The sequence below is a fragment of the Lepus europaeus genome, chromosome 13, assembly GCF_033115175.1.
Source record: "Lepus europaeus isolate LE1 chromosome 13, mLepTim1.pri, whole genome shotgun sequence".
Classification (NCBI taxonomy): domain Eukaryota; kingdom Metazoa; phylum Chordata; class Mammalia; order Lagomorpha; family Leporidae; genus Lepus; species Lepus europaeus.
In genome coordinates, this window is record NC_084839.1 from 81955177 (window position 1) to 82070493 (window position 115317).

Consider the following 115317-nt stretch of genomic DNA (forward strand, 5'->3'; position numbering starts at 1 on the left):
CTGCTGGGACCACAGGCCTAGCAGACCCCTGCTCGCCTCACACCTCACGAGCAGCACCATCAGCTGGCCCTGTTAGCTCTGCTCCCATGATGTATCAGGAGCAGATGCATGCAACTGGGGCTCTTCTCTCCACTGAACCGGGCTATCACATCCACACTGGATCAGCACCAGCACCTCCTAACTGGTCTCCAACCTCCTGCTTGCCGACTACCTCCAAGCCAGCAGCTGGGAGAATCCTTTTGATGTGATGTAATCCTGGCCAGTGCCACTGCTGGCACAAAACCATCTGGAGTTCCTTCCCTCTTTTGCTGAGAAGCCCAGACCCCACACTGCCGGTTCTTCGCTGAGAGCCTTCCCTTTGCTCTGCTCACTCCCCCAGCCACACTGGCCTCCCAGCTGGAAGGTTCCACGCAAGCACAGCAGCCCCACGGCCTTTGTAACGAGTCCCCTGGTGACCCTTCATCCACATCCAGACTCCTTGCCCCTGGTCCTGGCTGCAATGTCGCCTTCTCAGAGCTTGGACCCCCGCTCGAGGTGTAACACCGCTGCCTGCTCCCCACTCGATTTCCCCATCACCTAACACAGGGCCTCCCAACACATGTTGCCAAAATGCTGACTCAGGCTCTGCATTTCTTCCAAGCTCCCTGGTGATGCGGACGCTGCTCACACCCGTTCCACACTGTGCGTGGCAAGGAGCCGCCAAGCTACGCAAGCTTTGACTTTGGTCTACTTCCTGTCTTAGCACACTTGTCGACATGTTCCTCACAAGCAGAGGTCCTCCGTTCGTGTGCTTCCTCACCCTGTCTGATCATGCCTGACAAAGAGCAGAGGCCGAACTACCATTTGCTGTTGAATAAAGAATGAAGCAAGGCCCTGACCTTCCTTGAGAAGTTCGGGGCCCACCTCCCATCCCAGGAGTGCTACCAGCCTCACCTGAGGTCTCGGATGCCTCTTGCTTGCACCTCAGCCATCTGCCTTACCAACTAGCATGCCACATGCCACACGCCACGCCCCACCACACATTAGAGGGAAAGGGGAACAGGCTTGATTTCCTTCTTACCTGAAATCACCGTGCATTGCTTTACTGAGCGAAAATCCCATCAACAGATAGAAAACTCTCACTTCCTTAAGCCTACAAGTCTTTGGGTTCTGCGGTTGTGTAAGAAGTCCCAGGACACCCCAGGGTGAAGGTCCACTGGATGGAAGCCTCAGAGAGAAGCCCCAGCACAGGGTGAGAGTTTGCTCCAGAATTCCCAGCTTCTCCCGCTGCTCAGTCGCTCACACTTCTGGCCACGCCCCTGGGCAGCAGGGAAGCCACACCCTTTCCTTTGTGTCTGGCTCCTAGGTATCAGGAGGCCTTTTCATCCCATAGCTCCCGGCTTTCCTGAGAAACTTATCTCATCATACACCCTAATCTGATTTAGGAACACCCAAGTTCAGCCTTGGAATCCAATCAGCTTATAATCTAACTCATGTTATGAAATCCTGTTTGAAGAGTTTACCTAAAAAAAAAAAATTCACAAAACATCCACTTAAAACATTGACTATAGTAATTATACCTATTAATGGGGTACAGTGTGACATTTCAGTACTTGTACACAGGGGCAGAACAGCACTTCTAACGCCACTTGGGATGCCTGCGTGCCATGTTATAGTAGCTGGGTTTGAGTCCTGGCTCCACTTACAATTGCAGTGTCCTGTTAATGTGCACCTTGGGAGGCAGTGGGTAATGGCTGGTGTATTTGGAGATCTGGATTCAGTGCCTGGCTTCTGGCTTCAGCGTGGCCCCCATCCCTGCTGTTACTGGTGTTAGGTGAGTGAAGCAATGGATAAGAGGTCTCTCTGTCCCTATCTTTCTGCCTTTCAAATAAATTAAAGGCAGGCATCCCAAGTATCTTCCCATCCCCCACCCCTTTTTTTAAAAAAAAATTTTTTTTTAAATTTATTTGAAAGGTAGAGTTACAGAGAGGCAAAGAGAGAGAGAGAGAGAGAGAGAGAGAGAGAGAGATCTTCCATCCTCTGGTTTACTCTCCACATGGCTGCAGTGGTGGGAGCTGCGCTGATCCAAAGCCAGGAACCAGGAGCTTCTTCTGGATCTCCCACATGCATGCAGGGGCCCAAGGACTTGGGCCATTTTCCACTGCTTTTCCAAGCCATAGCAGAGAGCTAGATCGAAGTGAAGCAGGGGCCAGTGCCGTGGCTCACTTGGTAAATCCTCCTCCTGCAGCACCAGCATCCCATATGGGCACCGGTTTCTAGTCCTGGTTGCTCTTCTTCCAATCCAGCTCTCTGCTGTGGCCCGGGAAGGCAGTGGAGGATGGCCCAAGTCCCTGGGCCCTGCACCCGCATGGGAAACCAGGAGGAGGCACCTGGCTCCTGGCTTCAGATTGGCACAGCACACCGGCTGTAGTGGCCATTTGGGGGTGGTGAACCAACGAAAGGAAGACCTTTTCTCTGTCTCTCTGTCTCTCTCTCTCTCTAACTCTGCCTGTCAAATAAATAAAAAAAAGAAGTGGAGCAGCCGGGACTTGAACCAGTGGGATGCCAGCACTGCAGGCAGTGGCTTTACACAGCCCCCACATCTCCTTTTGATGGCATTGCCAGGTATCCAGGTTTAAACTTAGCAGGAAGGGATATTCTTGTTGCTGTGGTGGGACAAGCCCTGTCCCACCCAAATTCCTTAAGGCTCTTCCAGCCCTGAAATAGACCATGGTGTCAGATATTTACAAGCCAAAAAGATCATTTTCTTGGCCGGCGCCGCGGCTTAACAGGCTAATCCTCTGCCTTGCGGCACCGGCACACCGGGTTCTAGTCCCGGTTGGGGCGCCGGATTCTATCTCGGTTGCCCCTCTTCCAGGCCAGCTCTCTGCTATGGCCCGGGAAGGCAGTGGAGGATGGCCCAAGTCCTTGGGCCCTGCACCCGCATGGGAGACCAGGAGAAGCACCTGGCTCCTGGCTTCAGATCAGCACGATGAGCTGGCCGCAGCGGCCATTGGAGGGTGAACCAACGGCAAAAAGGAAGACCTTTCTGTCTGTCTCTCTCTCTCACTATCCACTCTGCCTGTCAAAAAAAAAAAAAAAAAAAAAGTCATTTTCTCACCTTATGCTTTCTTTTTAATTTTTAAAAAATTTTAAACTTATTTTAAATATATATATGTGTATATATATATATATATATATAGTTATTTGAAAGGCAGAGTTACAGAGAGAGAGAGGGAGAGAGAGAGAGAGAGAGAGAAAGAGAGGTCTTCCATCCGCTGGTTCACTCCCCAATTGGCTGCAACAGCCAGAGCTGCACTGATCCGAATCCAGGAGCCAGGAGCTTTTCCAGGTCTCCCATGTGGGTACAGGGGCTCAAGGACTTGGGCCATCTTCTACTGGTTCCCCAAGCAGTAGCAGAGAGCTGGATTGGAAGTGGGTCTCGAACTGGTGCCCATATGGGATGCCGGTACTTCAGGCCAGGGCGTTAACCCGCTGCACCACAGCGCCAGCCCCTTCTCCATGCTTTAAATCACCTTCCAATATAGCCACTAACTTGCTTATCTATTGTGTTCATTATTTGTTCTCTTTCTCTTCTCATTAAAATACAGCTTCACTTAGGCAGAGATTCAGTCTGTTTTCCCAAGGCCCTAAACCATGCCTGGCCCAAATTTGGCACTCTAAATATTAACCAGAAAAATAGAATGACTTTTCCCTGACTTTACTACATTTCATTTTCCTTGGAGTTAACAATTATGTTCTTTCTGCCAGTGCTCAGTTGTCTATGCCCTAATTATTGATATATCTCCCTACGCTTCCCAGGGTTCCGGAGTTCCAGGGTCCTAGGGTGTGTCTCTCAGTACAGCAGATGTCTATGTTCTCAGCTTCTTTTTTTACGATTTATTTTATTTATTTGAAAGAGTTACAGAGAGGGAGAGAGAGAGAGAGAGCGCGCGCAATATCTTCCATTTTTCCATTTGCTTGTTCATGCCAGGGCTGGGCCAAACTGAAGCCAAGAACCTGGAATTTCATCTGGGTCTTCCACATGGTTGGCAGGGGCCCAAGCACCTAGGCCATCTTCCGCTGCTTTTCCAGGTGCATTAGCAGAGAGCTGGATCAGAAGTAGAGCAGGCGCTGGCGCTGTGGCTCAGCAGGTTAACACCCGGGCCTGAAGCGCCGGCATCCCATATGGGCGCTGGTTCGAGACCTGGCTGCTCCTCTTCCAATCCAGCTCTCTGCTATGGGATAGCAGTCCTTGGGCCCCTACACCTGTGTGGGAGACCCAGAGGAAGCTCCTGGCTCCTGGCTTCGGATCGTTGCAGTTCCAGCCATTGAGGCCAATTGAGGAGTGAACCATCAGATGGAAGACCTCTCTCTCTCCCTCTCCTCTCTCTGTGTAACTCTGACTTTCAAATAAATAAATTTTTTTTAAAAAAAGTGGAGCAGCCAGAACTCGAACCAGCATCCATGTGGATACTGGTGTTGCAGGTAGTGGCTTACCCCACTGCACCAGAATGCCAGAATGCTGACCCCTGTTTTCTGTTTTATCTTCATGAAGCATCTGGCAAGCTCCCACATGGAGCAAGTGTTTGTTTAACTGGTATTTTCCTTCACCATTATCTAGGACATCCTCTTAACATTTTTCTTTTGCTAGTCCTCAGTTTTCTAGATGTCATATCTTCATCCTTCTCTTAAATGCTCATTTTGGAAATATGAAGAGACTTCAAAAAGTTCATGGAAAACATATATTACCAAAAAAACCCCCTTATGCATGGATTTCCATTTTTTGCACAAAAATGTATCTTTAGGAAAAATTTCAATTAGCTTTTTATTTAAAAATTCATTTATTTATTTGAAAGAGTGACACAGAGAGACAGACAGAGACAGAGACAGACAGAGGCAGAAGACAGAGAGACAAAGAAATATCTTCCATCTACTGAATCATTCCCAAAATGGCCGCAGCAGCTGGGGCTGAGCTCGGCTGAAGCCATGATGCTGTAACTCCATGTGGGTCTCCCGTGTGGGTGGCAGGGGCCCAAGCGCCTGGAATATCATCTGCTGCTCTCTCGGGTCACTTTAGCAGGGAGCTAACGCCTAGGAAGCTGGGTAGGAAGCAGAGCAGCCAGGCCTTGAATGGGCACTCCAACGGGATGCCAGCATCACAGGCCTCAGCTTACCCTGCTGCACCACAAGGCAGGCCCCTCCATTACGGTTTAAAATATTCTGCTTCATGGCTTCTGTCTTCTTCTTTAGAGGCTCCCAATATCTCTGGATCTACTTTGCTTATCTTTATTTTCATCATTTTTCTTCAAGTCTTTTATATTATTCTCATTTACATGGGTTGGATTGTCTTCATCATTCTCCTATCTATTCCTTATTTCTCTAATTTTTCTGCCTTTGTTGTATTCTTGTATTTTTTTTCCCCAGGATTAGGTCATAAGACCCTCGTTCCAAAGGCATCTTGCTGCATTCCTAGGAGGAAGGAAAGTTACAACACAGGGGCCAGGAAGGATGAATAGACAGGACTTTTCTTTTTTTAACGATTTATTTATTGATTTGAACAGCAGAGTTACAGAGAGGCAGAGAGAGGAAAAGAGAGTCTTCCATCTGCTGATTCACTCATGGCTCCAATGGCTGAGACTGGGCTAATCCGAAGCCAGAAACCAGGGGCTTCTGGGTCTCCCGTATGGGTGCAGGGGCCCAAGCACTTGGGCCATCTTCCTTTGTTTTCCCAGGCACATTTGCAGGGAGCTGGATCGGGAATTGAGCTACTGGGACTTGAACCAGAGCCTGTATGGGGTGCCGGTGCTGCAGGTGGCGGCTTTACCCGCCATGCCACAACGCCGGCCCCTTGCTTATATTTAGGAAATGATTTGTTCATTTTCTGTTTTTTTTTTTTTTTCCTGTGTTCTCTGAGCAGCTACATCGATAATCTGATGCCTTTGTCCTCCTGAAGTCCTAATTCCCAAGGCCATGGTGCTGAGAGGTGGGGGTGGGGGCTGTGGAAGGCGGTTCAACTGCAAGGGCAGGGCCCTCGTGATTGGTATTAGTGTCCTTATAAAAGAGACTCTGGGGCAGTTGGCGAGCACTTTGCACAACGTCAGGACACAGTGACAGAATATAGGCCTCACGTTGGCACATTAGTCCAGGACTTCCTTCCCAGCATCCAGAACTGTGCAGACATGAATGTCTTGTTTAGAAGCTACACACGTCAGGATACTCTGTGATGGCAGTCTGGGCAGACTCAGGCACCATGTGTGGCTCACATGTGATTCTCAAAGAATATTTCCGGTAGAAAACTGAAATGTAATTGCTTTTTCTTTACTGCCCTACATCTAAAACTTTATTTACTGATCTGAGAGGTAGAGAGAGTGAACACTAGCTCTCATATGGTGGCTCACTTCTCAAGTACCCAAAATAGCCAGGGCTGAGCTGGGGCTGGAGCCAGGAACTCAATCCAAGTTGCCCATGTGGGTGGCAGGGACCCAACTGCTTGAGCCATTACATGGTTTCTCCCAGGGTTTGCATTGCCAGGAAGCTGGAATTGGGAACTGGGGGCAGAATTCAAACCCAGGCTCTCAGATGTGGGATGCGGGTGTCTTAACCACTAGGCTAAATGCTTGCCTCTGTACTACCTTTTATTTTCCCTGGAATTAATAACTATCTGTTTTTCAGTTGCTTGATCATTTAATTTCAGCTCTTATTTTTCTACTTTGTGCTTTTTTTTTTTTTTAAAAAAGACTTATTTATTTGAAAGGCAGAGTTACAGAGAGAGAGAGAGAGAGAGAGAGAGAGGGAGAGAAAGTTGAGAGAGAGATCTCAATCTGTTGGCTCACTCCCCAAATGGCCAGAACAGCCAGAGCTGGGCCAGCCTGAAGCCAGGAGCCAGGAGCTTCTTCCAGGTCTCTCACATGGGTGGCAGGGGCCCAAATACTTGGGCCATCCTCCTCTGTTTTCCCAGGTGCATTAGCAGGGAGCTGGATCAGAAGTGGAACAGCTGGGACTTGAACCGGTGCCCATGTGGGATGGCTGCATCGCAGGCAGTAGCTTAACCCGTTACGCCACAATGCCAGCCCTTGATGCTGTTTTCTTAATGCTTTAACTGTTTTCTCACTCTCTTTCAGTGCTGTTTGAAGCATTAGGATAGAGTTTTCATCTTCCTGTGTCTGCATTTTTCTGGCGTCTTCTCCTAAAATATTTTGTAGCTGGGGACAGGCATTGTGGTGCAGAGAGTAAGTCCCCACTTGGAATGCTCAGATCCCATACTGTACTGCCTAGGTTCAAGTCCTGCCTCTGCTTCCAACCCGGCTTACTGCTAATGTGCAGCCTGGGGACAGCAGGTGGTAGCTCAGGTACTTGATTCGCTGCTCCTACACTTGGAAGATTTGGATGGAGTTCTGAGCTCCTGGTTTCAGCTTGGCCCAGCACAGGCTATTGTGGACAACTGGGGAGTGATCCAGCAGATGACTGTCTCTGTCTCTGTCCTTGTTGCTCTTTCAAAGAAATGAAAATTTAAAAAAATTTGGGGGAATTTAGTTACTTTTAGCTTTTTCTTGTAACTTAACATGTAGCTAGATCATGGTGTCCCCCTTTTTTTCCAAAATCCAAATGAAATGTTAACTGGGACTACTGGGAGGCTCTTTCTGCTCAGAGCAGAATGGACTACGAAGCTTTCCCAGCTTCACGTTGAGTCTCTGGGGCCTGCCTCTTTGTTATTGTGAAAGCTCGGAACATGGCCGCTTCCCTCCTCTCAGCGCTAAGCCTGGTTCAGGGAAGCTTTTCGATTGCCTAGAGGTTCTCATGTCTGGCTTGCCACGGGTACGCTCACCTGCTGGGAACCTCCCCCCGTGCTTTCCCCTCACTCCTCGTGTGACCACCCTGCTTCTTTGGGTCTCTCCACCTAGCAGTCTTCCTTTCAGGGATGGCCTTGTCCTTCAGAAAGGAAATGCTTGCCGGATATTTCTGAAATCATTAACTGTTTAGATGACCACAACATGGTTTGATCTCTTGGTGTTTCTGCATGGATTTCTGCATTCACCCAGAGCCCAGAACCTGTGGTGATTCTTCCAGTTTTGTAGAACTTCTCTGACTTGCTTGCCCAGTTTGGTATGGGGATAAGTGCTGTACTGGAACAGGGTGGTGGCAGTGAAGATGGAGAGAACTGGATGAAAGCAGAGATAATTTAGTGATATAACCAGGAGGAATGGCTGGTGGGTCTGATGTAGGAGAGAAAGGTCAGGATGACTTGAGTGACTTTTGGGTTGAACAGTTGAGTTGGAGTTGCTATTTACAGAGATGGAGAAAACAATGACTGGTGACGAGGGAAGTGAGTACTGGTGCTCCAGGTAGAAATATCTAGGAAAGCAGCTGGGGAGCCTAGAGCTCGGGAGGAAGGTCAAGTCTAGGAATGGAAATGTCACCAGCACACAGGTCAATTTAAAGCCATGGGTGTGGATGATTCTCTTGGGACATGAGATTAGAAACGAGTGGACCCCAATGCATTTGGAGACAGTTGAGGCAGGGATATCCAAAGAATGCAGCACTATGGAAGCCAACAGAGGACGAGAGATTGGCCAGTCAGATGGAAGCTCTTGCAAGACTGACTTGAAATAAACAAAAACTGTCCATTGGATTTGTCAACACGCAGATCATTGGAGCCCTTGACAAGAGCCGTGTCAGATAGGGACAATCCAGGTTAAAACAGATCCAACTGTGAGAGGGCTCAGATCCTGTAGAAAGAGAAAACTGGAATTTGCTTAGAGTCTTCAGTGGTTTCTCAGTCCCAAGGGCAAATCCAAGTTCTTCAACGTGGTGTTGCCTCACTTCCTTTCTTTCCAGCCTCAACTCCAATGACTGCTTCTACAGTCACCAGGGAAAGTTTGTCTGCTGAACATGCAACTGTTTTCTTGCTTACAGACCTTGGCATATGGTGGTACCTCTGTGAGAAACATGTGTTCCCTGCCTTCTTCACTTACAAATAGGAACTGATTCTTGGTGGGTGTCTGCTTAGATGGCTCTTGCTTTGTGGTCTTATCCCAAGGCCTACTCCTACCCCAACAAATGATGCGCTCCTGCTCCCCTCAAATATCATTCCCAATGGCTGCTGTAGCTCTTGACACCTGGGACTGCTTACCCTGCGGCTGCTTTGGCTTCCTCTTTGGTCTCCAAGCTGTCTGAGGAAAAGAGCTCAGGTTCTGTTTGTCTCAGGTTCCTTCCTGGTAGCCTCTCAATTCTAGTTCATATAACAGTCAATTCTGGGGCTGGTGCTGTGGCGTAGCGGGTAAAGCCACCGCCTACAGTGTCAGCATCCCACATGGGCATTGGTTTGAGTCCTGGCTGCTCCACTTCTGATCCAGCTCTCTGCTATCGCCTGGGAAAGCAGTGGAAGAGGGCCCAAGTCCTTGGGCCCCTGCACCTGTGTGGGAGACCCGGAGGAAGCTCCTGGCTTCAGACTGGCACAATTCTGGCCGTTGTGGCTAATTGGGGAGTGAACCAGCAGATTGAAAACCTCTCTCTGCCTCTCCGTGTGGCTCTTTCAAATAAATAATACATTTTTAAAAAAAAGTCAATTCTACTTTTTCCCACATCTAATTTTTGAAAATTATTTTCCAAATTTAGCTAGAATTTCCCTCTCTATACCTTCTAGTCATTTTAGGTTCTGCCCTCTTAAAAGTACTCTCTGAAGTGTAAGAATATTGTTTCAGTACTAGCTATATCATTACTTCCCCTTCAACAACGTATTAAGGACAGATCCCACATGGGACGTAAGTACACAGTGACTCCTGATGTTGTTTTAACAATAATCAATTTTTTTTTAATTATTTTGCAGAATCTCAGTCATTAATGTGATGTACACTGTTATTTAATGCTATAACTAGTACTCCAACAGTATTTTTTTCACTTTGTGTTGCTATGGGAGGGCAAACTGTTGAAATCTATATATATATATACTAAACTGATTTTCTATATATAAAGAGAATTGAAAATGAATCTTGATGGGAATGGAAGGGGAGAGCGAGTGGGAAAGGGGAGGGTTGCGGGGGGGGGGGGAGTTGTAGGGGGAGGGGGAAAGCCTTTGTAATCCATAAGCTGTACTTTGGAAATTTATATTCACTAAAAAAAAAAAAAAAAAAAAAAAAAAAGTACTCTCTGAAGGTGCCTCGAGGCAGCAATGGCAAACAAAGAAGTACCCCAGGAGGGCTCAGCTTCACCAGATTATACTTTAATCGGTTTGTGTATTGGAGGGGGATGGATAACAGGGTCATTTTCACTTACAAGTTTCTGTTTTGAAATTTTTGACGGGACTAGCAGCGTGGTGGCACACTAGGTTAATCCTCCGCTTGTGGCGCCGGCAACCCATATGGGTGCCAGTTCAAGTCCTGGCTGCCCCTCTTCCAATCCAGCTCTCTGCTAAGGCCTGGGAAGGCAGTGGAGGATGGCCCAAGTGCTTGGGCCCTGCACCCTCATGGGAGACTAGCAAGAAGCACCTGACTCCTGACTTCGGATCGGTGCAGCTCTGGCTGTTGTGGCCATTTAGGGAGTGAACCAACGAAAGGAAGACCTTTCTCTCTGTCTCTCCTTCTCACTGTAACTCTACCTCTCAAATAAATAAAATCTTAAAAAAAAAAAAAAAGAAATTTTTGAAAACTACCAGGAGTGGGGAACCTTTATCTGCCAAGGGCCATTTGGATATTTGTAACATCATTTGCAGGCCACACAAAACTACCAACTTAAAAATTAGGCTTCTATTGGCTGGCGCCGTGGCGCACTTGGCTAATCCTCTGCCTGCGGCGCTGGCACCCTGGGTTCTAGTCCCGATTGGGGCGCCAGATTCTGTCCCAGTTGCTTCTCTTCCAGTCCAGCTCTCTGCTGTGGCCCGGGAAGGCAGTGGAGGATGGCCCAAGTGCTTGGGCCCCGCTCCTGCATGGGAGACCAGGAGGAAGCTCGTGGCTCCTGATTGGCGCAGCACGCCAGCCATAGCGGCCATTGTGGGGTGAACCAACGGAAAAGGAAGACCTTGCTCTGTCTCTAATTCTGCCTGTCAAAAAAAAAAAAAAAATTAGGCTTCTATAGATAATTATTGAGCTTTGAATCCTGCTTGTGGTTGTCTTGGCAGGGCCAGACCAAATTATTTTGTGGGCCAGGAGCAAGGAGCTTCTTCTGGGTCTCCCTTGTGGATGCAGGGTCCCAAGCACTTGAACCATTTCCCACTGCTTTCCGAGGTGCCTTAGCAGGGAGCTGGATTGGAAGTAGAGCAGATGGGTCTTGAACTGGTGCCCACAAGGGATGCCAGCACTGCAGGCGGAGGCTTAATCTTCTATGCCATAGTACTGTCCCCTTGAATATTCTTATGGTGTTACCAAGATAAAACAACCTTTTAAGATTTGAAAGGCAGAATGACATAAACACAAACACAAACACACAGGGACACCTTCCATCTGTTGATTTATTTCCCAAATGGCTGGAATAGTCAGTGCTATACCTTGGTATCTTGCCAAATATTCTTGAGTATTGTCAAAATTGAATTAGTTTCTCAAAGAGATTTATTTATTTGAAAGGCAGAATGATACAGAAATTTTTCATCTGCAGATTCTTCTCCAAATGCCCGTAGCAGTTGAGGCTGGGCCAGGCTGAAGCCAGGAGCCAGGAACTCCATGGGATGTACCATGTGGGTGGCAGGAATTCATATACTTGAACCATCATTCACTCTTCCCAGGTGCATTAGCAGGGAGCTGGACTGGAAGCCAAGCAGCAGGAACTTCTAGTGACACTCTAATGTGGGATGTGGGTAACCCAAGTGCCAGCTTTACCTGCTGCACTTACAACATCCACTCCCAAAGGCAGAATCATCTAATGGCCTCTTATTTCTTATAAATTCTTTCAGTTTCAACTACTTGAAAAAACAAAACAAAACTGTGGTTAGTTATAGATCTCTACCCTCAAAACTGGGTTCAAAGTTGAACAAGCCTGGTATAGTAGATAGGAATTTTTACAATGTTAAAGCATGACTTACTCAAAAGATCTTGACTCTGAAGTACAAAACGCCATCATTGCTCTTCCTTACCAAAAGGAAATCACTGTTGCTTGGGAACAGAGCATTGTTTTTTAATTTTAGTTTTTAAACATATTTTCATGCATTTGAAAGTTAGAGACACAGAGATTTTCCATCTTCTGGGTCACTCCTCAAATGTTCACAACAGCCAGTGCTGGACTAGGCTGAAGCCAGGTGCACAGAGCTTAATCTGTGTCTCTCATGTGGGTGGCAGGTTCCCAAGCACGTGAGGCATGGTTTGCTGCCTCCCAGGTGCTTTTGCAGGGAGCTGGATTGGAAGCAGAGTAGACACGACTTAAACCAGGGACTCTAACATAGGATGCAGGCATCCCAAGTGGTGGTTTATCTCGCTGTACCTCAAGGCCCACACAGATCACTGACACAGAACAACAATATGCAGAAATTAGAAGTCTTTATTATAAACCTTTCCAGAATATAAACCGATTTTGTAGAAAGACTCTTTGAAACTTTTAATACTATATGTAACCTAAACTTACTATTATTATAATGCATTTTATTTTCCACTTTCCAACCTAGAAAATACGCTGCAAGGTAGATCTAACAAAGGAAGAATAACCTAAATTGCTTTTATAGAGAAAACCAATGGACAGAAAGATACCCAACTCAAAAACAAAACAAATCCAATCAAGAAATAGATTCTGCAAAGCCTATTAATCCTCCAACTTGAAATAAATTGATCTCCCAAGGGAAAATAATTCCACCATCATAGCATTTGGATGAATAACAGCAGAGCCACTCTCATAAAGGGAAGTTACATTGTATGTTAAGAAAAATGGAAAACGCTTTTAGAAAACGAGGAAAAGTCATTTCTCTGTTGGAAAGCATGTGTACTAAATCCTTCCTGTTCGCTTGGGTTTTGTTAGAAGTTAAAAGTACCCGTTCACATAAGAAAAGTGATTCAAACATGAACGTCATAAAACCAAGCCCCTCAGCTATTTTTTTTTCAACTTAACCTCAGGAGGACCAACTGAACAGCTTCAAAATCCAAGGATGGACTGGTCCCAAAGCATTTCCTCCTCTGTCTTTTCTTTGCCTTGTTCCTTTTTCTCTTTTCTACGCTTACGTTCCTCTTTCTTAGAGGCTATATTTCGGCTCTTTTTCTCCTTTCGGTTCTTACATTTTGCTGGACTGACCTGTACAGTTTCTGTTTCTATCTCTGTCTTATTTGGGGGGATGCTCTTATGTTTGTCTACATTCATTTCCTCACAACTTCTTTTCCTCTTATGCTTGGGCCGCCCCTCCTCTGGTCTTTCTCCGCCTTCCTCGGGGCACCTTGTCCTCATCTGATGGATCTGTGTATGACCGGCTTGATGGGCTCTGGTACTGTTTCCTGAGGAGAAGTGCTTGTAACCTCCAGGCTCTACACTGTATGAGCCATAATTGTATTCTTGCTGACTAAGGTTCAGGGGTACTGGCTTTTGTGAGAAATAGTCCCTGGTGTACTGGCAGTAGCTCAGAGAGTCTATTCTCAGCCTGCTGTTGTGAGCTGGTAACCACTGAGGTAACCGGTTTTCCATGCTTTGTGAAATACTGCATGATCCTGGGTAGGTCTGGATGGTTTCAGGTGGGAGTCTTTGATCAAACATCCTGTACCTGGGTCTGGAATCCATCTCTTCTTTGTACCTACAGGTTTCCAAATAGTCCTCTCTCATCTTTCTGAAACAAGTCTTCGGTTCTAAGCCTCTGGCTTTCTGTACTTTAATATAATCTTCAAGTTCATCTTGAAAAGAGTCATATGTCTTCTTTGAATGCTTCATTAGCCTGACAAAAAGGGATTTTCTGCAGAGAAGATGGGAGAAAATCCTTAGTAGATTATTTCGTTCTGAATAGTGCCTTTGCTCTTGAAAAGAACTTCAAAAAATAAAGAAGCCAAAATAAATTAAAACAATTTGATATGTAAGTCAAATATCATGACATTGTACATCAAAAAATACCATCTGGATCACACATCTCCCAGGCTACTCGCAACTTAATGCTTCTTGGAAGAGGGTAGAAAGGAATTGACCTATCAGATGCTGTTGTAAGGCTAAAAATTTAAGACATGTAGGGGTAAGAATCACACACTCGTGGCAGGTGGCCTGATGTGAATGTTCAGATGGTTTCTAAAGTTCTGATTAATCAGTTCCTATATATTGTTTTCTAAGATATGTAACAATCACAGGAAAGTAATTTGATCTTTAAAATCTTCAGTTTACAAAAACAAAACAAAATATACATACTCACCTGACTAGAGTACTATAAGGCTTAAACAATAAAAAGATGTTTGTAAAATGGTCTGGGGATGGTAGGAATTAGAAAGTCAGCTATGAGATGAAAGCTATTCTTGGGTATAGAGTATGAGGAAGACGAGGGAACCGAGTTCTGTACCCTCTGTTAAGGGTTTGGATTTCATTCCATTACTTCTGATTGGTGAGACAAGCATTCTAGAATGCCTGCTGGTTTGTTCTTCCTAAAGTGCCCGCAAGGGGGTGAAGGCAGAAAATGGAGGGTAACACTAAAAAGGGATAGGACTGATGTAGAGATACCAAAGTAGATAAAGTAGAGATTTTTTGTTTGCTTGTTTGATTCTTTTTTGTGGGGGAGGGGCAACACTATTCCTGATTTCTTTTCTTTTCCTGCCTTGAATCCCACATAAGTACAATTATAGCAGAAGATGTACTTAGTGAGGTATAATGCCCTAGATGCTTTGGGTGATATATTCTAACTCCTCAAATTGGGAGGCAGCATAATTCATTTAGAAGTGAAACATTTCTTCCCTGTAACAGAAATAAAAGCCTGACATAGCACTAATGGTCAGCTAGTTTTTCATGGAATTTGTAAAAATAAAGTATAAATGAAGTCTAATCTGATGAATTAGAAAACTTAAGTTCCTATTTAACTTGAATAAAAATCTTGATTAGATTAATGATAAAGATAAAACAGAGGTCGGGTGCTGTGGCGTAGCAGGTCAAGCTGCTGCCTGCAGTGCCGGCATCCCATATGGGCACCAGTTTTAGTCCCAGCTGCAGAATGGTCCAGCTCCAGCCGTTGCGGCCATTTTGGGAGTGAACCAGTGGATGGAAGACCTCCCTCTCTCTCTCTCTCTCTTTCTCTCTCTCTCTGCCTCTCTGTAACTCTGCCTTTCAAATAAATAAATCTTTAAAAGTATATATATATAAATAACAAAGACGATTAAATATGTACAAAATATTTTAACAGATATTTCAGAAAAGGATATGTACCAATGGCTAATAAAGCATATGAAAAGAATTTAAAGTCACTGGTCATCAAGTAAATGTAAATTAAAACTTACTCACTAAAATGAAATTAAAGAGAATGACAGTAGCAGTGTTGGTTAGAATGCAGAACAACTGGGACTTTCATATGTTACTGGTAGGAATGTAAAATGGTATAGCAACTTTCTAAAACAACTTGACAGTTTCTGAGAATGTTACGCCTAGAGTTACTATATGACGCAGCAATTCCATCTCTACATATATACCCAAGAGAACTTAAAGTTTATATTCACACAAGAACTTGTACAAAAATGTTCACAGCAGTACCATTCATAAAAGCTAAAAAAGCAGAAACAACTCAAATGGCCACCAACTGATAAATAAACAAAATTTGAGATGTTCATACAATGGAATATTATTCAACGTAAAATGAAGTACTGATACACAGTACAACATGGATGAACCTTGAAGACATTATGCTAAGTGGAAGAAGCTAGTCCTTAAAGACCACAGATGGCATCGATATGAACAAAGAAGTGAAAGAGTCTTACCCTTAGCAGGCTGAGAACTTGGTAGAGAAATCTGATCATATTCATCCATTAATTGCTTTCGTTTTTCAGCATGAACTTTCTGCAAACAGTGAAACTGTACAACACCAGAGAGCTAACAACCATGATGCAGACATAAAATCTACTTTTGTCCAATATTTCACTCCTATTCACCTGAAACCAAGCACAATCTTGTTATAAAGATTAAATAACTCAAAGGTTGTAATTATACCATCATTGGGTTATGAGGCCATTTTAAAAATTCATAAAATTCATCCTCATTTTATTATTTTGCTTTTAAAAATGTGAAAATAACGCCTAACTTCTTGAGCATGCTTTTAACTCTGGAAAGGTAAATAACATTGTGTTTATTGAATAAGTTATCTCATATTTTTATCTCTAAATGTGACAGTAACACTCATGAGTAATATTTGATCTGAACCAAGAGTTTGACTTTCTTTTTTATTATTATTATTTTATTTTTTACTTATTTGAGATGTAGAGTTACAGGCAGTGAGAGGGAGACAGAAAGTTCTTCCTTCTGTTGGTTCACTCCCCAAATGACCGCAATAGCCGGAGTTGTGTCCATCTGAAGCCAGGAGCCAGGTGCTTCTCCTGGTCTCCCATTGGGTGCAGGGCCCAAGGACTTGGGCCATCTTCTACTGCACTCCCGGGCCACAGCAGAGAGCTAGACTAAATCTGGCGCCCACATGGAATGTTGGCGCCGCTGGTGGAGGATTAACATACTGCGCCACGGTGCTGGCCCCAAGAGTTTGTATTTCAAAGCAAAGTATCAACTCCAGTAGAAATGATTTTACAACAATTTTTAGGTTCCTGTTTGTAACAGAAACTACCAGTTGCTTCCCAACATACTTTTCTTTCTTCCTTAGTACCAAACCTTAGGCAATGTACTTAGCTAAATGACTACATTTTCTAGCTTTTTCTTTTTTTAAAAAATTAATCTTTTTATCTCATTTTTTACTGATGTTCATTTCCTAGTCTGTTTTGTCCTTTAATATTATTCCATATTTCTCTTTTTAAAAATATTTTATTTATTTATTTGAGACAGAGTTACAGACAGAGAGGGAGAGACAGAGAAAAAGGTCTTCCATCCTCTGGTTCACTCCCCAATTGGCTGCAACAGTTAGAGCTGGGCTGATCTGAAGCCAGGAGCTTTTTCCAGATCTCCCACGTGGGTGCAGGGGCCCATGGACTTGGGCCATCTTCCACTGCTTTTCCAGGCCATAGCAGAGAGCTGGATTGGAAGAAGAGCAGCTGGGACTTGAACCAGTGCTCATATGGGATGTAATGCTTCAAGAGGCTTAGCTCACTATGCCACAGTGCTGGCCCCTTCCAGCCATTCTTAAAGCAAGATGTGGCTGTATGAATAACTTCTGGTCAATAAGAGGTAAGCTGAAGTGCTGTGTAGGACTCCAAGAGGTTCCTCCCTTCTGTTGCTGGAATGAAGATGCTATGGTTGGAGTTCAATCATCATGGAACATGAGGAATGAAGCCAGTGCCACAGAGCAAACAGATGGAAGACAACAGAGCCCTCTCACCTAACATTGTGGAGCTATCATAGCAGCCTCCCCTTGCCTACCTCTAAACTTTCTGTGAGAGAAGGAATGAACTATAGTTGAAGCCTAACAGAAAATAACCTGAGTAAAAGTTATAAAGCTGACCACCTAAAAGTAACTAAAATGTAATACAGGGAAAACAGAAATATTGCCTTTTGAGCACAATTATAAATGACTATTATTTTCTTGTATCATATATAAAAGCATTTCCTATATTTATTATTACTTATAGTCAAAAGTTATTTTTAATATTTCAGTTCAGGTTATTATAAAACCTTCTGATTATCTCTTTTCATGAACTTTAGATCTTTGGGTTCAGAGGAGTGAGAATAGACAAGACACACTCACATATTTGATTTCACTTAATTCTACCACGGCAAGATAGAGATTACTACTACCATCCTGCAGGTTATACATACTCAGAGAAATAAGTAACTTGTCCAGCAATTAATTGTGGAGCTAAGATTTGAATTCAAGTTCTCTTAATCCAAGGTCAAGACATAACTGTTAATTATTGTACAGTCAACTCAACTATATATGAACTAAAAATGCAGTTTCTGGTAAGATAATAAGGGAAACTAGCTGGATGAGTTCTGCAAAATAGCATAGTTGACCTTATGTTTCTAAGATATTTATATTTTGTTTATTTGAAAGGCAGTTAAAGAAAGGGAAGGGGAAGGGAGGTATCTTCCATCTGCTGGTCCACTCCCCAAATGGCTGCAAAGTCCAGAGCTGGGCCAGGCCGAACTAGAACACAGAACTCCATCTGGGCTCCTACGTGGGTGTCAGGGACCCATGTACTTGAGCCATGCTTTCCCCAGCACTTTAGTGGGGAGCTAGATCAGAAATGGAGCAGCTAGGACTTGAATGGACACTCATGGGATGCCAGAGTCACAGGCAGTGGCTTAACCTGCTGCAACACAATGCTAGCCCTGGCTTTATGTTTCTTATAAGTAAATATATCTAGTACTTAAGAGATCTAAAAACTCAGCCATGTCTATGAGCATGAAAAGAACAGAGTGGGAAGAGACTATGGTAATGCGGTATATACTAGTACTAGTATATAAAAGATTATTCTTTCTCTAGGGGACCATTACAGGGGAAAGATGGTAAAGAACAAGAAGTCACACATATGTAAGTACAGAACACTGGATAGGAAATCAGACCTCATTCATAGGCTAAGATATGTCCAGGACTAGCTAAGAAGAATGGTAACCCTTCTGGATCTGCTTCTTCATCTACAAACTAAATATGGAAGACCACTAGACATTTTATTTCTAGCTCTAGCATCCTATAATTCTGTACCTCAATAAAAGCCTTTTAAGGGTAAGATTGCTACATATTGTTTTTATGACCTTCAAATCCTATAAAGGAAGCTTCTGGAGGGTCTAACATCTCTTAATTTATGTTAATAGTTTCCTGCTCAAGCTTTATAATTTTCTCCTTGCACTTACTACGAGAGCTAATGATATGGTGGCTTTCTAGATAAAGTGGAAGACAAAATAATGTGAGGAAAAGAAAATGAACTCACACTAGGGACTCCTAGATTTAAATCCTAATTCCCTAAAATAAGTCAGCAAGTTGTTTCCCCTCTCTGAGCAAATTTCCCCATCAATCAAAAAGACAATACTGGGGCTGGCGCTGTGGCACAGCAGGTAAAGCTGTCATCTATAATGCCGGCATCCTATATGGGCACTGATTTGAGTCCTGGCTGCTCCACTTTCAATCCAGTTCTCTGCTATGGCCTGGGAAAGCAGTAGAAGATGGCCCAAGTCCTTAGGCCCCTGTACCCATGTGGGAGACGCGGAAGAAGCTCCTGGCTCCTGGCTGCAGACTGGTCCAGCTCCAGCCGTTGCAGCCATCTGGGGAGTGAACCAAAGGACAGAAGACTTTCTCTCTCATTACCTCTCCCTCTCTGTAACTCTGCTTTTTTTTCTTTAAAAAGAATAATATCTTCTCTTTCACAAGGTTCTCGTAAGGATTAAACAAAATCATGAAAAGTTTGCCTGCTATATTTCAAAAGCTTCTGTAAGACACATTCCCTTTATTTTCTACCTACCTCTTAGAGTGAAATACTTTATTATTCAAACTGTGGCACTACTGTATAGATGCCTTTTACAGAAAGTATCTGTAACAAGCTCTCTCTTCATCCGTTCAATGTGGATCTGTGAATGAAACAAATGGAGGTCAGACAGAGTATCTTATTAGACACTGAGTGTAATCTCAATCTTCAACTAGTAATATCATTTCAAGTACTATTTCAAATCTTTATCTCCTAACTGCTTTCAAGACTACTCTGAGTTTTTGCTCACTAGCATGGAAATTTAAAAATGAAAATGTTAGAGACTTAATACATGTTTAACATGGTAATATGCTGACTAGGTCCAAAAAATATCATTATGAAGGAAATTCACTTGGCCTCAATGGAAATAAGCTGGGGCACCAATATTGAAAGGCTGGATTGAGAAACCCAGCCTTGGCCTTTTGTATTTTATATAAAGCAAACCATCTCAAGAAATGTAGTCTATTTTAAGATAGTCACTTGCTTGAGTTACTGCCGGTCTTCTGTGTCTTATCATTATTCGCTGGACAATATAGTTTAATAACTACTTACATAGTACCTTACATCATATGAACTATTTTAAAGTAAGTATGTGAGATGTGTGTAGCTTATATGCAAAATACTACCATGCCATTTTATATAAGGGACTTGAGCATCTGTGGAGTGTGGTATCCATTGAGGGGAGGTCCTGGAATCAATTCCCTGCAAATATATCAAGGGGTAACTGCTAATATCATCTAAGAACCACATGGAGGAACCATAAACAATGTTTGCCTGTGGTAGACAACTTTTTCCCACAAGTGGGACAGACGTGCCTACAGGAATTTTCATTAAATAAGGCTCAAAGCCATCTATATCCATTTAAGTTTTTCTCATCAGAATAACTTATGCAAAACTGCTACATTTACATTTGAGGTCTACACATAATTTAAAGCTCCTAATAGGTGAAATTTATTTTATAGTCAACCAGTGTAAAAATAAGATACTGCTATGGTTTGAATATACCCCCCAAAAGGCATGTGTTATAAACTTAACCCCCAATGAATACTGTTGGGAGCTGGAGTCAAGTGTTTGGTCACAAGAACTGCATCCCCAGGAATGGATGAAAGCCAATTATACAAGGTCTTGAGGTTTGGAGTTTGATCTCGTGGGTGCATGTGTGCATGTGCGCTCTTCCCCTTTCTCACCCTCTCACCTTCCCTTGCTATGGGATGACATAGCAAGAAGGCCTCCACCAGATGCTAACACCTTGATATTAGACTTCACAGCCTCCAGAATGGTTAGAAAAAATTTCTTTCCTTCATAAATTACTCAGTTAAATTCTGGTAACAGCAGCACAAAACGGGCTAAGATAGAATTTATAATGTGATATCAAAATTGTTCTTCCTATGTTGACGATAAAATGAATGAATTGGAAACACGTGTAATGAAGAAATATCCATATGTTAAGGGGAAAAATGATGTAGAATTCTATTTTTCTATCCATTGATCTATCGATCATAAAAACCAATTTTAGTAGAAACACTCCAATATACACAGCTGAAAGTTAAATACATTTGTATTTCTACCAAGAAGGAGTTAATGCAGCTGGCCTAAGGTCATTCACTTCCTTTTGCTGGAGAAGTGGCGTGGAAAGAAGGCAGGTGGAATCCAGACCTCTGAGTAGACTCTGATGATACTTATTATGAGGAAGAGAACGTTCTCTCTAACATGCACTTAGCAAGATGGCCCTGCTAAGGATTACTGATAGTAAATAAACCCAAACTGTGAGGCACAGCTCCCTGAACAAATGTCACATAACCTCTTTAACTCTTTAGGTTTTATATGGAGATAATTCACTCTCCCACTGTGTGAAATGACTCTGGGAAGCTCATTTAGAAACTTTATCTATTATTCTGGGTCAGAGATACACATCTATTGTGGGAAGTCATGGTCTGAGAAGCCCCCTTTCATGTACTGGATACCTCCACTGCCTGTATCCTTGAAGTGATTAGCATACCTTGATGCAGTGTAATTGTACTGATTCATGAAGTATGGCTGACAGCCTGATGATGTTTGTTAGCTAGATACCTACAGTGAAACAACTGGAAACGATATTTACTAAACCTAATGGGAATTACGAAATGGGAAATAAGAGGAAAGTAATAGAGGAGGGGAGAACATGCAACATTCCACTCTGTGTACATGTCTAAATTATTAACTTTTGCAAAAAGTATGACTTTGTAATTAAAAACTCCATAAAGGCTGGCGCCGTGGCTCAACAGGCTAATCCTCCGCCTGCAGTGCCGGCACACCGGGTTCTAGTCCCGGTCAGGGCACCAGATTCTGTCCCGGTTGCCCCTCTTCCAGGCCAGCTCTCTGCTGTGGCCCGGGTGCAGTGGAGGATGGCCCAAGTACTTGGGCCCTGCACCCCATGGGAGACCAGAAGCACCTGGCTCCTGCCTTCGGATCAGCGTGGTGCGCCGGCCGCAGCACGCCAGCCGCGGTGGCCATTGGAGGGTGAACCAATGGCAAAGGAAGACCTTTCTCTCTGTCTCTCTCTCTCTCACTGTCCACTCTGCCTGTCAAAAAAAAAAAAAAAAAAAAAAAAAAAAAACCCTCCATAAATATATGTTAAAGATTAAAAAGGTTTGCTTAAATATATTATGTGCTCAAGCTAATAACTGCATACAAGAAACATTCTGGAAAGAACGAGTTGCGCCATTGCAGGTTAAGCCATCACCTGTAATGTCAGCATAGGTATGGGCATTGGTTTGTGTCCTAGCTGTTCAGCTTCCAATCCAGCTCCTTGCTAATGCACCTGAGAAAGCAGCAGAGGATGGCCCAAGTGCTTGGGCCCCTGCATCCATGTGGGAGACCCAGAAGCAGCTCTGGGTTCCTGGCTTCGGCCTAGCCCAGCCCCATCTATTGTGGCCATCTGGGGTGTGAAACAGCAAATGGAAGACCTCTCTTTCTTTCAAATAAATAAATAAATAAATATTTTAAAAAAAAACTTGATGGATATGGGCGCCCCTTCTAGTACCGGCTGCTCCTCTTCCAATCCAGCTCTCTGCTTTGGCCTGGGAAAGCAGTAGAAGATGGCCCAAGTCCTTGGGCCCCTGCACCCACGTGGGAGACCCGGAAGAAGCTCCGGACTCCTGGCTTCCCATCGGCACAGATCCAGCCATTGCGGCCATCTGGGGGAGCAAACCAGCAGATAGAAGACATCTCTCTGTTCTACCTCTTTCTGTAACTCTTTCAAATCAATAAATCTTAAAAAACAACAAAAAAAACCTTGATGGATAATTTAAAATGTCATATATAGTATCTCAAAAAATTTGAATTGTTTAAAACATATAATTATATTGGACTCTAAAGTCTCAGCAAGGTAAAAAGGAACAACCTTTGATTCAGGATTAATGTATGCAAACTGACCATGGTGAAAATATATTGACTTATTGCAAGTCTTTTTTTTTTTTTTTAAGATTTTATTTGAGAGGTAGAGTTAGACAGTGAGAGAGGGAGAGACAAAGAGAAAGGTCTTCCATCTGCTGGTTCACTCTCCAAATAGCCACAACGGCTGCAGTTGCGCCAATCCAAAGCCAGGAGCTTCTTCCAGGTCTCCCACATGGTTGCAAGGGCCCAATTGGGCCATCTTCCACTGCTTTCCCAGGCCATAGCAGAGAGCTGGATTGGAAGAGGAGCAGCCGGGACTAGCACCAGTGCCCATAAAGGATGCCGGTGCCGCAGGTGGAGGATTCACCTACTGTGCCATGGCACCGGCCCCCTACAAGTCTTTAATAAGAACAGATACTATCTTTTGGTGACAACCAGAACTTAGTATAAAGTTTACTGAGGACAGTTTAAAACAGAAAAATAATTTCTCTCCCTGTTCAGCTCTTATTACCAGACTTCCCACTTCTAAAAGGCAATGCTGTAAACTAAGGTAAGAAACTTGGGGTTACCATGAATTCCTTCATCCAGCAGGCTCTTTATTTTTTCCCAAGCTCCCAGTCATCTTTCTAACAAGTCTTATCTACTCAGGTTTTATGTTTTTTCAGCTATCCCTTCATTTTTCAATCCTGTAATAATACCTGCTTCAAGTTCTCCAGGCCTTTATGCTATTAAACTTCATCACTATTTACTGAATTTTGTCTACAGGTACTATGGGAAAGGTGAGGGAATAGACATGAGCATTTATTTAGTCTATGCAAACAAATGTATAGACTAATCATCTTTTACCTCTATAAAAGATAAGTGGAATTTCCCACATTTTGAAGATTATGATATCGGGATTTAAAGAAATTAAAATACTTTGCCACATGTGTCATTTGCTAGAGTTAGATTTTTTTTTTAATGATTTGAAAGGCAGAAGTACAGAGAGAGGAGAGACAGATTGATCTTCCAACCACTAGTTCACTCCCCAAATGGCCACAATGACCAGGGCTGGGCCAGACTGAATCCAGGAGTCAGGAGCTTCTTCTGGGTCTCTTATGTGGGTGCAGGGGCCCAAGCACTTGGGCCATCTTCTGTTGCTTTTCCAGGCACATTAGCAGGGAACTGGATATGAAGTGGGGCAGCCAGGACTTGAACGGCACCCATATTGGATGCTGTCTTTTTGCTGAGGGTTATGGGAAGGCATAGGAAAAGCTTTGAGGAGAAAACCAGATTCTGAATTGCCTATCTAGAGAGGTAAAACTTAGAGAAAAAAATAAAAAAAGGAGGGAAGAAAGATTATTCTGGAGAGGGAAGGGCATTAGAAATGCCACTTCTACTTTAGATAAGACAAGATGTATGTCAGAGTAACTAAGGACAGTGCCAAAGGTAGAGTGGGGCCAATCACAGTAAGTCATACTGAGGCACTTGGAATTAATGTTGCAGTTAAGAAGACAAAGAGACTCAAAATGGGGGAACTGTTTGCAAGCTATTATAGGTGGATTACTGGCCTGCATCAAGAGTGGCAGTAGAAACAGCAAGAGTGGGGCCAGCATTGTGGCGTAGCAGGTACAGCCACTGCCTGTGATGCTGGCATCCCATGTGGGCACTGGTTCATGTCCGTGCTCCTCCACTTCTGATCCAGCTCCCTGCTAATGCACCTGGGGAAAGCACAGAAGACAGCCCAACTGTTTGGGACCCTGCCACCCACGTGGGAGTTCTGAAGAGACGAGTGGATGGAAAATCTCTCTCTTTGTATCCATCTCTGGAATTCTTTCAAATAAACAGAGGGGAGAGGGGAGAGAGACATTCGAAAGTGGTATCTATGATAACTGGGAAGAGAGCAGGTAGGAGGAGGACAGAGGAAACACAGGTAATCCTAAACTATGATCCCAAGTAAAGCTGTCCTTGTCAGTGGAAGTAATGAAGACAAAGAAGTTATTTTTGCTGTTGTTATTTCCCAGAGGGAGGGAAGAAGGGAGTGGAATGGAGAAGCAGAGTGTTCAAAAAGAGAGAATTTTGTTTTGGAATAAACTAAGATTCTATCAAATTCTTAAAATCATGTCCTTTCTTCTCCCATTCCTTGATATATTCAATTCCTGTACATGCAACTAGCTTAAATAACTTTTACATGTTCTGTGTACTCTGGAATTCTTTCCAATTATAATAGTTGAGCATTTGAATTAACTAAGTATGTGTCACTCAGTACACATTGTGGGCAACAGGAACCCTCAAAAACAAGGGCTTGGTGCTTGTAGAAAGTTTCCCTTAGAAAAATTTGATGTTAATTCTATCCCATTTGTATAGTGATTACTATTTACTCATTACAAAGGTTGTAGCATTATATAATTTGAAAAACATAGGCTGTGATTATTGTGGAGTACAGTGAAATGATCACTTACCCTGATTTACCCACCAGTTTATTTAGCATTAACATTTTTTAATGGGGGTCATATTACTGGTTTCTATTTATAATTGTTAAGACCGGGAAGTAGCATCTCTCCCCCCATACTGGCTATCTTCTACCATGATACTGATAAGAGACTTCTAAGTGCAGGGATTAATACCTTCTCTTGTTAACAGTTCACCATTCCCAAATGTGAGGATCTTTTAAAACTCGAATTCTTGGGTAGATGTTGTGGTACAGTGGGTTAATCTGCCATCTGGCATGTCTACATCCGTATCAGAGTGCTGTTCCAGTTCTGGTTCCTGTGCTTCCATTCCAGCTTCCTGCTAGTGTGCTAGGGAGGCAGCAGTTGATGCCCCAAGTGCTTAGGTTCCTACCACCCAGATGGAAATCCCAGATGGAGTTCTGGGCTCCTGGCTTCAGCCTGGCCCAGTCCTTGCTATTCCAGCCATTTGGGGAGTAAACCAGCAGATGGAAGGTCTGTCTCTGTTGCTCTGCCTCTCAAGTAAATGTAATAAATAAACCTTTAAAGAGGAATCAAATTCTTTCATTCTTCAACATTTACTATGTCTCTCACACATAGTTTTATGTATTCAATCTATGTCTTCATTCAAGTCAATGGTGAAAACTTTAAACAGGACATGGGCAATACCTATGGCAGGCTGCAAAGAATTCACTGTTCCTGTGTCTATGATTTGTCCATTAATTAGCAATCTATCTGTACATTAAGAAAGAAAGTAACAATTTGTGCAGATCTAAGCTTATTCCAAAATCACTCCCAACATCTCTTCAAACACCATGTTCTATAACGTTCCCCACTACTTTCCTAATGGGTCTGATTATTCAAATCTACTTCTACCACTGTAAAGTCTTATTTTCCTACTTTGTTTTTTGAAAGACATGTGAAATGCCCTCCTAAACTGAAACCATTCCAGCAATGGTTCTGAATCTCACACACTTTGACCAAAGCAATCTACAGGCAGGCATAAATGAACTTTTACAACCAGGTCTTGAAGGTACAACCTAAAGAGGCCAGCGCTCGCTTGCTCGCTCTCTCTCTCTCTCTCTCACACACACACACACACACACTATATATATACATATATATATGTGTATATATATATATTTCAGGTTTCATAATTTACCTTAAAAATTCATCAACTTTTTGGAGTCTATTAAAATTTCTGTTTGGTATAAAAAGTCATTCACCTTTGCATAAAATCTGCCACTTAAGTTTTAAGTACCTTCCTGGCACATTGCTGAACATCTCAGAAACTTCAGGGAACCTAAAGAATAGGGTCCCAGAACCTTGCTGTGATCTCTTTCATAAAAGGAACTAAGGTATAGCATGACCTGTGCTTTTAGAAAATTTATATCACCTTTTGAAGTTTATTTCAAAGTATCACATTATTAATAATCTATTCTATAAGACCTACACAGTATTGCCCTTACTATGTAATAGGTACTGTTTTAAACACTCATACATAAGAACTAGTTTTATCATCATAAGAATGCTATGGGCTGCATATTATTGTTATCTATTATATAGAAGAGGCAACTGAAGCATAGGTTAAGGAATATATCCAGGGCGGCTGTTAGTAAGTGACAGGGAGGCAGTCTGACTCCAGAATCAGTTATTAACTATTAAGACAGGATGTAAAACTTTTGATTCTACTTTCTGGAATCCATTTCTCAAGGCTTTACACTATCTCTCCATTCAGCACAGAGTAGCAGAAAATATTCTAAGGACTGAGAGCTAGACTATATAAAGAACATTTATGACTCAATTATAAAATAAATTCAATTTAAAATGGTGAAAAATTTGAGCAAACACTTCAGAAAAGAATGAGGGCAAAATGTTTGTGGAAAATGCACATCTTTTAATTCCATTTCCCCACAAACTTTCTGAAGCAGTTTTGTCATAGCTAAAAACTTAAGCCTTATTTTCTATTGATGGGAGATGAATAAGCAAAATGTGGTCAGCTTTTCCATTCCTTTAATGAAATACCTGAGGCAGGCTATTTTATAATGAAGAGGTTTATTTAGGCCCACAGTTCAGGAAGTTCAAAATTCAAACAGCATGATACAGGATTTGCTGAGAGCCGTCCCACCTGGCCACATCACATCATGGCATGAATTTGTATGTCTGAGAAAGTGGTCTCTCTCCTTCTCCTTATAAAGCCACCAGGATTCAGTCATAGGGCTCCACCCTAATGATCCATGACCTAACCAAATCACTTTCCAAAGCCCCTCCTTCTAAACATCTTAGTTGAATGAAGTTTCCACTTTCTTAATACCACTAACCTAAGACTTGAGGGTTAAATTCTTTCATGAATTTGGGAGGGTTAAACCACAGTCAAACCATAGCTTGTGGTACATCCCTACCACAGAATTATTCAGCAATACAAAGGAACAAAATGGCAACACACAGATGAATCTCAAAATCATGCTGAGTAACAGACACCAGCAAGTATCTACTACACCAGGGACTTCAAAAAGTTATGAGGAAAATGGAATATTATTTTGGTGCAGAAAATTTTGAAACCCATGCCCATTTTTTTCAAAACATAAATTTTCCAGTAACCTTTTAAAGACCTCTTGAGTAAATTCATTTACATGCATATTAATCTACAGTTTCAGCAGATCAGTGGTTGCCTGAGAACAGAGGCGAAGGGAAAGGTTGATCACAAAGAGGCATGAGGAAACTGGAACTGATGGAAGTATCTGACATTTTGCTTAGGCTGGTGGTTACATGGGAGCATTTATGTGTAATAAACTCATTGAATCATCCACTTTAAGTATGTGGAGTTTATTGTAAGTATACTTCAATAAAATGTATAAAAAGGAGCTTAAAAAACCCTCAAAAGTGGTAATTCTACCTTAATTTGTTAAACTGATTTATAAGTGTTGGGACTTGTTTCCAGAGAAATCATCCATCCACCAAATAAAGGCCAAATCACATATGCAGAACTATCACCTGTCATATTACTTAACTCATTGCTTCTTGGAGTCAGACATAGGGACTCTAGGGACTCTGGACTCCTGCAATTTGTCAGCTATGTAACCTTGGTCAAGTTTCTCAGCCACTCTATGCCTCAGGTTTCTCATCTTTAAAATAGAGGTATTACATATGCTTCAAATTACTGTATGTTCCTTAGAGAAATTAACATATACAAGGCACTTAGAAGAGTTCCTGGGGATTCAGCATTGTGGCAGAGGGTTAAGCTACCACTTTCCTGCCGGTATCCCATGAGTGCTGGTTTGAGTTTTGGCTGTTCAACTTTAGATTTGGCTCCCAGCTAATGCTCCTGGGAAAGCAGTGCAAGATGGCGCCAAGTATCTGGGCTCCAGTACCCCAACAAGAGACCCAGGTGGAGTTCCAGGCTCCTAGCTTCAGCCTGACCAGACCTCCACCATTGTTTTCATTTGGGGAGTGAACTTGCAGATGGAAGATCTGTGTCTCTGTCTCTCCCTTTCTCTTGGTAACGTTCACATTTTTTTTTTTTTTTTAAATAAGAGGTCATGGCACATAGTAAATGCAGTATGGGTCAACTATTTGTGTTGTCACTCAGGATTTCATTTGAGTAACTGACATATGAGGTGTTCTCCCAACGATTTTTTAATTACAGGAAGTCAGAAAGTTATTGGTAATAGGGCAGAAGCGCCTGACTTGAGTACATGATTCTTTGACTTTCAAGCTAAATCATGATTTAGAGGTACTGTTCCCATCAAAGTTGAAAGGTGGATCTGACCCTTATTGATCTGGAACCTAGTTGTTGAAGAACCCAGTTTATCTCCCATGTTAATGTCTGCTAATTTGTTATGCTTCAATATCTAAAAACAGAGTCACCAACAGAAACACCAATGGATCCCAACTATTTTACTAGCTACTTACAGGCTGGTATTAGGCCCTAAGAGTTTGCTTTGAGACTTATCTGGACTAGTTTTATTTTTTAAAGATACTAAGTTTTAGAAATCTAGCAAAATTCTAAAAATTTGATGCTCCTATTTGCACTGCATGCTAAGTTTTTTCTATAGCTGAACAAGACTACAGAAAGTTCCATTTCAGAGAAATAGAATTATGTTAGTTGTTATTCAACAGCTCTATACAAGTTGGTCTTTTATTACAGATGTAATAAAAGCAATTATGAAAATTAAATAAATCAACTGAAGTTGAGTGAAAAGTTTACAGAACTTTCAAGCTTTGCAGTACATTCTCTGTCATAACATGCACAGCACATTGATTTGTCTTGTGATGTGGCATTTAAACAACACAGCCTAAATTTTAAAATTTTTATTAAATATCCTCACTTGATCTTTGAAGAAAAAATATTGAGCCAAATTAGAATGTTAATTTGATGTTTTAGGTATAAGTAGCTCAATTCTTCCCTTCTAAAACAACAAATAACACGGCCCTATATTTTTCAATCTAATTTACTAAGGAGTTTTAGGAAATATTTTCTCTCTCCATTTTACATCTTCTTTCAGCAGTGTTAGTATTCAGTGTATTTTGTTAACAGTGTCCAAAAGAATTTTGTTTTCAAAATATTTTTTAAAACTCAATTTCTAATTGCTTATTGTCCTTCTGTTTTACAACCTTGCTGAACTGTTTCTAGTAGCCTTTCCCTAGATTCTTTAGGGTTTTCTACATAAATGTTGGTAACATCTGCAAATCAAGACAGTATTGTCTTTCCATTCTGTATACCTCCCCCCCCCCCCCCCCCGCCTTGTCTGAATGTACTATTCAAGGATTTGAATTCAAGTCATGAGAATGGGTTTTAGAATTTTTGAAACTTTTAAGTTTAGGAGACTAAGCAAAGGACAGCATTCAGTTTTAGGTGACTAGATGGCTGATTGTTATCTCTGCCAAAGCATGATCTTTTATTCTTTTCCTCTGACGGTCAAAACCTATTTAAGGCATTTTCAGGGATCTTAATTGTGCTAGAAATGGAGGCCTGTATCAGTGAGCATCATGAATACTCTTAGCTATAATGTGAGCCACTAGCCTTGTCCTTTCAGGAAATGAGATTGTTATCTGACTTAGCATTTACATGTTCTAGCTATTTCAGACTAATATAATCACCACAAAAATAACTAAGGGTTTACCATGGCCTTTGAATGTCAACAAGTGTATGTACTCTATGGCTACCTGGCTCAGGGATCATGCTTGGGTAGTTTCACCAGGACTCAAGGCAGACCTCCTACACCAGAAAGTCATCAATGCATGCCATTCCCTTTAGTCAGTAAGTGTGATTAGGTCAGAAGGGGAATAAAAATCAATGTTCACACTCTAATATTTATGTGGCTAATTATGGAAGCAATCCTTAATCGTCTTAAATGCTTAGTATTTTCACATATTGACAATAAGCGCAGCAGATCTGCAATTAACAAATAAAACCATTAATGTTTCTCTGGACATTTTCCTCCCCATTCTTCATAGATGCCAACATTAGATTTACAACATAATATGCTCTGATGTGCCTGTAGCAAAAACATCATGGGTACAGCCATCTATTTACACTGTTATTTTAAAAGTCTAATCCGTATTTAAAACTCAATTTTTATCTTCCTTGCTCTTTTATTTCACTAAGAAATATTGAGCCCTTTAAAAGGGCTAGCTTAATTCACATGTATATCCTTAATACTGAATACTTAGAGGGAGTACAATGAATGTTTTCTGAAGGGTTATCAGCTAGATTTTGTCATTTGACTTGAATCTCTGCTTAACATCATGGGAGCAAGGGAGAATATTTTAAGGCAATTTCTATGTAAACAGTTTAAGGATTCAGTAAGAAGCCAGAAATGTTTTTTACTCTAAAACTGACTCGATTTAATTTTTTTTCTTTAGAAGAGGTAGCTAAGAATTTTTCAGTTTTGCTTTTACTATGATCATTCTGAAATATCACTACTTAATGCAACTTTTTATAACTGTCAAAATTGTTTGAGACTTTACTGAATTACAAAGTGTCCTGGAAAATCCTATGACACTATGACCATAAACTCTAAGTATGTGTATTTTTCACACAAGTTTGGTCACATGTTAATTTTGCATATCTGTGATTGAGTTCCTCAATTTCATTTTTGTAACCTTATACCTTCTATACTTTCTCTGCTTGCCAATTTTTTAATCTTTCCTGCTCCTGACATTTACTCATCATGAGGCCCATTACAGAGGTGTTCCTTATAAAGATGCTATAGCCACAAGTGAAAATAGATTAGCAGATGTGTTTCAACTCTGTTTTAATGGTCTTATCAGGATTTTCAAAGTGAGAATGAAGCTGTAAGAACTGGAAGCATGACATTTTTTTGTAAGAATCCCCCAACAAAATCTTTAAGAAAAAAAAAAAGATACTAAGTGGCAAGTAAAATTTTTTCCCTGCTTTCTTTATCCATTATCATAGTTGACAATTATTTAAGGCTCCTTGTAACTTAGAGTGTTAACAGTGTGGAATAGTGTAACATCAGATTAACCACTTATCAAGTAGAAGTTAAATGAATTGTTCCTGAAACAAAGCGAGGAGGTAATTTTTAAGGTAAAATTTTTTGTTTTTCAAATCCTACTGAACTGTTTCAACCTTAATTGAAGGTTATTACTCTGAATGCTATCTGAGTACAGGTCAAGGTTTCTTATGTCTCATGAATTACTGTCCCAGTACACAGCCCTGCAATAGAATACCAAACTGTGATTCAGTTTACAACTTTAAAGCTATACAGGGCCTCACAGTTTGGTTAGCACCGCATTTCTCAAGCTCACCACTACTGAAATTTTGGGTAGGATAATTCCTCCTGTGTGTATGTCTGGAGGGGCTGTTGTGAATTTTGTTGGCAAAATCTGTGGCAGGTACTAAGTAGATGCCAGCAGCACCTGTGCTCACTCACCATGTCCATTTTTTGCCCAGTGGTTACAACTAAAACATGTCTCCAGATAACTGCCTAAAGTCCTGTGGGGGCAAAATCACCCTTTGTTGAGAATCACTGGCCTACTCCAATTTCCCCATTTCACAGAAGTCCAGTCCAGTCCAGAGAGTTTGGGACTTAGGATCCTTTAACTGGTAAAGGAACTAGTACTACAACCTATTATTAGACTCCTCCTCCAGCATTCTCGCTTTACCACCCTGAAATAGTATAAGGAATAGTGCTAAGACAGCTTTTAAAGACTTTTGCACATAATCAAAGTCATTGAAAAAAATCAAATGGAGTCCAGCAAAAAGTGGTTTAGGAAGTTGTTTCCTCATCATCCTGTGACCTGGCCATGGGAGCCAAATATATTGTATAGTCTTGACACCTATAAAATGCTCAGGCTTACTTGTTGGTGACAAGCAGGAAGTTTGATATAAAAACTAAAAAATTCAGATTTTATCCCTTGTCTTGGAACAATGATACTAGATTTACTACCTTCAGACACCAAATTAAACTTCCAAAGGTTAACTTACAGACCTAATGTTTGCAATGAATTTCTAAATTTCCATTTTCAGTGAATGGAATAAAAATGCTCCCAAAAATGTATTAAGAAATTTGTGTTTAACCATTTGCCATTCATCCTAAGTGAAATGAGTAAAAGGCAATGAAATAGGCCACAGAGCATCATGAAAAAGCAATTATTTTCATGAGATTTTATATAGTAATTAAACTATTCTACAACATTCTGGTTTCCACTATCTTTCACTCTGGAGCCAAACTCCAGCATAAGGCAAACAGCAAATACTTAAAATGATGAAACTGGATATGGCTGAGATTTTCACAGAGATCTTCTGCTGTGGGATCGAAGTACTACCATCTAAAATATTTTCCAAAGTGCTTTAAAGCTTTGTCTCAGAGTTTGCAATAAGCAGGCTATTTGGGTCTATCACATTTGCAGGAACTCCAAAGTCTCTTAGATTTGAGATGGTCGAGAAATAGATTTTTGTGTATGGGAAACGTGTTGAGACGTGTAAAAATCCCTCCAAACTCTTGGAAAATGACACCTGACCAAAATTTAATGTAGCCTCTAGTAGCCTAAGGCCAGGCCCCTGGGACAAGCTTCCTTTTGATTTCCTGTTTGGAAAAAATTTACAGCGTGTTCTAGCCAACACCGGATGACAAACCCCCCACTTCCCTTTTAAAAGCATTCACTAGAAAGTGCTCATGGCTGTAGAGTCCTTCTCTGTCCCTTTGGGATGTGTGTGTGTCTCTTGCAACTCTGCAGTGTTTCCCAAGGATCCAAAAGCCCTTCCTCTGCAGTGTCATCAGGAAGGCCAGGCTCAGCTCCAGGTCGCCTTGGGCGGAGGATCCTAACTCCGGTAATCCCCGGTCAGCAGACCCGGCTGGCCTACTTGCACTTCCAATGACAAACCCTTTGTCACTTCTCACCTCCCTTCCCCCACCCTTCCAGACTCCCTCATCCCCGTTTTCACCCGCACAGTCAGATGGCCAGGGAGCCCAGCTTTCCCCCCTGCTGTTCAGTACTTTAGGAATCAAATGGTTTCAGCGCTCAAATTCCTGTTTACCTTCGACTCTAGTAGACAAGTACGAAGGCTCAGGCCGCTGTCAAGATGGGCTTTTAACTCACAGACACTACAGCCTTACGGGGCCATGTTCTCACCAAGAGCAAACCTCAAGACCTCTTGCCTCCTCTCCTTCCCCTCTCTCTCCGCCAGGGCCCCACTCTGCCTCCACCTCTCCCTAAGCCCTCACTTCACTTCTCCCTGAACATCCTACGTCGAAGCCTGGGCTTTCCAGGATGCTGCGTTTCCAAACGGAGCTGTCGCCCCTCGGCTTGTTTTTTTCTCCCCCCTCTGGTCCCTCGATTTGGAATTCGCTCGTCACCCCGCTCTTCCCTTGCCCTGCCTGGCCGCCTCGGCTCCCACTCTGACCTCGGCTCCCTCGGCACGCCGAGGCGTCCCCTTTTGCCCTCCACACTCCAGCTGGGGGCCCGGGGGCCCTGGCCGGGGCGGCGGGTGCTGAGGGGTGCGGAGGGACTCCGGTCGCGCCCCCGGTCGGCCATTTCGCACACTCGGGGCGCGCCCAGCGTGCGGAGCGCGCAGGGCCTCTCCTGGGCCGCGGGAGTTGAGGGGCTGAAGACCGGGCTGCCCCCGCCGCCGGGGCGGGAACTCACCTTCTCTGAGGCAGGGGCGGGCGTCTACAACTACTGTCCCCCTCCCCGCCAACGCCGCCGGGCGGATAGGCCGCGGTGGAGGTGGCGGAGAGGCAGAAACAACCGCTGCCGCCGCCGCCGCCTCCGCCGCTGAACAGGCGGGGTGGGAGGAGGAGGCGGAGACCCGACTTCCTGAGGGGAAGTCGCCGCCACCCCTGGCGCATGACTGGACGGCGCCGCCGCCATGGCGGCGAGGGGCGCCAGTGCGCTTGCGCGGGGAACCTCGCTCCCAGAAAGCTTTTCTAGTCCCGCCTCCCTTCTTGCCCCGCCCCCTCCGCCCGCCATTTCCGGGCCCTGCTTTAACCTTGCTGGATGTGGTGGAACAGGTACCGTCCCCGCAGGCCTGGAGTTGAAGGGAGGGGAGAACAGCGCTCCAGGTGGGAGAGTAAGTCTGAAACCAACGGAGGCTTAAGTCTGGAAATCTACGGACGCCACACCCGAAGTAGCCCAAAGATGTATGCTGTCTTCTCTTAGCTTTCTTGTGGTCTTAAATACACAGAATGGCTTATGGCGGATTAGGCCCTGTCCTAGGTCATTAGAGGTTGTCACAGTTGGTACGCAGTTGACCCTTCTCCCTCCTCCCTATTTCAGGCTATGCAAATACAAGCAGGCTTCAAAAAGTTATTGGAAAAACAAAGTTAATGCAAATTTCCACGAACCTTTTGAAACTGCCTTGAATACATATTTTAACAAATATGTAATATATCTAATCATCAAAATGGTGATAATACTTTACCTGAAAGGGTGCTTTAAAAACATGAGATAGGGTCAGCGCTGTGGCTTAGCAGGCTAAGCTGCTGCCTGCAGCACTGGCATCTCATGTGGGCACCGGTTCAATTCTTGGCTGCTCTACTTCCAATTAAGCTGGCTGCTAATGTGTGTGGGAAAACAGTGGAGGATGGCCCTGGGCCCTGGTCCTTGGGCCCATGCACCCATGCTAGAGACTGAAAGAAGCTCCTAGCTCCTGTCTTCCTCCTGGCCCAGCCCCTGCTGTTGCAGCCATTTGGGGAGTGAGACATCTGATGGAAGACACCCCCCCCCCCATCTCTCTCTAACTCTGCCTTTCAAAATAGATAAATCTTTAAGAAAAAGGACCAACACGAGGTCAAGTAAAGGCCAACTTCAAAGTGTGTTGCTGTTAGAACAGCTTTCAACTGTATATGAAACTCTGAGACATAAAAGAGACACATAACATCTGTGCACCTGTAGCTCCCACAATACTCAACTGATTGTAGTTGTCTGCACATGCGATGTTGTTTCTTAACTTTTTGCACATCTCAGCTCATGTTGTATCCTTGGGCCTACGATGGCTTCCTCTAATTCTGATTCTCTGTCTACTTACATTCATCTATCCCCTTTCCTGGAGGCTGCCCTGATAGCTCAGGCTGCTCTGGATACATTTTCCTCTCTTCCTCCTACCTCTCTAACCATCTTTACACGCCCTTCAAGGCCTATGTTATACTCATCTTTGTATCTGGAGGGCAGAGCACATCTGCTAATAAATGCAGGTGGAGTGAGTAAATTTAGGAGTTTTGGGGAGGAAGGAATTTGCAGCCAAGGATCCTTGGAGCCAGAGGGAGAAGAGGGAATCCAGCCTGCTATTTTGGTAGGGATCCAAGGATCAGAGTGAAAATGAAGGTTTGTCAGTGATGCAGTAGATGTAGGATATAATGTTCATTCTGGAACATGAGAGTTGGACATGCACAAAAACTTTGTGTCTCTTACAGTGCTTATGAAATGATGAATGAATGAATGAATGAATCAGCCAGCGAGTTCCCATGGAAACAGTGAGCTATTACTAGTGTAAGCAGGGGTTGGCAAACATTTTCTGTAAAAGGCCAGATAGTAAATACCTTCAGCCCTGTGGACCGTGGGATCTCTTGCTGATATTCAGCTCTGCTGTTGTAGTGTGAAAAGTAGCCATAGAAAATGTATAAACAAATGAGGGTAGTTGTTGGCTAATAAAATTTTGTGTGTGTTCACTGAAATTGGAATTATGTGTAATATTCATATGTCACAAAATATTATTCTGGCTACCACCCCCCCACTCCCCGCCCAACCATTAAAGAAGGTAGAAAGAGTTCTTAGTTCCCAGGCCTAATGAACTCAGCAATCCTGTTCAAAATGAACTTTAGCACCAGGCACAAAGGAAGTTGAATCTGGTGATAAAGGACTATTCTTTGTATTAGAGCTGAGAGATTTAAAATCTTGCAGCTCCTTGGATTTGCCACTAGATGGTGATCCCTGCAGGTGTGTGGCTCACTCAGGCACTGTGTCTTTTCAACAGAGTATGGTTTGGGTTTTTTGAGGGTGCTGTAAATTAATGGCTACGTTATTAATATAGACACACAAACTGCTCCAGTGATTTAAAACATACTATCATATGGGCTTGCTTTATGTCTCCATCTTCACACTTACTTGTACATATTCCCTGAATTGAAACATATCCAGCCAGAGGGAATACTCTCAAGGTCTCTAAGGTTATCAGCTCAAAGGCTCAGGACAATATTGTGAATACAGGCTAGGATTCAAAATTGGGGGACTGCAATGTGACCTCTGGGGACAGAGTTCACTCAAGATGCAAGTTAGCAAGTAGGGTCCCTCCTTAAATTAAGAGGATACTTGAAGCCCATATTTGGTCTTGGGACATTACCCTGGTAGTTCTCTCAAAACAGCCTCCACTCCTGGCCTCTTCTTATCACCTTCTTCTACCTTTGACATATGTGATTCAGGATCTGGCATAACCTTTGATTAGTATATCCTGTTCCAATTGCCTTGTACTTCCTTTAGGGTGTGGGAGTATTAGGTAGCCATCATAATGTACGTGGGGTGTATTTGTGTGTGTGGGTATATGTGTGTGTAGAGTTCAGCTACTACAGAGGTAGACAGCAGCGTTCTGGATGTCCTGTTCCATAGTGGTTATTTTTGTCATTCCCTTGTCTGGAATTTCACAGCTCAGCCTGAAGCAGGGGCCCTTTGGCTTGAGTCTTGTTTCTCTCCCTTTCTCACCACCCTTCTTTATTCAGACACACAAAAGAGAGTGGATGCTTACTAAATTCACTAACAATGGAGAAAAATCTCCATTTTCTTGGAGTGGAAAGAGCTCATGTATAGCGACATCATTGTGAAGATCTGTGAAGCTCAGATCTATCATCTGAGCCACTATATCACCTTCCCACATGGTTATGTCCACCACAGCCTGTAGTTTGATCTCTCAGGAAATTCAGAGTGAATCTGCCTTTCTTCCAACTTCAAATAACATTGAGTGAAGCTTTCACGTCCTTTCCGAGTCTTTTCTTCTCTGACTAAATATCTCCAGGAGGGCAATAAGAAATCCTTTCTTTTTTGAAATATTTATTTATTTATTTGAAAGAGTTACACAAAGAGAGGAGAGGCAGAGAGAAAGAGAGAGACCATCCGATGGGTCACTCCCCAGTTGGCCGCAATGGCCGGAGCTGTGCCAATCTGAAGCCAGGAGCTTCTTCCGGGTCTCCCACATGGTTGCAGAGGCCCAAGGACTTGGGCCATCTTCTACTGCTTTCCCAGGCCATAGCAGAGAGCTGGATCAGAAATGGAGCAGCCAGATCTCGAACTGGCGCCCATATGGGATGCCAACGCTTCAGGCCAGGGAATTATCCCACTGAGCCACAGAGCCGGCCCCAGAAATCATTTCAAAACTCTAGAAGTACTTTTCGTAATGACAAAGACTAGTAGTCCTCCATGCAGGCAATTTCACTATTTAGGAAGCATTTTAGAAATGTAGGAAGAATTTTGGTTTTTACAATGATTGTGGGGATGATAACAGGCTTAATGTTGGCAGGACCAAAGCTACCAGAAAAGATTTGGCTACCAGAAGGGAGGAAAATGGAAGCTGGGAGGAGTGGGGGTTCCTAGCAAGGGCAGGTGGGAAAAAAAACATTTTCATCAGATTAGTGTTGATATGGAACATCATAGGGTTCTGTGCCTTCTTCCTTACCACCAGCCTGGGAACCAGTACCAACATCCCCTGTCTCATCGATCCTGGCCAGGGATGCTAAACGTCTGGCAAGCAAGGGGCAGCTTTATATAATGAAGAATCTCTGTTCATTCTCCACATCTACCTGCATTTCAGGCAACTGAAAAACCTGTTTGTATTTATCTGAGTCTAGAACTGTCTTTTGTAGGTAACCACAGAGAAGTTTTTATGAAGTTTTAAATGTACACTGAATTTTCCAGGGACACAATTTCTTGTTAACCGAAAGAAGATTGTACTTCCATTTGTTAGAAAATCATGTTATAGCCGACAATGCTCAGGATGGTATTGGTGTCCCCCCAAATCAATCTACATTTTTGGCTCTCACTGTCATAGTGATTTTGCTTTGGGGTACAAACATCTGACCACTTCATCACATTTTCTGGCGTAGTTGCAGTCAAGTATATGTGTACAGAGATATATACCTATGTAATTTATTTGTATATTTGCTATAGGTTAACTCTCAATTTCTTTCCTGCTTATTATGTTAGGCTCACAATTTATGTTTTTTAGGTATAAGGGGTATAATTTATATATTTCATTTTAGAGTAGCAAAAGGAATGGTATATAATGTTTAATCTATTGAGAGACTAAGTGTAATACTTTGTGTAAGAGCTTCCTATTGCTGTTGTAATAAATTAGGACAAACCTACTACCTTAAAATGAGATAAATTAGAGGCTGGCCTTGTGGCTTGGTTGGTTAAGCCTCTTCTTGGGACACCGGCACCCCATATCACAATGCTGGTTTGAGTCCTGGCTGCACCACTTCCAATCCAGCTTCCTGCTAATGCACCTCAGAAGGCAGCGGAAAATGGGTCAAGTGCTTGGGCCTCTGCCACTTAGAGGGAGATCTAGATGGAGTTCCAGGCTATGGCTCTGGCCTGGCCCAGAACCAGCCATTGTGTCCATTCAGGAAGTAAACTGGTGGTTGGAAGATCTCTTTGTATGTCTCTCTCCCTCTCTCTCTCTCTCTCTCTCTCTCTCTCTCTCTCTCTCTCTCTCGTCTTACCTTTCAAATAAGTAGAATAAATATTTTTTTAAAAGATGAATTTATTATCTTACAGTTCAGGAGATCAGAGGCTGGACATGGTGTTCATTGGGCTGAAATGAAGGTGTCTGCTGGGCTTGTGCATTCCTTCTGGAAGTTCTAAGGTGAGAGTTTGTTCCCTGGCCTTTCCCAGTTTCTAGAGCTCACCTGAACTTGCCTCCCAGCTCCTTCCTTTATGTTTGAATTTGGCAACATAACACCTTCCAACATCTTTCTATGTGACTCTGACCCTTTGCTGCCATTGTCACATCTTCGTTTCAGACCCTGCCTTCCTGTCTTCCTCATGTAAGGATCCTTGTGATTTCATTGATCCCACCTGGATAATCCAGGATAACCCCCACCTCAAGATTCTTAATTTGATCACATTTGCAAAATCCTTTTTGACATGTGTCTTGGTTTATTTTCTGATGGCTATAACTGAATACCATAGACCAAGTAATTTATGAAGAATAAAAGTTTATTTGGCTCATGGTTCTGAAGGCTGGGAAGATCAAGATTGGATGAACAATCCAGTGAGTTAGTGATGAGTCTTTCTTGGGGTATAGACTCTCTGCAGAGACCCAAGGTGGCACAGGGCATTGCAAGGCAAGACAATGTGTCCTCACTCATACAGTCACAGTTGCATTGGGTTAAGTCCTCACCCTTAGGACCTCTTTTAACTTTTTTTTTTTTTTTTAAGATTTATTTAAAAGTTAGAGTTACACAGTGAGAGGAGAGTCAGAGAAAGAGGTCTTCCATTCACTGGTTCACTCCCCAAATGGCTACAATAGCCAGGAGCCAGGAGCTTCTTCCAGGTCTCCTATGTGGGTGCAGGGACCCAAGGACTTGGGCCATCTTCTACTGCTTTCCCAGGCCCTAACAGAAAGCTGGATGGAAATTAGAGCAACCAGAACTTGAACCAGCGCCCATATGGGATGCTGGCACTGCAGGCAGTGGCTTTACCCACTACGTCACAGCACCACCCCTCATTTAATCTTAGTTACCATCAAAAGGTCCTGCCTCCAATATCACAGATTAACTTTCCATTGTCTTTTTAAATTTTTTAACATTATTTCAGAGGCAGAGAGACATACAGACAAACTTAGAGCTCCCATCTTTTGGTTTACTCTCTAAATCATTGCCATGGCTGGGGCCAAACAAGGCTGAAGCTGGGAGCTAGAAACTCAATCCAGGTCTTCTCCTGTGGATGGCAGGGGCCCAGCTACTGAGCACTCATCTGCTACCTCCCAGGGTGTGCATTAGCAGGAATCTGTGTTCCAGAGCAGAGCTGGGACTTGAACCAAGACACTAACATGGGATGCAGTGGGATAGATGGCCCAAGTGGCATGTAAATCACCATGCCAAACATATGCCCCTGTGCATTGAATTTCAACATGAGTTTTGGTGAAGGCATTCAAACCATAGTACCATGTAAGGTAACGTATTCACAGATCTGGGGATTAGGGCCCAGGCATCTTTAGGGGGTCATTATTCCTTCACTGTGCTTAATAATCCTCATTGTGATATGGTTGAGATCCATTGATCTAACTAAAGCTGTCTGTTCTGGCTTCCCCCTTCCTTCTAGTCTTATGGTGGGTAGTTTCTTCTTTATGGCTTGGGTTTTCCTGTTCCAGGGTACAGTGGCTGGAGGAGGACAGCCCAGCCCCTGCCAGGCTGAGCTGCTGGCTCCTGAGGGAAGACCATGAATTACCAGGCAATGTGGATGCAGGGAACTCATTAGAAGCTGAACTCTTTGTGCATCTTTGTTTTTCTTGGGAGCATGTGATGTTTACTTTTGTGAGGCATCTTATTTTAAATTTTAAATGTCTTAAGTTGTTTTGGCCTTTGGGGTACATCCAAAGTCACTGAGATATTTTCTAGCTTCTGTGGCTATGTGGTCTCACCTAAAAAACAGGATATGTTGATAGGGGCTAGGCAGAGAAAAGGAACCGAGAGACTTCCAACAGTGTTTCTGCCGTGGCCCTGCACCGCTGAAAGTTCCTCTCCTTCCGTGTTGACTTGGCACACCCACTTTCCATTATGCACCTGAGCTTCACTCCCTCATCGTGCAGGAGGTGGCTTCATGACCACATGTATGCCGAGCTCTGAGTGAAGACCCCATAAAACCTTCTCAGAGATTGCTATGTGCACTGAACCCTGCCCAAACTCCATCCCATTTGTATATTCAATTAGGGCACCACGGCCTGCCTTACAAATGCAGTAATCTGAACTTCAGAGGGTGTAGCAGCAGGCAATGGCAGTGCCAGCAGATACCACTCTTTCCTCCGGGAGAGAGGCTTCCTGCATTCACTTCTGAGTGTGTATTATATCCTTAAATGAACCCTGCTCTCATTTTTGCACTTTATGTCTCTGCTTTGACTTCATCTCTCATGCTAAGACAAAAACGTGGAATAAATCCAGGGGGGACACCCCACCCCATAACATTATCTGACAAAGGACTTTTTGCTGTGCTTTGGGGAGTTGAAGGAGTTTTGGGAGATGAAATTTGGTTGAAGACACGTTAGAGTTTCGGGGAACATCCTGATAGTTTTTGGAGGAGAATATAAACAAAGAAATAAAAGAAAATGGAGGCTGGTGCTATTGCTGAGTGAGCTGAGCCACTGCATGTGATGCTGGCATTCCATATGGGGGCTGGTTCAAGCCCTAGCTGCTGCTCTTCTGATTCAGCTCCCTGCTAATGCACAGAAAGCAACAGAAGATGGTCCAATACCTGGGCACCTGCTACCCATGTGGGATACCCAGATGAAGTTCCTAGGTCCTGGCTTTGACCTGGCACAGCCCTGGCCATTACAGCCATTTTGGGAATAAATCACTGGATGGAAGACTCTCTCTCTCTCTCTCTCTCTGTCTCTGTGTGTGTGTGTGTGTGTGTTTCTCCATATCTCTGTAGCTCTAACTCTCAAATAAGTAAGTAAATTTTAAAAAAGATTTATTTTATGTATTTGAAATAGTTACAGAGAGAGGTAGAGGCAGAGAGAGAGAGAGAGCTCTTCCATCTGCTAGTTCACTCCCCAAATGGTCACAATGGCTGGAGCTGAGCCAATCCGAATCCAGGAGCTAGCAGCTTCTGGGTCTTCCATGCAGATGCAAGGGCCCAAGGACCTGGGCCATCCTCCACTGCTTTCCCAGGCATATTAGCAGAGAGCTGGATTGAAAGTGGAGCATCTGGGACTCGAACCAGCACCCATATGTGATGCCAGCACTGCAGGCTGGGACTTTAAGCTGCTGTGCCACAGCACCGGCCCCAGTAAATTTAAAAAAAAAAATTAAAGAAAATACCTGTCATTTAATGAGTGTTCTATGAAGTGCCAAGTGATGTGCTGTGGCTTTTATACATGTTATCTTATTTAACCCTCACAACAATCCAGTGAGGTAGAAATGATCCCCTGGCATTACAGATTCCATCTCAAGGGGGTAGTAGTAGTCTCAGAATTCATATTCACACCCACAGCACTCAGAAGCCAGTGTTTATAAACTACTACCCTCACAGAAGTCCAGGACATGGGACCCCATAAGGAAATGTGTCCTTATGTTGCTATAGGGGTGTACCTGAGACTGGGTGATTTATAATGAACAAACAATTTATGGGTTCATGGTCCTGGAAACTAGGACGACCAAGATCAAGGAACCACATCTGGTGAGGGCCTTCTCGCTGCATCATAGCACAGTAAAAGACATCAGGTGGGCAATAGAAAGAGAAGGGAAGAGGGCCAAAGTCACCCTTTGATCAGAAACCCTTTCCCCAGATATTGGCTTGGGAGTGGGGCTTTTATGACCTAGTCATCTTTTGGAGGACACATTGGAACCAAGGCGAGAAACTAAAAAATATTACCTAGAAGATAAAAACCACAGCTGCAGATCCACAGGTGTCTTGCTTTTCAACCTCAGGGAGAGTCACCTGATGACCAAGAGTGGTGATGTTTACTTCAAAGGGGCTTTTAGGATTCACCCTCCCATGTCCTCACTCCTGGACAAGACAGAGGATGGAGCTGGTTGGTATTTTCCTGGCAGCAAGCACAAGTTTAAGGGAAATTGTATAAAAAGATACAGGTTGGTGTTGTTATTTCAAAGCCTGCCTTCTCTGGATCCAGCCTGCACCTAGCACACCTACATCATCAGCAAGACTGGGAACAGAGAACTCCCAGGCTCCAAGCCTTGGGTTAGAGGTGCTGTGGGGAGGGGGCACCAGATGATATTAGAGAGGAGGGATGCCTCTGGAGCCTGAATAGTTGTGTTATGTATATACCAACAGGCTCAGTTTAGCTCCTGCTGCTTCCTGTCAACAGTGCATCCATGGGAAGGGCTGCTGGGCTTGGGGTGAGGGGCCCAGTTCCTTGAGAAAGTGCAAACCTGACAGCTGAAGGGTCCCAGAGCAGCACAAATCACCTTGCCTCTTCTCTTGGACCATTCCAACTGTCTGCTTTAGATTGACAGAGGCATCTGGCTGCTAAAAATACCCTACTGACCAAGTGTTCCCTATTTCAACGCAAGCTAAACACCGCTGCAGTCCAGAGCTTGGCTCATACAAATAGTTCCTTCTTGCAAAGGATCTTTGCAAAACTTGTCAGAGCCAGTCCCAGAACCACACCAGCCCATGGTCATTTTTCGCTCTGGCAGCTTTACTGGGTGGTGAATGAGAGCTGAGTCAGACCACAGTCCTCTTGCCTGTCTCATCCCAGCCACCAGGAAAAGAGGAGGAGGGGGAGGTGAGGTGAGGGCCCAGTGGCCGAGAGGGGGTAGGGAAGGGGCGGTGGCTTGTCCATTTATAGTCTTGTTCCTTGGGATGCTGAAATAGCAGCAGTGACAGGAGACTTAGCTCAGTGTTAAACATCCACCGTGTGGCTCTGCCGGGCTCTGAGATGACAATAGGGAGCATGGAGAACGTGGAGGTGTTCACTTCTGAGGGCAAGGGCAGGGGTCTGAAGGCCACAAAGGAGTTCTGGGCTGCGGACATCATCTTCGCCGAGCGGGCTTACTCTGCAGTGGTTTTCGACAGGTATGAAATGGGCAGTTTCCCTCTCCCCCCACCGTGGGTTTCGTCGGTGCCAAACTAAAACACTTTGCCTTCAAAATCATCAGAGCAAGGGATAAAATTCACATGGTCCTTTTTAGCAGCATAGCACTTCTGACCATTTCTGCCTGAGATATGCTGTGTTCTGAGAAGGGCTGTCAGGTGAGCATAGGCTTGGGGCCACCCTCCCCTAATGTCTGTGAACTTGAATGAGAGTGTATGTCATGGGTGCAGTCCTGGGGAAAATATTTTCTTACAGAAAACTTAACGTGTTCATCTTCCTTTAATATCATAAATATATGAGAGGATGAAGTAATTGTGGAGGCGAAAAAAATTTGTTGTAATCCCCAGGTAACACAGGCATCCACTTACCCTTTAAAAGTAGAATATCAGCCAAACTCAGTTCCCTTTGTCTTCCCTCAGAAGTAACTATGCTGTGATTTTAATGCGCTACCTTCAGGAATGTTCTTGCGTTATTGTGTACAGCTATCTGCAATTATTAAAATGGATAGTCACGTCAATTTATTTTTATATAAATTATATTTATATAATTTTATATTTTTATATAAATGGCTCCATATTTCATTTTAGAACTTGCTCTTTTCCCTAAATAGCTCATATTTGACAGTGTTCTTGTGAGAACTATAAGTCCATAGATACTTCTTTTAAATCCTTGAAGACCTATTTCTTTTCATTACATGTAGAACTACCCATGTTGACCCATATGTTATATGGATCACCAATTTTTAGTGCTGTAAATATTCTTTCCTATAAACACAAACTTTTTATTCACCCGTTCCCCCATTGAGAAGCATTTTGCAGCTTCCAATTCTCCATGAATGTAAGCACTTCTGCAGTTAAGTTGCATGACTGTGTCCACTTGCACACATGTGTGATTGCTCTCTAGGTATTAGACTAGAAGAGGAATTGCTGAGGTTGCCATTTTCAGCTCTCCAAAGAGGCTTTGTTATATCCACATCCCCATTCCTGCACAACCTTGTCCACACTAAATGACTAACCTTTTAAATAAAGTGAAACTTTAAAAAAAACCCAAAACAATACGTGATGATTACATGAAAATGATGCTATTTTCTGAGCCCAAAGTTGGGGTGTCCTGCCTGACAGTTACATGGTCTGTATCACGATGGTGTTTGTGGTTGCCTGGCTGCAGCAGTCATCCTGGGAATGCACACTGCTTTTCAGAGATCCTAGAGCAGCATTCAAATTGTCTTTACATCCTGCCCTGGAGACCTTTGTGGGGCGGCAGGCAGCTGGCGCGTATGGCTCTCTACCACCCATGGAAGGTAAGGGGCCAAGGCAACAAGTACAACTTTTTAGGAGTCTTCATTCTTTCATTTATTTATTCATGAGTGTGTCGGGGTGGGGGTGAGTGCAGTTAGGGAGTCAGCCGGCTTTGGAGTTAAAACACAAAAGTCCAGAAACACACCGAAGGTGAACAAGGATCTTGGTGTAGTCACTGCCTTGCCATCTGGCCCTGTGATGACACCTGCATTTCGTACCTCCGATTCCCCAAAGCCAGTGTCCCAACATCATCAATCAGCTTCCCATTCTATGATGTAAAAATTATGTAGATAAAAATTATATATTATAAAAGTAAAAATTCTTTAGGAAATTTAGAAAGCAACAAAATAGTTCATCACACATGATAACTACTTATATATAACAATTCGGGTGGTTCCTTCCAGCTTGTTTCTTTTTTTTTTTTTTTTTAAGATTTTATTTTTATTTGAAAGACAGAGTTACAGAGAGGGAGGTCTTCCATCCACTTGTTCACTCCCCAGATGGCCGCAGCAGCCGGAGCTGCGCCGACCCAAAGCCAGAAGCCAGGAGCTTCTTCCAGGTCTCCTGTGCAGATGCAGGGGCCCAAGCACTTGGGCCATCTTCTACTGCTATCCCAGGCCATAGCAGAGAGCTGGATTGGAAGAGGAGCAACCAGGACTAGAACCGACGCCCATATGGGTGTTAACCATAGGCCAGGGTGTTAACCCACTGTGCCACAGTGCTGGCCCCCTAGCTTGTTTTAAGACAGAGGCTTTATTCATCCTATACACCTGGGATTCCTATTTTATAAGCTATGTCTTTTTCATGTAATAATTTAGATGTGTCCTGAGCTGTTCTGTGTCTGCCTTCATATATACAGTATTTAAGGGCTGCATGTTCTTCTGTCACTTCCTGATGACTAGACATTCAGGGTGTTTCCATGTTTTTGTTATCATAAATAATTCATCATTCATTTGAAGCCATAACTGTGAAAAAAAAGCTAAGTGTACAGTGCTGATAAAGTGCTATGTTAAATGGTATATTACCATTGCAGTAGTAATAAAAATTAGGATGACTGGGGTAAATGAGCTTTAAAATAATTTTTAAAAAATCTGAAAGAGAGGTTTTTAAATGCTGTACTTAAACTTGTAATAGCACAGATGAGGGCTGTTCCTTTTTTGGTTGTCATTGAAATGGCCCAGAGGAAGCCAGCTCCGTGGCTCGATAGGCTAATCCTCCGCCTAATGAACATCCATGAAACCACCAACCAACTTAAATAGAATATTCCAATTCATTTCATTGTCACTCTTTATCCTGTCCCATGTCTGCCCCAATGGTAACTACCACCCTAAGGTTTTTTTCTTTCTTTCTTTCTTTCTTTTTTTTTTTTTTTTTTGCTATTTTTCCATTCTTTAAAAATGTATTTATTGGGGCTGGTGCTGTGGCGCAGCGGGTTAATGCCCTGGCCTGAAGCGCTGACATCCTATATGGGTGCCGGTTTGAGACCCGGCTGCTCCACTTCCAATCCAGCTCTCTGCTATCACCTGGGAAAGCAGTAGAAGATGGCCCAAGTGCTTGGGCCCCTGCATCTGCATGGGAGACCCAGAAGAAGCTCCTGGCTCCTGGCTTCGGATCAGCTCAGTTCTGGCCGTTGTGGCCAATTCGGGAGTGAACCATCGGATGAAAGAGCTCTTTCTCTCTCTGCCTCTCCTCTCTCTGTGTAACTCTGCCTTTCAAATAAATAAATAAATATTTTAAAAAATTTATTTATTTATTTATTTGAGAGGTAGAGAAACAGAGACAGAGAGAGCTCCCATCTACTTGTTCACAATAGCTGGCCCCTAAAACCAGGAGCTGAAACTCAACCTGGGTCTTCCTTGTGGATGGCAGGGACCCTACTACCTGAGCTAGCACCACTACCCACCAGGGTGTGCATTAGGAGGAAGCTGTAACCAGGAGCCAGAGCCTGGGACTGAGTCCAGGTACTGTGAGACAGGACTTGGGCATCCTACCCATCAGCTTAACCTATAGGCTAAATGCCCACCCTCTCTGCCTTTTTAGTAATAGTTTTGTTACATAGGGATATATTTGTAAACAATAGAATAACTTATTTTTGGTGTTTTGTGTTTGATGTTATAAACAACTGACAATATTATATATCATTTTATGCCTTTTATTTCACCCAAATGTTTATTTTATGAAATTGTAACTAATACAATGAATAAACTCTGTATCGACCACAGTGTGTTTTTCCAATCTCCTATGAATGGTTGCTATGAATATTTTTGTTTCTAACTCTTGGAAAACAGAGGGATGTGTCTTAGGAGTGGAATTACTGGATCATTAACATATGCGCCATTCAGTTTTGTAATATATAATGCCACACTGTAGTACTGGTTTGAAACTTTGAAGGGTGTCTTTGCTAGAATAGGCTTAGCGTAGCATTAACAATAAAAATCCAGCACTTTGTACTACACTTCTTAGTCACGATCTGTTTAACTTTGCTGGTTGGAAAGACAGGTGGTCTGTTTAAAGGTAAAAGCAAAAGTGAAACTGGGAAATGTTTTCCAGCTCCGGCCAATATATTGCATTGGGGGTACCATGGTCTCTTGTTAACTGTGAGTCATGCACACTTTCTTTCTGAACTCCACCTTGGCCTCAGATTCTTTTTCAGTGCTCCAGGTGGCCACTACTGATCAGTTGGAACTGGCGTTTGCAATGAAGTATGTTTGCCACCCCTCTTAGATGTTTCGGTGGGTGCTGAAAGAGAATGGAGGAAAAGGAGAATGGCAAGGTCATCTTACCAAGGACCCGCCTTTCTTGCACACGACACCAGAGTCCAAGTAACACGGGGCTAATCTGGGAATTCACAATGCTGTTTTTTTAGTTGGTGTTCACATTTTTTAAAGTTCATTTTAGAGAAGTTATAAGCTACGGAAAAACTGGAGGGAAAAATAAAAATTCTTTGCAATCTTATCATACAGAAACAACTATTAATATTCTGGTATATATCCTTCCAGTTGTCTCATGTGTATATAAATAAAATATTTTCTTGGATCAGTTGAGTTGCAGGTGGGCTGGAAGTAGTGTGAGAAGCCTTATGTCAAACATAATCTTGATTGTTAAACACATCCCAAAATTCATGATATTAAGGTACGCAGGAAGAAGTTAGTTTTAGAATGGCAGGAATATGGCATGCATCTAATAGTTTATCAATTTTAGGATACATATTTCAATTTAATGTCTCTGAAATCATAAGGTAGCCTAAAATCTATCACTCATTATGGCTTAATTGGTGAATTTTTTGTATCTTAGTGGTAAATAAAAATGTGCATCTAATCAATTTAATTAAGATCATTAAATAATGTTTATTTTGTAACCCATTATCTTCACAATATGTTGTGAATAACTTTCCAAACTATTGATATCTGTCTGCACTATTTTTAATAACTATGTAGTATGCTGTTTATTGCATATTAACTTAACCAGATGCCATCTTTTGTATATTAAAGAACTTTTTTTCTAGTATATTTCTACATATCTCTTTTTATTTATTAAGATAAACTCCTAGATGTAGAAATTTTTTAAAATATTTTTGTTTATTTGACAGGTAGAGTTACAGACAGTGAGAGAGAGAGACAGAAAGAAAGGTCTTCCTTCTGTTGGTTCACTCCCCAAATGGCCGCTACGGCCTGAGCTATGCTGATCCGAAGCCAGGAGCCAGGTGCTTCCTCCTGGACTCCCATGCGGGTGCAGGGCCCAAGCACCTGGGCCATCCTCCACTGCCCTCCCGGACCACAGCAGAGAGCTGGACTGGAAAAGGAGCAGCTGGGACTAGAACCCGGCGCCATATGGGATGCCAGTGCCACAGGCAGAGGATTAACCTAGTGCGTCACTGCGCCAGCCCCATAGATGTAGAAATTTTTTATTCAAAAGACATTTCCAGCCGGTGCTGTGGCTCAATAGGTTAATCCTCTGCCTGCGGCGCCGGCACACTGGGTTCTAGTCCCGGTCGGGGCGCCAGATTCTGTCCCGGTTGCCCCTCTTCCAGTCCAGCTCTCTGCTATGGCCCAGGAGTGCAGTGGAGGATGGCCCAAGTGCTTGGGCCCTGCACCCACATGGGAGACCAGGAGAAGCACCTGGCTCCTGGCTTCAGATCAGCGCGGTGCGCCGGCCGCAGCGCGCCTGCCAGAGCGGCCATTGGAGGGTGAACCAACGGCAAAGGAAGGAAGACCTTTCTTTCTGTCTCTCTCTCACTATCCACTCAGCCTGTAAAAAAAAAAAAAAAAAAAGAGAGAGAGAGAGAGAGAGAGAGAAAAGGCACTCCCGGATGGGCGCAGATTTGAGTCCTGGCTGCTCCACCTCTGATCCAGCTCTCTGCTATGGCCTGGGAAAGCAGTGGAAGATGGCCCAAGTTCTTGGGCCTCTGCACCCATGTGGTAGACTCGGAAGAAGCTCCTGGCTCCTGGCTTTCCATCAGCACAGACCAGTTGAGGAATGAACCAGTGAATGGAAGACCCCCCCCCCCTCTCTGCCTCTCCTTCTCTCTCAGTGTAACTCTGACCTTCAAATAACTCTTAAAAAAAAAAAAGACATTTCCAAGGCTTTTAGTCCGGGCTTGCAAATGACCTCTTCTGAGATCACACCTTCCCCCACTAGCAGCGTGGGTATGCCTTGCTGCGCCAACCTGTACAGCCCAGAAAGCTGTCTTTCATGTTTTCAACTTAACGTATAAAAACTTATTTTAGTATTGCTTTCATTTGAATTTTTAATTAAAAAAATGCACAGTAACTTTTTTTTGTCATTAACACCTATTTTTATAATTGGTTTTCTTTTTATGCTCTCAATTTTTAAGTATATACAAATCTCATTGGCTTATTATTCCTTTATGTCCAGATCTTCTAAACAGTTTGAATTCTTTTGTGTAATTTTTGTTTTGTTTCAGTGATTTTACAGTTCTGAATTAGTTTTATCTTTCTTTAATCATCTGTCTTTTATTTTAAAAACTATTGCTTTTTCATATAGCTTTTAAAATTATAGCTGTTTTAAGTTTTTGTTTATTCATTTCTTATTGTATTTGTTTATTTTTCATTCTGAGCTTATTTATTTCATTTCCAGTTAAATAGAATGAGAAGATCAATGATTTTAGCCTGGAGTGTGACTTTTGCCTTCAGCATAGATCTCTGTCTTTTCTCTGGTTAGATAACCCAATTGATCCACAGACTAAAATCTTGGAGGACATTTCATTGTAACATGGATAAAATTGCATAATCTCCAGCACCATCAGAATCACCGTGATTATCATCCAACAATAACCCATGCCTGATAGATATATGATCAAACTGGTATGGGTTCAGAATTAAGCAGGTGAAGGAATTTTTTTTTTAAAAAAAGATTTACATATTTAATTGCAAGGCAAAATGACAGAGCAAGAGGGAAAAACATGAGAGGGAATGAGATCTTCCATCTGCTGGTTCACTCCCCAAACGGCTGCAAGGGCCAGAGTTGGGTAGGCTGAAGCCAGGGGCCTGGAACTCCATCTGGGTCTCCCATGTGGGTGGCAGGGACCCAAGCACTTGGGCCATCTTCCACTGCCTTCCCAGGTGCGTTATCAGTAAGCTGGATCAGAAATGGAGCAACCAGGACCTGAGCCTGCACTCATATGGGATGCAGCATTGCAGGTGAAGGGATTTGAAGTATGCTATAAAGTAATGAAAAGCAGACTCTCCTCTTCTGATCACCCTCCGCAAATAACGAACTGTTGTAGGAAAACAGAAGAGGGGCCGACGCTGTGGCGTATAGAAGATTCTGAACTGTTTTTTGACAGAAGCTTAGAACCAGGCGCCTTGAACAGAAGTTACTGAATCGTATTCCAGGTCAGAAAGGGAATGAAAAAGCCCTGAGCCAGACGTCAAGACACATGAGAATTATGTAGCCCTGGGCACCTTCAACTTCAGGACATCACCTCCTACCATGTCTAGTATAGTTTGTTCATCACTTCTGAGGGGGCTTCTGTAATTTTGCTTTTGAAATTGTTATTTCTTTCCATTTTGCTTTTTTTTTGGGGGGGGTCTAGTTTTTAAAAATTTCAACACTGTTAAAAGGTGTTGTCAGGCTCCAAACATTTTCCTCGGACACCCAGAAGCATTTAGGCCCTCAGAATTGAGCCTCTATTGTCCTGTGGGTTGAATGGGCCCGTCAGTGCTGTCTGAAATGGGAAGGGCAACCTCTTTCCCGGTAAAGCCTTGGCAGTGGTGCTGCACCCAGACAGCTGGACGACAGAAGAGGAATTGAATCCTCTGACCCTGGTGGTCTCTTCCAACCTGAGATTCTATGGGTTGCATGATTTCTTCAGCCATGTAAAGGTCTCTGATGCAGCAAGAGGGAAATACTAGGCTAACAGAGGAATGGGACTTATTCTGATTCTCAATGAACCTTCAATAACAAGGGGCGAGCTGACTTCTACCATTCACGAATTCCTAAGAAGCAAAGGAAAAAGGCTATTGTGTGGATGTACTGCTGGCTGATTCTGAGTTTAGAAGGTATAACCGAAGGAAGTACTCAGAGCTCATGGCTGAAAAAGCAGCAAACACAGCAGGAAAAGTTTCAAAGGAAGAAGAATTTTTGCAGTTAAGATTTGCTGTGCAAGCCACTTTATTTTTATATCTCCTCTTTATTCATTTACTAAAGATGTTTGTAAACCAAAAAACAAAACAAAGAAACCAAAACCAAATACAAGGGATGGCACAAGAATGTTGCTTGTGAGCAGTGGTGGGAGCCAAAGTACTACCAGTTATTCCTTTTTAACAGTCCCTCATTGTTTTGAGTTTAGAGCTTATTTATCCTAGAGTATCCTAACCTGAATCTTTGGATCCTTGTGTAGGGAACTGCCTGTGATGGGAGATCAGGGTTTATGTGATGTGCACATCTGCTTTTTATTCTTGGGTAGAAAGGCTGTGAATCACTTTCAAATGGTACCCAACCTGGAAGAAGGTTGAGTCCCATTGAAAGATGGTGAAACTGAGTTTGAGAGAGATAATGGGACTCCCAGGTCACGGGGGAGGGAGTGACGGGGTGGGACCAGGTCTCCTTGTATCTCATGCTGTCATCACGTCACATTCCATCCTGCCCCTCCAACCAGCAAGTGTACTTTCCAGCATTGCCTACTCAACTTTCTCTTGTTCTTATTGGTGCAGCTACTAACGTGCAGTCTGAATAAAATCAAGGGCACCCATCCATCAATTTTGGAAGAATCAAAATCTGGTTCTTGGGCCTGATAATGGTTAGAGCCAGAAACTCAAGAGGTAGAAAACAAGAAAATACATGTGATTATAAAGGGGGAAAAAAAGCTTACAATAATAAACCAAAGTATTAGTTTTCTATTGCTACTATAACAAATGACCACAAATTCAATGCTCAAAACAGCACAGACTTATTATCCTGAAGTTCTGGAAATGGACTCACAGTTCTGTGTGTCTGTCCTTCTCAGCTGCTAGTGGCTGCCACGATCTTTGGCTCATGTTCCCCTCCCTGGTTCTGCTCCCCCTCTGACCTCTTGCCTCTTATATGGACCTCGTGGTTCTGTTAGGCCCATGATGATAATTCAGGATACACCCTCATTTCAAGATCCTTAATTATGTCAACAAAATCTCTTTGATTGAGTAAGGTAATGTTCACAGGTTTTTTTTTTTTTAAGATTTATTTATTTATTTGAAAGAGTTACACACAGAGAGAGAAGGAGAGGCAGAGAGAGAGAGAGTGTGTGTGTGTCTTCCATTTGCTGGTTTACTCCCCAATTGGCTGCAACGAGCAGAGCTGCACCAATCCGAAGCAAGGAGCCAGGAGCTTCTTTTGGGTCTCCCACGTGGGTGCAGGGGCCCAAGGACTTGGGCCAACTTCTACTGCTTTCCCAGGCCATAGCAGAGAGCTGGATCAGAAGTGGAGCAGCTGGGACTTGAACCAGTGCCCATATGGGATGCTGGCACTGCAGGTGGCAGCTTTACCTGCTACGACACACAGCACCGGCCCCCACAGGTTCTGAGAACTAGGACATGGGCATTTGTTGGGGGGGACTATGATACAGCCCAGACCAACCAATAGTAGGAACTTTTTAGTTTAATCCAATCCATCATAAAATATGTTGAGAAGGAGAAGAAGGGAAAGTTAGTGGATTTTTTAAAAAGTTCTTTAAATAATAAAAACTTGGCAGCTACATGGAAGTAATAGCCTGTCTGCAGGTAACTTGTCTTCACCACGTATTTTCTCCACATGCACTCCAGTGAAGGAGCCTGTGCTTCTGTCTAGCTGTGATTCTGTGGAACGGGGCTGAATCCACACAACGCAGAATCAATGGATATGGAGTACTGATTACACATCATACATTTTGCTAAAAGTGCAATATGAAAAAGGAAAATAGGCACCAGCATAGCAGAATGTAACAAATGAAGAGGAAGTTCTTCATCCTTTCCATAAAACCAGCCTCTGGTGATAACCTGGGTCCAGAAAAAGAGAGACAGCTTCTCAAGTAAAAACTACTGAGAAATCTATTGAAATGGATAACTATTCGTTATGCCATCAGTAGCAAAACAGAATAAGAAATTGACAGGGGCTGGTGCTATGGTGCAGCAGGTTAAGCAACACCAACATCCCATTTGGGTGCCGGTTCGAGTCCCAGCCCCATTTCTGATCCAGCTCTCTGCTTGTGCATCTGGGAAAGCAGCAGCAGAAAGACCAAGTGCATTGGCCCCTTCCACCCATGTGGTCCAGGCTCCTGGCTTCAGTATGGCCCAGCTCCAGCCATTACAGACACTTGGAGAGTAAACCAGCAGATGGAAGATCTCTTTCTCTCTATAACTCTTTCAAAGAAACAAATGTTCATAAATATATTTTTTTAAAAAAGAAATCAATGGACTTTTTCCTAAAGCTGTGGTACTATTTATACTTCCATCAAAAATGCATTAATTTTAGGTTGCTCTACATCCTTGGCAACATTTGTTTTTGCTGTTTTAGCCATTCTAGTGGTTTGTAGTGGTTTTCAACTGGATTTTAATTGCATTTTCCTGATAGCTAAAAATGTTTATTGCTTATTTGCCAAGTCTGTCATTTAATGCACAAAAAAACCCTTTGACAAAGGTACTAGGGTACTTCCTTTTTGGTAATCAATAATAGTTTCAAGTTACTGTGAAAAGTCTGACATGTCAAACCATTGTTCCATTAGGAAAAAAGATAAGTCTATATTTGCAAACTAGAGAGATGAAAAAATTTGCAAGAGGAAATGTTACCTCCTGTCTTCCCCTAGAACAAGCCAAGGACAGTGGTGTGTCCTTCGTTCTTTCTGACTGGGCTTCAATGTCTGCACCATTGTCCAGCAGTATTTCCACAACACTGACATGCCCAGCTATAGCAGCCAAAATGAGTGGAGTAAAACCTGGAGAAAAATAATGATCTTCTCACACATGCTAAGGAAATGAACAATATTGCCTTCCAGTGTGCCTAAGCATCAAAACAAGGCTAAAAAGTAACATGTTTGAATACTTAAATTTTATTCACAAATACTTCAGAAAATTAAAATTGAAAATTGGCCCTACCTTTTTTGTCTCGGTGCTCAATACTAGCTCCTCTCTCTAGCAGTGTTTGTACCAGTTCCTCATGGCCACCAGCACAGGCAAGTGTTAGCGCTGTGTCATGGTTACTCTCAGTCTGTGGGGGGTGGGGGGAAATGAAGAAAACAAAAACATTAGTTTACTGAATAATATCAATATCAAATATGCACAGGTAAATCTGTACCATTCTAGTATATTAAGCATTTTAAAAGTAAAAGTTTATCTTTATCCCCTCTCCCCCTCAATATTGACCAATCTGTTATTTTTCCTTCTTGAAGGGTAAAAATAATACCTGAACTTTATGGGCAATTCTTAAAGTAAGCACCAAGGTGGGGTTGTGGGGGCAAGGATGATTTTCTGGCACATGTTACATGATTAAAATCAGTACTGTGGACTTACTTTCACTTCCAGCTGTTAGACGTAGGTAACACATATTATGTTTATTTTTCTATCTTGAATAACAAACAAAAAAGACACACTATTTGAAATGACAGTGTTTAGAAAGGCAGTGCAGGACAGTGATTTCTGAGGACAAAATGATTAATCCAACTTTGTGCCTGGAGTTGCCTGCCGAGTTACAGTACAAGGGGCAGTACCCAAACAGAGTGTGGCAGTCTCCTTGAGTTGAGAAGAGAGTTTGGAGAGATAGATAGAATTTATGGCACAATTACTAAAGTGGAGAGCACTACAGAGAAAATATTACTCTGGAGACCTTCAAGGGGTTCTCCTCATGTCTTCAGCTGAGCTTTGGTGAGCACATGTGCATTGAGGAAATTATTGATGGCCAGGCAAAGACCACCAGACAGGATCAGGATGAACGACACCCAGAGACTCACAAAGAGTCAAGGATAGTTTGGATCTCACTAGCAAGAGTAACAGATCTTAAAACAGAATCCTCAGTAGTTGAGCCAAATTATTCTGGAACCACCTAACAATGCTGTAAAGCAAGCCTTGAAATGAAAAAATTTACTAAGTAACTTAGCTACTTTTGAGAATAAAGCCCCAAGATATTTATAAGAACAAAAAATATGTAAGATATACTGTGTATTTTAAAAGACATCTGACATCACCTGGCCCAACCTCCCCAAGGGATAGGCAAGGTGGGCAGAGCAGGGGAGGCATCTGCTAGGCACTCAGGCAGTGCCAGGCTTTGTGAGGCTCTTCTTCTGCTATTTCATTCCAAAGTGATAGTCAGTGATCTGAGAGCTCTCAAGGTCTAGGTGTTGTTCCCATTTTCATAAACAGAAACAAAGACTCAGAGAGGCTAGGGGACTTGTTCAAGCTCAGAGGCAAGTAGATATTGGGGTAAGAAGTTGACTCTCCTCTTCCCTACCCTCAAAATCTGTGTATAATTAAGATGTTACTGTTCATAGACAATTAAGTTCTTACTTCTGCTAATGATAGTGACCAATACAGGATTTTCCAGCATTTGTACTCTTAACAGTTTAAATGCTGCTATAAGTAAATTATCTAATTCCTTATGCTTTTAGTACTCTAAACCCATGCTGTACAAAATGTTAACAACTAACAACATGACTGCTGACACTCCAAAAATGGCTCATGTATCTGTGGAACTAAATTTTAAAATTTTAATTAAACCTGAGTAAACCAAAAAATAAAAAAATAAAAAAAATAAAAACTTGACCAGCTCCTAAATGGTTCTGATTAAGGAGTTGAAAGTGCCTAAGAGACTATGCGTATGAATGTGCATAGGGAAAAAGACCACAGGAGCATGAGAAAAAGTTGAATACTTTTAAAGAAATTACTCGGGTTGTTTTTGAAAATTGGAAAAGTTATGGGCTTCTTTGAGCTCGGTGGTGACAGCTGGGCTCTTAGCTGGTATGATTCTGTGTGAGCCTGTGAGAAGGCCAGGATTAGCTCTGGAATACTTACACACACACATGTACTCTTTAATCTGATAGCAGCTGGTGGGTGGGTAGGTGGGGGAACAAATGATGCTATAAATAGAAATAATTTAATAAAAGGATTAGAGAAATTCCTGAACAATTAGTTCAGAAAATGAACAACTATGGGTTTGTTAAAGTGTTCAGGTTGCAGTGTAAAATATTTGTCCTTGATGTTGAGAATAACCAAGGTAGATTTAGAATTATGCCTGCAATCAGACATTTTTTAGCGGTAGAAGCAAGACATATTGATAAGCACATGACCTGTTGTGACCTGTATTGCTGTTTTACCAACTAAGTTTTACATTGAGAAGTTTGGGAATAATCAGCATTTAAATGTAGATTCAGTCCAATGTAAGTTGCCTCCATAATGATGTCATCTTCACTCAGTGGCACACGAGGTCATGTTTTGAACATGGGAGGAAAAGTGTGGATGGCTAGCATACAGAATTACTCATGAGTAGTGGATGAGAAACTTTGAGGGCTGGTGTTTTCATAAAAACATGTTAAAAAGAGAGAGACAATCCCCAGGCTGGATGCAAGGAAGTGATACCACCAAACTTCTTCTGCTAAGGCACGTAATAATTAGTGATGGAGCCACAGGAATCCAGGGATGCCTATTAAGCGTTTGCATGGGTTATTTAAAAACCACACTGGTAGATCCGGGCTGGGAAGATAGAATGAGCCTTTCAACTCTGATCATGTTGCTCCTCCCAGCAGGCCTTCAGGACCTCCCCCTTGCCTGTAGGCCAAGGACATACTACTGAGAGTGGCATTCTAGTCCCCTCCTTCCCCCCTCCAATCTGGTCACCTTTCCAACATGGTGTCCCAGTACGGTACATCCCATGATCTCATTCAATAGCTACTCGTATGTGCCTGCACCCCTCCCTCTGCTCTCTGCCATGGAAGCCGTTCACTCATCTGCACCTCTTCCTGGAAGAACTTAGCTTCTCTCAATGCAGACTCAGCCTGTCCCTAGGGGTCAAGACAATTGCCTCCCCAGTCTCAATGGAAGCACCATCTCCCTTTCTTGAAACTTACAGTGAGTTATCGCCACCTGTGGACGGTGTGCCCCACCTTCTCTAAATGTGTGTAGCAGGAAAGGTTTGTGTCTTGTTTATATTCAAGGCCCTCTTTCACCCTGCTCAATGCACAGCTCATAACAGATGCTCAATAAATACCTGTGGAAGGAGGAAAGGAGGGAGGGAAGGAAGGAAAGAAGGAAAGAAAGAGGGAGTGGGAAAAGGAATTTAAAATACTGCCAAGTCGTCTGGGTATTTGAAAGATAGGAAGTTTTTGAAGGGACCTCCCCCCAGTGTTGGAGGGGAGAACTTTTAAGCAGACTGGAAGGTCACAACAGTTGGTTCAGTCCTCTCTGGCTGTGCTTTTGGAAGCCTGGCCCACCAGGCAGGCGCCTTGTCCTTGAATTTATCTGCCCAGTGTCTGACAATTTCCATACAAGGAACTGAGCAGCAACTGCCCTTTCAACCCTCTTGACTCTGACAGATGACAGAACCCAGGGTAGGGTGAGAGTGAGTGGGGACCAGCTGGCCCGGGCTTGGCACTCTCGGGGCTGCAGGCACAGCAAGTGGGCCATTTGCAGCTGCCTCTGCCCTGTTTTTGGGAGCAGCATCCAGCCTCAGGGCCCATTATGAGAATACTATCTCCATGGGGATTTTATACTAACGCTGGGGTGAAGATGTCAAAGCACCTCTTTGAAGACTGCAAAGCACTGAACAAATGGGGACTACTGTCTTCTCACGTGGTCAGGCAGGTGAGCCTCAGGAGACATGAGATCTGGCTGTGACAAGCACTCTTTCTCCTGGAACACACAAAGTGGTTTCAGGATTGTGTCTCTTGCACACTCTCCTACATTAAGGAGGCTGTAACGGGGCAGAGTTGAGATTTCTGTCTGGGAAGTGTCCTTGCCCCCTGGGAGGCTCGCCTGTAGCCTGGCTGTCTTCCTCTTGGGCAGCTGCTCCTGCTCTGACATCACCTGGCCCAACCTCCCCAAGGGATAGGCAAGGTGGGCAGAGCAGGGGAGGCGTCTGCTAGGCACTCAGGCAGTGCCAGGCTTTGTGAGGCTCTTCTTCTGCTATTTCATTCCAAAGTGATAGTCAGTGATCTGAGAGCTCTCAAGGTCTAGGTGTTGTTCCCATTTTCATAAACAGAAACAAAGACTCAGAGAGGCTAGGGGACTTGTTCAAGCTCACAGGCAAGTAGATATTGGGGTAAGAAGTTGACTCTCCTCTTCCCTACCCTCATAATCTGTGATGATTCACATTCCAAACAATAGCTGTCAAGTAAACTTCATATTCATTTAAAAACTAACTTATGCTGGGGCTATTGTGGCTACTCTGTGGATAAAACTATCGCTTCCTACAGCGGCATCCTATATCAGAGTGCCAGTTCAAGTCCTGGCTACTCTGCTTTAGATCCAGTTTTTTGCTAATACTGTTGGGAAGGCACCCATATAGGATGTCGGCACTATAGGCCAGGGCTTTAACCTGCTGTACCACAGCACCAGCCCCTTGCTCATATCTTAAAACCAGAGAGAGACTGGGCAGGACAACTCTCATGAGAACTCACTAGGGTCCCACCAGAAATACCTTCATCTCTTCTGAGGGCACAGCCCAGTTGACTAGGCCCCAATTCTTAAGGATTCCACCCACCAGCACCCTGGGGACCAGACTGACAACACAGGAAGCTTTAGGGGCACAAACAACACCTAAACCATAGCCCCAACCTAAGACATGTTCTCAGAGCTGCAGATGACTTGGTGCTTGGCATACCAATGTCACAGATGACAGTAAAAGTTCACAACGATCTGACAGTTTGGCATGCTACACTGAAAGCAATCAGGTAGACAGAAGTGAAGACCCCACTTCAAGTTAAAGCATTCCATTTTGAAAGTTAACCTGAGGGAGTGACAGGTGTCTTCACCCACATATATCTGGACTGTGACAATATATCTTGATTGTGATGCACAGTCTTTTGTGGTTAGATCACATGTCAGAATATATCAAAGTGTCCATTTTAAATATGGTATATGCAGACTAATGTATCAATTACATCTGCTGCAAGCTATTTAGAAAATGTAATGCCGCAGGGCCAGAGAGGAACTATGCCTTTTTTGCAGCACTTTTGAGAAATCTTGGGAGGATCTATTGACTATATTTATAATTTGACCTTACGTTTGTGTGAGTTTTTCTTTAAAGAAATAATAGAAGCACACTACTGAGATCCAGGAAGTTTAAATGTCACATCTAGATATTATATTCTGTTCAAGGCACCATGATTTTAAAGTTGTCACTGGTGGTCTCACCTTTGAGTGGGGACAAGATTGGGTGCCTTCTTGGGATCCATTTCCTTGGGTCCCTCAGCAATTTAATCCCTGCTAATAAACTTCAGGTTCCTACCAGAAAATGCAATCCTGGCTGGGAACAGATGCATGAAACTCGTAGCTGGAAACTCCACTAAACAGTCAGGGTCCCATGTGAGAGCCATGCATTCTATTCTCCTGGGCACTTGTGACAAATGACCTTCTCAAGCCGAGCACGCCCTCTGTGGCATAGTCACGACAAGCTGTGGATTCTGTGCAATTCCAAGTACGCCGTGTAATTCTACTCTTCTCTCACCAGGAAAGCTGAAGGGGATGCAAATATAAGAGTAAGGAAGAATTATTATGGGGATTACCTTGAATCCTCTCTAACTTATAAATAGGCACTGACCTTTCACATCCTTGAATACTTTGTAATTATTAATAAATTACTAGCAACGCTCCTTTCAGCAAATGGGGACACAGCTGTAGGCAGATCCTGCCAGAGGCTGAAACCTGTTGGACTCCGGAAAATTTCGGCTGCTGATTCCAATCTGAATGGCTCCTCCCAGGGAGCTCAGTGCTCACCTGCACATCACGGAACTTCATCTCTGTGTGCCAGTGGCCAGGCTTTCTCTTCCCTGCATCGTGAGAGTGTGCACTTGAGGCACAGAAATTCTGTGTGTCCCACCAGGTGTACCCACCCTCATCTGAAACTCATTTCTTCTGTTTGAATGACAAGTTTAATGTGGGGGGGCACACTGTCTCTAGGGAGGACTTTAGGAGGCTGGAAGCACATCTCATCTGCCTACCTCCATCAGGTGTACACATGTGGTTCTTCCTGACTTTTCCCTCTCTTCTGAACTGAGAGAATGCATCAAATGGCACCAGTAACCTTGTAATTCTTACGGTTGAAAGCCCACAGAACAGGGACATATATTGATATATGTGTGTGTGTGTCTGTGTGTGTGCAATATTCTCACGTTTCTGGTTCCAGCATATTGTAGATGGTTCTGCTTAGTTATTCTTTTGGGAAGGCATGATTCTGTTTCAACAATGAGAAGGCCCTGTCACACAGAATGCCCCTCCCACCACATAGTGCCGACGACCTGTGGGTTTTGGCCAGGAATTTCTTTCTTTTTTTTTTTTTTTTAAAGATTTATTTATTTATTTGAAAGTCAGAGTTACACAGAGAGAGGAGAGGAGAGGAGAGGAGAGGAAGAGAGAGAGAGAGAGAGAGAAAGAGAGAGGTCTTCCATCCGCTGATTCACTTCCCACTTGGCCGCAACAGCCAGAGCTGCACCTATCTGAAGCCAAGAGCCTGGAACTTCCTGTGGGTCTCCCACACAGGTGCAGGGGCTCAAGGACTTGGGCCATCTTCTACTGCTTTCCCAGGCCATGGCAGAAAGCTGGATCAGAAGTGGAGCAGCCGGGACTTGAACCGGCACCCATATGGGATGCCAGCGCTTCAGGCCAAGGTGTTAACCCACTGCACCACAGCGCCGGCTCTTTGCCAAGGAATTTCAACCATTCTCTTGGCCTAGAGACCCTCTATTGTCTGGAGGAACATCCAGGGTTTTGGGAATACCCTGCACACCCTTATCAGTGCTCAGCACATCACGTGGGAACAGCAAGGTCAGTGGTTTCTCTTACAACTTGTATTCCCAGCGCCTAACACACTTAGGTCATGAATTTACTCTTGCTGAATTGAATTGAAGGACTTACTAGCAGAGGGCGATAATGTCTCCCATCTTGAGATGACTTAAAAATATCTGCCAGAGGACTAGTTATAGCTAGAAGGGACCTTAGGAAACCCACACCTCTCATTTTGAGAAGTGCAGATCTGAAGCTTAGAAAGTCAAAGACTGGCCCTTGGAGCAGTACTGGGCCCAGGTCTTCCAGGGGCTGGTGGGGAGCTTTTTCTGCTGCGCCCCAGTCACATGTCCTCCCCCTCCACTTCCAGCCTCGTCAACTTTGTGTGCCACACCTGCTTCAAGAGGCAGGAGAAGCTCCACCGCTGCGGGCAGTGCAAGTTTGCCCACTACTGTGACCGAACCTGCCAGAAGGACGCTTGGCTGAACCACAAGAACGAGTGTTCGGCCATCAAGAGATATGGGAAGGTGCCCAATGAGAACATCAGGTCAGAGCCGGGCTCCGGGGTCATGCCTGGGGTCCCCAAATGTGAGGGGAGGGTGGCAGCCGTGACCGCGTTCCCAGGCCTCAGGACGCCAGGCTGGGCCTCAGAGACCAGATATGGGACTCCTGTTCACTGCCTTCAGGTCTAGGAGGGGAACTGGGTATCCACAGCAGCGTGTCCAGACTGCAGTCCCTGGGCGCAGCCAGCCCACAGGTGCCTTCTCTATGGCTCACCAGTGTTTACTTTTTATCATTATTTTTTAGTTATTAATGGTCTTTTGTTTATCACACATTTTATACCATTTTTGTGATTTGCTATGAGCTGTACAAATGATCCAGGGTTCACTTTTTTAAAAATTGCTCTGTTTGTTTAAATGTTTAATGTTTAAATATTGGGAAATCGCACATTTAAAAAATTTGGAGTTTTGGCTTCTCCTGTAAAAAATTTTAAAAAAGAGTAAAAATGTAACCAAAAAGGCTGGAGCCTCTGTTCTTTTTTGAACAATACAGTTTTCTGGGGCAAGATTTGGCACAGAGGCTACGTTGCTGCTTGGGATACCAGCATCCCACATGGGGGTGCCTGGGTTCGTGTCCTGGCTCCACTCCCAGTTCTACCTCCTGCTCATGTTGCCCTGAGAGGAAGCAGGTGATGGCTCAAGTACTTGGGTCCCTGCCACCCAAGTGGAAGACCCAGATTATTTCTGGTCCTGGCTTTGCCTGGCCCAGTTCTGGCTGTTGTGGGCATCTTGGGGTGTGACCAGTGGATGGGAAATCCCTGTCTGCCTCTCTCTCTCTCTCTCTGACTTTCAAATAGATCAGGGAATTTTTTTTTTAAAAAAAAGATATATTTATTTATTTGAAAGTCAGAATTACAAAAAGAGAGGGAAAAAACGAAGAGAGAGAGAGAGAAAGTGAAAGAATCTTCCATCTGCTGGTTCACTCCCCAAAATGGCTGCAACAGCCAGGGCTGTGCCACTCCAAAGCCAGGAGTTTCATTCTGGTCTCCCACAGTGGGTTTAGGAGTCCAAGCACTTGGGCTATCCCCCACTGCTTTTCAAGGCCATTGGCAGGGAGCTGGATTGGAAGCAGAGCAGCCAGAACATGAACTGGAGCCCATATGGGATGCCAGAGTCACAGTTGGTGACTACCTGCTATGCCACAACACTGACTCCAACAATTGTTTAAAAATATAGTTTTCTTAGTCACTGCAGCCTCCACTACTCCCTGTGGTGCTACAGGCTGCCTTCTGCACCTGAGACACTCAGCAAGCATTTGTATTTGCAGCTGGTGGTCGTGGCCAGAAATCTCAGGGACAGTACCTGGGCAGCCCTAGCTTATGAGCTCCCAAGTCCTGGAGGCTCTGCCAGGGCAGGGGCTGCCTGAGCTGGGGGGAGGTGCCTAGGGAGCCCACAGTGGCGAGTAGAGGCGATGGGGATGGTGACTTGGGGCATTTTCACTCTGCTGGTAGCTTGTATAGTTAAAGACCAAAATGGGATTCTCCTGTCATGGGAATTTTTCAGAAACTACAGGCTGAACTAGCAGCCATCCTGCTTAGATCCATCTACTGAAATCCTACACCTTCTTCAGGACCCAAAGGAAATGTCACCCTACTGATAGGAGCTCAGGTTCTCCATGTGCTTAGTCCCAGTCGGTGGCTTCCGAAACCGAGTTGAAATCGGTCACCCCATGCCTTCTGGTCTCTGCGCTTCATGATCATTTCCCCAGTATCTGGGGGCGGCAGCTCTTCCCCACTCCCCATTGCTGTCCTAGACTCCATGTGGGGACACCTCAGTTCCCACACACCTGGGGACCCCTGCAAGGCATCTCTCCAGGAGTAACCCCATGACCCAAGTAGGAAGAGAAAGAGTCCTGTGTTTTTGTCAAGGGATTCCCTCCCGTGGCCACCAGCCCCTCTTAGTTACCTGGACAGCATGCAGTCCAGACCGAGTGGCAGAGAGATGTGAAAATCCGCCTGAGTCACAGGCTGCATTTGGGGGGTGGGCTGCTTAAGAGTTAACCAGGAGGCAGTCAGGGAGAAGTACCCTCCTTCTGGGTCACAGTGAATGCCCTGTGTTCTATGGGGCCCCTTCCTATCTCGCTCTGCCTCCTGCAGAGCTCTCTGCTCCAGCCGAGCTAGGCCCTTCCTTGCTTCCTGCATAGGCTGCACTGTTGGCTGCCACTGGGACTTTGCTTATGCTGTTCCTCCACGTTTTCCCTACCCAGACCTTAAGAACACAAATGAGCTTACCCATGACGTGGCCATCCGTTCCCTCACTTTGTCCTCTGAGCACCTTTGCAAGTATGGCAGAGAACATGGCCACCAGATAGATTCAGGAGTTCAAGTGACTTACCCAGGGTCACACAGTAAGAACTGGAAACAGTGAAACCCAGGCCACTTGACTCCTTATCCACTGCTCACTCCAGTAAGCCTACTGTCAGGGTGCACTCAGCTGCCGTACCTCTCCACGTCCCCAGACCCCATGTGACCCAGCTCCTGCCGTCTCCACCTGGATTTGCTCTCCACTCCTTGCTCTAGGTGCTCCAGCCACCTCTGTCTTCCAGTTTCTCCATCATGCCAGCCTCGTGCCTGCCTCAGGGACTTTGAACTCAGTGCTGTTTCCCCAATCCCACACAGCTGGCTCCTCTGTCCATGCCAGTTCCAGCTCAAATGGACCTTCTTGGTGACCCTCCCTTGATGACCTTGGCTTTACCTGTCCCAGTCACTGTCTATCATGTCACCTGATTTTATTTTCCACAGAGCATTTAACTGTACTTAAAATGACTGTGCTTATGTAAATCTCCCTCGCTGTAAACAGCTTCATGATAGAACAAAGTCCATCTGTTTAGCTCAAAACTGGCATGTATTAGGCACGCAGAAAACGTTGAATGGATGAGTGGATGAATACAGTGGTGGCCTCCCTAACACTGCCTCCTCCCCAGGCTGGCGGCGCGCATCATGTGGCGGGTGGAGAGAGAGGGCACGGGGCTCACGGAAGGCTGCCTGGTCTCCGTGGACGACTTGCAGAACCACGTGGATCACTTCGGGGAGGAGGAGCAGAAGGAGCTGCGGGCGGACGTGGACACGTTCTTGCAGTACTGGCCGCCGCAGAGCCAGCATTTCAGCATGCAGTACATCTCGCACATCTTTGGAGTGGTAGGCTCCCCCCGTCCCCTCTCACCCTCTTGGCCTTTCTCTTCTTTCCTTCCCTCTTCCTTTGGAAGGGTGGGGCTTCCCGGAGGTGAAAAGCTCTGAGGACGAAACCCCATCTGCCCTGGACAGTGTCTGTTGTTCCTGTAAGGCTCTCCTCTTTGGCCTGCTGGTTAAGATGCTGACCAGGACCCTTACATTCCATAGCAGAGTGCCAGGGTTTGAGTCCTAGTTCTACTGGGTTACAGCTTCCTCCTCCTGCAGAGCCTGGGAGGTGACGTAGGTGATGGCTCAAATGATGGGGTTCCACACCAACTGGTGTGGGAGTCCTGGACTGCATTCTCAGCTCCCAGCTTTGTTCTGAGCCTGCTCCAGATGTTCCGGGCATTTGGAGAGTGATTCAGTTGATAGGCCCTCTCTGTCACTCAAGAAAATAAATAGATAGATAGATAGATAGAGGAAGAGTGTTCCTTGCTCAGGCAGCCAGGGATTCTGGTGAACTCTGTCCTCTATTTATATAGACTTTTGTAGCACAAACACTAACTTTGCCCCTTCCTTTTCTGAGCCTGGGAACAGGTTTCTGAATGACCCAATTTAAATATTCAGAGATTCTAGAGTATTATTCCTTATAAATGAGGGTAGTATTAGAGACAGCTGGGTCTGCCTAATGAGTTTCCAGAAGCTTCCAGACCAGTTGGGACTGGAGGCCAAGAGAAGGACTGGAGGGGCACAGAAGTTTCTAATGAACACTTCTCATCTCATGCTCTCTCTGGGCTGATTTACTATGAGGTCACCCTTGACCTTTGTGAAATTGGCATCCCCCTTATGAACTTCATTTATTGTCTCTGAATGGTAGACATGAATGGGAATTTATCTTCTTGTCAATCTGCACTTTATAAATTTTCTGCTGTCCACGTTGGAAACAATGATTTGATTACCATCCCTTTCCGTCTCCCAATCACTTTGGAAAGAAGACCCTTACTTTGCCCAGGTCTGCTGGGCAGGATGCTTGGCAATCTTGGAGCAGGGTGGTTGGTGAAGCAGGGAAAAGGAGATCAGTGCTCAGTGGTGGGGTCAACAAATCCAGCAGAGACCCTGAGAGTTCAGGAGAACTGGTGCATCAGAAGGCCCAGGCCTTGGTTCTAGGTCTTCTATCTGGCAGGCCCTTTATGTGATGATGATGATCAGGTTGACGAGGGAGGTTATTGTTATAACAACAGCATGACTGTAATCACCATCTACACAGTCTTCCCCATGTACAGAAAGGAAGAAAGAGGTGGGGCCGATGCTGTGATGTAGTAGGTTAAGCCTCCACTTGTGGCGCTGGCATCCCACATGGGCATTGGTTTGAGTCCTGGCTGCTCCTCTTCTGATCTGGCTCTCTGCTATGGCCTGGGAAAGCAGTGGAAGATGGCCCAAGTCCTTGGGCCCTGCATCTGCATGGGAGACCCAGAAGAAGCTCCTGGCTCCTGGCTTTATGGCTTTAGATCCACCCAGCTCCAGCCATTGTGGCCATTTGGGGAGTGAACCAGCAGATGGAAGACTGTTCGCTCTATCCCTCCTTCTCTCTAACTCTGCCATTCAAGTAATCTAAAAAATTTTTTTAAAAAAAGGAAGGAAGAAAGAAGTAGGGGAGAGAAGAGATTTATTTTAAACAATTGGCTCACACAATTGTGGAAGCTGGGTAAATCCAAAATCTGCAAAGTAGGTCAGGCTGGAGACCCGGGGAAGAGTTAACGGCAGGTTGAGTGCAAAGGCAACCTGGTGGCAGAATTCCTTCTTGTTCATGGGAGGATAGTCTTTAATTTCTTTTTTTTTTTTTTGACAGGTAGAGTGGACAGTGAGAGAGAGAGACAGAGAGAAAGGTCTTCCTTTTGCCGTTGGTTCACCCTCCAATGGCCGCCGCGGTAGCGCGCTGCGTCCAGCGCACCGCGCTGATCCGATGGCAGGAGCCAGGTGCTTCTCCTGGTCTCCCATGGGGTGCAGGGCCCAAGGACTTGGGCCATCCTCCACTGCACTCCCTGGCCACAGCAGAGAGCTGGCCTGGAAGAGGGGCAACCGGAACAGGATCAGTGCCCCGACCGGGACTAGAACCCGGTGTGCCGGCGCCGCAAGGCGGAGGATTAGCCTAGTGAGCCACGGCGCCGGCCAGTCTTTAATTTCTTAAGGCCTTCAGTTGAGTGGATGGATGAAGCCCACTCACTTTATGGAGAGCACTTTGCTTTACTCAGAGTTCACCAATTTAAATGTTAATCTTATTTTTTAAAATATCCACTTTTATAAAAATAGATATAACAGTGTTAGACCAAATATCCAGGCACCATGGTCCAGCCAAGCTGACATACAAAATTAGCCATCATAGCTTTCCTTGTATTATTTAATGCAGCTATTGCAACATAACGTGAGGCCCAGGCTTTTAAACATTCTTGTTTTATAGTGCAGAAGGCCTAGCCCTGCTGGTACATGGCATCTGAAGGCCATGTGATTAGTCGGTACTCAAAGAAGGTCTAAGAACAGCGTGTCTGGTGCCAGAGATTCTACTCCTAATTGCTGTGCTCTACAGGCTTGGGGGAAAATTGATGTGACAGACCCATCCTGGGTATCCCCAAGGAGAGTGGGGCGGGGGTGAGGGGTGGTGGCTAGAGCCACAGAGTGCAGAATCACTGAAGCTTGGAGCTGAAAAGGATCCTAAAACTCATCTAGTCCAACTTATTCAACCTGCAGTTGGGAAAGCCAGGGTGCAGAAAAGAAAGGAATTTGCCCAAAGTAACACAGCTTGCTAGCAATATTCACAGCGTAATGTCAGGTACTTGCTAAGTAGCCCATAAGAATAGTGGAGGAAGTGATACTCTTCCCTGTTTATAGTGTAGACATATGAGTGTGTAAATGCTCATAGTGTGTATTCATATAGAACGTAGAATGCCGAGTGCAGTTATTAATGCATTCTATATTATATTCAGTTTTTAATTTGAAAGGAAGAGAGTGAAGCATCTTCCATTTGCTGGTTCACTCTGCAAACACCTGTAACAGCCAGGGCTGGGTCACGGTGAAGCCATGAGCTGGAAACTTAATCCAGGTCTCCCACATGGGTGTCAGGGACCCAACTTCTTGAGTTGTTACTGCTGCCTCCTAGAATGTGTATCAGCAGGAAGTTGGAACTGAGAGTGAGGCCGGGACTCTAACCCGGACACTCCAATATGGAATGCCAGTGTCCCACGTGTTGTCTTGACTGCTGTGGTAAATGTCTGCCTTGGCTGTGTTCATTTTTTTGCATTTTTTGTATCCTGAGAGAAGATACTTGGAATATGTTTCTATAAATACAACTTTTTTAAAATAAAGATTTATTTATTTATTTTGAAAGTCAGAATTACAGAGAGAGGGACAGAGAGAGAGAGAATTCTTTCATTTGTTGGTTCATGCCCCGGTGACCACAACAGCCAATGCTGGGCCAGGCCAAAACCCAGCCAGGAGCCAGGAGCTTCTTCCTGGTCTCCCCAGTGAGTAGTAGGGCCCAAGCACTTGGGGCATCCTAGGCTGCTTTCCCAGGCCATTATCAGGGAGTTGAATTGGAAGTAGAGTAGCCGGGACTTGAGTTGGCACCCATATGGGATGCTGGCATCGCAGCCAGTAGCTTTACCTGCTAAACCACAATGCCGACCCCAATGCAACTTATTTGTAAGGAAAAGAAAATCACCTGAATGCTGTATCAGTAATAACTAATTCAGTTTGCCAAGTAAATGTTAAATATTGTACTCATCATATTTAAAAATTGTGGACAACCACAAAATAATCCAATAGAAATGTCAATTTTTTTTTTTAAAAAAAGGAGCTTCTTCCAGGTCTCCCAGGCAGGTGCAGGGGCCCAAGGACTTGGGCCATCTTCCACTGATTTCCCAGGCTATAGCAGAGAGCTGGGTTGGAAGTGGGGCAGCCAGGACATGAACTGGCGCCCACATGGGATGCTGCACTGCAAGCGGCGGCTTTACCCACTATGCCACAGTGCTGGCCCCAGTTCATATTTCATGAGCAGCTAGAGGAGTTGCGGGTGGGGAGAGACACACAGAGACACACTCTCACACATGCACACACGTGCAAATCAGGGCAGAGTGAGAAGAACCAAGGCAAATGCTGAGGAAGATGCATGTGAGGCCCAAACACAGAGAAAGGGACCCGGCATTCCCATTGTCTTTGGCATTTTTAGTATATGGTAACCACGGCTTTCAAGGTGCTGCTGCATTTTTGCACATTTGGCACTATCTACCAAAGCAAGAGGCTATTTTGTTTCCAGACTCTCTAAGCATCTCCAGGGTGAGACTGGACTTCTAGGATTTTCCACTTCTCTTATTAGGGTGATGTTCCTTCCCTAATCTGCAACTGTTGACTGACTTTTTAATCTTTCTTCTGGGCAGATCAACTGCAATGGTTTCACTCTTAGTGATCAGAGAGGCCTGCAGGCTGTGGGTGTGGGCATCTTCCCCAACCTGGCCTTGGTGAACCACGACTGCTGGCCCAACTGCACCGTCATATTTAACAACGGCAAGTGAGTATCTTCAACTGGCACTGTGTGATGGGGATGGGGAGACCTTATGGTGTGTTCTCCACACTTGACATAAGCCAGAGTCCACCTGTTGAATCTGACTAGCATGGGTTTCAAAGGTGTAGCAGGTAGGAATCTCATTCTAGAATAATTGTGGGTGGGAGCAAGATGACAAGGAGGACATCAGAAGATTCCACATGGGTCATCTCTGAGTCTTTGCATGTTTCTTCAGGCTGCATTGATGGGTTAGACAAATCTCTGACTTCTAACACTATTGAATAACTTGAAGTCTGGGATTATGTACCTAGAGTTCATTGCAAAGCAATACAGATCGAAAGTGGGTTGGCAGGAACATAGATCAGTCAAGGTCCCATCAGGAGTCAGAAGGCACACCCAAAGAGCTTACTTGAAGGGAATTTAATGAAGGGACAGGTTACAGAAACGTGGGTTTAGGAAACTAACAGGGAATGGGGCAGTGCCCAGAGTCTGGTAACATATGAAACCATCACCACCTCTAGACCTGGAGGGTCATGAGGAGGCCATAGTGTTGTGAGAGCTGAGCCGCGGCAGGGAGCTCCCCAGCAGCTCCACTGTGGTCGTGCCTGTAGAGAAACCCGCCATTGCCTGCACCATGGGCTAAGTACCCCCATCTCTTTCTCCTCTCACCCTTTGATCTCCTCCCTTTGGCCAAACCCCAGCCAGAGGCCAGAGAGCAGAGGACCCTGAGTGATGCAGCCTTCAGAGGTCAGCTGTGCCCAGGAAGGCACAGCTCAGGGACATAAGGGCAAAGAGGGGTACAGGGGGTGGGGCACAAATGGAGAGAAGTTGGCAATGGGATGAGCCCCCAGTTGTCCTGAGCTCTGACCAGGGATGTCTGAGGGAAGGAAGGAGGCCTGAGTGATATGAGCTCCTTGTGCCCTTAGAGGTGAGCTCCCATGACAGGTGCCAGATGACTCAGATCCATCAAGAATAGGCAGATTTCCTCTGGAAACTTCCTAGAAGCAGAAGACAAGGGTTTCAGGTCTTGGTTGAGAACCAAGTCTAAGCCCCAATACAGCAAAGGCCCCAATTTCCCTTTGCTTTCCCATTTCTGACGCCAGACTCTTAATCAACTGAGAAAGTCACTTAGGATGGGGAAGCTTATTTTGGATGAAGATGCTAATCTTTTCTCAGCATTGTGTTTCTTTTTCTAAGCCTCTTGGGGTACATGGCCTAGACCTCATGAAATCTTCCCTTGAGGGGCTGTTGTACAGGCTACCTTCTCTGTCATGTAGGCCAGCCTGGCTGTCAGAGAGTATAAGTTCAGCTACATATGGAGCCAGACCTTCTAGAAGGCCTTCCCTAAGCAGTGGTGACTCTGGGCTCATCTTGTTACTGTGTGTAACAGTCAAGGAACCTGGGAATGCTTTCTTCAGGTCATGTCTGATGTTTGCTTTGGCTTCCTTGCATCTACTAATTTCGAGCAGCTGTTTTACCCAGACTTCATGGCTTTTGTGCAAGAGATGGTATCTTTTCAGTCACTGCCTAGCTGCCTACTATAGTGGAAAGAAGCCTGGATATGGTATTAGGGCCCCAATTCTAATCCCAACATTTTTTACATGCTACTTGTATGATCTCACTAGTCATCACATGCAGTTCAAGCTCTCCCCAAGATAGGCATCCAAAGAGGCAATGTTTATTCATCTTGGATGCTTGTTAGTGGGAAAATAAAATAACAACATGCCGTGCATTTTATAGCACTACACTTTCAAGTGCAGGTATCACTCATTACCAGGTTACAAGTGAGAATAAGCAGGTCCAAAGAAAGGAATTAACTTCTTGAGGGCTGAGTGTCTTTGAACCCAGAACTTCTCATTCCAAATTCAGGGCACGTTCTTCCACTGAAATGCATCTTGTCATGTGAGCTCAGCTGGAAGGGCTGGAATCAAGGTTGTTGTAATGGCCAAAGCTTGGATTGTGTAACCCAGAATGCTGTGTATCCTGTTAGCCATACCGGATCGGCCAATGGTATTGATTTCCATTTGGGTATCTGTTTTGTCTTTCAGTCATGAGGCAGTGAAATCCATGTTTCACACCCAGATGAGGTGGGTTAGTTCTTTCAAGCATCCCTGCTCCTCTGACCCATCTCCCCCACTTGCCTGGTTTGCTGGGGCCACTCCTTCCCAAGACTCCATGGCTGTATTAGTCTGTGAAGTCCTTTTGCAGCCCAGTGTCTAGCCTTCACTGATGCTATGCATTTTACTGCATTTCAATTAACACTTTGCTCCGCACTCACCCACCACTTGCCTTGTTTTTGCTTTATTTTGCTTCCTTCTTGCCTCTCCTTCATTCCTCACTTCTCCTGCCCCTCCAGTCTTTAAGCATGAACCGTCTAGTCCACATTATCTTAGCAAAAACCTGTATTTTCCCCTAAACCTACTTACTGTAAAATGAGGTCTATTGGTGTTGCTGACCTACTAAAGGATGGTATGCTTGATTATAATTCCCAACTTCTCACCCAGACTGGGCTCTAAGAATAGCACCCATAACTGTGATATTTTGATAAATATTTATTCATGGTGTTCTGTTAACTGCTTCTGGCTAACTATGAGTTAGTTGCTTAGATGAAAATTTACTTTAGACTTTTCTTGTTAAAATGTCCATACTGCTTAAAGTGATTTACAGATTCAATGTAATCTCTGTCAAGATACCAATAGTTTTCCTAAAAGAAATAGAAAAAACAATCCTAAAATTCATAGGGAACCACAACTGACCCTGAATAGCCACAGCAATCTTCAGCACAAGGAACAAAGCTGGAGGGATTACACCACCTGACCTCAAATAATGCTACAGGGAGATAGTAACCAAAACAGTGTGGTACTGGCATAAAACTGACACACTGATAAATGAAACAGAATGGAGAACCCAGAAATAAATCCACATAGCTACAGCCAACTGATCTTTGACAAAGACACCAAAAGGAAAGTCTATTCAGTGAGTGATGCTGGGAAGCTGCATACCCATATGCAGAAGAATGAGACTAGACCCCCTTTTCTCACCATATAAAAAAAAGCAACCCTAACTGGATCAAAGACTTAAAACCCAAAACCACAAAACTACTAGAAGAAAATACAGGAGAAACATTCCAGGACGTTGGTATGGGCAAAGATTTTATGGATAAGACCTCAAAAGCACAGACTACAAAAACGAAACCAGGTAAATGTGATTATATTAAATGGAGACGCTTCTGCACAATGAAGGAAACAATCAACAGAGTGGGAGAAAACATTTGCGAACTATTACCCGGAAGACATAAGGAGCAACAAAACACACCACCGACAACAAATCCCAGCTTAAAAACAGGCACATGATCTGAATAGATATTTCTCATTAGAGGATGTTCAGATGTCCAAGGGTTATATGAAACAATGCTCTTCACTTTTTACTTTTTTATATTTTTTTAAATAACAACTAAATGGCCCTAGAGGGATATTTTCCTCAGATTAGGCTTGAAAACCCTTGAACTGGTCTTTGACCAACTATTGAGAACAAAATGCCACATGGATGTTTTGGCTTTGACATTGCAACGGTAGAAGTGGTTGGTGCAGTTGACTCTGTGTTGGTGCACAATGCACAAGACTGGATGATTCACATTATCTTCTAGGCTCAAGTTCCATATCTGTAGAGTGAAAGTCAAGAGGAGAACACCTCCTAGAAGCCTTCTGGGGCTCTGAGCTCTGTACCTAACCTCTGCAAGAAATAAATAAATTGCCTCCCGGTGACTCAGTTAGTTGAACTATGGAACTACAGTGTTGGAGATGGGAGAGGTCTGGGGTCCAGGGTGGTAAGAGACTTGTCCAAGGAAGCTGGTTGGAGGAAGAGTCAAGGCTAAAACCTTCATCTTCTGACTCCTTCTGCAATACTTATTCTGTGCTGATCACCATTTGCCCTCCAAGCCCCAATTCCAAGTAAGGTAAAATGGGATGAACATAAATGCATTTTTCCATATTAAGGTGACTTTAAGTTAATTTGGTTTTGAAAACTCTAACACCATTTAAATATTCCAAGACACTGAAGGCCTTGCCAGAATTGGCTCAACCATGATGAAAAGGAATGAATTCAAGATTCCAACCCACTTGGCCACTGGGTCGCTGTTGAGTTAGGATATGTCAGTCTCTACAGCAAGCTGGCCTGTAAAAGGGACACAACTACTTACTTCCCCACCAGGACCAAACACTAGAAACCCACACTCCACGTAGGCCCAGGAGTTGCTCACAAAGAGCTATTTAGGACATTAGTAAAGTCTGAAAAAGCACGGGCTTTGATGCGTCTCATTTCTCGTCCATCGTAGACACGGGAGGCAGCCAGAATGCAACTGGGTGAGGTCAGAGGGATGTGGTGAAGCACCCTTGGCACTTCAGCTCTAATCTTGCTCTGTCTCCAAAGTGCTGTGAGGTCTTGGGGGAAGCTGCCTGTCTTAGGTCAGCATCCTCATTAGCAAAATGAAGATTGCCTGCAACTTGGGCATCTTAGGATTCTAAGCAGAGCTGTGAATAGAATCATCTAGGAATTCTCTCCTATTTGCATTCCATCACTTCAATAAAAGCTGCTGCCAAAAATTGGGGTTAGGAAGAAAGGAAAGAAGGAGCAAGAGGTGAGCAGGCACTTGGGTTTTGCCCGGCTCCATGTGAGTTATTTGTATACTTATTATCACCTTTTTCGGATGTGCTGATGTGATCCACTTTGGGGAAAGTGGATTTATTAACCTTAAGTGGTCACCTCAGAAGGTGCCTGGACATGCATGTCACTGCCTTTTGGCAGGTGCACCTTTGGTTGTTCTATTAGCTATTAGCTTGTTTTCTGTGGTTATAATAGAATATCTAATGGTGGGTAATCTGTAAGGGAAGAAGCTTTAGAGGCTGAAAGACCAAGATCGAGTGGCCCCAGCTGTTTGGCCTCTGGTGAGAGGCTCATGGCAGAAGTGCCTCTGAGAAAAATCACAGGTGAGACAGGAGGCCAGAGAGTGAGGAGTGGGTGGGTGCAGGCTTGCTCTTCTCAAAACAACTTGTTCTTGTGTCAGATGATTCCATTGGACCAGCATTAATCCCTTCAGAAGGTTGCACCCCCAGTGGTCTAACCACCTCCACTATGCCCCCACCTCTTAAAGCTTCCACCACCTCTACACCACCACTGTGAGGACCACACTTCCAACATATGAACCCTTGGGGGATAAACAACAGCCACACCCTAGCAAGTGTCATCTGAGAGTCAGTGAAAGAGGCAGTCTTGTACCAAGACCCAGAGTCTTACTCTGTGTTGCACATGGTGTGCCACTCAGCCTTTCTGGGAAGTCAAAGAAATGACCAGAGATCTCTGTGATGAGCTCTCCCCAGCCCTCTGCATCCTGCCACTTGCTCTCAAGTGATGATTTCCTACTGGGCAGTGAGGCCCCAGGATCCTGAAGAGACAGAACTGAGAATCTAGTATGTAGAGCAATCACTTATGTCCTGTAGCCATCTGGCCTTGTGGAGGCTGACCACCACTGTGCAGCTTGGCTGGATATCAGTTCCAAGGTGGGCTTCTATCTTCAGCTCCATCTGAATCTATTACATGGTAAGCACGTAGTGCTGTAGGTCATTGGAGGGTCGGGTCTAGGCTGGAAGAGAATTGAAATGCCATCTGCTCTTGCTAAGCCCCGTCTCCTAATAAACACAGCAGTAAACATGAAGTAGGCTAACAGAGCCAGCCATTGTTGGTTTCCCTTCAATGAGGGTATAAGTCCCCTCCCATAAGGTAGGCCTGAACCATCAAAATGAAGTTCAAGGTAAGAGGGGGCTTAAAGTTAGACACAGAAGAGGCCAAGACTGTAATTGGACATGTATTTCTGAGAGAGGAATCCTTTAACTACCCAGAAATTATTTTCAAGTCTTTTCTGGCTTTCTTCTGATTATTTTCCCCCTCCTTTATTACAATTATTAGCTAAATATACAGGAATAGCTGTGAGTGTGGAATCTATGTATGATTTCATGACCAAGTCCAGCTGGACTTTATTTGAGCTGTTTCCAGAGCGAGGAACTGAATGGAGGAGATTTGACTGTTGCAGTGAGAAGAATGTTGTCATCCAGAAAACTGTTCTTCAGGTCACATTTCCCATTTTGGGGGGCTGTGGAGATTTTCTCAGAGTGCTAGGGGCCGTTGCTGCCTTTGAGGCTTGAGCCCTTGGAATTGACTCTTTTCCTTTCACCCCGCTCCAGAATTGAGCTCCGGGCCCTGGGCAAGATCTCGGAAGGGGAGGAGCTCACTGTGTCTTATATCGACTTCCTCAACGTCAGCGAGGAGCGCAGGCGGCAGCTGAAGAAGCAGTACTACTTCGACTGCACCTGCGAGCACTGCCAGAAAGGGCTGAAGGATGACCTCTTCCTGGGGGTGAAGGACAACCCCAAGGTACACGCCCCATGCTGCTGGGGTGTTTGCGGGGGGCCTCAGCTTCTCCAGGAGCCAGCCGATGGGGTTTCACAGTCAATGAATGCGCCCCTGCCCATGAACTTCCCAGAGGGCCAGCCTGTAGCTCTGGGGATGCAGGCAGAGCACGGCAGGCAGGTGCCAGCCAGTGTCCTGGCATCACCTCTTGTCAGGTGCGTTTGGGGAAGTTGCCTCTCCCCACCTCCTGAAACCTCTCTGGTCAAGCCATTGTACTTGCCTAGGGTCAGGCCTGAGAAATCACACATGAGTCTTTTTTTTATTTTTGTTTTTAAAATTTTTATTTATTTATTTGACAGGTAGAGTTGTAGACAGTGAGAGAGAGAGACAGACAGAAAGGTCTTCCTTCTGTTGGTTCACTCCCCAAATGGCCGCTATGGCCGGAGCTACGCTGATCTGAAGCCAGGGGCCAGGTGCTTCTTCCTGGTCTCCCATGAGGGTGCAGGGGCCCAAGCACCTGGGCCATCCTCCACTGCCCTCCTGGGCCACAGCAGAGAGCTGGACTGGAAGAGGAGCAACTGGGACTAGAACCTGGTGCCTATATGGGATGCTGGCACCGCAGGCAGAGGATTAACCAAGTGAGCCACGGTGCCAGCCCCACAAACTTATTCTTAATATAGGATATTTTTACCCTTTGACCAAAAGGTTCTACTTCTACAAATTTTCCCTTTAGCTGTGCTTACGCATGTGAACAAAAATACATGTATATGCATGGCAGCCTTTTGGGGAGCAACAAAATATTGAATACAACCTACTAACTACAAGTAGGGAAATGTTAAATGAAAGAAATACCCTGCTACCCTTACAATGAATGAAGTGGATGTTTGTGTAGCTGTGGAGGGAGCTCTGTGTCTTTTATTTAACCAAGAAAAAGCTTTGGGAGGGAAAGAGCGAGAGAGAGCGCGCGAGCGTGCACACTCCTATCTGCTGGTTCACCCTTCAAATGCCCCACAATGACTGGGGCTGGGCTTGGGGCCAGAACTGAAGCCGGGAGCTGGGAAGGCAATCCAGGCCCACATTAGCGGAACTGGGAGCCAGACCAGGGAAGAGCTCCTTTGTGGGACGGGGACATCTTAACTGGTAGGCTGAAGGCCTACCCCCTGAACTCTATTTCTGGAGGGAAAAGAATGAAGGAACCAAACAATGCCATATGTGTGTCTGTTAGTCCCACTGTAACAGGGAACCACAAACAACCCAAAGTCTCACAGGTCCAAAGGCTGAAGTCTACAAACTGTCATCAGTGTTGGTTCCCTATTCTTCCTTTTTAAAAAAGATGATTCATTTATTTATTTGAAAAGCAGAGCCTTTGAATGAGAGCTGGAGAGAGGCAGAGAGTCTTCCAACCGCTGGTTCACTCCCCCATAGGGCTGCAACAGCCAGGGCTGAGCTGGGCCAAAGTCAGGAGCCAGGAACTCCATCCTGGTTTCCCATATGGGTGGCAGGGGCTGTCCTCTGTTTCTTCTGTTGGCCATTTTGGGCCGTCTTGGGTCATCTGCTGCCATGTTCCCCAGCAGCATTAGCAGGGAGCTGGATCAGAAGCCAAACAGCTGGGACTTGGACCTGTGCTCTGATGTGGGATGCTAGTGTCCCAGTGGGCAGTGTAACCTGCTGCGCCTCAGTGCTGGCCCCCAGGTTGGCTCCTTTGAGGGCTGTAGCATTTTCCTCCCTTATTCCTCTGGACTGTCTTTGCTTAGGCTGCTGGGGGCTTTCTTTTTCTCGTTCCAGTCTTTAACCATGCTTTTCACAATTATTCAGTTACTCTCTGTCCCTCCTCTTCTGCCTCCTCCCCTTCTCTGGCTTCTGCCCCTCCCTGGCCTCCCCTGGCCTCTGGCTTCTCCTGTCCGCTGTCTTCTGTCTTGTCCACCTCTAATCTCTCTTCCTTTTCCCCTCACTGGCCTCAGCCACCCCTTCTCTTTTGCTCTTCCTCTTTGTTTTCTGTTTTCTTTAATGCTTCTGGAGAGAACAGGCTTTCACCGTGGGGTTTCCTTACATCCTGTCTGCAAATCAGAAGGCTCCTGACTTTACTCACAAAAGCACAGCCACATGGGATGGCCCTGATTCCTTTCTCAGAATGGATTTATCACATTTTAGACATATGGAGGAATAACTTTTCTGCCAGTTCATTTTGGGAACCTTGAAAGTAGCCCCTTTAAAGAAATGGATTCACTTCTAGAGCTTTCTTACATCAAATTGAGCCAGACTTTTAGTACCTAACTACTTGGTGTTCTGTACTCAGCGAACTATTACTCCTGAAAATTCTCTAAGAATTATTATTTTTTTTAAAAAAGATTTATTTATTGATTTGAAAGTCAGAGTTACAGAGAGAAGGAGAAGGAGAGACACAGAAAGAGAGAGAGATCTTCTATCAGCTGGTTTACTCCCTCAGTGGTCTCAAAGGCCAGACCTAGGACAGGCTGAAGCCAGGACCCTGTTTCCTCTGGGTCTCCCAGATGGTGCAGGGGCCCAAGCACTTAAGCTATCCTCCACTTCTTGCCCCAGGCTATTAGCAAGAAGCTGGATCAGAAGTGGAGCAGCCAGGACAAGAACTGGGGTCCATATGAGATCTCTCTCTCTCTCTCTCTCTCTCTGTCTCTCTCTCAATATCTCTCCTTTCTCTGTAAGGATGTCTTTCAAATAAATAAATAAAACCTTTTAAAAAAAACCCTATTCTGATAGATTTTGATGAGATCACTAGACTGCTTAGGCAAAGGCAATAAGCCTAATGAGTCTAGATTTGACAAAGAGCCAACAAATTTTTTCATAATACCCTCTTGATCAAGACAAGTAAGTAATGGCTGGAAGAGTTTGAATCACCATTATCACAAGTGTCCTCTTTAATGATCTCCAGTGGCAAAGTGGAGTGGAGTTTGGGGTCAAGTGTTGGACTCTGTGTTCAGTTCTTTGCTAAATTTGAATGAATGACTTGGATGAAGACAAAATACAAGAGCACATCTGTGGAACAGATGGTAGACTTGAAGCAGTGAGGAAGAAAGGCAAGTATTTGAGATGATAGAATCCGAACCCAGAATTCAAAGAGAATGCAACAGGGATCCATGTCGGGCTTTGCTCTGGAGTCCAAAGGCCCAGGAATTGACACAGGCTGGGGATAGGTCAGCTGGGCAGTCAGGCTCTGAGACTGGGTCACTCAACGTATGTCTGAAGTGCGAAGAGGGAGCTGGACAAGCTCCAGGGACCCGGAGCAGCATTTGCAGGAATTAAGCAGGTTAACCTGGCACTGCACTGCAGGAAAGGTAACAGGTGGACGGGAGAGCCACATGAAGGGGTCTCCACTCCACGTCTGCCCCTCTTCCAGCCCTCTCAAGAAGTGGTGAAGGAGATGACCGAGTTCTGCAAGGATACACTGGAAAAAATAGACAAGGCGCGCAGCGAGGGTTTGTATCATGAGGTAAGATTCCCTTTTTATAGAGGGGAGGGATAGGGAGAAGGGACCAGAGAGGAATGGCGTGAGGGTGCGGAGGCCACGGAAAGCTTGTTTTCCTGAAGTTGTCCCTTGGTGGAGACCTTGACTCTTCCTGCCCTTGGACTTTTAGCACCTCCAGGAACGTGTTCTCAGTGACTGTTCAACCCACTGAGACCAGGCCTGAGGAGCGCCAAGGCAGCCTGACGGAAGTCCCTGGGGGTTCTGGGTAGCTCAGGTGGCGTCAGAGCTGGAGGAAAGGAGACAGCTGTGGGACACGCTGGGAGGGGGTTGCTTGCTTTCCTGGGCTCAGTGCACCTGTGGCTGCAGTTTCCAGTCTCCCAACCGAGCTGTTGATGCACCGTGGAGTCTCTCCTGGCTGTATATTAGAATGACTTTTGGAAAATGCTCATGTTCAGACTTCCCACCAGGATGATTTCACTGGAGTCTCTGGAGATGGGACCAGATATTTAGGATTTTTAAAGCTCTCAGGGGATTTCAGGGTTGGGACCCACTCCCAAACACCAGCCTGCCAAACAGTTGCGTTGAATTAATCCAAGCAGCTTGTTGGAGATACGGATTCCTGTGTCTCAACCCTAAGATACGATTCATACAATCTCCAACAGAACACAGGTACCAGGATCCAGCATATTCTCCTGAAGTTCATTAAGCAACTCTGTGTGCAGCCAGGCTGGGATGCCGCTATAGGGCCTGGGAGATTAATTTGTGTTCATTTTATTTGCTCTGATCTCTCTCCTTTACTACTTCAGTGCTCATTTGGGGTCCTTTCTGGGGTGACCAACACAAGGCACACTCCTTGCCTCCTGGGAATTCTGTCACGTGGGGAGACGGTCATGTGCAACATAGAAAGTCTGTGCAGCCATTGGTCGGAGCTGGAGCAAGTGGCTGGCTCCACGGGCCCCCCTCCCCTGGCTTCTCTCGAACTCTTTTTCCTTTCTGCTTCTTTGCCATTCAAATTTGGCAGGGCCAGATGTAGGGCTGGATGCGGCGGGCCCCGTGGGTTGTAGGGAACCGTCTTTAGGACACATTGTTGGCAGTCCTCATTTTGTTGGATTCCTACCCAGTTGCCTCATGGGCTCTAGACAGCCAGGATCGCTCTTCCAGACACTGTTTTGATTCATCTGAGACGGGGCACAGATATCAATGTTTTGAAATGATTTCCACCTGATTTCAATGCACACGATGGAGAACTGCAAGTATGGCGATTAAGATGGAGATGGACTGCTTAGGGTGAATCTGTTGCTCACTAACTCTGTGACTGTGGCGTAGTCCTCACTCTCTCTTCAGTTCCCTTGTCTGGCAAAATGGGAATATTAGTGAGACCTATCTTAGTGCATTTTGTGAAACAAGGAATGTATTTATCTGTGTCGTATCCATGTATGTGAGTGTGTACATACCTTCTGTAGCTTCCTGTATCTACTGACTTTGAAACACTTCGCTCTGCTTGTCAGCCATATCTCCTAGCATCACCTTCCCCATCCTACTTCTTAGCCCTATAGGACCAGTTTAGACGACACACATGTACTCTCCCACCCACCTCAGCAGTTTCCCCAACCCCTTAAAAGCATGCCTTTCCAGTGTCCCCCCGATGGACTTAGTTACATGAACTGGGCATGTGTGCTGGTGCGGTGATAGTGGACAGGGCCCACGTCTCCCCGCAGGTTGTGAAGTTATGCCGGGAGTGCCTGCAGAAGCAGGAGCCAGTGTTTGCCGACACCAACCTCTACACACTGCGGATGCTGAGCATTGTGTCTGAGGTCCTGTCCTACCTCCAGGCCTTTGGGGAGGCTGCAGACTATGCCAAGAGGATGGTGGATGGCTATATGTAAGTGACAACCCTGGGGTCCTGTGGGGTCTCCTGAGGGTGTATGCATTCCAGAGATCACAAAAAGTAGATGACACGCATGTTGCTACCCCTTCCTTCTGCACCCCCAGCAGGCATCAGTAATCAATCATGATTCTTTTTGTAACTGAGCCCTTTTATCGTGACCCTCTGAGCACAATGTCCAGTCAGAGTTGGGATTTGAGATGCAACCTAGTTGTCATCCCTGTTCTTTGTCAAATTCCCCATCTCATCTACCACTTGGGTAGCATCTTACACTTTTTGTTTTCTTACTTCTAAGTCCAGCTTGATGAAAACCTTTCCTAACAATCAGCATAAGCAATCTTGTGAACTTTTATTTTAAAAACAAAAGATATACCTGCCATCCTTGCTTATAAATTGTAAAATGCAACTCCCTTGCCTTCCCTCTGCCAACAACCACTCTTGCCTTCTTTATCCATTTTGGCATGTGACTGAATTTCTGGCCAAATGAGTAAGTTGGCACAAGAAGGTTCATTTCTTGGGAGAGGCTGCTAGTCATAAAAAAAATGCAGGTGGGCTGTACAATGTACTGAAAAGAGAACCCCTGCCAAGAGGTGTCATGGAGATGAAAATACAACACTGTCTCCCCCTTGAATGTCCTGTCACTCCCCAGGGAGGAGGCTGTGGCAGTCCTTCCTGAGAGCTCCCGGCTCCCTGTATCCAAGCCCAGAGGGCCATCCTGGCTCCGATCTCTGAGAGGGCTTGGATTGGCGGCCCAGGTCTGAGTGCTAGCTCTCACAGCCTCTTCATGGGGCATGGGGAGTTGTTTGGCAAGTCTCTGCACCTGGTTTCCCTCTTGGCCAGCCACAGATGCCTTGCAGCACCAGTGGGAGAAGCAGAAGGACTTAACCCACGAGGGCACTACACTCACTGTCCAATGACGTGCAACTGTAAAGATGGTTGCTATGATGGGTCTTGATTATTTGCCCCACAGGAAGCTCTACCACCCCAACAATGCCCAACTGGGCATGGCCGTGATGCGGGCAGGGCTGACCAACTGGCACGCTGGCAACATTGAAGTGGGGCACGGGATGATCTGCAAAGCCTACGCCATTCTCCTGGTGACACATGGACCCTCCCACCCCATCACCAAGGACTTAGAGGCAAGTAGAACCTAGGGCCCAGTGCTCGCTGCCTAGTCTGACCTCCCTGAAGATGCCAGTCTGAGTTCAGGTAGACTCTGCCGTAGACAAGTCCAGAAACTGACATCTATCCTACAGGGAACTCAGAATACTTCAGCCTGCTCCCCTTGTTGTACAACTAAGGAAACTGAGACCTAGGGGTGGGGAGTCATCTGTCTGTGGTCACATAACTGGCTGATGGCAAAGCTGAAACTTGAACTCTGAGTTTGTGGCAACTTGATGGCCCAAGCCTGCGCAGAGAAAGCCCAACAGTGGTGAGTGTATGTGTATTTATGTGTATAGCCATCTATCCTAGAAAGTGCTCTGTGCTACAGAGAGTGGAGTTTTGGATCAAAAGCTCTGGAATCACTCTCGGGATTAAATTCTAGTGTGGGAAGCTTTCTAGCTGTGTGAGTCTGTAACTATTGAATCTGTAGACCTCAGTCTGCACATCAGTGAAATGGGTGAAGAAGATAGCATTGCGGTGAGGGTTCAAGGAATTCATGTGTAAAAAGCCCTTAGCATGGCATCTGACAAGTGGGGTGATGGCAATGGCTGCTGGTTTTCTTTGTGCTTTGAAGGACTGGTTTACTTGAGAGAGACAGGTGGTCCTTAGACAGTATAGTCCAGGGACAGCTGACATATTTTATGTCATGCAGTGGCTTGCAGAATGGCTGTACTAGGACTAGTGTGACGTCAGCTGTGGCTGTCCCTTTACTATCAGGTCATCAGTCTTCTCCCCTATAAAACAGGACCAAGCAAGGAGCAGAAAGTGGAAGTAGCCACTCTGTCTTGCGTACTGCTGGGTCAGGGCAGTCTTTGCTGTCTTAGTCACTGGGGTACCCTCAGCACCTGAGCAGCGGCCCTCGGCAAGGATGTTCTGAACAGGTATATGGCAGAAGGAGGGCTTGTCTCAGTGTCACACTGCTCTCTCCCAGCCCACTGCAAGTTTCCCATTTCAAGGGTGAGGAAATTGAGGGCTAGGTCACTGGCCTGAGGTCTCACAACCATTAAACGCAGGAGCCAGGGTTCAAATCCAGGTCCTCACACTTTCAGTTCCTGAGAACAAACTCCCTCTGCTGAGGACAATCCCTGCAGTCACTCTCTCAGGGATCTGGCTCCCTCTCCCTAACACACCGGGCCCCCGCCAGGACATGAGACCTCTGGTGCGTGAGTGTGTGTGTGTGTGTGTGTCCTGGGGGAAGACTTGAATCTTGGTGCCTGAGAGCCACTCATCCCAAGGTCGGTCCAAGGCCACATGTCTTGGGGCCTTGCCACCTGTTTATGGTGTCTCTGTGTTCCACAGGCCATGCGGGTGCAGACGGAGATGGAGCTGCGCATGTTCCGCCAGAACGAGTTCATGTACTACAAGATGCGCGAGGCTGCCCTCAACAACCAGCCCATGCAGGTCATGGCTGAGCCCAGCAACGAGCCAGCCCCAGCTCTGTTCCATAAGAAGCAATAAGGACCCTCCAGGTTGAGGCTGGGGGGCAACATGGCTGGGGAACTGAGGAGCGATTCTGGAGGTGGTGGGTCTTTGGGAAGACCCTTGATGAAGAAGTCAGGGTGACATGCGATCTTCTTGCTGTGAGAGTGTCTTGTCTTGTGTTCCCATTGTCATTTTGGTTCAGTTCAATTCATTTCAATGTAATGTAACTCTCTCAATCTAGCCCAGCTCCTCCTACAAATATTTATTGGATGCTAGACCCTAACATCCAACAAAGGGTGCTCTGAATGTAGTGGGGTAGCGAGGCAAACTGTCAACAAACAATGAAAGCACCAGGTGATAAATGCAGTGGCAAATTATACTGGAGAGAGAGGGGCTGGCCAAGAATGTGTGCGTCTGGTGTGTGTATGTGAGTGGTGTGGAGTGGCGTGGAGAGGAAGACGTCAGAGCTGAGGATGGCAGGTGTGTGTGTCCTCACGCGGCTTCTCCCATCCGTGCAGGTGTCTCTCAGGCTGCTGGTCTTGCCCGTGGTCTGAGATATTCAGGATTTTGCTGCCTACAATGGCAACGTCCAGTGTCCTCATGTTAGTGTCATGTTATGAAGAAGGCACTGTGTTTGGGCCAGTTAGGTTCTTTTCAGAGAACCAAGACCTCAGCAGAGTGTTGCATGTGCAGAAAGAGCTGAGGGCCTTGCCCAGGACACCTGAGGCCTGCATTCGAAGTCTGGGTTCCAAGTCTACTTCTAGAAGGCAGAGAGAGGGAATGCCTCCCCTTCCTCACCCTCACTCTGATCCTTGTGACTCCCTGGGTTGTGGACAACGTTTGAGAGTTCTCTGGCCATGGGCCTAGTAGGGTTGCAGAGGTCTTTCCAGGGTGAAGCTGGGCGGAAACACATGCAGCTGCTGACCATGGCTCTAGAGGGTTGGCCTGTGGGGGTTTTATTTGGTGACATGGGCTTGGGTGTTGCTGGCCAGCTTGGGCTTCATCCCTGGCCCGTGGCAGCTCCATCCTTAGTACTGAATTGTTATTGCTTCCTCGCCTTCCCTTCTTCTCACTGGAAGGAACACTCTGATCTGGACTCTTGTACACCTCAGTGAGGGTATTTTCAGAGATGTGACCAATTTATCCTCATTACCTTGGGGGCTCTTGTCAATGTTTTGGGGGGTCCTTGAGCAGAGCCCTTCAAGGAGCAGTCACTAGCCCACAGCCTGGGACCACCACTGATCCCAGAGCTCCAAGTCACGTGATCCCATCTGGCCTTATGCGTTCCTCCCTCCCTACCCTTGCATCCCCAGAATGGCCCACCGCCTCCCTCCGTACCCTGCCCAGCAGCTGAAAACTCTTCCAATGGGCACCCTCTTGGCAGAATGCCTGTCCCTGACATTTGATTCTTCTTTGAGGTCACTGTCTAGAAGTTTTACAGGAAGACTGGCAGTTCTTTCTAAGCGTCCTGATAGCCCCGAGTTCTCCCAGAAACTCACCTGGCACATTCACACAGCCACTTTCCACCCTCATGGAACATGCCGCCCCTCCCCAGACCTCTCTTCTGCCATTGCTGTCTGCCAGTCCACGGCTCATCCCTCCCTGCTTAGGGTCTTTTTCCCATCCCATCTTTCTACATTGTGTTGTGTATAAGGAACTGTTCGGTGTCTGCGCTTCTGCTCCCTTCCTCCCCACTGAGCCCAGAGGACTGAGGGTCCCTCTCCCCATGTTCTGGGCCTCTTCTCCTCCTGTGTCCTCAAAACCTTGCTCCATCTCCTATTCCTCCTCCATCCCAGATCTCTGACGTTTGTCCCACTGCTGGCCTTTGATGGAGTCAGTAAGCACACTGAGGACTCTGGGGGAACACCTTCACAGCTGAGGGTTTTTTTTTTTTTTTTTTTTTAAGATTTATTTATTTGAGAGGAAGAGTTACAGAGAGTGGGAGAGGTAGAGAGAGAGGTCTTTCATCTGCTGGTTCACTCCCCAAATGTCTGGGGCTGGGCTGATCTGAAGCCAGGAGTCAGGAGCTTCTTCTGGATCTCCCACATGGGTGCAGGGTCCCAAGAATGTGGGTCATCCTCTGCTGATTTCCCAGGCTATAGCAGAGAGCTGGATCAGAAGTAGAGCAGGTAGGACTTGAACCGGCGCCCATACGCGATGCCAGTGCTGCAGGCAGAGGCTTAACCGACCACGCCTCAGCAGCCCCAGATGAGTATTTTCATTAGTTGTGTAATTATTCTCTGCCTTTCTTCACTTCCCATTTCTTCCTGAACCCATGGCACACAGGCTGCCCCTCCTGCTCCTCCACTAACTGACTCTTTCTGAGATGGACTCTGCTGGCTCCTTTTCAGTCCTGCCTTGCCACATCAACTGACACCCTCAGCCCTTGATTTCTGTGTCCCTACTTCCTTGGGACGGGCCTCTCCTATGGCTCCTCTGCTTCCTTCATGGGCACTGTTTCTCTACCTGCCTGTGACACATTGGCACCTCCTGGAGCTTTGTCCTTGGTCCACGCTCCTCTGACACTGCACACACTCTGCACACCTTAGGCTGGCCCTTGCTTGATGAGCACCTTAAAGCCATTGATCCCCAAATCTGTACTCCCCAGCCTCGCACTTGAGCGCTAGCCTCTCACACCTTCCCAGGTGTTCTCCAGCACTTCAAACCCCTCACGTCCAAAGTGAAACTTTCTCTTCCCTTTCTCCTGTCTGCTGACATGTGGTCCTCCTCAGAACACCACCCGAGAACATCACCTCCTCCATTAGATTGTGAGCTCCTGGAGGGTGGGAGCTGTGTCCCCTCGCTCATCTTTCTGTCCCCAGCACCCAGCACAGATGCTGGAACGCGGCAGGTGCTCCGTAGATGTGTGTCAACTGAATGGATGAATGATTTTCCTTATTTCAGCGCAGAGCCAGGAAACTGTGTATTTTGAGTTTTTATGTTATAGCAGTTAACAAAGCCCATTAAATCCTCTGTGTTTCCAAGCAAATAGGTGTGGCTTCTTTCTTTCGGACAATCTGTTTAAAGCAGCACTATCCGGTGGAACGTACTGTGATGATGGAGAAGTATCATATCTGAGACATACAACGCAATAGCCACTAACAACCTGTGACGGTTGAGCACTTGAATGTAACTGTGGAACTAAATCTTTATTTTTTGTTAATTTATATTTAAATAGCCGATGTAGCAGGTGCTTCTCATATTAGATTGTGGTTTTAGAGAACTATTTTAATGTAGTTTCTTGGAGCCTAGATACTGAGAAAGACTGTTTAAGTTTATCTTTGTCCCAAATCTCCTATTAGTAGCTGGGTGGGTGGTCTTGGACTTGGTATCCTACCCATGCCTCAGTCTCTTCATTTCTACCTGCTGCACAGGGTACTGTGAGGACTAAATTTCTTAAAGGTAAAGCTCTTAAAGTGCCTGATCCAGCATAATGCTCAGTGAGGGTTACTATTCTTGCACTTTGGGCATTCCAGCCATGCTTCTGCTGGGCTGACCTTTCTCCCACTTAGGAAGCGAAGGTGAGGGGTAGAGGCGGGCAATGGTGTGCTGGGACCAGGTCCTGTTAGCTCCTGAGAAATGGCTTGCACATCTCATCCTGCCTCTGCATTCGTCAGCAGTCCATCGGCAGTTGGGGTTACACCACAGTAATTGGCTTAACGTTAGGACACGTTCATTTGTAGTGTTGTCAATCAATAAGGGGTTTGGCAACATGAGGATAACAGAATGGATAGCTGCAAAGAACATCAAAGAAATTTCTACTTAAGCTGGCCTGCAGTCTGCATTCTGAAGCCTCTACTCTCCAGGATTAGGCCAAGTAAGTAGAAGACCGCTCTTCAGACTAAAGCACCTGCCCGGTGTACCACCAACGTATTGACAGGTGCATGTATACATCCAAGGCCAGAGGTAGCCATTGTTTGGGCAAATCACTCTGGGTTTATTTCCCTGAAGATTGCAGAGGGGGAATAAAAACAGTGGGAGGTACACAGCAGAGAGAGCAGCACTTCTGAGGGCAGCTGGGTGTAGGCGCTCCTGAGTCTCACCTGCCATGAGGACAGAGCTGCGCTTTCCCCTCCTGGCCCAGCACTGCATGCAGATCTCCCGGTCTCACCCCGGCCAGGAGTACCCCGCCAGCCACAGAGAAGCACAGAGCGCAGCGTGAATACTAGCCGCTGTGGGGGTTCCACTGCCTCTGGCATGGATTCAGGGCTCATTTATCAGCCTTGGCTTCCCTAGCTCATAAAATTTGGCCTGAGAACAACCTGGCGCAAACCCAGGACTATAGTTCCCCAGATGTCTTGGGCAGTTTATATTTGTTTCCTATTTCTGCTATAATAAATGAACTCAGTGGCTTAAAGCAACACAGATTTATTATCTTATAGTTCTGGAAGTCATAAGTCCACAATGGATCTCACGAGGCCAAAGTCAAGGTGTTAGCAGGGCTGTGTGCCTTCTGGATGGACCTCCAGGGGAGAACCTGCCTTCCTCGAGGATGCCCACACGCCTTGGCTTGCAGCCCCTAGCCAGCCATCCCACTGCTGTGACCCCTGCTTCTCTCATCACGTCTTTGTATGGCTCTCTCCTTGGGATTACATCAGCTCTGCTGGGGGCAGACGGAACAACCTCCCCACTTCAAGATCCTTACCTAACTCACCTCGGCAAAAACCCCTTTTGCCATGTAAAGTAACCCAGAAGCAGGGCTGGGCACTGGGACCTGGGCTTCTTCCGGGGCCGTCACTCTGCCGGTCACACACCCACAGCTGCAGCCCTTGGCCTTGAACCTCTCCAGCAAGGCTTCAGATGGGTGACTCTTCCTTCCCACCACCTCGCTGATGGCCGTGTCTAATTTTTCTTCTTTCAGCTCCTTCTTCATCAGATTCAGCATTGTTTCTAAGCCCTCACTTTGTGGATCGCAGCCCTTTCTCTCTGCTTCCCTTCTGCTCACCTGTGCCGGGTGGACGCAGTGAGTGTGCAATCCCTCTGTAGTCCTGACACCGTCCCGCGTTGTTTTAGGCTGTAGGTAGGGATGTACAACTTGAAGCAGCACACAGGATTCTAGACGTGACATCTGTGTCTTTGGGAGGCACTTACACTTGGCCTTGTAGGACACTTGTTTACACTTGATCTGTCACCTGCCTCATAAGACAATGTGCTTTTTGAGGGAAAGAATTTGGTCTGATAGTCAATGTTCAGATAGTTCGCTCTCAGTTGATTTGTAAGTGAACTTATTTCTCTCCAGATCTCACTTTTCCTCATCATCCACCTTGATGTTCCTGCTCCGATTTTCTCTCATTTACTCCAGACGTGGGCCTCTGGGGCCTGCCTTCTCCACTCAACCTCTCTTCCTGACTTGTGCTAAGAGCCCCAACCCTTTCTCAAGAGGTACCGCTCTGTACCATGAGGCTCTGTGGAGTGCTCAAGACAGGCTAGCGCAGGTCTCAGCCTGAACCTGTCACGGCTCTGTATTTCCTGACAGATGGTGATGGCTCGTGGGTCAATGGCATGCTGGGAAATATTTTTTAAAGATTATTTATTTATTTATTTGAGAGGTAGAATTACAGACAGTGAGAGGGAGAGACAGAGAGAAAGGTCTTCCGTCCGCTGGTTCACTCCCCAAATGGCTGCAACAGCCAGAGCTGCGCCGATCTGAAGCCAGGAGCTTCTTCAGGGTCTCCCACATGGGTGCAGGGGCCCAAACTCTTGGGCCATCTTCTACTGCTTTCCCAGGCCATAGCAGAGAGCTGGATCAGAAGTGGAGCAGCTGGGACTTGAAATAGCACCCATATGGGATGCCGGCACCACAGGCAGAGGATTAACCTACTGCGCCACAGCACCAGCCCCAGGAAATATTTAACAATGTTAAGAAGGGCCCAAATTTGTAGCATTTGCCAGTTTCCATGATGCAAATACTTCTACTGTGGCTGATGTCAAGTGGTACATTGGGTGCCAGATTGGGCGTGAGGACTAGCCAGCTCCAGCATATGGTGCCCGTGTCCTGAACCAGGCCATCGAACCCTTGCTGAAGGACCTGACCCTTCTGAGCTGCTCTTTGCTGGGAATGCAGGCTCTCAGTTTGGGTCCCCAGAGCTGTGGCCACTCGGACTTTCTGCCATGTAAAGTGGCCTGGGGGATCCTGGCTGGCAGCACATGAGGAAAAAAAAAAAAAGGAGCTGATAAGGAGAGAGGAATATTGACGTGGTTGTTTGGCTTTGGACCCAGCAGCTCCTTCCAGTTACATGAGCTAATGAACCACACTCCCCGCTCTTTTTTATTTTTTGCCTAACCCATTTAACTGGGGTTCCTTGTATTGTAGCTAGAGGACTTCTCATTGTGGTCCCACTCACCTTCCTTCTCCACCTCTCTGCTTTGTGCCCACAAAGGCTGACCTCTGCTTTCTGGCTCAGCCAATGAAAAGCACAGGCGGGGGTTGGACTGCAGAGGCCACCCGTCTGCCTTGCCGGGTTCAGCACCTGTGGGGTGGCCTCCTATGACCCCAGCTCACCGTGGGCTCCAGGAACACTGTCGCTGACACTGCCCCCTTGGGTCCATGCTGGTGATAGCTCCCTGCAGTTGCCAGCCAGGGGCTTTGCCTGCCTTATGGCACCCTTTATTCTAACTCCACCTTGTGGTTAGTCTTCTGATTAAATTCTCTGCAGGAGAACTTGTTTCCTGTATGCCTTGTTTCCTATAGATTCGTCTGATTTGTCCATCTTGCTAACACACTTCCCACATTCCATCACCAGTGCCTGTAACCCTAATTCCTAAAGGCTTTGAAACTTTCTGCTTTGTTCCAGCCTCACATACACAACCTTGGCTCAACTCCCCAATGCCTCTTGCCTGAGCCATTGCCAGATCCTCTTGATTGCTTCTCTGTATTCGGCCACAGCCCTTCTCTTTGGTCTTGCAATTATAGCCAAATGATATTTAGTACTATGCTGTTCCCAGAGCTACAAATCTCTCAGTGACTCCTCGCTGTCTTCAGGCTCAAATTTATTGGCTGAAATAATCAGAATTTGGTTGAAAATGGAAGCTAAAGTTTAGTCAGGTAGTCAAACTGGGGATTTCAACCCAGAAACAGCCAGTCAGTTGCCTAGGTTGTGTTCCTGTAAACCTGCATTGGATTGTAGGTTTTATGGCTTTCTTACAGTTTGGGGACATGCATAGAGTCAGGTTTAAGCATTACAGATCTACGTTTGCTTATTAATAGCACTGAAAATTAGAGAAGACTTTATTAAAAATCAAAGAGCACATGGTAGTAGCCAATAGACTTGCTTATTGATTAAGGAGGTTACGTTCCCACACTCCATATGTATATTCAGGAAAAGACAAACAATCATGTCTTTAATCACTCTCCTTATAATGACCCCAAGACATAAAGCTCACTCCTCCTTCTTCTATTTTTTTTAAAAGATTTATTTACTTGAAATGCAAATTACACAGAGAGAGAAGAGATAGAGAGAGATGTTCCACCTGCTGGTTCCCTCCTCAAATGGCTGCAATTGCCAGGGTTGGGCCAGGCTGAAGTCAGGAACCAAGAGTTCTTCTTCTGAGTCTCCCTTGAGTCTTGGAAGGGGCCCAAACACTTGGGGTGTCTTTTGCTGCTTTCCCAGGCCATTAGCAGGGAGCTGGACTGGAAGTGGAGCAGCTGGAACATGAACCAGCCAGCGCCCCTATGGGATGCTGGCATCCCAGGCAGTAGTTTAGCCTGCAACACCACAATGCTGGTCCCAGCGTACTCCTTAAGGTGCAGTAGACGTTTACTTGAGCAAAATTGAAATTGGTTAAAAGTTATGTGACTTGGGAACTAGCTGGGGGGCATCTTCACAGCACGCAGCACAAGTTCAAAATCCTTGCCAGAGTACAAGGCTATCCATGGTTGAGATTCTGCATCCCTTCTCTCGCCAAGACCCATTCATACCACACCTCCCGCCGGGCAGACTCATGGGTGCTTTCTGACCTCCTTGGAGACGTTTCCTAGGCATCAGCCACATCCTCTCTGCAGCAGGGTGTGGACAGCCCCCAGGACACTGCAGTTAGGGGCAGTGGGTTGGCCTGTCCCCAACAGTGAGCCCCCCAAGGATCAATGTGTCCTTACAGCTCCATATGATGCAGCGTGGATTTGACCAAATGAAGTTAGCCTGTGCAAACAAGATACATTTAGTTCTGTGTCACCAGGTTTTTAAAGTATGAAATAGTAGAAAACTGTGGAATGGTCAACCTGTATAGAAAAACTACTTTAAAGAGTGAGTGTGGATCAAGTATTGGGCTTTCCTTCTACCCAGAGTCACTTTTTTTCAAACCATAATGGCAGTCTGTTTGAAAAAATTGTGTGGATATATGTCTAGGGGGGGGGAGTGTTGTGGTGCAGTGGGTTAAAAGACACACCAGAGATGCCTGCATCCCATCCTGGAGTGCCTGGTTCAAGTCCCAGCTCCTTCACTTCTGATCCAGCTTCCTGCTAATGTGCACCCTGACAGGCAGTGGATGATGGCCCAAGAGTGAAGATCCCTGCCTCCTACATGGGAGACTTTGATCAAAGCTGAAGTTGGTTGAGGTCATGTGATTGAGTCTGGGGCTTCTGGCTTTGGCCTAGCCCAATCATGGCTGTTCAAGTTATTTGGGGGTGTGGATCATCAGATAGAAGATAACCTCTCTCTGGGTCTCAGTCTCTCTGCCTTTCAAACAAGTAAATAAAAAAATTCAGAATTTTTGGATACTACTGCAGACCTATTGAATCAGAATATGCTTTAAAAATTTTCTTTAACAAAGTGTTCATGAAGAAAAAAAACAACTCCGGTGGACATAGACCCTGGGCAGTGACAAAACAGTGGGTGCTCACAGGAGAAGAGCTCCCTCTATTGGTAGGATGCCCACAGGACAGGCAGAGGTGGACAAGAGTTTCAAGGGGAAAAGAGAAAAGCTAAAAATAGCTGATGCCCTCAACAGCTGTTTGTTCAGTTTCGACAAAGTAGGCTTCAGGCCCAAAGTTGTCTGAGTACCTGAACAAAATCCAAATTCGGCACCTAAAATTAATTCTTTTCAGGAAAAAAGCGTACAAATTTGTATCAGTTCCCACCAAAATCCCCTAGCTGTTCCCCAGGAAAGAGGAGACCCCAGGAACCTTGCTGGATCCTTGGAGGCCTTGTCAAGAAGACCTGTGTGTGCTTCTTACACCTCCTGTGGCTTGGGAGTCCAGGAATCTCATTTCCACAATTTATCAGCTCGGTGGACAAAGCAAACTTCTTTTCCTCTTCTGCTTCTCCATTTGCTCTCAGAGGTTAGGTTTCCCGGGTATGACAGTGTCCGCTCATGGTCTGAACATCACATCCAACTCATGTGTCCGGAGGAATCTGAGAACACCACTAATGACAAGAACGGCAATAATGATGTGCTTTATTTGGATGGCATTTGGTTTGCACCATTGTCTGGGCTCCTCACAAAAACCATGAGAGAAAGCATTATATTGCCTATTTTTGAAAGACTTTATTTATTTATTTGAGAGGTAGAGTTACAGACAGAGAAAGAGGGAGAGATAGAGAGAAAGGTCTTCTATCTGCTGGTTCATTCCCTAAGTGGCTGCAACGGCCAGAACTGGGCCAACCCAAAGCCAGGAGCTTCTTCCAGGTTTCCCACATGGGTGCAGGGGCCCAAGCACTTGGGCTATCTTCTACCACTTTCCCAGCCCATAAGTGGAGAGCTGAATTAGAAGAGGAGCAGCCAGGATATGAACCAGCACCCACATGGGATGCCGGTACCACAGGCAGTGGCTTAGCCTACTACTACACAGCACAAGCCCTGTATAAACACTTTTTAAAAAGATTGTTTATTTGAAGGTCAGAGTTACAGAGAGGGGGAAGGGAGAGAGAGGATGAGAGAGAGAGAGAGAGAATCTTCCATCCACTTGTTCACTCCCCAAATGGCTACAATGGCCGAGGCTGGGCCAGGCCTAAGCCAGGAGCCTGGAACTCCAGCCAGGTCTATCATGTGGGTGTCAGGGACCCAAGCACTCTGGCCACCTTCCACTGCTCTCCCAGGTGCATTAGCAGGGAGCTGGATTGAAAGTGGAGCAGCCAGGACTTGAACTAGTGCCCATAAGGGATGCTGGCATTGCAGGTGGCGGTTTATGCAGTCCCTATGCATAAATATGTTTGTTCTCCAGGGATATGTAAATGTGTGATTCCTAGGTGTTAGGGACACTGAAGAAACTAATACTTCCCAGTGGAGCCTCACATGGGCTTCTCCAGTTTACATCACCACCAAAAGTAGAGTTTTTTATCATATCCTTTCAAACCCTGGGTGTAACCAATCTTCTAAATTTTTATTCATCTGATTTTTAAACTGGCATCTCATTCTACACCCCTCTGCCCTGCTTATTGTGAGACTAAACGTATTTCTTATTGTGAGTTGCCTGTTAATATCCTCAACCCACATTTCCCTTGACTTGTTGGCCTTCTTATTGATTGGACAGAGTTTGCATATTGTGTCTATTAACCTTTGTTGGGTAAGCCACACATATATTATCCCATCTTGTTGCTTTTGGTAGAAGATGATTATTTGAAAGATTTATTTATTTTATTTGCAAAGTAGAGTGACAGAGAGAGAGAGAGACAGGGAGGAGGAAGGAGGGAGGGAAAGAGAGAGAGAGACAGAGAGAGATCTTCCATTTGCCGGTTCACTCCCCAAATGCCCACAGCAATCAAAATGACAACAGGGCTTCAACTCTGGAGGTGGGAAGAGAGGAGTGGAGAGACGTGAAAGATTCAGTCATTTATCACGGCTTGCTCTGGGCTGGGCACAGTTCTGGGCGATGAGAGATATGGCGAAGCTAGACCCAGCAGAACTTGGCAGCCTTTGTGTGGGGGTATGAGGCCTTCACTAATCACATCTGTAATGACCTTATGTCCAAACGAGGTCCATCCTGAGATGCCGGGGGTTAGGATTTCAACACAGGAACTGTGGGGAGAGTCCATCTAACCTGCAACCATACCTGACAGTCTGCTCCAGGGGCCGCCATCCCCTGCCCCTACCTTCTGCCTCCCGTCCCCTGCCTCTACCTTCTGCCTCCACCCCCAGCATGGAGGAAACTTTCAGGAGCCCCTTCTCACAGGAGAAGTTGTTCACCTGGTGAGTCAGTGTCTGACCTTGGGTGCACCTGTCCCCTGGTGGGCAGCCCACTGCAGCTGTGCTTGTGGGCACAGCTGTCCTTTGCATACAGTGTTCTTGTTCCTGCTCCCTGATTCCGTGAGGAGCAACCTGCAGAGACAGCCTACTGCACACCCTCTTGCTCCAGATCCCTTACCCTTGGCTCCTAGGCCGACTAGGGTCCCCCTGCAAATCCAGCCAGTCCCGGCATTCCTGGTGGGGACAGCTGAGTGGGCAGCTTGACCTGGCCGGGTGCAGCATGCAGACTGTCATGGTTTATGAAAACAGAGGTGATCGGCGCCCAGCGATAGCAGCAGCAGCAGGGAGAAGCCGTCAAGAAGAAAAGAGCCTCTTTTTATTTTTTTAACAAAGTCCACTTTATTACAGCAATTTTACATAGCAAAAATATGAACTGTAGATTGTCTAAATCCGCTTGCTGATTCGCTTGAAGACAATGTCACCAATTGTCATGGTCTGAAAGCCAGAAAAGACACAAAACGTTCACCTGATGTTGAATTGTAAGAAATAAGAATAAAAACAGCCCCAAACACGCTAACACACGAAACCTCTCAAAGGTTCCTCTGTTGACTGTAGGCCCGGAGGAGGGGCTGGCAGTTTCCCTAAAACCCTGCGCCAACCCTTTCTTGTTTCGCTGCTTTGCACGGAGTTGTCCTGCCTTTCACGGACGTCCTCTCCACGTCACTGGCTGTGATGGCGAGACCACCCACCCAGCCCCTCCAACCTGACTTCTGGAAGTATCTCTGAGCACCGACTGTATACCAGATACATGTTGCAACTCCATCTAGCCGGACACACGTGCAAGGAAACACCTAGGACCTAGCCTGGAGCTAGGCTCAGTACTACGTCCTGGTCCTCCTAAAGCTGTGGGCATACGGGGACCCTGGAGGGACCAGCTTTGGGGTTGCTGAGGGATGCTCCATCCCCACTCCTGGTCATCCTAACATGATCTCAGGTGGGAAAGGAGGCCCTGGGCTTCAGCAGATACATGATGCTTGCTGCCCTCATTCTACTCCTTACTAGCGAGATGACCTCGGATAACTGCTCACCAAATCCCTCGCCCTGCCTCCCTCATGGGAGGAAGAGGTGAGAAGGTGCACATCAGAGGACGCTGGCCAGGCCGGGGTCCAGGGCAGCTTGGCCCCGCTCCCCGGCTGAGCTGTGAGTGTGGCAGGGCGGGGGCAAAGGCTGCGCATCTCGTGGTTGGTGCTGACACTGTCTCGGGTTGAGGGGTTTTTCTACTTGAAAAGGGCAATGACAGCCCCCTTGGGCAGCGCTCTACCTTCTGTGACTCCCGAGAGCCCACCCAAGAGGTAGGAAGGGCCAGGGGCCACAACTGCAGGAGAAGAGCTGTGCTGTTCACCCCCACCCTGGGGGCAGCTGGGTGACCGCACACCTGGAGGGCACCAGCCTCGTAAGCCACCGTCAATGGTGATTCTCCAAACAGAGGCCACGTGGGCAAAGGCATTCACTAAGCACCCTGGGCTTACAGCGCACATGGCAGGGGTGGGGTGGGGGGCTCTGTGGCTCACTGACTAGTCCTGAGACAGCAGGGAAGGGGTGTGACTGTTCATCACTACGGGGTCATCAGTAGGAAAGGCAATGGAAGAGCCTAGCGTTGGGCCAGCTGGAGCCTTCCCTGAGCGTGGGTGCTGTGTCCACAGGAGTGACTGCTCCCTGGATCCCTGGATCCCTGGATCCCTGGAGACTGCTGGAGGCTCCAGCACTACCTGGGTACCAGAGGGGTCTCTGCCCTCGGCTCTTGCAGCTACCCCCAGTGGAAACAGAGACAGGTGGACTGTGCTGATGGCCAGGCACGTCGCTGGGCCTCCTCCTGCCCAGCGTGTCCCTTACTCCAGTCCTGAGAGGAGACAGGCACAGGTGGACAATGGGGAGAGGAGGCACACAGGAGATGGGCGTGGCCCATGTGTGGCCTTTGGTGAATCAGTCAGGAGCCCTCCTTCCATGGGAAAACCATCCTAACACTGCTGCATGGGTTTCTGTAGAATGAAACTGGTGTGACTGTGATAAACATACAAATGCCTGCTGTCTCCACATGAGGGCTCCCAATGGGGTTGATGTCATGCACAAGTGTGGCTGGTGGGCTGCTGAGGCAGAGCCGCTTCAGAGGAGCCCTGGCTCTGCTGTGTCCTGGCCGTTTGCTGCCTCAGTTTCCCCATGAGGGTTGTTGGAAAGAGTAGAGACAAGGTATGTCCACTGCCCATCCTGTGGTGGGTTCTCCATGAGCAGCTGTGGGTACTGACAGTGGGAGACTGGGGTGGGGATTGGGGAGGGAGGGGGTGGGGCGGCTAGGGCTGGGAGTGTGGCTTGCCCCTCTCCCCTCCACCCTGGGAGCCACAGCTCAGAGTGCCCACTTACGTTAGTGATGGTGTCGCCGTTGAGTTCGGTCACGGATTTCATGTTTTTGAATGTCGTCACCAGTTTGTTCTCACCTTCCAGGTTCACCACGGCCTGCAGGGGACAGAGGCAAGGCTGTGAGGAAGGGTCCGGGGAGGGAGGGAGACCCTTGCCCCCTACACGTGTCTAAGCTTACAACAACCAGAATTCTCCCATCCTTGCACCACCCCCCATCCCCTTACTCTTTGGGAGATGCATTTGAGAACGAAAGATAAGGTCCAGACTGCTTTTCTCAGAGGATCCCTAGTCTGTTCTGGATACAAGTGCTAATATGAAGTCTGGTGAAATCTCAATTCTCCACGCTGACGGAGGGAGGTAGTGGTCAGCTGAGGAAACAGGTTGCCTTGTACGTAATATTTCTTCTATAGTCTATTCCCCTTCCCAAGCCTTCTGCATCCAGGAAGAAGCAACATGGAAACCCAACAGTGAGCAGAAAACACCAGCCAAGGTTAAACTTTGCCTCCAGGGGCAGGATTTGGCATGGCCAATAAGACACTGCTTGGGACACCCACATCCCATACCAAGGTGGCTCGGTTCGAGTCCCAGCTCACCTCTGAGTCTAGTTCCTGCCAGGGCACAGCCTGGGTAGGCAGCAGGAGATGGCTCAAGTAGTTTTGGATTCCTGCCACCCATAAAGGGACCCAGAGTGAGTTCCTGTCTCCTGGCTTTGTCTTGGATGAGCCCTCGCTGTTGTGGGTCTTTGAGAAGTGAACTAGGGAATGGAAGTTCTCTCTGTGTGTGTCTGTTTCTCTGCCTTTCATATAAATGAAAAGAAATAAGTAAAAATTGAAAAAGAATTGTTTTGGAACAATTGTGTCATGGGTGAATTGTCCCAGCATTGCGTAATGAGTTAAGCCACGGCCTACAATGCTGGCATCCCATAGGGGCACTGGTTTGAATCCTGGCTGCTCCACTTCGGATCCAGCTCTCTGCTATAGCCTGGGAAGGCACTGGAAGATGGCCCAAGTGCTTGGGCCCCTGCACCCATGTGGGAGACCTGGAAGAAGCTCCTGGCTTCGGCCTGACCCAGCCCTAGTCATTGCAGCTATTTGGGGGGTGAACCAGTAGATAGAAGATCTCTCTCTCTCTCTCTCTTCCTCTATCTCTCTCTATAACTGTCTTTCAAATACAAAAAATAAATCTTCAAAAAAATTGTCTCCAAAATGGACAGTTGGAAAAGACCCATGGTAAACCCAATGATGGCTTTCCCCTTGCTGTGGTCTCTCAAAAGAATTTGCCCCTGAACGCATTGCTCAGTGGAGGAGGGTGCCCTGCCATCTGCATTCAGTCAGGGCAGACTATTCTCATTATACAGATGAGGTAGCTGAGGCCAGGGGCTTGGGGACCATCCCTGGAGACTCGGTCTGAGTGCCTGCCTGGGCCTTGGTATTGTGGAGTTGCCAGTACTTGCTCCAAGAAGTCTCTCCCTGGGGCTGGCGCTGTGGCACAGTGGGTTAAAGCCCTGGCCGGCAGCACTGGCATCCCATATGGGTACCGGTTCTAGTCCCAGCTGCTCTTCTTCCCATCTAGCTCTCTGCTGTGGCCTGTGAAAGCAGTAGAAGATGGCCTAGATCCTAGGGCCCTTGCACCCTTGTGGGGGGCCTGGAAGAAGCTCCTGGCTCTTGACTTTGGATTGTCTCAGCTCCGGCCGTTGGGGCCATCTGGGGAGTGAACCAGCGGATAGAAGATCTCTCTCTGTGTGTCTCTACTTCTCTCTGTAACTCTGTATTTCAAATACATAAAATAAATCTTAAAAAAAAAAAGAAGAAGGAAGTCTCTCCCTATGACTACCAGCTCTGGGCTCAACAAAGGCCGGTTGACTTGATCCCCACTTGCGCCTCTGCTGGGTCCTGCCTTGAGATTCATAAATGGTGGGCCTGGGAGAATCTGAAGCAGAGTCTCATTGTGTGTCTGGCTCCCTTCCCCCCTCCCCATTTCCCTCATGTGGGAGAGCTCGGGTTTAGGGGGTCAGAGCACCCCTGGCAGTCTCCTGGGAATAAGAGAAGCTTCCCCAGGAGCTGTTTTTGTCTGGGCTTCTCCCAGAGGTGGCTTCAGTGATGAGTGCTGGGAATGGCAGGAAACCCCGTGGCCAGGTTCAGAGAAAATTCTGGAAGCAGAGGGGGCCCGGAAGGAGCCCTCCTACCTTGACCTTCCCCAGCACGGTGTCCAGCTCACACTCCTCCCCCAAGGTGAACTCGTTCTGCATCACTTTGGAGCCGGTGGAGATGATGAGCTTGAAGTGCTTCCCGTTCTGCACAATTTCCGACGTCCCCTCCGCGTTCTTCATCTTCTGGATGACGTCCTCAGGCACGCCTGGTGGTGTGACGTCACACGCGTCAGCCTCATCGGAGGCTCCAAGATGGGAGAGGCTGTGGCGTGGATGGGGTGGGCTGGGGGAAGGGCACTCTGTCTCCCCAGAGGTCACAGAAACTTCTGGAGGCCTGTGAGCTATGTGGCCCTGGGTCTCCCAAAGGAAAAGTCAATGGCCTGGCCTAGGTGCTGTCTTGCCAGTTAATTGACAAAGAGGACACTCTTGGGGCCCGCCTCTGGTGGGCACCTGCTTCCTGCTCACCTCTTCTCCACGTCCTCTCCTCCTTTAGCTGCTTTGCTCTTGGAGTGGAAGCATTCTACCCTCCACACCCAGAGAAGTGACAGGGGACACTATTAATATTGTGCCAGGATGAGCTGGTCACAGTGGGGCTGTCCTGGCAAACCTGTGTTCACCTGTCCCTGGCTTCACCCTGGCAGGCAAGGCTCTCAAGGCTCTGGCCTCGGACTAGGGCTCTGCAAAGTTTCAGAGCACAGCCATGCTCTCGGAGGAATTGAGGTTCACGAAAACCAAATGCATTGGCAGCAGGAGTTGGCGGGGGTGGGGGTGGGGGTACCATGTGCAGGTGAGGAATGCAAGACACACAGGTGGCATGACTACAGAGAAAGATCTGGGTTCACCGTGGCCCTGAAGGTCCTCCTCTCCCTGTTCTTGCTGTCTTCTCTCTCGACAGCTTCCTTAATCACACCGCACCCTCTGCTCACTGGGCTCCCCCTGCCTGAAACACATTCTTCACGTCCAGTCCCCTCGTGGACACCTGCTCATCATCCAAGACTCAGCCTCAATTTCCCCTTCACCACCACCATGCTCCCTGGAAGACAGGGACCCTGGGAAGAACAGGGAGTTAAACTGGGCTGTCTGGGAGCCCGTGCTGCTCCTACTTCAGATCCCAACTCAAACACTCACACCTGAATGACCCTGGTCCTGATTACTTAGCCTTTCTTTTTTTTTTTTTTTTTTTTTTTGGACAGGCAGAGTGGATAGTGAGAGAGAGAGACAGAGAGAAAGGTCTTCCTTTTTGCCGTTGGTTCACCCTCCAATGGCCACTGTGGCCAGCGCATCTTGCTGATCCGAAGCCAGGAGCCAGGCACTTCTCCTGGTCTTTTGGGCCATCCTCCACTGCCTTCCCAGGCCATAGCAGAGAGCTGGCCTGGAAGAGGGGCAACCGGGACAGAATCCGGCGCCCCAACCGGGACTAGAACCCAGTGTGCCAGCGCCGCAAGGTGGAGGATTAGCCTGTTAAGCCACGGCGCCGGCCTACTTAGCCTTTCTAAGCCTCAGGTGCCCCAACGCAGAGTTGCCGTGGTGAGGATTAAATGGGCTATTGCTATAAGTGCTTAGTGCAGTCAGCGCTCGGTGCACTTTAGGGTGTATTTTACTGTGTTTATTTCTGCTCTTCTTTCTCTAAATTGTGTTCTGGAAATGTGGCTCAACATCATCTGTCTGCCTGGTATCCTCCCAGCACCTCACTCAGTGTGCGGCTGGCCTTGAATCAACACGAATGGGTGGAGGCATGGATGCATATGTGAATGAATGAATGCCTGCCTGCCCGCACAGGGTCACATCCTGAAGCGCCAACAGACACGGGCTTCAGTCTAGATCACACTCTAGTTCAATGTTCTTTTCACCTGCCTAAGGGTGGTCTTGTCCACTGAGTGATAGCATAAGCTGCAGGAGACAACAGAAGTCAATAAAATGCCCCCCAAATTTGCTATAGCCACACCTCTCCTCCATCTCAGCCTTCAGACCCTGCCTAGCTGGTGCTGAGCTCCTGCTGTGACCCACAGCCTCAGTGTCCAGTCCAGCACTCACCGGCTGCCTTCATGAAGGGCTCAAAGTTTTCCTGGCTCTGCAGTCGGTACTTGCCGGTGAAGTTCATGGTGGCGCTGAGGTTGGTTAGTCACGCCTCCACAACTGACCCACAGCGCTGCTGGCCAGGTTGCCCACTGTGGGCTGTTTTATAGGGGGCTTCTTCCCTTTTGAATATGGACCATAGGTCAGGAGCTGTTGATTTCTTTATGGCCAGGTTCAAACATTAACTCCTGAGAGCAATGGTCAATGATAAAAAACAGGATGGGCGCAGCGGTGGTTTGCTTGAATTCAACAAACATTAATGAATATCAATCAAGTGCAAGGCCCTGTAGCCTTTAAAGGGGCTCTCCTTATGAAATAAGTTCATTATAAGTGCATATACGTGAGTACGTGCACGCGTAAGGGAGTGCTTCAAAAAGTTCATGGAAAATGAAATGAAAATGTAAGTTTGCTTTGGTGCAAAAATTTTGAAATCTATATATAGCTGTTTTGTTATATCTAAGAGCTTCTCTAAGACTCATAGGTTGGGTATCTCTGTGTGTGTGTGTGTACACATAGGTTTTGTGGGCATAAATGTTTCTATGCATGAGGGGACTCCAAAAATTCATAGAAATGTGTATTAGGAACAAATATGAAAGAGTTTCAAGGTTTTTGCACCAAAATGAACTTATTTTTAATCCCAGTTTTCCATGAACCTTTTGAAGTACATGCATGTAGAGGTATGTTTGCATGCATACAGGTGTGCATGTGTTGTGTGCATCCATGTATACGTGTGTGCATACCCAGACACACACATGCCAAAGAATCCCTCTGAACTCAGGGCCTCCCCTTATTTACACAACCTTCTGATCTTGTCCCATCCTTATCATTACACAAACGGCTTTTCCAGTCGTCGCCAGCCCCGAGTGCCCTTCTGTACCCGGGCCTTCCTCAGAGATGGTTAGGGGCTCCCCACTCCTCTTTGCTGAAGCTGCACGCGCTACAGGACACGTGTCAGTCATGTCACCCGGGTGTAGAAACTGAGCTGCCTTTTATAGGCAGAGGCAAGGACGGAGGAAAAGAAGAAAGTGGCACCTGCTGGCAGCGGTGGCCCATGGACCCATGTCCGGCCTCGGAGGTACCGCCCCCGCCCTGCCATGCACTCCTACGTCTCTCTTCTTTTCAATTACATGTTTTTAACTTGAGACACAGGCACAGCGAGACAAAGTGCTCTTATCTGCTGGTTCTCCCCAAATGTCCGCAGTGGCCCTGGCTGAGCTGAGGTTGAGTCAGGAGCAGGGACAAGTAAGTCCAGGTCTTCCACGTGGATGGCAGGAACCCAGCCACTGAGCCACCACCGCTGCCTCCCAGGGTCTGCACCTGCAGGGGGATGGAGTCGAACTGGAGCCAGGACTCGAACTCAGGCACTGCCGTGTGGGACAGCGATGTCTTAACCACCAGGCAAACGCCCGTCACTACGTGCTCCCATTTCTTTTCCATCTTCATCTGGACTTCCGTATCGGCCTCTTCACTTGCAGCTTCCAGCCTCTTGTGCCCCAGGCCTCCACTGCCGTGGCTGGACAGATTGTCAGAAAATGACCCGGGTTGTATCACTCCTCCAGGTGTGACCCTGGGTGGCCCGCAGAGCTGTGGTGACCCTCACGTCCCAGCAGTCATCACTGAGTTGACCAAATGCCCACTCTGCTCACTGCCCAGCTGCTGGCCTCCCTGCGCTGCCCCTGGCAACTCGCTGGCTGTGGCTGGCTGCTCTCGAAGCCAGGCATCCCCTAGCTGCTGGATGGGCAGAAGGCAGGGCCGGGGAGGTGCCTGAGAGGATGAGAGTTCATGCCAGGGGGTCGGTGCTACAGGGAAACACGTGTGAGGAGCGTGGGGCTAACATGGACCTGCCAGCCAACAGTCAGGTGAACTCTATTATCCCCACCCCAACACGCACCCCCTCCAGAGTCTCCAGCCACGCACCCCTCATCCACCCGCATGCTCAGAGCCAGGGCTCTTCTCCAGCATCCCTGGTGGGTGGCGTTAGTGTGCACCTGTGCACGCTCACTGTGTGTGCTGTCAAGGGGGCTCTGGCACCAGCAAAGTTGTCCATCCACAACGGAGGGGCGCTCTGCTCTGCTGCCCCTGCTCGGCCCTTGTCCGACAGTGTCAGGGCCGCAGTGTTCTTCCGGGGTCGTGGCCTGGGACTTGGCCTATACGAAGTGGAAGGGCTTGATGCTCAGAACTCACGAGCCCTGGTGTTTACCACACCTGAGCGCGGGAGCGGCCAGGGGGTGACCGGCACATCACAGTCCCCTCTCGCCTCGTCTGGGCCTTGACTACGTATCTGTTAATGTGTCCCACTGCACCGAGCGCCCACATGGGACCCTGATCTCCATGGATTTCCATTTCTCTATATGTAAGGAAGTGACAAATCCATTAGCTTAGCAACGGGTGTGGGAATTCCTCTCGGAGAAGGAACACATGTGTACATGTGCGCGTGTGTGTGTTTGCATGTGCGTATGCTTGCGTGATGGATCCGCTCCGTGGGAGACAGGGTGTGCGACACCTCAGACCTGAGTGTCAGCGTGGAATTGGTGAAGGGCACTGTCCTGCAGGAGAAATGAAGGGGCCCACGTGTCCACTTTTCCCCAGACGTCCCCAGTGAACATGAGATAAAGATGCTAGCATTGAACTTGAAGCTGTTCATTTGCTGCAAAACCATTCCCGGCTGTCTTTCCTCAGTCCCCTCCTCTACTACCTCCAAGGCCTCAGCATAGCCACGAATCAGCGTCTGCAAGTGGGGATGAGGCAGGCTGAGGCTCCCTTCTGGACTGATGTGATGGAGCTGAGACAGCACCCCCCAAGACAGCGTCCCCAGGGTGCAACCTTCCTGGGGCGTGGGGGCTGGAAATCTTAGGGAGGGCTTTGGAGGAATTCAAGCTGGTTTCAGCCAGTTCCCCAAGAACCAGGTGATGCCAGATAGCATCTGGGTTGCATTTGCTGCCGAAGCCTGGGCTAAGCCCTGGCGTGTGTCTGCCTAATGACTTGCAGTGGCTCCAGATCTTCTTTTCTTGAGGATGGGATTTCAAGTAATGGGTCTTGCAGTGCAGGTTTCTGGGGTCTAAGGCAGGGAGTGGGAAGGGAGTCCGTGAAAGTTTCTCCAAAGCACATGAGCCTGGCCCTACCCTTTCTGCCTCCCCTCCCAGGCAGCACCTGTAGAGTCAGAACAGGCTCAGGGGTGGGTCAGCAACCTGGCCCAGCCAGTGAAGACCTGACTGCTCCCCTGGCAGAGTGGTGACCGAGCAAGTGCAGAAGCAGGTGGAGCAAGCTGAGAGACACGAGGCGGGGAGGGCCTTTCTCTCCCAGGTCTCAGACAATACAGCCTTAGGCAACCCCCAGTGGCCTCTTGAGCGTGTGAGAGTGCTGATGTTACAGAGACTAGTAGCCATCTCGACAATTATTTAGTGGGTCCGGAGCTGTGGCATAGCAGGTTAAGCCTCTGCCTACAGTGCCTGCAACCTATATGGGCGTCAGTTTGAGTCCCGGCTGCTCCTCTTCCGATCCAGCTCTCTGCTGTGGCCTGGGAAAGCAGTAGAAGATGGCCCAAGTCCTTGGGCTCCTGCACCCTCGTGGAAGACCAGGAAGAAGCTCCTGGCTCTGGATTGGCCTAGCTCTGGCTGTTGCAGCCATTTGGGGAGTGAACCACCAGATGGAAAACTCTGTCTCTCCCTCTCTGGGTCTGGAACTCTGCCTCTCAAATAAATAAGTGAACCTTTAAAAAAAAAATTAGTATTTTTTCATAGGAAAGGGTAAGGACATCTTTTGGCCACCAGCTGAGCAAACGTAAGAAGAGATAAGCTTAATCACAATGACAAAGGTCAAGCAGATTTCGAGAAAAAAAAAAAGGACACCTCTGCTGTGGACACGGCTTTGGATTTTGGTCACCCCAGAGACTTCAGCCCCTCACTGGCTCCCGCTAGCATCCTCTGTCCTCCTGTTGCCTGCTCAGTCGGGCAGCCTGGCAGCCAGGAGGTGGCAGGTGTTCACCTCCCCAGAGGCCTTCTGTGCCAGGGTGCCCACGGCCTGGGTGTTTGGGACCCAGGAGATGCCCGAGGAGGCAGGGGATGGCCCCCTGGGACCTTCAGCCCCTGCGTGTGGTCCTGGAGCCTTCTGGGAGTTCTGCTTCCTTATCTGTTAAGTGCTCCCAGCATCCTTTGCCTGTGCAAACTGTCACATCCTTTGGGAACGCACAGCTCCTATCACAGGGACCAGAGCACTCTGCACTTGCGTTTGCTCGTGTCTCAGGGGCATCGCTGGCCCAGGACCAACTTTATGCTCGTCTTCTGGCTTGAGGTCAAGCTTCCTTCCTGTCCGTGGAGCGGGGTCTCCAGCTCCCAGTCTGCTGATGGTGCAGCGGTGTGTGTCTTTTGCAGGCCTGAGGCCTCCCCTCCCCAACTCCTGGCCCTCCAAGTCTGTTTCCAGTTCCAGCACCCACCTCGGTACCTCAGCCTCAGCTCACTGCTTATGGCTCTCCCTTCCGGTTCCCTCTGTGTCCCAGCTCCTGAGGACTTATTCTTGTTTTTCTTGTGACCTTGTGTATCTGGAAAATGCAGGCTTCAACCTGCACACCCTAGCTGTGCTGCAGGGAGAGTTCACATGAGCTCAGCTGGCCAAGCCCTCGGTTCTGGAAGCCTCGTGTTTCTTTATTTTAAAGTTTATTTATTTGGGAGAGAGAGAGCGCGCGCTCCCATCTGCTTGTTCGTGCCCCAAATGCCTACAACAGCCAGGGCTGGACCAGGCCCAAAGCCTGGGTGGCATGGACCAAAACACCTTGAGCCATCGAGGTTGTCTCCCAGGCTGCACATGAGCAGGAAACGGGAATCAGGAGTAGAGCCAGGACTTGAACCCAGGCACTGCGATGTGGGTTGTGAGCATGCCAAGTGGTGTCTTCATGCTACATCAAATGCCCATTCCATCCTGTGTTTCTGTATGCTGCTTTAAATCCTTTTGGAAGGATTTTATGATGTATATACCTCAATAAAAAAAGAAGAATTTAAGCTATTTTTAAAGATTTATTTATTTATTTGAAATTCAGAGTTACAGAGATGGGGGGAAAGAGGGGAGGGAGGGAGGGAGGGAGAATCTCCCATCTGCTACTTTATTCCCTGGATGGCTGCAATGGCCAGTGCTGAGTCAAAGCCAGGAGCCAGGAGCTCCTTCCAGGTCTCCCACATGGATGGCAGGGGCCCAAACACTTGGACCATTTTTTCCTGCTTTCCCCAGGCCATTAGTTGGGAGCTGGATTGGAAGTGGAGCAGCGGGGACACTAACTGGTGGCCATATGAGATACCCGCATCACAGGCAGTAGCTTAACCCGTTATGCCACAACACCAACTCCTAAGATCTTTTTAAACTTCATTTTACATTTGTCTGCTTTGTCTCTTCAATCATGGTAAGTTCCTTAAAGAATCTCCCTGTAACAACCGTACAGCACTGACAGTGAGACCTGCCTGAATGAACCACTTAATGACCTTGGCATGATAGAGCCCGACCTTCCTGAAGACCCCATGGGAGGTCAGTAGCAAAAATATGGCACGGGGTGGTGGCTTGAACTGTAAAAGGAATCATTCTACATCAAAAACCATGTTCAACAAGCGAGGTTTCCCCAACACAATATATTTTAGGAATATCCTAAGAGGGAACCTCCAAAAAGTTGATGAGAAAATGGAATTAAAAACTGAGTTTATTTTGGTGTGAAAATTTTTGAATCTGTGCAGTTTTTTCATAAGACACACTTTCCATGAACTTTCTGAAGACTCCCTCCTCTGATCTGCGTGCAGACCCTTGGTGAGTTCCCCTCACGGGGGTGGTGGGCAGGCGGTATGGCTGTAATCAACAAGGAGCGCTCATTTGGTGGCTGATACACAAGGCCCTGATTTTGACCATGAAAGCTAATACTCCTTCTGTCCTATGGCTCAGTGCTCCTTGCCCTCTGACGGGGCAAAAGCTAGCCTGCTGGCTTCAAAGTTCGCCTGACACAGCAGAGGACTCACGTCCAAGCGATCCTTCACCAGCATGTGGTCCCTCCCTGCGGCCCTGCGTTCTCTCTGCTTTCCAGCCCTGGTCATCAGCTCCTCAGAGCCGGGGTGGCCCCTCCACTGGCCCTGGCCTCCATCGGGGTTCAGCTCCGTGTCCCTCCCCAGGAAGCTGTCCTGAGGCCTCTGCCTTCCCGGCATCCCTGGACCACCATCCCTAACAGCAATTGCTACTTTCTTTCATTACAGCCGCGTGTTACTGAATGACAGACAGAGGTCCTTAAGAAAAAGTGTCCCTGGGTTATCCTGTAACTGGATGAACACTGCAGAGCCACCCAAACCCAGATGGCTATGATGGCACTAGGCAGCCTGTCATCAAGCAAAATGTCTTCAGGTGGCACATGACTGCATTTCTATTGTATTGATGGCAATAATAACAACAACAACAACAAAAAAAAAACAGCTTCCATTAATTGAACTCTAAGTGCTTGTTCTCATTGAGTTTTTTTAAACTTTTATTTAATAAATATAAATTTCCAAAGTACAACTTATGGATTATAGCGGCTCCTCTCCCCGCCCCCCCCCCCCATGGCCTCCCTCCCTCTCACTGAGTTTTCAGAACAGTCCTATAAGGTGAGCATCATAGCTCCATTTTTTGGATGAGGAAATCAAGCTGCTTGATTATTCATGCAACAAGCATACTCTGCCTCACTGTGGACTTTCTCCTTGAGTTACATTCTGAATTAAATTCTCAATCTACAGAAGAACACACTGGTGTGGGAGGGAGCACAAAGATTTAAAGCTGCCTTTGGATAGAGCAAAGCTGGGATAAGACTTCAAACTGTAGGGAATGTTCGAATTAAGAGTAAGCAGGAATTTGCTGGTCGGGGAAAGAGAACAGAGCATGAAAACAGCTGGTACCGTGGCAGGAAAGCAGTAACTGAGAAGGATGGATAGGAGAGGGGAAGAGTCTGATGGGGACCTAGACGCGGGAGCTGGTGTGGGAGGCCACATTCAGACAGCGAAGGGGAGTCTGCCTTGTGTTCCCAAAGCGGTGCTTTCCCGGAGTGGGGTAGATTCAGCCCAATAGATGGTGTGAAATGGTGCACGGATGAACATTTCTAATATGGTAATTACACATTAGGTCTAACCCGCATTAGGAAAATAGACAACAACTTATGACCCCGCGGACAGTATTGCTTGGGATAAGATCCAGGTGTTTCTGGATCTTTTTGTTTGTTTATTGAGGAGTGATTTAGAGAAAAATAGTCTATAACATAGAACAGGAGAATGTCAGTCAGATCCCAGTAGGCAAAATAGAAATTCACGCAGGCATTTCAAATGAGTGTGTTTCACACATGGGTTACCACTGTGGTTTGGGTGTGGTTCTCCCCCACACACTGATGTTCAGGAGGCTTGTAACTCAGTGTGGCGAGGTTGAGGTGGTGGGCCGTTTAAGAGGCGGGGCCTTGTGGGCCTGTGTTGTGGCCTAGCAGGTTAAGCCTCATAGGTGTCTGTCCTGACTGTTCCACTTCTGGTCCAGCTCCCTGCTAATGCACCTGGGAAAAGCAGCAGACGAGGGGCCAGCGCTGTGGTACGGTGAGTTAGAGCCGTGGCCTGCAGCGCCGGCATCCCATGTGGGTGCCAGTTAGAGTCCCGGCTCCTCCGCTTCCAATCTGGCTCTCTGCTGTGGCCTGCGAAGGCAGCGGAAGATGGCCCAAGTCCTTGGGCCCCTGCACCCGTGAGGGAGACCTGGAGGAAGCTCCTGGCTCCAGATTGGCTCAGCTCTGGCCATTGCAGCCATTTGGGGAGTGAGCCAGGGGATGGAAGACCTCTCTCTCTCTCTCTGTAACTCTGACTTTCAAATAAATAAAATAAACCTTTAAAAAAAAAAGCAGCAGAAGATAGCCCAACTGTTTGGGCCCCTGCCATCTACATGGGGGACCTGGATGAAGCTCCTGGCTCCTAGCTTTGGCCTGCCTTAGATCTAGGGCCATCTGGGAGATGAACCAGTACATGGAAGCAACCTCTTTCTTTATGCCTCTCCCTCTTTCTCTGTAACTCTGCCTTTCAGATAAATAAATATATTGTTTAAAAAAAGAGGTTGAGAGTTATGCCAAGTGATGCGGCCATTGGAGGTGCTGGTCTCAGAAGGGATTAACAGTTCTTATGGGACCTTGGTTATCTCCCTCTAGAATGAGATGTTACAGAAACAGCAAGCTGGGCTCCTGACTGAACAGTGAGATAAAGAAATCTCTGTTCTTAGTAAATTACTCAGTGACCAGTAGCTTGTTACAACACCAGGAAATAGACTAAGTTCACCGGATGTTGAAGGAGCTGGAAGGGCCTTTTGGCTGGAACTGCCATCTTCCAGTAACTCACCAAGATGACAAACGCAAAGGGAGAGAGGACAGGCACCTGCCACGTGTTCTCTGGGCCTTTCAGGAAACGTGGAGTTGTGCCTTTGGCCACACGCATGCACCTTTACAAGAAAGGTGACATTGTAGACATCAAGGGAACGGGTGCTGTTCAGAAAGGAGTGCCCCATAAATGTCACCACGGCAAAACTGGAAGAGCCGGCCTCTTGTAAACAAACAAGTGAAGGGCAAGATTCTTGCCGAGAGAATAAATGTGCATAATGAGCAGATTAGGCACTCTAAGAGCCGAGAGAGCGCCGTGAAATGGAGAAGGAGAATGGTCAGAAAAAGAAGGAAGCCAAGGAGCAAGGGCCCTGGGTTCCACTGAAGCGCAATCTGCTGCCCCCAGGAAGGCCCACCTGGTCAGAACCAACGGCAAGGAGCCTGAGCTGCTGGAACCCATGCCTTGTGAATTCATGGCGTAATAAGTTAAAGAAAAAAAAAACAACCTCTGGACTGCAAAGAGAGAGAGGGAGAGAGAGAAGGAGAAGGGAGAGAGGGAGGGAGGGAGGGAGGAAGGGAGGAGCTGGAAGTGCAAAAAAGAGAAGGGATTCAAGCCTGTTAATATCGGGGCTGGAACTAAGGGGTGGACAGCTCCTTCCCCAGGGCTGGAGGCTGCCAGTGCCTTCAGTGCTGGGTCCAGTAAAATGGTGCCACCTCGAGCAGCTCTGAACCACTAAAAAGGAGGTGGGGGTAAGGGCTAAGACACACGGGAAAATAACTGGCACAAGGACATCTGAAGATAGGACTCAGGATAAAATAGTGACGCGGATTTGCTAATGAGAAAATTTTGAATTTGCTCTTCTAGGTGGACGAAAGTTAACCTAAGTTCTCAAGCCGAGGAGTGACGACCAGTTGTGTTGATTTTGGAATATTGTTCTCAAGTCGGCAGGAAAGACAGGATGGAGGCGGGGAGGGGGGTAGACTTGGAAGTAGAGAAATGGGTTAGGACATTTGCTAAACTCTGGCCAGAGAGGACGAGGACCTGGAGGGCAAGAACTGGGGGCTATTCTGTCGTCGTGACAGAGCATTCGAGGACCCACTCTAGGTGGGCATGAGAGAACGAGATACCCAGCTGGGGTCACCAAGGGCGTGTCACTGCTAACGGGGACTGTGTAAGGAGAGGAGGTCCTGTTGCCTCTCTGTTTCCCCCTTCCTCCAGCTGGGAGTATTTGCTCCTCACTCGGAACTCCCCTGGTCTAGCTCCACCCCCGCTGTTTGTGTCACTGCCTCACGGCCTCAGCCAAGTTCGTGGTCTTTTCCCTTGAATGGGAAGGTGCTTGGTGGAGGTGCACCAGGACGCATTTGGTCTCCCCTACCCAACTTGCTTGGTCATGAAGCAATGGCTGGGACAACGTGACGGTGGCTCTCTACGTGCCGGCATGCCAGGCTTCCTCTCTCCTCTCCAGTCTCCAGTAGATTGTTTATCCAAATCCAGGTTTCTGTAGCATCCTTAAAATCTCAAAGGCAAAACCCAGCATCTGTGTGCAGAGCTCAACAGAAACAGGCGAAGTCAGGTGCAACTTGTTGAGCAGAATTCACGCAGGCTGCCGGTCCCCGGCCCAGGCTCTCCTTCTCAGTTTCCGAAGCTCAGATCAATGTATGTGCGTACACGGGATGAGTTCTGCAAGTATTTGTTAAACTAAAGTGCATCTGGCATTGCTTCAACATGCAGCATCTTTTCATTGAATCAACCATTTTAAGGGTCTGGGTCTGGAACATCCTTGAAAGTTTGGACTTATTGGGGTTTGTGAAGGAACAGCCCTCACACTGATGTTCTCTGTAGTGCTGTTTAATAGAGCAAAAAAGAGCAGGATCGATAAGCAAAACATGCACCAGTTTTGATTAAAGATCGATTGCATAGCTTACGGCCCATCTGCAGCTTGAGTTACTGTGCAGCCATTGATGAGAGGGGATGAGTTCTGCTCGTACCGACTTGGGAAAGAGTTCCTAAAAGGTATTTTAAGGCAATAGAAGATGGTTAAAGAAAAATATGCAGGATGGCTTCATTTGAATTAACAAACCCGACTGCCCAAACTATATGTGCACAGGGATGCCCAGAGAAAGTCGGAGGAGCACATCCCAGGCTGTCAATGGCAGTGACCTTGAGGAGGGCGGGAGGGAGGCAAGGAGCAATGGAAAGGTACTTTTTTCTTCTTGTTTTATTTGACTTTTCTCACAATGCATTCATGCATTTTCTGAATGATTAATTTCTGGGCAATGAGCAGTCCTTGCTATGTGAGAAGTATTCAGCCCAACCTCCCTCTCCTCCCGAGAAGGGCGGATGCCAGCTCCCAGCTGTAGAGATGAGACAAGGTGCTGTCTGGTCTCCTTCCATGCCCACACCGGGTCAGCAGTCAGCACAGCTGCACGGCTGGGCAATCCCCGCCTTCCTCCAGCAGGTTCTTGGCTGTGACACCTATAGGCACAGCCAACTTACTGCACGCCCACTGTTGGCATTTACAAGGCATCGGGCCCATTTTAGAGGTGAGCACCCTGAGGCACAGGGAAGTTGGGGGAGGGGCGCAGGTTCTCCCCTGGTGAGAAACAGAGGAGCGAGGATTCAAACTCAGGCAGAGCGGCTGCCCTGTCAGGCTCCATCAGAATTCCCAGGTGGATCCACACCCACCATACCCACCAAATGCTAGGGTTTGCATAGGGTTTGTCCCTCAACGGTCCATGTGCTGGAAGCATGGCCCCCAGTGTAATGGCAGTGAGATCTTTAAGGGGTGGAGCCTAGTGGGAGATGATTGGCTCAGGGCTGCTCTTGTGAAGGGATGAATGCCAGCCTCTAGGGTTGGGTCTTGCAGGAGAGGATCAGTTCCTGAAAGAGAAAGGCTGTCATAAATGAGCCAGCCTGGCCCCTCCCAGTCTCTTGCTTCCCCTCGCCATGTGAGCTCTTCCACATGTGCACCTCTCTCATGAACTCCTTCCATGCGATGCCATCTTCCACGTGACGCAGCCAGGGAGTCCTTGTCAGAGACCTGTGCCATGCCACACTGTTTGGGTTTCCCAGGCAGCAGAATCATGAGCTGGATAAATTTCCTTCCTAAAAATACAGCCTCAGGTATTCTCTTGCAGCAACATGAACCAGACTAAAACAGCAAATTAATAGCAGCAGTTCTGGACAGATGGATCCGTCAATATCAGATAGCTCAGATCATCTCTTTAATAAGCCTGGACTAAGAGTGTCTGTTTTTGAGGAACCACTGTTAACCCGTGGTCAGGATGCTTCCCGCAAGTGTGGAGTCTCTAAACATTTGGGACTGCCTCCCGATAAATGTCACATCACCAACTATTCTGTAGAGTTTGTGAGCCCTCCAAGGTCTCAAAGGATGGTACCTTTGCACTGTGACTCTGAGCTGTTCCACGGCAGGATCAGCACAGACACCAAAGGTTCTATTTGGCCCCAGAAGGGACAATCCCGGGGCTGCCTGAATTACGATCTCTGTGTCTCAAAGTCCGAACTGCCAAGTTTTTAAATATTGATGGAAATGATTAAGAAGTCAAGTCGTAAAACGCAAAAAGCAAAATATCTACTCTTTGCATTCCGTTTATTGATCTTTGCTGGAGGAGATTTCAACTTTCAGGAAATAATAGTCATTAAGTCAAGGGTACAATGATAAAATTGGACCTGGAGTTTTGTTTTTTTTTTTTTGGTTTGTGATGACACTTGGGTTTCTGTTTCCTGTGTTTTCATTGGTTCCTTTGCAGCGTCATAGAATTGCTGAGAGCAGAAGGTACTTAGGGGTGCTTGTTGAATGGCTCAGTAAACTGAGAAGAGGAAAGCAAATGTTACAAATGTGATCTACAAGGGCCTCCTGGCGGGGTCTCTGAATACACGTGGGAGCAAATGCTTTGCACGGAGCAAAGATGGGAGAGTAATTAGAGATCCATGAGGAAGGACCCGGAGTGTGGTTGGTAATGTCCTCATAGGCATGTCATAGCAATACCACCACCCTTGATGGGAAGCAGCCCCTGGGGAACAGGCTCAGGGGTAGAGGGTTCCACAAGCAAGTGGTGCCCAGGAGGGGCAACAGAGGAGCAAACCCTGCACCCTTCTCTGTGTGAGCACCACAGCCTCGGGAGGCGCTGTCCAGAGCCGAGCCCAGTGCGTGCTGCCCTGCCCCCTCTACATCTGTAATATACCATTCTCTGTGGCCTGTTTTTTCTGGAAGAAGAAGAAGAAAAAAAGGTTTGGCATGCTCTTAAGCCAAACACACACACACACACACTGCCCCTTGAGAGTGGTGAGGTGAATCACCCCATCTGCTGATGGGTGTATGTATGTGCGATGTCCTTTAAACCCAAATCCAGCTCTCGCCCTGGGCTGTCCTACTTTGACCAAAGTTTTTGACGATGTTGGTAAATTTTAACTAAATGTTGTTTGACTAAAGTGTTCCCCAATGGCTTAGGGGACTGGAGGCTGCCAGCTGTCTTTGGCTGGGT

General features: G+C 46.3%; 3 protein-coding genes across 6 annotated transcripts; 1 reads left to right on the plus strand and 2 right to left on the minus strand.

Moving 5' to 3' along the window:
• Positions 1-12426: 12426 nt before the first annotated feature.
• Positions 12427-34504, minus strand: LOC133772832 (lysine-rich coiled-coil protein 1-like). Its single transcript, XM_062209820.1, has 4 exons — positions 34370-34504; positions 19452-19557; positions 15819-15989; positions 12427-13831 (listed from the first exon to the last, which is right to left on the minus strand). The coding sequence occupies exon 4, from the start codon at positions 13807-13809 to the stop codon at positions 13030-13032; it is 780 nt and encodes a 259-aa protein (XP_062065804.1). The 5' UTR covers positions 13810-13831; positions 15819-15989; positions 19452-19557; positions 34370-34504; the 3' UTR covers positions 12427-13029.
• Positions 34505-34701: 197 nt separating this feature from the next.
• SMYD1 (SET and MYND domain containing 1) lies at positions 34702-87707 on the plus strand. Of its 4 annotated transcripts, none has more exons than XM_062209822.1 (10): positions 34702-34863; positions 62549-62725; positions 65662-65875; positions 70279-70409; positions 72452-72490; positions 76640-76829; positions 80179-80271; positions 81966-82129; positions 83103-83271; positions 84596-87707. In XM_062209822.1, the coding sequence occupies exons 1-10, from the start codon at positions 34721-34723 to the stop codon at positions 84752-84754; spliced, it is 1479 nt and encodes a 492-aa protein (XP_062065806.1). In that variant the 5' UTR covers positions 34702-34720; the 3' UTR covers positions 84755-87707. The 4 variants fall into 4 exon arrangements, with proteins under 4 accessions (XP_062065806.1, XP_062065808.1, XP_062065807.1 ...); XM_062209823.1 differs by lacking the exon at positions 34702-34863 and adding an exon at positions 44280-44464; XM_062209824.1 differs by lacking the exon at positions 72452-72490.
• Positions 87708-96220: 8513 nt separating this feature from the next.
• FABP1 (fatty acid binding protein 1) lies at positions 96221-102615 on the minus strand. Its single transcript, XM_062209826.1, has 4 exons — positions 102438-102615; positions 100440-100609; positions 98258-98350; positions 96221-96334 (listed from the first exon to the last, which is right to left on the minus strand). The coding sequence occupies exons 1-4, from the start codon at positions 102502-102504 to the stop codon at positions 96284-96286; spliced, it is 381 nt and encodes a 126-aa protein (XP_062065810.1). The 5' UTR covers positions 102505-102615; the 3' UTR covers positions 96221-96283.
• Positions 102616-115317: the final 12702 nt, after the last annotated feature.

Coding starts and splice junctions, on each gene's coding strand:
- FABP1 (XM_062209826.1), bottom strand. CDS start 102,504: ATGAACTTCACCGGCAAGTACCGACTGCAGAGCCAGGAAAACTTTGAG. Junction 100,610..102,437: donor GCCCTTCATGAAGGCAGCCG/GTGAGTGCTGGA, acceptor TCACACCACCAG/GCGTGCCTGAGGACGTCATC. Junction 98,351..100,439: donor CCGTGCTGGGGAAGGTCAAG/GTAGGAGGGCTC, acceptor TGTCCCCTGCAG/GCCGTGGTGAACCTGGAAGG.
- LOC133772832 (XM_062209820.1), bottom strand. CDS start 13,809: ATGAAGCATTCAAAGAAGACATATGACTCTTTTCAAGATGAACTTGAA.
- SMYD1 (XM_062209822.1), top strand. CDS start 34,721: ATGTGGTGGAACAGGTACCGTCCCCGCAGGCCTGGAGTTGAAGGGAGG. Junction 76,830..80,178: donor GGGTGAAGGACAACCCCAAG/GTACACGCCCCA, acceptor CCCCTCTTCCAG/CCCTCTCAAGAAGTGGTGAA. Junction 83,272..84,595: donor CCATCACCAAGGACTTAGAG/GCAAGTAGAACC, acceptor TGTGTTCCACAG/GCCATGCGGGTGCAGACGGA.